The sequence below is a fragment of the Rhineura floridana genome, chromosome 16 (assembly GCF_030035675.1).
Source record: "Rhineura floridana isolate rRhiFlo1 chromosome 16, rRhiFlo1.hap2, whole genome shotgun sequence".
NCBI classification, from domain to species: Eukaryota; Metazoa; Chordata; class Lepidosauria; order Squamata; family Rhineuridae; genus Rhineura; species Rhineura floridana.
The window spans coordinates 34,901,748-35,018,695 of NC_084495.1; the positions used below are offsets into that span (position 1 = coordinate 34,901,748).

The 116,948-nt window shown below is 47.8% G+C and overlaps 3 protein-coding genes across 11 annotated transcripts in view; all 3 read left to right on the forward strand.

Annotated features, from left to right (window-relative positions):
- Window positions 1–1,424, forward strand: part of C16HXorf65 (chromosome 16 CXorf65 homolog) — an 11,069-nt gene extending 9,645 nt beyond the window's left edge. The window contains exon 6 of the mRNA XM_061599025.1: window positions 1,200–1,424. Within this exon, the coding sequence (XP_061455009.1) occupies window positions 1,200–1,325 (126 nt within the window). The 3' untranslated portion in view covers window positions 1,326–1,424. The remainder of the gene's footprint in view (window positions 1–1,199) is intronic.
- Window positions 1,425–5,105: 3,681 nt separating this feature from the next.
- LOC133371351 (sestrin-3-like) lies at window positions 5,106–18,672 on the forward strand. Of its 2 annotated transcripts, none has more exons than XM_061598686.1 (9): window positions 5,106–5,336; window positions 9,217–9,423; window positions 10,218–10,400; window positions 12,163–12,393; window positions 12,544–12,649; window positions 13,079–13,197; window positions 13,830–14,020; window positions 14,984–15,128; window positions 15,626–15,808. In XM_061598686.1, exons 1-9 carry the CDS (start codon window positions 5,277–5,279, stop codon window positions 15,791–15,793), a joined length of 1,410 nt encoding a protein of 469 aa, XP_061454670.1. In that variant the 5' UTR covers window positions 5,106–5,276; the 3' UTR covers window positions 15,794–15,808. The 2 variants fall into 2 exon arrangements, with proteins under 2 accessions (XP_061454670.1, XP_061454671.1); XM_061598687.1 differs by lacking the exon at window positions 15,626–15,808 and adding an exon at window positions 17,067–18,672 and having other exon boundaries at window positions 5,111–5,336.
- A 3,536-nt stretch (window positions 18,673–22,208) lies between these two features.
- On the forward strand, window positions 22,209–115,094 carry DLG3 (discs large MAGUK scaffold protein 3). 8 transcript variants are annotated; one of them, XM_061598169.1, is made up of 24 exons: window positions 22,209–22,516; window positions 26,868–26,999; window positions 29,884–30,035; window positions 34,058–34,195; window positions 63,325–63,378; window positions 66,267–66,317; window positions 66,885–67,009; window positions 68,931–69,100; window positions 70,466–70,602; window positions 71,225–71,369; window positions 73,191–73,350; window positions 78,107–78,263; window positions 79,040–79,142; window positions 96,816–96,930; window positions 101,795–101,971; window positions 102,330–102,405; window positions 103,088–103,187; window positions 106,690–106,731; window positions 107,477–107,527; window positions 107,679–107,780; window positions 108,126–108,298; window positions 108,733–108,842; window positions 109,600–109,691; window positions 112,600–115,094. In XM_061598169.1, exons 1-24 carry the CDS (start codon window positions 22,501–22,503, stop codon window positions 112,704–112,706), a joined length of 2,685 nt encoding a protein of 894 aa, XP_061454153.1. In that variant the 5' UTR covers window positions 22,209–22,500; the 3' UTR covers window positions 112,707–115,094. The 8 variants fall into 8 exon arrangements, with proteins under 8 accessions (XP_061454153.1, XP_061454152.1, XP_061454151.1 ...); XM_061598168.1 differs by lacking the exon at window positions 34,058–34,195 and having other exon boundaries at window positions 22,360–22,516; XM_061598167.1 differs by lacking the exon at window positions 26,868–26,999 and having other exon boundaries at window positions 22,360–22,516.
- The last annotated feature ends 1,854 nt before the right edge of the window (window positions 115,095–116,948 follow it).

Below are 116,948 nucleotides of genomic sequence, written 5' to 3' on the forward strand. Positions count from 1 at the left end.
CACTGGAATACGGCAACCCTAGTGGTGAGACAATTTTCATCTGGGGCAGATCCAGCTCTGTTTGATCCCTATAGCTTGGCTGAGGTGGCTCCAAGACTCGACTATTATCATACATAGGGATGTGCTAGAAAGTCAGCTGAAGTGCAAAGGAAGGAGAGGACTGGATCAAGAACATGGCGGGCAAAGGCTCTGCCTTCTTCCATTCCCCCCAATTCCCTTCTGTGCAATCTTTTGGGGGCCACATGCCAGTGGTAGTCAGGGCTAGAAGCAAAAGTGGGAGGAGCACTCCCCTCTCTCCTCTACCCTCCACCCAGGCAAGGAACAGGCTTTATCAGAGTTCAAGGACACATTCTAGCCAGGCAAAAAACACTCAAGGAAGGTGCGTGAAGGGCTTGGCCTGCGGAGAACAGGATGGCTGGGGAAGGGGGTGTGGCCTGGAGAGAGTTCCAAGGGCTGGAGAGGGAGGCCAGGAGGGCCTGAGCTTTTCCATCACTGGCTTAACAGATGAGCCATCCCATCCCATTCTCTGTTTGGGGTTCAGGCCCCCCTGCACCCTTTGTAGCCCTACTTTGAGAGAGCTGATCTTCTCCTGCCCCTGAGAATTTCCATTCCATGGGGTTCACCTCCCTCCGTAGGTGCTCCACTGAAAGTTACATTTCTGAGTGGGGGAAGGAATGCAATTTGTCTCTAGTAGTGCGTCCCCATGAATACTAAGGCGCCTTTTCTTTAACTAAGAGAGCAGTTGCCTTCTTGGCTTTTCAATCAGCGAAGGGGGCAGTGGTGGCTTGTGGCTCCATGTTAATGGGGCAGCGGAAAGCACCTTGGGCAGCTCCTTGAACGTTTAGACTAAAACCCGGAGCGGGATCCTACTGTCCCACTGACACGGAGCCACCAGCATCCACTACAGGGTACTGCAATTCCTCCTGCTGGGAGGAAGGGCAGGATATAAACCAAATAATAAATAAATAAATGCAGAGTAGATGGGCACAGCCAGGTAGCAGGGAGTCTTCAGCTACGTGCAACAGGAAGGAGGAGGGAGCTTGCAGAGAGACACTTGGTTGGGGAGTTGGGGTGTTACAGGCACAACCCTGCTTTCACTTGCTTTCAAGATGCCCGGCTCTTGCCTCTTCCACCTCCTCCAGTGGCCTCTACTGCTGCACCCTTGACCCCACTGATCTGTGTCTACCTCTTCTCTTCAGGGGAAAACCATGGGGAAGGCTGGAGCCAATGTCTCTGGGGGCCTAGATGATGAGGGCCAGCCTCGTAAGACAACTACAGCTGCTAAGGCTAGACTGGAGGCCAGCAGGAAGGACAAGCATCGCTGAGAACCCACGCAGATGCCCAGAGAGAGCTGCTGTCTCCCTCCAGAGGTCTCTGTGCTGCGCAAATGCCATAACCGGCCATCGTTGTGAACCCGCATCTGAATAAAGGCACCTTTGGCCTTTTGAGTCAGCCCAGGCTCTTTAGGCCTCTCTCCGTCTTTTCTAGGGGATGCTGCAAGACAGCTGAGGGAGAACGGAGAGCTGCCCTTGTGGAGCTGAGCATGGATTGCAGTTGCATTGTCTATTGAACCCATTTTGCATTCAGAGATGGAGCCCTGTCATGTTTTTAAGGCTGATGTCACCAGGGAGCCTTCTGATTGGAGCTGCAGCAGAAAGTGGATTTGCCAGCACACGGTGGAAAGAGGCTCCCAGCAAACAGCACGGTTGCGGTGGCCTAGGCAGGCAGTTGCAAGGGGCTGTGCTGGCTCGTGTGTTCCATCCTGCTCTTGATCCACTGCCATGGAGGAGCCTGACAGCCCTGCCATCTTTGACAAACATTCAATGGGACCCGGGAGTGGTGATGGTCTGGCACAGCTTAATATAGTGTATGTGGCAAGGTGATGGCGAGGGCTGCAGGATCCATGGGTCATCAGGACAGACATGTAGATGATGGAAGCTTTTAATGAATGTATCGCCATGCCTCTAGAAGCCCGTGGTGGAGGACAAAGCTACACAAGGGAGTCGAACCTGACCAAAGGAGAAATTCTATTGGCTCTCTTGGTTTTTGGTAAAACAAGGGGGTAGGTGCTGACTGATGATGTCCAAAGAGGGATGCTCAGACCAAAATCCATGGACCACTTCAAAATGGAAAGGAACAACTTCCAAGCTTCTAGGTCTGTTTTTCAAAGATACCGTAGCATCAGCTGTAGAGCAGACTCCCAAATCGTGTTATTACGGCACAAGCAGGATAAAAAGGATTTAAGTGTAACAAGCTTTTGAGTTATGTAGGTCTCTTCTGGCAGTATAGTTCAGCATGCCGAATAATCTGTTCAGGGCCCAAGCACCCTGAAAAAAGAAAAATGGCTGGGTAATCAAGTTCTCCATATGGATGTGTGTTTGGGATTTGTTTTGTTGATTCTGGAAGGGCCCATTTTCCCATCTTGCCCCTTTCTTTAAAAAGAAAAAAATCATAGGAAGTTGTGGATTCTCCATCCCACACTGATGCAGCATAATTAGTCAGGGCAAATGCCTGCTGTAACAGTTGCACAGTAAGAAGGAACTCAAGCAAATTGCAGCACGGGTGTAAAATAGGCTCAAGTCACCTTTTGTGCCAGAGGGAATGGACAAAGGCAGCAGATAGTAGAGATAAGAGGTGCAAGGAAAGACAGACAATCTCACAAGGCAAGTTATGATGGCTGCTGGATTAACAGGATTTAAGGCTCCTTACTAGAGCCAGTGTGGTGTAGTGGTTAGAGTGCTGGACTACGACCTGGGAGACCAGGGTTTGAATCCCCACACAGCCATGAAGCACACTGGGTGACCTTGGGCCATTCACTGCCTCTCAGCCTCAGAGGAAGGCAATGGTAAACCCCCTCTGAATACCTCTTACCATGAAAACCCTATTCAGAGGGTCGCCATAAGTCGGAATCGACTTGAAGGCAGTCCATTTCTATTTTCACTAGAGATAGAAGAGAAATTTGTTTCAGTTTGCATTTAAAGACAAACCTACTTAATTTGCATTTTTTGAAACAATACACGAACCAAAACACAAACATCCTAAGAAATTTGCACTTCTCCCAATTTTGCAATGCACTTCTCCAACCAAGTAATGCCTACAAAAATGGATTTACTATGGTCAAGTGTGCATAAAAATGCACATTTTAATGAAAGTAACATACAAAAATGTATTGTTGGGTGAAACTGTCTTGCAAAAATGTGTATACTAGGCAATACTGCATACCAAAATGTGTATATTAGGAGAAATTTGCACTGAAATGCTGATGAATTTTCATGAGGACTTTAAAAAATTGCAAATTGTTGTTGAAATGTGAAAAACTGAACTTAAGACTGGAAAAATGAGAAATTCAGAGTAACCAAGACTGATAGATCTGTTCATCTCTATTCCTTACCCACCTTTCTTTATAGTAGGCAGTGGTTGTAATGGGGAGATGTATTCCACTGCAGTTTGAATTGGGATAGCATCTACAAGTTGCCAAATATCTCTGAGGCAAGCCTTAGGGTCAGGGGTGTGTTATCATTAAACCTGCAATGTTGTCGTTGCCCCCCCCCCGCAACAGGGGTTGGTACCAGGAGCCAGCATTCTTGGGCACCTGCCAAGGCCCACACCCCTGCAGGGGACCCACTCTCAACCCCAGAGCCTCCTGGCCCAGCTGTTCCCCTTTGCTGTCACGCCACATACACCAGCTTGCCTTGTGCTGTCCTTCTGGGTGACAGTGCAGATTAGTATTGTTGCCAACCAAGTTGTATTCAGAGTAGATCCATTGAAATTGATGGACCTAAGGTAATCATGTTCCTTAATTCAGTGAATCTACTTTGACTAATACAATCTTAGACCCAGAGGTGGTTGGGAAGGGAATGGTCCCACTCAGGAGGTACCTGGCACTGACTTGTGATCTCATTTTGCATTCAGATGAGAAGGGCCGAGGGCTTGTGATGCTTCATCACCAACCAATGGGCTATATTCTGTTTATCATGAGCATAAGGGATTATGAAAATTGCACTACTGCTGATTTTATAATAATATTCATATTCTTTCCCGATAATCTTTCTAAAATCCAGGGATTTTCCTCTTTTCATGTTATGCCAAAATGTATTTCTGCACTTGGTGTCAGAATGAAAGACACTTCTATTGTTCTCCTTACTTCTAGCTGGGTGAGCAAATCAGTAGGATTCCTGCAAGGCAAACTGCCTGTGAGCAAGGACTGCTGAGTTGTTGCTGTAGTCAGTGGCTTCCGAAGAGGTAGGGCCACCTTTTCCCACATCCAATCTCAAAACCAGTTTTGAATGTCCGGTCCCTTTGTGCATGTGCAGAGTGTTTTCATCATACCACAACCAGTGCAAGGGCTGATTTTCCAAGGCACAAACTTAACTGACCGGGCTAAGGCACCTAAGCACTTGTTGAATAACAGTATTGTTACTTCACCACCACAACCCCCATTTTGAAATGCTACGGACACTAATGAAAGAAATTACATGCAGAATGAATACATAAAATATTGAGCTCTGCACTGTTTTGCTGCAGTGAGGAGGAGAAGTAAGGAGAGAGAGGGGGAGAGAGCTCAGCATACTGCAATTAAATTAAATGAGAAATTGGGTCATTCTACAATCTACTGTCTACTATTGGAGTAATACATATTGTAACCATAAACAGAAATCAGATAAATAGCGCACATAAACAAGAGGAATGTACAGAACAACCAAGCTGAAATCTTGCAAAACTGTAGCTGTTGTTGTTGATTAATCCAAGCCCCCTTCAGAGTTTATGCTCAGTTCGACTTCTCTTTGCAAGTTATAACGTTGTGTACATTTCACTGCGCACCAAACCTCACTGGGCTCCCTGAGTAAACAAACAGGCAAAGGAGGAATCTAGCCTCACAAACTCACAAAAACAAACACAAACGAGACGCGGCTCCCTTAAGAGCTGTCAAGGGATAACACGCTGGAGCCTTGGCCCCGCCCCTCTCCCCTGAAATGGGCGGGGCCTCGGTGCTTGACGGGCAGGTAACTTTCCACTAGGACCCACGTGGTTTCGCAATCCACCCGCCGCAAGCCTCCCCGAGACCCGCCCCGCCGCCTGGGATTGGCCGGGACTTCGGGCTCGGCCCCGCCCCCTTTGCAGTGTTGGACGGCGTTGGGAGGCGGCCACGCCCCCTCGCAGCTTGAGTCCGGCTGCGCTGTCCGGGCTTGTGAGCTTCGCCGGTTGGTCGCGGCTCGGAGTCCGGTGGCCGGTGCACTATATGTCGTGAAGGAAGAAGACCCGGCAGGCCGGTGAAAATGATCCTCTGCCCCCCGAGCACGGAGCATCCCCGCGGAAAACAGTGCCAGAGGCTGCAGGTAAGGGGGAACCCCCTCCAAACCGGCAGCGCCCCGCTTTTCAAGGCTTAAAGAGGCCCCCCAGGGAAAGAGGTGCAGGCGCCCCCCTGAAAAACTACAACTCCCATGCCTGGTTCATTTTCCACTTGCAGAGCTTAAATGCTGCAGCAAATTCAGCAAAAAAACAAAAACAAAACCCGCCCCGAAAAAAAATTCCACCACCTCCATCAAAGCACCTCTGGCTGGGATACCGGCAGCACCTCCAGGGGGGTCGTGAAGGGTGTTTTTGTGTCCGCCGACTCCGAGGAGGCTGCAACCTCCCTTGCTCCCCAGTAAGAAGAGCTTCTAAGCCCCGTTGGCGTTTCCTTCCAAGTAAAACGAGCCCGTCGGATCGGGGTGCACACGCCCCTCCTCTTCCCCGCTTCTGCAAGGGACTTCAAGCTCTTCTCTCCCTGCACCCCCGCCCCCCCAGAAAAGCCAGCGCTTGCAAACGCTGGCAGTTGCAGCCGAAACGCGGCCCCCCAACCCCCTGGTGAACCGTGGGGGACTTTTCTCTTTGGGGGGCGGGTGTCCTGACCCCCGCGTTTCCAGAGCGCCCCTCCCCCACTTGCTTGGCATTTCTGAGCGCCGTAAGCGCTGGCAAGCCAGAGCTGGGGGCGGAGTAGGCTCCCTGGCTCTGGGGATCGGGGCCGCTCAGGAAACTGCGGGGGGGAGAAGAGAGGAACGGCAGACGGGGTGCATGCACCTCCCCATCCTGCAGGAACGGCCGGTTGGCCGGTCCGCCGCCGGAGCGCTGCCTATGCGCGCTCGCCCGGCACTGCCGTTCTCTTTGTCCTGTCCGGGGCAACAGAGGCAGGGATGCGGGATGCTGCCGCCGCCGCTGCTCTCTCCTCCTCCGCCTCCCGGCCATGCCAATCAAATTTGTTTTTCTCTTTTTCCTCTTGCGCTTTGGCCGTGGCGCGGCTAGGGGGCGCTGCGGCTCGCTCTCTGCGGCGGGGGTGGGTCGGATTGTGGGGAGGGGAGGGAGGGGAGGGGGAGAGGCGCGCCGGTAGCGAGACAATGGACCGCCACCGGGCCGGGAGGCGTTACTGGTCCAGCGTCTGCTAAAGCTGGGAAGAAGGGGCGTGTTCCTCTGGGCTTCCCAAAAATGTTGGGTTTGGGAAGGGTTTTTATTTCTATTTCTTTGCTTTAAAACTTAGGGTTCTCCCCTTTCTGCAGAGACCACCGCTCACTCCCCTTTTGGGGGGGGTCCAGCCTCTGCTTCTAGTGGGATGTCATTTTGCTTGGAGATAGATCCCTCCTCTGCCCTGTTATGCACCCCATTTTTTAAATACCAGTGCGATTCTCCCTGGCTGGGGGTGGGTGGGAAATGTCTTTGTCCTGAGCTCTCTGTGCCCCCCTCCCACATTTCATGCCCAGATGAGCATGCCTAGCTGGACTAGCTGCGCTCTCCCTGCTCCCCACCTCCCCAGTGAGCACCCCTTTTGGCATCTGCCTGTTTTGCAGTGACCAGAAGCTAGATGGAGATGAAGAAAATGCACACCACGTAGCACAATACCCTGAAAAACCCAGCTGGTTTCCAAAACACACTCCGGCAGTTTTGTTTTGTTGTTCACCTTGACATTAATTTGCACCTTGTTCCAAAAAATTCCATCATTCCCCAAAACGAGAGTGGGGTGGATGTGTTCCATTGCCCTTGGAAGGGATCTAGAGAGGCATGTCATCTCCAGGATTAATAGCCTGCCAGGAGAAGGGCTTTATTCATCAGGAATATGAACCCCTGGAAGAGGGGTGCGTGGGGGGTGGGAAGACTCTCCTCTCCTGCGTTCTCTTTAAGGTGTTTTGGAACTGCGGTGGGCTTCCCATTGGGGCATCTGGTTGCTGTCCACTGTGAGAACAGGCTGCTGGACCAGATGGGTGACTGGCCTGACCCAAGAGGTGGTTCTTACATTCTCGTCAACGGGGCCACATCTGCAGTCGGGTGGAGGTGGGCGAGTGCCTGGAAAGGGGATCTGCCAAAGGCCCTGTGGCTTTCCCTCATAGAGGACTCTGGCATGGCTGTTTTCTTGTTTTGGCACAGCAGGGGTCGCTGCAGAGCCGGGATCCCAGGAGAGGTCTCCTGATGGTGGCGGGGTGATGGTGGACGGGGAGGGGGGACGGTCAGGGGATCAGGTGGAGTCTCTGAAGTTCCTGAGACTGGGCTTTGGCACTTCTGCTGACCCCACCAGCGCATCATTTTCCAAAGTTGCTTTTTAAAATTATTTTAGTGCTCAGGAATGCTTTTTTAAGACTCCGTAGAGGCTGAAGGAGTGGAGAACACCGCCTGTGGAGTTGAGTGATTTTCCACTGCCCTCTCCTCCTCCTCCTCCTCCTCCTCCTCCTCCTCCTCCTCCTCCACTCACTCTGTTCATGGCAAGTTCCAGGGTAAACTGATGGAATGGCCTTGAAGAAGCTGCCGGGATCTTCAACGAGCTGAATAAGGCTGGCCTTGATGTTGCCCTCAGCCTTGATCCCCGTACACACCCACTCACAGTTGCTTGCAGGCCGAGTGTTTTGATATCAGCTGTTGCTGCTTAAATTAAGTTGTTACTGAGTGTGTGTGTGGGGGGGATAAGTAGGCTTTCATTACCACCAGCGTTAACGCTGGTGGTTGGTTCCCATTTGGGACTGGTAGGGCGGAAGGCAAGTAGGCCAACACCAGGTAGGGCCAGAGCCAATGGCTGACAGGGCCAATGACAGGTGGACTGAAGTAACTTTGAAGTTTTGAAGTCGTCCTTTGAGTTTTGCAAGGGCAACTTTGAGACTAAAGAGGAGGAAATTGCCAGCCAAGGTCATCCCCAGGACTACTTATAAGAAAGCAGGTGGGAGCTGTTTGAAGGCAGATTAAGGTTGTTTCCTAATGAAATAGCCTTCACTGCTGGAGACTGGTGGCTGGTGGCCCTGGAGTCTTCTCTTGGAGACCAGATTTCTAGAGCTGTGTGATGGGTGCCTGATCCCACTTGCCTTTCCTGGTCCCCTGGCTTGAAAGGACTGGCTAAAGTCTTTAGGGGGCAGGTAGAACATCTAAGAGCATGTGAACCTAGGCTTTGAGATACAAGGACTTCTGGGAAGGCCCACTCCCTGCACGTCAGTACTGCTGGTAGCACATGTCTGTCTTGAGTAGCTTGTTGGAAGCAGGCATCCAAAGAACCTTAGCTTTCCTTAAGAAGAGGAGAAAGAAAGGTGGGCTTCCCATTCCAAATTTCTGCTGATGTCGTCAACTTCCTGGAACAGGACCTTTTCTGTTGTGGCACCTTCAGTGGGAGAACTCTCCCCATAGAGATACGATTGTTCCCTGTCCTACCTGCTTTTAGGCGTTAGATTAAGATGCAGCTGGTTTCTCAGGCCAGTGGGAATGGCTGACGTTTAGGCTGCTGGTGGGTTGTTTGACCTTTTGATAACTTGATGCGCTCTTTTCCCTCTGTTGTGGGTTCCTTCTCCTGATCTGTGTGTTTTAATAAATTGATATGTCCTGCACTTCAGACTTAGCTGTTCTTCCATTCTGGCCTCATCCACCCCTGGCATGTAGCCCTCAGAAGATTGCTCAGAAGGGATTGTGGCCCTAGTGTGCTCATGGTGTAGGCAATACTGAGCTAGACAAGCCACTGGTCTGACTCTAGTATAAGGCTGCTTCCTTACGTTCCTACAAGTTTAATCGATAATAAAACAATTTCTGTGCTCAAGAAACGTTGAGTCCCATGAGCTTGCTGTTTCACTTTCTAGCTGAGCCTTGCTGACTTTACTTTTTTAGCACTGCTTAAATACCACCTTCTCTCTGCCCTGCCCCCCCCCCCGTCGCCAGAAGAGCTCTTGGGCACATGCAAGCACATACATTTTCTCTCCCTCCCCCCCCCCCCCCAAGGTGGCAAAGATGAGCTCCGGTGACAAAGAACGAACTCCACAGTTGCTTTTTGTGAAAGCCTTGGCCAGCAGGGGGCGCCTTGAAGCCATCGCCCAGCAGATGGGCTATCACCCGCAGTACCTGGACAGCTTCCTCCGGATGCAACATCACCTGCTGCATATGGACGGGCCGCTACCCTTTGACTGCCGCCACTACATTGCCATCATGGTGAGTGCTGGGAGCCGGTTGGCAAAATGGCACCTTTTGATCTCAAAGGGCTTGCAGCAAGAGCTTATCCCACACTTTTCTGAAGGTGTAGCCCAGCTCTCTAGATGTTTTGGATCACAACGGATGTGCTGACTGGGGCTGATGGGAGCTGTAGTCCTAAACCTCTGGAGTAACCAAAGACTGTTCAGCCGCCAGATAAACAGTTAGCAAGGAAGCCTGGAGCTAGCAGTGTATTTTGCCTTGCTTGCTGCAGCTGCTGAGCTCAGTCAGCCCTTCCACTTCCCTTTTTCTGCTCACCAATTTGTTGTTGTTTAGGAGCTGCTCTTATAGTTGCCCAGGCCCGGTGGTGGCATTGTCCATTGGGACTGTTATGGGTGTAAGACAGGAGGCCAACACCAGGTGGAGCCAGAGCCCATCTTCCTCCAAGTGCAATACTGAGGAGGAGGGGGAGGAGGAAGCTGGCAGCCAGTGCCACGCTCTAGGCTGGTTGTAAGAAAGAAGGCAGGCAGGTGTGGGGGATGGCTGAGAGCAGACTGAAGTTGGCGGGGTAGTGCCCCATCTGTCCTAATGGACCATCCTCTGCTACCCACTTCTATAGCAGTTGTGGGGTAATGGAGTATCTCACAGCTGCTACACAACTGGATATGCATGCCAGTTGTCTTCCTCCCCCATCACCCCAAGAGTGGGTCCCCTATGCAAAAGGCACGATGGGAATGCGCTAAGCAAAAGTGGCTTAGTCAAGGCGCCTGTCCTCATTGATCAAGGGTATAGCGGGCCTGATTTGTCTTTTGCAGGCAGCAGCTCGGCACCGGTGTCGCTACTTGGTGAATCTACACGTGCTGCAGTTCTTGAGGGTGGATGGTGACCCCCTGTGGCTGAGAGGCCTGGATTACATCCCCTCAAAGCTCCGCAAACTCAGTGAGATTAATAAGATCCTGGCACACCGCCCGTGGCTCATTGGCAAGGAGCACATTGAGGTAACGCTGTGGGCCACGCTGGACAGAGAGAATCTAGCAGAGAATGGTGATAGCAGGGGACTGTGACGTCCTTCCCTGGTTCTCCCTGTCAGGTTCCCACCTGCTTGTGGCTACTGTGTTTCACTAGGCACCACCAGGGATACCACCAGTTCGGACCGTCTTTTATATGGTTTCTCATTCCGCTCTAGCACAGATCTCACTAGATCCCCCTGCTAGGCAGCACCACCAGTCACGTCCTATAACCGATACTCCCAGAGACTTTGCCTGAGTCTCTCTCTAGCTGGTTACTTTTGTGACTGCGTGCTTATGCTGTTCCCAACCCCCTTGTATCTTTATAGATAACGCATACAACTCTGGGTTGCTCTGGATACTTGAATTGTTATTAATCCTCCCTTCACCGCTGCCACCATTAGATACTGTTTCTGTTCAGCCTTGGTAATTACCTTGCCCTCCCTTCTGGTATGTATATCCCCCAGCCAAGGACCAGGCCTTTGGTAAACCAAATAAGTATTTATTAAATATCAGAAATAACAAGATTAGTTTTAGAATGTTTCACAAGCGTATGGTTTCATCTATTCCTGTTTTGTACTTGACTTATTATTAATCAGAACTCCAACTCCCTCTTTCTCCACACTCCTGACCTCCACCCTCAAACACCTTCTTCTCCACCCTACTAACATCCACCACCAAACACCTTCTTCTCCACCCTACTAACATCCACCTCGATTCAACTCTCATTCTTCCATTTATACTCCCAGCCACTCAAACGCTCAGCCAATCATCCAGCATTCTACTGCTCATGTACTCCCCCCTCCTCTTTCACTCCACTTACCATATGTCTTCTATATAAACAGCACTTACCATATTTACCCTACAAGCAGGAACATCACAGGGACCCCCATTCATCCCCTGAAGTTTGCCTGGATTGTGAATGCAACAAAGGCCTTTATGCTCAGACCTGCTTTCCTCCTGCCCCACCCAAAAATATTGTTAAAGGGGCTGAAAATCTTGCACCCACAGAGGTGCAAAACAAAACCTCTTGCATGCAATACTGAGACTTAGAGCAGAGATGGGAGTTGGAATCCAACATCTGGAAGGTCACTGATGTTCCCCACCCTTGCACTGTTTCTTTTTTAATAGGCTTGGGTTTTTTAAAAGCCACCTATTCCGCCCCATGGATATGCCGTTTCTTGGCCCCCTAGCTGTGGGGCACAAGCCGCCTTTTATCTTGACACGCCTCACTGTTGCATAGCAGGGACAACTCTTGGAAAAGTGTAGGGGGTGTATGTCTTCCCCCCCCCTTTATTTGCTAAATGTTCAATAATCTGAGCAGGGTGATCTATTGGGTTGCAAGTAGTTGGGGGGTGGGAGGATTTTACTTAGTGCAGACAAAGCCCCTTCTCATGAACCTTCCCCCCCCCCCGATTTGGCTCAAATTTTCCTGTTGGCAGTACTTTTTACCACTGTTATTATTTAATTTATATACCACTTAATTGCCAAATAGACTTCTAAGCAGTTTACTATACAAACACACACAATTCACATACGCATCAAAACAGTAAAGTAAACATCCACAATTAAAATACTAGCAAGTGGGTGTGACGCCCAGCTTAAAACGAGCATTTGGAATCCTTCCGGGGGAATAGAGCAAATGAAGCATTCTGATTGCAGATGGCTCTGTACAGCCGAGAGCAGAGGCCTGTGGCAGAACTCGGAGCTAGTTGTTCTTTTTCTTCTTCTTCTTCTTGTGCATGTCTCTCAGAAGCTGCTGAAGATCAGTGGGCAGAGTTGGTCCCTGGCAGAGCTGGTCCATGCTGTTGTGCTTCTGGCCCACTACCACGCGCTAGCCAGCTTTGCTTTTGGCTGTGGCTGCGAACAGGACGTCTGCCCGGAGGGGCGAGGCTTGCTGAAGCTGACCCTCCCAGGGAGCCTGTGCTTCTGTGACATCAGCAACGGCTGCTGCCAGGAGCTGCTTCATCTCAACCGCAAGCGGGTGCGTATGTGTGGCTTTGGGGACCGGTGAAAGGGGAGGAGGGGGCGTGCTGTGGGGGCAATGGGAAGGGTGTGCTCGAAGATGTGGCATTTGTCTTCCTGGCCCATGAGCAAACGGCAGTCTTTGGTGTCTTCTTCCTCCGGCCTACAGTCCTTGGATTCCTGCGTGGAGCTGGAGTCCCTACGAGAGCGCATTCACAGGCTGCAGGTGGAGAACGAAGCACGGGAGGAGATGAGGCCCCCTGACAGGGATGAAGGTAACACCCAAAAAGGGCATTGGCGCTGTCGGATGCCGTGGTGGCTGCTGCTCATTGGGACTGGTGGGGTGTAAGGCAGGGAGGCCAACAGGAGGCGGAGCCAGAGCCAACAGCAGGCGGAGTCAACTAATTCTAGTTTTCTGTTCCTGCTCCCTGCTGAGTTCTACAAAGGCAACAGTGAGAGTAAGGAGGAAGAAGAATAAGAAGGCAAGGCAGGTGATGGCTGACTGAGGGAAGGCAGGGCTGGTGGGGCAGTGCCTCCTTTGCCCCTATTGGACCAGCCTCCACTTGGATAACGCAAAAGGACTGCAGCAGAGCATTCTGGGTGGAGGCATTTCCCTATCCAGGCAGTGAAGGCAGTACTTGCATGTGCACATTTTCCCCCCTCCGTAACGCTGTTTCCCTCTTCAGTCTGTGTTTGTCTTCAAGGTTTTGATGGTGAAATCTCTGGCACAGCAGACCTTTCCTGCTACATTCAGGACCCAAGCTTCGGATACCTTGACTTCGTTCAGCGTGATGAGGACCAACCACAGATATTCCGTGTGCAGGTGCATGCTTATTTTATTTTATTTAACTTGTATACTGCTTTACATTTCAACAGAAAATCTCTAAGCGGCTAGTATCTCATCAAAATTATGATTGTATATTATTGTATCTCATCAAAATACTATTAAAAAATACAAGGCAAATTCTACATCCAAAGATGCTGCTCATAATAATGATGATGGTTCTATATTTTAAGCAGTAATAAATCTCAAAACAAAATGCATACAGTCGAAAGCAAATCAGGTAGAAAGCATCAAGACAGATGATCAAAATGCAACATAATTGATGTATATATCTAGAAAATTACTTATTTTATTTGTATACCGCTTCACACTTCAAACGAAGCCTCTAAGAGGGTTTACAGGGTTGGCAAAAAATCACGAATGCAGTGAAAACAAAATTGTACATTTAAAACAATCTTACAAACGTTACAAAATTGCTGCATTGAAGTGGCAGAACCGTGGTGATCGCCTGAAACCCTCTTGCATGATGGAGGGGAAAAGAAGGGGGCAGAACCTGGTTAGGCCTCCCTCCTTGCTTTCTTGGCCTCCCCACTACATTGGGGGCTGCTGGTGTCACCCTGCCTCTCTCTTTCCTAATCTACCCCTTTCTCCTGCCCCCTCCTTTTTGGCAGGATTACTCTTGGGAGGACCATGGCTTCTCACTGGTGAACAGACTGTACTCTGATATTGGGCATCTGCTAGATGAGAAATTCCGGAAGGTTGACGGACTCCAGAGCTGTGCGATGGCTAAGCGGCAGGGCTGCGAACACGCCACGTTCAAGCGTGGCATTTGGAACTACATCCACTCCATGTTCGGCATCAGGTACCCTCTGCTCCATCTTCTCTGTGCTCTGTGGGGGTTCAAGCTGTGGTTCACCGGTTCAGCCCGTGCAATTCGGGAGTGCTGCACTCATACGCTGAGGGAGCGTCAAGACGGCTTAAGAAAGCGAGCCAGATTGCGTGCTGCAGGAAGCAGCAAAAAAGAAAAAGCGGGAAGAGAGACTCGTCTAACTAATATTGGCCTTGGGCAAATTCCTAATTTCTTCTCAGCTCTACGGCCTAGCATGAGCAACTGTCCTCTCTCCCCCCTGCTCTTCCTGCCCCATACCAGTCTGTACTGCACCCATGAAGGCAGGAGTGGGGAACTTTGCAGCCTGAGGTCACGGGGGATGGGGGGTGGTATGCAGGTCATGAATTGGGGCCAGGTGCAAATGTGATCAGACCAATGGATGTGACCCCCCCTTTTTTTAAAAAGTAGGGTATGTTCCAATCACAAAACACAGGAGGATAGTTTGCAGCATTTGGGGCTTTTTAGTTTTCCTCCCGGCAGGAGCTCAGGGCGGCATTTAGAGCTTGTCTTTTATGCTTCTGGGTGGGTGTGGGTGGGTGTGGTGTGGGTGGGTGTGGTGTGGGTGGGTGTGGTGTGGGTGGGTGTGGTGTGGGTGGGTGTGGTGTGGGTGGGTGTGGTGTGGGTGGGTGTGGTGTGGGTGTGTGTGGTGTGTGTGGTGTGTGTGGTGTGTGTGGTGTGTGTGCGTGTGTGCGTGCTAGGAGGGGAGAGCCTTGCAGAGAAAGGTGGCTTGAGATGGCATCATTCTTCTGGGCTTGGGCAAATGTTTTGCTTATGGTTCCTAAACTTGAGCCAAGAGACAGGCAGGATTCCTGGCCTGCCGGAGCATCTTACAACCTACCTTGTAGCTGGCGTGTGTGTGTGTGTTTCTTTCATTTTTTTAGGACGAGGGACTCTTATTTAAGTGCCAGCTCCAACCTACTGTTCCTTCCTTTCCAGGTATGACGATTACGACTACGCAGAAGTGAACCACCTTCTGGAGCGGATACTCAAGCTCTACATAAAAACTGTGACCTGTTCCCCAGAGAAGATGAATCCGGAGATGTTTGAGCGCTTCTGGAAGCAGTTCAAGCACAGTGAAAAGGTTAGAGGCAGTAGTGCTTTGGGGTGGAGGGGTGTGTGAGTGTCTTGGGCAGAGGGACAGAAGGGCACGCCTGTGCTCCTTGATGAGGCCCAGGCTGTGCCAGCTTTGCATGTAATACAGCAGTAGCAAGAACCTCATCTCCGGCTAGGTAAATTGCTGAGGGTGGAGCTGAGATGGTTGCTTTACCAATGCAACATCGTAGGGACAGCTTTTGCTTAGCTGGTGTGTGCAGTGCTCTTCTGTGGCATCACAGGAGTTGCAGTGAAGCCAGAATGACCACAAACACTAAAAACGTACGAGTCACAGCTAGAAAGTTGTCCTGCCTAAACTATTCTCTTTGCTCCGTGTTTTTTCCAAGCGCTTTTCCATCAATTATTTTTTTAATTACAGTATATTTTTTTCTCATTATCCAAAGGGAGAAAAAAGTCTTGCTTTTGAGGTGCCTGAGGGTGTGTCTGTTGAGTTCTCTTCGTTCATTCTACAAATCTTCTTTCCAGCATTCTGAATCCTGCAGCCTCCCTGCATGCTCCCACTTCAGTTATAGCCCAGGAGGACTGCTTCCATGGGGCTTTTTTCAGATCAGGACAAGCGGGCAGCCAGGGAGGCTGCAGAAACTATTGCTGGAAAGGAAAACGTGCACAGCATCCCCAGCCACCGTGCAGTGATAAGGTGAGCTCAAAACCCCACAAAGTGCGAGGCAGAAAAACAGAGGCTTCTTTTTGCAGGGCAAGGAAACTTTTCAGAAATTGGAGGAGAGATTTCAGCACAGTGCTAGCCTAAGCAGAGAATTGGACATGGAGTGTCCACATGCCAAAGGCAGAAGCTCCACCACCGTACAGACCGTACCTTATTTTTAAGTTAAACATGCTTTGCTTGTGTACCCATTGTCTTTCTGCTGCCTGCTGCATTTCCCTTCGCCTGTAAAATCAGCCACCTGCTTTGCAACCTGAGGATCTTAACCACCTTGCTTGGCAAAGACATTAATCGTATCTGCTGCCTTTTCAAAGAAGTAGGCTGGCCCTGTTTATTTTTAAGATCCTGGGGGAATTGGATGCCCATGAATCATTTTATGCGCTGAATGCCAGTATCTTACTTTATATCAGGGCTGTAAGATTGAAGATGCTTAGGAAAAGGCTGCATTGTTTCTCTTCTCTTCCCCCCCCCGCCCTCCTTAAGCGAACAATTTACTACAATGCAAATACGGCACAGCATAGTAAACAAGCGGTTACAAACAATGGGTGCAATTATTTTAATAAGCTTGGCCAATTTTGATTCCCAGCACATGATTAAAGTTGATGTGTTCAGCCACTGAGCTTATGCTGCTTTCCATAGCTTAGTGGGTAAAGCACATTCTTTGCATGCCCGGGTTCAATCTGCCTACATCACCAGAGATCAGGTAGCAAATCTGGAGAACATCTCTGCCTGAGGCCTGGAAGGTCTGCTGCTGCCTGTCAGAGTTGACAGCAGTAGGCTAGTTGGACTGATGCTCTGACTTGCTGTCGGGCATCTGCTTATGTTCCTGTCCAGTCACAGTTAGGGTGCAAGGGGCAGTTCTAGAGGTAGGATGGGTGAACATAAGAAGAGCCTGGCTGCTGGACCAGGCCAAAGGGGGCCCATCTAGTCCAGCATCCTGTTCTCACAGTGGCCAGCCAGATGCTTGGGAGAGAAGCCCGCAGGCAGGACCTGAGTGCCACAGCACTCTCCCCAGTTGTGATTCCCAGCAACTGGTATTCGGAGATATACTTCCTCTGACAGTGGAGGTAGAATGGAGCCATAATTGGCAGTTTGGTGCACCATGGAGTTTCGCCTTTGGCTTTCATGCTCTCTCAGCCCTGTTTCTGCCTCCTATTGGTCGGCAGGCACGTGTGGTTGTGGTGATGGCAGTGGTGCCCTTGATAAGGTCAAACTTCTTCCCCTCCCTCTTGCACTCTTGTTTAGGTCCACGTGAACCTTCTCATCCTAGAAGCCCGGCTGCAGGCGGAGTTGCTGTACGCCCTCCGGGCCATCACTCACTACATGGTCTCCTAGAGGGCTGCAGGGGACCCTCTTGGGACTCGGACTCATCCACCATGCCATTTCAGTCCACCACATTTACTTGACAGCTTTCCCCTTCTCCCCCCCCCTTGAGACGTGAAAGACAGAGATGCGCCCCACCCTCCCGCCGATCCTCTGTCGTATTCTGCAGTTGCTGAACCGCGGATCTGGGAGAAGACTGTATTGGACCAGGTAGCTGGCTGCGTGTAGGGCCTTTGCAGCCAACAGCACTAGGAGCTGTTCCCGCCCCCTCCTGCGGGCAGGTGTGTCTGCGGCGGGCGTGGCGAGCCACGAAGGTGGTTAGATGTTTGTGTGTAATGGGGTGGTGGGGGGGCATTACTGCAATTTGTTGTTGGTCAGGTTGTAGCAGCTCTCCTTGAGTTCAGCATCCGTCACAGTATTAGAAGAGCCTTGCCTTGCCTTGCCTTGTGCCATAATTGTGCCAACTTCTTGACCTCCTCACCTTGGGAAAGGTCTTGGATGTTCTCTTGGTTGTGGTGATTGGAGGTTTTATTAGCTAAACTTCTGGAAGAGATAAGTCTCTGGACTTTAGTAAGGAAGAACATGCTTGCTTGCTACTGGTTGGGGAAAGGTCTACAGAAGTCTTCTGGAACCTGGTGCCCTCCAAATGTTGCTCCCGTCATTCCTGACCATTGGCCATGCTTGCTGGGGCTGATGGGATTTGAAGTCCAACAACATCGGAAGGGCATCAGGTGGGGGAAGAGTGCCCTACAGCATTTCTACTAGCGAGAGAGTTCCACCCTATTCCTCTCCTCAGAGTTGTTTTCAGCAGTCAAATTTTTGTTCCTACCTCTGCCCTCTTTCTATATGCAAACTCATGATCCCTGCAAGCTTTGCAACTTGTCTGGCCATCCGTCCAGCTGTCGTTTTATGCTTCCCCTTACTGACGTCTGATTTCATGACTGCGTAGCAAGATGACTATGCCCCCCAGCACCTTCTAGTTTGAGCTATAGTGAGCTGTGGACTCCTGGGGTCTCCACCTTGCATTCCTTGCACTTCCAGTCACCACCAAAGGTGGGTTCTTCCAGTAGGTATGCCCTTTTTTTCTTCCAGGGAACAGAGTCCGATGCCAGGAGCTGGTTTTGGGTGGGTCTTTCTGTAAACTAAACATGCTGTTGCTAGGACTTCACCATCACTGGGTGGGGTGGGGGTGGCTGCCACTCTGCATACCCAGCAGACCACTCTCCTTGCTGGCACATGGCAATGGTGACCCTTCTTTGGGGCAGTTGTGCATGCTTGGGCCACCGTACACAGCCTGCATCTTCTGCGAAACTATGGGCAGGGCAGGGGGTTGTGGTGGAGAGATGCTGGGGGAGGGGGGGTCATTAAGAGCAGAGGACACCAGGGTGGTGGGGAGCTGGATCAGCACATACAGCGGCAGCTGACCTGTTTACTGTGTAAATGTTTTTTGGGGGGAGGGGAACAGAACATTGTGTGGGGAAGAAAGTAAAAGCCTATTTTTGCTATAAATATAATTGTTTGACACGGAGCTGAGTCTCACTTGTTTTTCTTCGAGGAGAGAGAGAGAGTGTGAGAGATGCAGATGTGTCTGACTGCAGCACATGGGAGAGGCACTGAACACTGGGAGATGCTGACCCAGAGGCTATGGAAGTTCTGCTTCTGGTTCCTCTGCAGCTGGGGATTCTTTGATTTGCAAAAAGGCTCAGCAAAACTTTGCCCCGGAATCCCTTCACAGTGTTAGGACTCCATTCTGGAAACACCGAATTTAAAGAGAGGATATGAAGTTTGGTCTAAACCAGAGGTTCCCAAGCTATGATTTGTGGATCAACTGTGGTATGTGAATTACATTCAGGTGGTCCGCAGCATGTCTGTGATGAAGACTTATGATTTGAATTCCACTGAATTCAAATTGTTATCCAATAAAAGCAGCAATAAAACAGTTAAAATCATACAGCATCTAGCACAGCACTTTATAATTGCTATAGCATGCAAAAAAAACCTATACACACTCATTAAGTGGTCCACCAAGATTGTCAGCAATTTTCAAGCAGTCCATGAAGGAAAATGTTTGGGAACCATACAGCATATGTGATGCTGTTAAACTGTTAGGTAGGTCACATCCACAGCATAAATTTAAAGCATATTTATAACACTTTTAACAGTGATGGTTCCTCCCCCCTCCGAGAATCCTGAGAACTGGTTTCCCTCTCACAAAGCTACCAATTCCCAGCACCCTTAATAAACTACAGTTCCCAGGATTCTTTGGGGAAGCCATGTGCTTCAAATGTATGGATCTGAGCTGGGTTTCAGCCTGATTGAGAGCTGGATGGAAGCCCCCTGGCAAAGTGCGAAGGAGTTGTTTGAAGGAAAGTGCTCTTGTTATTAGTAATAAATATTTTTCTTGCCCAGTTTGTAATATCTTTGATCACTTTTAATGTGTGTTCAGTGAACTGAATGTAGAAGTGATTTGTCAGGATAGGAAGTTTAATTCTTTTGAATGTGTTAAGGGTAGCGAACAAGCTTCACACCCTCCTGCTCCTGCTAGTTGTTTATACCTGACTGGGGGTGGGTAAAATTGCTGCCAGAGGGGATAATGCCACCACAGACACATCAGAAGAGGGGGATAAGGAGGACACTACAACATTTTGGGAAACAGGACCTCTTTCATGGGTGGCAGCAGGTGGAGAGCAAGAAAGTTTCTCACCAAAAATGAGCAGAATGGTTTCTGTACCTTTCCCCTTATATCTCATGTTCTACGGATGCTAGAAACTATTTAAAAATGAAAGCTGGGAATTGGGGGCTTATGATTCATGCTGGGAGGGGGGCAGCTACCCCCCTATATCCTTACACTGTGTATTAAACACAATAGACATTTAGCTGAAAATGGAAATGGACTGCCTTCAAGTTGATTCCGACTTATGGCGACCCTATGAATAGGGTTTTCATGGTAAGCAGTATTCAGAGGGGGTTTACCATTACCTTCCTCTGAGGCTGAGAGGCAGTGACTGGCCCAAGGTCGCCCAGTGAGCTTCATGGCTATGCGGGGATTCAAACCCTGGTTGAACACAAGCTCTGTTTCTGGAAGTTTCCCAAGCCAACAATCTGTACAGGGGCTTGTGGCCAGCCCAAGCCTTATGTCCCAAATTCTTGGGAGTGATCAGCTGGCCTTTTCCCCAGAGGCATTACTCCCTCCACGGGCTTGCTATTCATCTGTGACAACTAAGCTCTTAACAGAGAAGGCCTGCACACTTAATGGAACAGCGATGCAAGAGGGTACATTGCTGTGCCCTATTTGCTAGGGTGCAGATAATAAACACTGCTGAGTGTTGAGATCAGAAAGCTGCCTTGCAGGTAGAGCAAGGTCACGGGAGGTTTCTGATGATCTTTAACAAAATGGGGTTCTGAAAGCAAAATGTGTTGAACTGCATTCCCTTAAGCAGGGAGAAAAAGGGTTGTGTGTGTGTATGAATGGTTTTTTGCTGAAAATGTTGATTCAGCAGCAGAGATCTCCATCCACACCCCTGTTTTCAAGGGGGGTGGGGTGAGGAAAGATAATATACACATGCTGCAACTGCTGTCACTCTTGCAAACTGACAAATACACACTAAGACTCATTGTGACTTTTATGGCACAATTCTGCAATTCATTTATGTGTAAAATTTTGTTGCACTTTTGGGGGCAGGGAAGGAAAATGCAAGATACATTGCAGCAAGACATCTGTGGGCTGCGTTCAACTATGTCGTAGAGACTGCTGAAATAAGTGGACATAAGTGCACTAATTTAATGGGTCTACTCTGAATATTTATTTATATCCCCTCCTTTTCTCCAAGGCATATATGGTCATCCCCTCCTATTTTATCCTTACAAAACCCCTGTGAGGTAGGTTAAGACTGAGAAATGGTAACCGGTGAGCTTCATGGCTGAGTGGGGTGTTGAACCCAAGTCTTCCTCTAGGGGTGGCCCTCCAGATATTGCTGAACTACATCTCCCCCCAGCCACAGCAATCAGGGTCAATAGTCAGAGAGGGATGACGGGAGTTACCGTTCAGCAACATCTGGAGGGCCAAAAGTCCTACACCCATCTGAGTCTAATTAGTACTACTACATACTGGCTTTGAGCGTGACTTCGTTGAACATATCCCTCAGCTTTACTTGCCAAATTACCCCTTCCCCCACCCCATCCTAAAGCCGTTTAGCCCATTCTGATGCTTTTTGATTTTATTTTGGCAAACTATTTCAGTCCTAAAATGTCACTTTTGAGCCACTTCCTTGCAGCTTTTAACCTCCACGGACGGGCAGGCCAACGCCTCCTCGTGCCCTCTAACCCGGCTTCCAAATAAGCCTTTTTCACAACCAGCTGAGAAACACGCGTCTCCTTCCTCCCCCCCCCCCGCTTTCACTTTGCGCTGGCGCGCATTGCCATTGGACAGCTCCTGTGCACGCGCCACAGTACCTGGGCGGTGTCCGGCCCAGCAGTTATCGATTTTAGAGGAGGAGGGAGGAAGAGAGAAACACGTGCCGGAAACTCACCAATAGAAGGGAAAGGGAAAAGTTTTGGACTCTCACTTTCGTTGCCCGAGAGCGCTGGGTGCCGCCCGCCGGTCCACTAGCCGCATCCTGGAGGTGGGACGGAACTGGGCGTGGCACGGGCTGGGGGGGCGAGGCAAAGCCACGTTTTCTAGCCCCAGCCCCCCACCCACCCCAGCAGCGTGGGTTCCTCCCCTGCAAGCCGTGGAAGAGGGCCTCTGGCATCTTTCCGTGCTGGTCTGCGCAGGGACCTTATCTGGGTGGCAGAGCGCTTGCTTTGCATGCAGAATGCCCCAAGTTCAGTCCCTGGCAGCGAGCCTGGAGAGTCGCTGCTGGTCAGTGTAGTCAGTACGGAGCTACATGGGCCAATGGTCTGACTTGGTATAAGGCAGCTTCCTGTGTCCCCTGGGCTTGGTCCGCTGGTCTCTTGAGGAAACCCCTAATAAAAGCGAATGCGGCTCCCCTTTGCCTTGTGTTGGGAAGTGCGGCGTTTCTAGTCCTCATGAGCTGGAGGGAGAAGGGGGGCAGTTGGAGGGGCTCAACCGTCCATCCGTCCCCCCTCTCTCTCTGCACAAAGGCGGCGGCGGAGCCGCTTCTCAGCACCGGGGCTTCCCCTCTGCGGTTGCCAGCTGGACCAGCGAGTCAAGCTGCCCGCCCGTCCCGCCCAGAAAGTCGGAAGCCAGCCTCTTGGCCCTCTTCCTCCTCCTCCTGCTCTTCCCCGCCCTCCGTCCCTTACTCCGGACAGGGTGGCCCCACCAGCCTGTCTTGGGGCGCCTAGTGGAGCGAGCGAGCGAGAGAGGGAGACGGTGGGGGGCGCCCCCGGCCGGGCCATGATCAGCCGGAGAGGTAAGGGGGTGCCGGAGGGCAGCGTCGGATAGCTGTGGAGCCCGGGGCGGGAGGCCTTGGAGCGGAAGACGGCGGCTGCGGTGCGCGCTACTTGCGGTGGCGGCCCACTGGACCCCCTTCCCTGTCCAGAGGATGGATTTCCATTCAGCGGGGGAGGGGGAGGTCACTTGTTGAGAGGTAGTAACTGGTCCCTCCCTGCCCCTTAAGTTGCCGCCTTTTCTTCTCCCTGACAGGGCTGGTGTAAACCTTTTCTTGGGGGGAGGGGGACAGACGAAGTTACTGGAAACTCTTCTGTGCAGCCACTCCGCACCCTGTGTCGGATTGCACCGGCATTTCCTTGACAGGGTTCCTGTGTCTATTAACGCATGCACCTCCGGGAGAAATCCAATGGGGGTAGCCTTTTCCAGCAGGGAGGTAGTGTTGGAAGCTTCCTCAGTTGGATTCCCACCTGGCACAGCTGTTCAAAGGCCCAGGAGCCACCCCTAACTTGCCATCTGCTAATTTGATCGTTGACACACACACCCAGCTCAGTTTGGGATTGACACTGACAAAGTGGTATAGAGGCTAGAGCAAGCCCCTGGGGGTGCCCTTCAAATATTGCGGACTACCATCTCCCATCATCCTTCTCCATTGGCCATGCTGGCTGGGAGCTGATGGGAGTTGTAGCACACATCTGGAGGGCAGCACATTGACTATCCCTGGAGTACAGGACTGGATTAATATTGCTGAGAGTCACATCCCCGCTCACTGCCTGCCTCTTGCCCTGGGGAAAGAGATAATCAGATTCAGCCCCACATTCCTCTGAGCAGAAGCCACCTTCTGTAGTGGAAAAAAAGCATCAGGACTTGCTACTTAGATGGGCTTAATATGAAATGCCCACTCAGTGCCAGCATAGAACCTCCTGGGCTGCAGAGTAGGGTGGGTTTGCTGTATTTGAAAGAACTGTGTTTCTAGTCATTATGACTTCAGGAGTGTGTGTGTGTTTTACTTGGAAAATCCCTGGCATCTCCTCTCTGATCGTAGAAGCCTTCCAGCAGTGTGGACTAGTCTCTTTTAAATACCATGTGTGTGGAGAGAGGGGCCTTTCAGCAGTGTGGACCAGGGGTTCCCAAGCTTCACCCACCCCCACCCTCCACACAGACCATTTGAAAATGGCTGAGGGTCTTGGTGGATCACTTAATGATTTTTCTGCCCGTTGTCACTGTTGTATGGTTTTTAATTGTATTTATATTGCTTCTTTTATTTCTGATACGTTGTATTTTATTGCATTGCCATTTGAATGTTATGGAATTTAAATTGTAGTACAATATAAGAAATAAGAGAAGCAATTAAAATACAGTTAAAAATCAAGATGAATATTTAATATGATGGATGCACTGTCTCCTGTCTTCAGCCACAAATCCACAACATGCCACGGACCGCCTGGATGTAGCTTACTGATCACAGTCATTAACCAAAATGGCGACAATAGTCAAGAAATCAGAAGAAAGCTAGGACTGGGAGGGCAGTTATGAGAGAACTAGAAAAGGTCCTCAAATGCAAAGATGTATCACTGAACACTAAAATCAGGATCATTCAGACCATGGTATTCCAGATCTCTATGTATGGATGTGAAAGTTGGACAGTGGAAAAAGCAGATAAGAGAAAAATCAACTCATTTGAAATGTGGTGTTGGAGGAGAGCTTTGTGCATACCATACACTGCGAAAAAGACAAATAATTGGGTGTTAGAACAAATTAAACCAGAACTGTCATTAGAAGCTAAAATTATGAAAGTGAGATTATCATACTTTGGACACATAATGAGAAGACATGATTCACTAGAAAAGACAATAATGCTGGGAAAAACAGAAGGGAGTAGAAAAAGAGGAAGACCAAACAAGAGATGGATTGATTCCATAAAGGAAGCCACAGACCTGAACTTACAAAATCTGAACAGGGTGGTTCATGACAGATGCTTTTGGAGGTCACTGATTCATAGGGTCGCCATAAATCGTAATCAGCTTGAAGGCTCATAACAACAACGGTGTCGACTAGCATCTTTTAAATTATGTGGGTGGGGAAGAGTGAGCTCTCCTGCAAGGTTTCTGGGCAGAGAGTTTGCCCTTTCCTAGGTGACTGTTGGATATATTCTTAGGACAAGCTCCCCATTAATGGCAGGTGACAATGCTTTCCAACATAAGGAGAGCCCTGCTGGGTCAAGCCAGTGGCCCTTGTAATCCAACATCCTGTCCTCACAGTGGCCAACCAGATGCCAGCAAGAAGCCTACAAGCAGCGCCTGAGCGCAACAGCAACTTTCCCCACCTGTCATTCCCAGCAACTGGTCCTCAGAGGCATTCTGAATATCCTCCGTAGCAGACAAATCAATCTTTACGTGGCTTTGCAACTCCTGGCTTAGAAAAAGGGGTTCCTTCTCCTGAGGTCTTTGTTTCTCCTCTTGGGGATGGGATCTTTTTGAGAGCCGATGATCTCAGGGCAGTTGCAGACACAGTCCTCTTGTTCTGGGAGCTGGGGTGTGTGTGTCAAGAGATAGGCCCAGACGCCCTCTTGCTTGCTTCCTCCCTCCCAGGGGCTGGTACAGATGCCCTTTGTTTTAGGGCCATCCTGCACAAAAGAAAGCCCCCCCACAGCGGTCGGTCTGGGGGAGGGATGCTCCTTGCTGGAGGCTGGTGTGGAGGCAGCTGAGCTTAGCGGCCAGTGACCTGGATCTCTTAGCGTCCCTCCCAAGCCTGCTTCCGGAAAGGAAAGGTTATTTTATTTTATTTTGGGGGCAAAGACAACTAAAGTGTGTGTGTGTGGGAGACCACACTCAATAAATATGGTTTTCTTAAAGGAAAAAAAATCAAATTGTCAAGCGTATAGAGAAAGAATCTTAATCATCCAGCTGTTGGCCAGGTTAGGTGTTGGCCCAGGGGCTTTGAAGGGCCAGTCTGGCCTACCTGTACCTCCCCATCAGGGCCCCAGCTACTTTTCAGTGGCCGTGATGGTTTTGAATGGGAGTCAAACTCAGTGCCTGTCCACAAGTGGCTGCGCTTCTATATTCTGGGTCAGACGATATGTTGGAGGGCCAAAGCACTCTGTTTTGAATAAGTTAAGAAGGAGAAAGGCCGTCACTCCGTGGCATCTGCCTTGCCCGCAGAAGGTCCCAGGGTCAGTCCCTGACATCTCCAGGTAGGGCCGGGAGAGAACTCTGCCTGAAATGCTGGAGAGCCGCTGCCAGTCAGTGTGGACAATACTGAGCTAGATGGACCAAGGGTCTGACTTGGTATACAGCAGCTTCCTAAGATGGTGGTCGGCCAGCAGGGATTGGAGTCAAACGTCGCTCCTATTCAGAAGCTCTGCCGCACATCCACCGCAGAAGCAGGTCTGGAGGGTGGAAAGCATATGTGTGGGGTGGAGTGCAGGACCCATAACTGGCACCGTCTGCCACTCGCAAAGTCCGGTGCCAGCCCTGCCACCCCCAACATCATATTAGAATTCAGAGGTACCCAATGATACTCTGGCCAGTAAATTCAGGACAGGCCAATGGAAGGATTCCTCTGTCGCACATTTAACTTATGGAACTCACAGCCACAAGATGCTATGGTCACTAACTTGGGGGGAAACTCTGCGTTGTGTGGCATTCCCTGTAATTCTGCCCACTCCAGTAGTGTCTGTGTGTTTAACACAGAGCAACCACTTGAGTGGAGGAAGGGGACTGGGGGAGAGGTGCTTAGCCCCTTTTCTTTCTATTTTTCCCTCTTAAAATCCCATGTTCTCCCCTCTCAAATGCTACCCGTGCAGAGGAAAAGAAATAGGCCCCATACTCCCTGTACTTGGGAAGGGCCGTAGCTCAGCGTCAGAGCATCTGCCTTGCGTGCGGAAGGTCTCTAGTTCAATCCCCACTGGCATCTCCAGGTAGGGGCTGGGAGAGCCTCCTGTCTGAAAGCCTGGAGAGCTGCTGCCAGTCAGTGTAGACAATACAGAGCTTGATGTATCAATGGTCTGATGCTGTATGAACTAAATAGACCAATGGTATAAGACTTGGTATAAAGCAGATTCTTTTGGTTTTTAAAACAAGCACACACTGGGACTAAGTTAACATGGGACTCTGCCAACACAGGGTTTGGTGCAAGATGGATTTAAAACAGGGTTAGGCAAATTAATCTAGGAAGCATGGCCTCGCGGCAGCTACTAGCTGTGACAGTTAAACGGAACCTGCATGTTGAGAGGCAGTCTACCGCTGCCCTATTTGTGGGGGCAAACAGCATCAGCCCTGGCGTGTGAGAGGGCATGGCCTGCTGTGTTAGGGCTGGCAGCACTTGGATGCATACCACCCTCGTGCTTTCTAGCTCTGATCTTGTCTTGGCAGACACCCAGCGGGCCGTGGAGATCCTGGCCCGGTACCAGGGAAGTTTGCGGTCCCCAGTGGAGCAGCCTCTGCAAGTATCCATCGAGAAAGTGGTCCACGTCTTCCAGAGCAAGCTGTTCCAGGCACTGCTGGGTAAGAGTGCCTTGCAAGTTGTAGACAGCCAACACACCTGGGCATGTATAACCACCTCTGCAACTTTGGCAGGTCTTCCTGTGTCAGAGCTGGTACATGCGTGCTTGGACACATGGCTTCAGGTGCAGTACAATGAGCGCAGGATTCTGTGATTTTCCATCACGCTGACAAGATCCTGAACAGGTTATGCTGTCTATGCATAGCTTCCCACGCAACTCATGATGATTTACTAGCAATAGCACGCACACACACGCAATCAAATTGACAGGCAAAGAAAAAATCAGGTCCTTTTCCCAGCTGACTATATACCAGCCTTTACCTTGCTGGGGCTGATGGAATCTGAAGCCCAGCACGTCTGCAGGGCACAGGGTTGGCAAAGACAGCTATATAGCTTTAAATGGCAGCCATTTATGTACGTAGCAGAGTGGGCTTGGGAACACTGTTGAGCTATAGCGAGTGGAGGTGGGGGCCCTCCAGATGCTGTTGGACAACAACTTCCATCAGCCTTGACTATTGGCCATGCTGGCTAGGGTCAATAGGAGATGTAGTTCAGCACCATCTGGAGGGTCAAAGGTTCCTCAACGCTGGGCTATAGTATACCCATCTCTTGCCCTCTCCTAACCAGTGCTTGAATTACTCTGGAAATTATTACTGAAACCCTCAAGTTCTCCTCCGCTCTCAGTTTTAGCTGAATCCTTCCCCTGGCCCCTAGTCTTCTAAAAACAGTAACTAAGGGGGACCATCCTAAAGGGTAGGGGTGCCATATATATATATAGTGCAGGTGGGTGCATGGGCAGCAGCCTCATTTGCACCAGGGACATCTTAATTTGCTGCTCTACCTCTTAGCCACTTCACTATATTACACCCAGTCTTGTAAGGATGCCCTACTACAGTATTTCCTAAAATACAAGAGTAGCAGTTAACTGAACATGAGCTTTTACCCATATTTTAGGCTCTGTTTCAGTTGCGGGGGGATCGATTTTGAAGAGGGATTATTTATTTATTTATTTATTAGATTTATATCCCGCCCTTCCTCCCAGTAGGAGGCCAGGTCGGCATTTTGATGAGCTTAGAGGTGCTGCAGGAGTATATTTCTGGCTGGGGCTGATGGGAGGTGGAGTCCAATAGGGATGGGAAGATTTGTCACTTTCAGTTCTCTCTGTTTCTCATTTTCCAACATTAAATTTGGTTCTCCGCATTTCTGCTGCAATTTGCAATTTGTTAAAAAACAAACATCCTCATGAAAATTCTCCAGCATTTTACTGTTATTTTTCCTAATAAACACATTTTTGTAAGGAGTTTTGACTAATGTACACATTTTTTGCAAGCCATTTCTCATCATATAATGCATTTTTGCATGTTATTTTCACTCATACATTCATTTTTATGCACACTTTCCCCTAATTTATGCACTTTTGTAAACATTGGTTGGTTGGAGAACTGCATTGCAAAATTCAAATCGGTGTGAATCTCGAAGGATGGCTGTGTTTTGGCTCTCGTACAGTTTCAGAAAGTGTGGATTTGATAGATTCGGCTTGAAATACAAACTGAACTGAAATTCTCACCCGTTCCTAGAGTCCAACAACTTCTGTGGGGCAAGAAGTCTCCCCAGTCCCTGGCCTGACGTTCCAGAAGAGAAGGGGCAGACCATGTCCAAAAGGGCACTTCCTACTCTTGCAGTTTGCATCGTTGAACTGGGAGCACTAATGAGCATAGCAAGAAAAGGTGTCTGGAGCCTGAGCCCCCTGGAGAGGATGCAAGCTCCAAATGGGATGACATACGTGGACACCCATCCAGTTAACTGGGCCAAGGCCCAACTCTAGTAGCCTCTTTAGATGGAACCCCTCTGAGCAGCCTGCAAGAGGGATTTAGCTCTGCCTGGCTCAAACAGAGCCACAATTGCAAGGGGGCAGAAGATGTCTGGCTGGAGTGAAGCTGTTGCAGCTGCTGCTTCGGCTCAGGAATGTGAGACCCTGGCCTTGCATGCAGAGGAAATGCCTGGGCCTCTCCCTCCCCTCCTCCTCCTCCCACTCCCAGCTTTTCCTGGCTGAGTTTGGTTAGCTGCCAAGCAGAGCTTGGAAAAGTTACTTTTTTTGAACTACAACTCCCACCAGCCCAGCCAGCATGGCCACTGGATTGGGCTGATGGGAGTTGTAGTTCAAAAAAGTAACTTTTCTAAGCTCTGCTGCCAAGCTATTGCCATTCTCCTGTAACAGCCACACTGGTGGTGGTGGCAGGTTGGCAAGCCCTCCCGCAGCCCCATAGATGAGGGGACGTGGCGGCTTCCTCTGGCACAGTCCATTACTACTTCAGATGAGTTTCCTTCTCCCCTAGAGAAGCCCTTGCTTGCTGGGTAGGAGAGATTCTTCAGGCAGACTGAGCCAGCCCAGTAAGATTTCTGAAGGCAAACCAGGAAAGAAAGGCTCACTTAACTCTCTGAGCTTGTGCCAGGGTTCTGATGGGGTGTGGGGAGAGGAGGAGAGGGCCGGGAAGCCGTAAGCATCCCTTAAGGAGCAAACGGTGGCCGCTGCCATTGACAATTCCGTCCTATAGGGCAGAGGTAATGTGTTCCTCTGGCTCTGGGCAGAGCTCCAGCCGTTTCCAGATGTGCAAGAGCTGGGAGCAGGAAAGAGATGTTGGTGAGGCACAGCTGTAGGCACCAGCCTGGTTGTTTTGCTGCTGATCTCCAAGGCCTTGTGGGTAAATTTCGCTGGGCTTGCTCCAGCTCACCCCACTGGCTGCAGCCTCTGCTCCATGCTCAGGCTTTGGCGTGCTATGCAGGTGGGCTCTTCAGCCTTGCAGGGGAAGGCAGCGAAGAGTCTTCCTAGGCTGCTAGAACGACCCTGTTCCCTTTCCCATCTATATCTCTCGGTCTGTCTTTCAGATATCCAGGAGTGTTATGAGCTGAATTTGCTCTCTGCCTGCAAGGAAGATGGTGCAGTGGATCCGGATCCTGGTGCATTGTCCAAGCATCAAGATGATGCCATCATAAAGTGCTACCTGGAGAATCATGGCCATAACAGATATGTCCTGCAGGTGAGAAGGTGGGCTTCTTCTCGGGTGGCCTTCAAGTTCCTCCACCCTGCTCCAAACCCTAATGTAAGGATGAGGAACATGTAGCCCTTTGGAGGGCTTTGCATGCAGAAGGTCCCAGGTTTAATCCCTGGCATTGCCACGTAGGGCTCGGAAGACCCCTGTCTGAAATCCTTGAGAGAACTGCTGCCAGTCAGTGTTGACAATACTGAGCTAGATGGATCAGTGGTCTGGAATAGATGGCTTCCAAGCATCCTATTTATTTATTCATCCTGATTAGTTTGAACAGAATTTGTGGGTAGGTCAGATGATGCTGGCTTTTCATTCATTCACCAAATTATTCATTTGATTTGCAGATATTATGGCTCCTCAAGCCCCATCGACCGTGACTGTTGGCTATGCTGGCAGGGGCTGATGGGAGTTGGCATCCAGGAACATCTGGAGGGCAACAAGTTTTCCCTTTCCCAGATCTACTGGATGACCATGCTGGGAGTGTACTGGCAATGTGGAAAAGGAGCATCCCGCTCTCTCTCCTTGCCTTACACTTGGCCATTGTGTGTACTCTGCCGTTCGTGACCCAGTTTTGCTCCTACTTTGCATTGTGGTTGCCCCCCCCCCAAATTGCTGCAGGTCATCAACGTGACTACCCTTCATGACTGGTTTATATCAGAGCTGCTTCTCTGCCAGATCCCTATCCTGCTAAGGAATTAGAGTATCATCATCATCATCATCATCATCAATAGTCTTCTACACACACATCTCAAAGCAATGTACAAAACACAGTATAAACAGCTAAAGAATGATTCCAAACAGTGCAGAAGATAGCTGTCTGCCTATCTATCGATAGATCGATCTATCAAGTAGATGCCTATTCATCTGGTTGGGAAAGCATAGAACAGAAATGTCTTCAGTGGTTTCCGGAAAGTGCAGATAGTGGGCCCCTTTCATATTTTGACAGGAATGCTGTTCTACAGAATAGAATCAACCACACCAAAAGCCCTGCTCTGAATTATTATAGAGCAGGCTTCTGAGATCTTTGGAACTTGAAGAATAAACTCTCTTGCAGCCCACAGTGACCTACTGGGTGTATAAGGGGTAAGGCGGTCTCTCAAGTAACCTGCTCCTAACCTGTTCAGGGCCTTATATGTTAGTACCAGCACCTTGAACCTGGTAACAGATTGGCAGCCAGTGCAAGCAAGGTGTTAACATGCTAGAGGTTGTTTGCCAAGTTCTGAGCCTGGCAGTGTTGCCATAATCTCTTGGAAATCTACTCTTCCTCCTTTCCTTCTGGCTGGCTTCCTTGCTCATACTCTGGAAACAGAAATTATTGTTGCCAGCTGAGCCCTCTTTCTGTGTTTGCATTGCATCCAAGGAAGCTGAAGAGACTTGTTTACTGGACATGGGGTGGACCACAGGGTAACAGATGGAGAATCCATAGAATTTAATCCAAATAATCCATTTATTTGCAAGGGCAGGGAAATCATTTTCAGCCCAAGGGCCACATTCTCTTCTGGGCAACTTTCTGAGGGCCACATGCCAGTGGTGGGTGGGGCCAGAAGTAAAACTGGGCAGAGCAACACATATAAATTTTACCTTTGTACAGTAGGTTTGTTTCCACACATACCCCTTTCTATCCTCTCTCCAGACAAGCAAGAGGTATTATCAGTGTTGAAGCATACATTCCAGCCAGGCAAAAACAATCAAGGAGGCTGCAGCCTGGGGAAGAGTCCAAAGGGCCAGATAGTGGGGTCTGGAGGGCCACGTTTGAATCCCAGGCCACTGCTTCCCTGCCCCTGCTTTATTTTTTTTCTGTCTTCCTGAGAATAGACATGTGACCCTTTTGTTGATACCAGTGGAGGTTGGTGGCTCCAATGTCAGTGCTCTGAGTTTTAGTCTTGATTTTCAAGGAGCTGTCCAAGGTACAAGCACCTTGGACAGCTCTTGGAATGTTCGGACTGAAGCCTGAAGTACCCACTGACATTGGAGCCACCTACCTGTCTCCACTGGTTGATACCTACCTGCTGGCTCCTGGGGAGTCTCCAGTGCCACTGCCAGCTGGACTGATGTATCTGGTGCTTTTGACAGGAACTTTGTTCACCTCAATGGGGGGGTCAAACAAACAAACATTTCATGTTGCAAAGAGAGAGCTGCCTCCCCCCACCGCCACACCCCAAGTTGTAGATGGTAGGTTAGCAACTATTGTCTATACATTTTGCAGATTTGTTGTATTTCAAAAGCCTGCAGAGCTTGTTAGGTTGGAGGCAAGAGCTGAACAAAAGCAATGAGCACATGCAGGCAGGCTGGTGATGCTTCCCATCATCCCACTTGGAAACATCTCCAGTCAGAGCAGAGTTTGCAGTTTGGAAACCAGTCGCTGGAGGGCACCAAAGGCAAATCTGTCTTTATCTTTGTCAGACTTCTTAATGATGTTCAGTCCATGCTCAGGGTGCTTGTCTGCCTCCTTTCTTATCAAAGCAGCAAGAAATGTTGTCCCAAAGGTCTGGATCATGACCAGATTGTGCCACTGACTTTGTGCTGGGCCTGGCCCATTAATAATAGTGCAAGCCCCCAGCTGATGCTACTTATCTTTTTGCCTCTTCCCAAGATCCATCTCTTTCTCCCCCCCCCCATCTCAGCACAGGAACAAAGAACCAGTTCTCACCCTTGGCTGGGGAGGGACATTCCCAGACGAGATCTTCGCTGCCCTGCTGTACTAAGTTAGGACTCTAATTGCTGCGTTCTACAGGAGATCCACTTTCTTTTTCATTAGAACAAGAAGATCTATCACCTAGAGCCAAGTGGAAAAGGCACACAGTTACAATTAAAGAATAGTGTGCCTACGAACACATTCTGAGCCTCGGAATTTGTTTTTCAGCACCAGAACGGAACTAAGCTCAGATAGAATAAACAGCTTTACACTTGCTATTGTTAGAGAATCCTTTCGGATCTATTGCAAATTACCCAGAGACCTCCCAGTAGATCCCAGTCTACCTTCTATCTGCTCCTGCTGAAATTATGCATGCCAGCTTAAGCATGCATAAAGCTGTAATCTTCAGCAAGTTGCAGAATCTAGCTTTTCTTGCTGCTTAAGTTTTGTTCGTTTTTGCAGTCCTATGAACCACTGTCAAAACTGTTGTGTAAATTTGTATAAATGTTAGAGATTGTCAACGGTCTGAGATGCGTGTGTGCCAGTGTGTGGGTTCACTGAAGAAAGCAGGCTTTTACCCTGCATTGAGATCACTGAGACTTCAGACTTAGTAAAATAAGAAAAGCTACTTTATGTATAGAAACGCATAGTAGACAGGAAGGCATACCTAGTTCTAACTAACAAACTAAGTTGGAGGCGCAACGCCCAGGTTTGGGAGTTGCCCTCATGGCTCCAGAGGGAGAGAGCACAGACAAAAGTGTCTCCTCTCTCTCCTCGAAGAAGAGAAGAGGAAAGGGTGGAAGGAGGAGGGGCAGATAAGCTTCCTTAAGACGTATCAGTCTAATGATGGAAGGAAGTCAGTCAGAGCATCACAGGTAAAGGTAGTCAAGCCTAGCCACCTGGAGGACCCTAACTATCTCCCTTCTGGAACATAAACAAAAGAACAAAACAGGAGTTGCTCTTGCCCCACTTCCAACAATAACAGTAAAAGGCTGGGTCCTTCTACCCCTTCAGGAGAATCATGTGGGTCTGGTGGGGATCCTGTATACGCAGCCAGCCAGGAATTGTGGTTAGGCCAACTTCATCAATGCAGAGGGCACGGGGTGTGGGCTTGTGTGTAACATCGTGAGTGAGGCTCTTTGCCTGTGAGAAACCCACAGCTCAGCTCTGCAGCCATCCCATTCATTGCTTGTGTCCTTGAAGAGCCCGACTCCCCCCAAGTCTGTGACAGCTGCTGGGTGATGCCAGGGCACCAAGAGTGAGCCCACGGGCGCGTCATGATAGCATGTTTCTTTTCTGCAGCGGAAGCTGCTTCCCTCGCCATGGTTTCTGGGCTGCTGCCTGTGCCTTCATCGTGCCTTTTTAAACAACATTTCAGGGGAAGCTACAGGGACGAGCAGCTTGGGACCAGGACTCAGGGGAGGCTCCACGGTTGGTGAGAGTGACTGAGAGCAGGACCGAGTTGCCGGCACGAGTCTGCAGCCTGGTGGTGGGTGTCTGCAGCGCCTTGCCCAAGGTGAGGTTTTTGATGGTGCTGGGCCTAGGGATGGGGGGAGGGGGAATTTGATGCAGTTCACATTGAAAGGCGAACTGTCCTAATCTGTGCTTATTGAAACAACACGAGGACCAAAACAAGCCACCCATCTAAATTCTAAATTCTCTGAATTTTGTGGTGCAGATTTCTAGTCAAGTTATGTGTACAAAAATGCATGTATTTGGGGGAAGTGTGCATATAAATGCTTGCATTAGTGAAAATAAAAAAACATGCATTATATTAGGGAAAAATTGCTTGCAAAAATGTGTATACAAAAAGATGTTTATTAGGAGAAATTTACATTAAGTGCTGACAAATATTCACGAGGGTTGCTGCAGAAATAGGGGGAACTGAATTTACGGCTGGAAAATGTGAAACTGAGAGAACCATGACAGAGTCGTCCATTTGTTAGCTGGAACAGAGCAGAGCCCACCTTGGGCAGGAACCATTGGCAGATACTTTGTATATGGAAGGTCCCCACTTTCAATCCCTGGAATCTGTTAAAAAAAGTTCAGGTAGCATCTGAGGGGAAAGGCCTCTGTCTTCAGAGAATCTGGACAACTGCTGCCAGTCACTGGCCTAGATAGGCCAATAGTCTGACCTGATATAAAGTGGCTTGCTGTGTCTCAGAGGGCAGTGAGAGAAGGCAGTGCTTCATCTTGTCGGGTCATGTGTGGGGCGACACAGGCTTATTGTGCTAGACTGATCACAGACAAACCGCCGTGCGTGCTGGGCTTGTGTCCTTGCTGTTAGATCTGTCTGTGGACCAGTGTGCCCTTGAGTGAAGAGGGGCTCCTTTGTTCTGGTATCTTTGTGATAATCAGTGGTGGCTTATGGCTCCATGTCAGCGGGACAGTGGAATCCACTCTGGGGTTTAGTCTGAGCTGGCTCCATGTCAGTGGGGCAGTGGAATCCACACCGAGTTTTAGTTTGAACTTTCAAGGAAAGTTTGAAAGCTCAGACTAAAATCCTGAGTGGATTCCACTGCCCCACTGACATGGAGCCACCAGCCATCACTGGTGACAATTCAATTGCTTCATAGCACAAACCAGGAGAAATCCCTTATTTGCAACCTTAACTGCCTGTACAAAAGTGTAGCCTGACTTTTCAGGGCCTTATGCAGGAAATGGCCCTAGATGGCCCCAGCTGCTGTAGCTTCTCTGAGTTTTCCCAGCCAGGCGTTCTTTCTGCGGCAGAGTGGATTGAAAGAGTGTGTATGTGTACATTTCTCTCATCTCTGCAAAGACAGTTGTGCCCAAGCCTCTTCCTCCCAGATCAGATCCTTGGATAGAGATTCCCTGCTTCTCTCAGAGTAGGGGTGTGTGTGTGGTTAGAAGGTGGAAGGCGTAAAAATAGCAGCTCTGTAACATATAGTGTGTATTCTGGAGCAGAGGGTGTCCACTGGAAACATCCTTGTGGTTCCTCGTTTCTGGGGTCAATGACTGGAGCGAGATATTACCCCTGCTGTCAGCTTGCAACAGCTGGAAACGGGCCTTTGCCTTTACAGTGCACAGGATCCATCTTAAGAAGACTCTTTTTCCCTCTCTGTCTCTTCTTCTCTCTGGGACACCACGGCAAGAGCTGCACCTCAATGACATGAGGAAATGGCTCCAGTAACAGATAAGGCGACTGCAACTGAACAGGTGGTACCATGTCACAGACCCCCCTCCCATGCACACACATTTTGGAGACATTCTTTTGTTTTGCTTAGATCAGGTGTAGAGAACCTCAGGCTCAGGGGCTGAATGTGGCCTTCCAGGCCCCTTTGTCTGGCCCTTGGGACTCTCTCCAGGCCACACCTCTTGCCGGTCCTGCTCTGCACTCAACTTGAGCATTGTTATGTGGCTGGAATGTTGAATTCCGATTACGTTTCTTGCTTGTCTCAGTGGAGGATGAAGAGGGCTACGTGTAGAGCCTAGCCTAGTCTACAAAAGGTATTGTTTATAGTTGTTGCTGCACCCACTTTTGCCTCAGACCCCACCCACCACTGGCATGTGGCCCTCAGAAGGTTGCCCAGAAAGGAGTATGGCCCTTGGACTGAAAAAGCTTCCTCCCCCTTGCTTGAACAGCCATATGCTGCATTAGACCAAGGAGCAACGTAGCTGAGCCCATGTTCTGTCCCAGGAAGGGAAACAGTTTTAGCCAAGTGGGGCTTGTACCAGCCACAATATCTAGGGACACCAGACCACTAGCACCAGTTCCAGATGCAGATCATGCACAGGTGAGATTCCAGGGGGCATGATCCAACACAGCAGAAGGTAAGCCCAGCTAAGCAAGGCTAGGCATGGCAGAGGTCAAAGTCCAGAAGACAAACAAGCAAGGTGGACCACACCTTGGATACCTCCAAGTGACAGACTTGAATGTTGCTCCAACAGCCGTCAGGCTGAGCCTTAAACAGGCCTGCAGCTTCCTTTGAGCACCTTGCACCACCCTTGACAAGTGGAGCCTCTGCTCCTAAAAGGGACAGCCTTTTTTTTAAAAGCCATGGGTTCTGGTGATGTGGGGGAGGCCACCAACCTAGAATCCCCAGAGGCCAAATAAAGATGGTGACACAACTTCTTCAAGCTGAAGGGGTGCTGGCATCAAGGGCTCCTCTGGTGAGGGAGCTTCGGAGGAGGCAGGGACATCAAAGGCTGGTTCCAGTGGTGGCTGGTGATGCCATTATTTATTTATTTATTTAACTGATTGATTATTATTTAATTTATATCCTGCCCTTTCTCCCAGCAGGAGCCCAGGGCAGCAAACGAAAGCACCAAAACCACTTTAAAACATAATAAAAACAGACTGTAAAATATATTAAAACAGAACGACGATTAAAAGCATATTAAAACAAAACAGCTGTAAAAACCTTATTTAAAAAAGCTTTAAAAACATGCCAGCGGGGCAGTGCAATCTGCTCTGGGTTTTAGTCTGGACTTTCAAGGTGCTGTAGCACTTTGGACAGCTCCTTGAAAGTCCAGACTAAGACCACAGCGGTTTCCACTGCCCCACGGATATGGAGACATCAGCCGCCACTGGCTGGTTCAAAGGATACATTCTCCTCTCAGTCTCCGAATCTATGGCCTCATGATGACTGCCTGCTATCGCCAGTGTTGGCCAGCCAGAAGTTTCTAGCAAGCCCACAATTATGGCATTTATTTATAGGAATATTTGTCTACTGGTGTTTGGCCCCAAAGTGGCTTACAAACATAGTAACAGTGAAATCAATTTCAAACACTCCTAACATTACTCAAAGAAACTCAGCAACATCTTAAACAACATTCTGGGAATCAGAGAGCATAAAACAGGGGAAGCGCGCGCGCGCGCGCACGCACACACACGCACGGTCCTCCATCCAGACAAGCAAAAACATTCCGGGTGTGAATCAGGGCCAGTGAGGTGTTTGGCCTGGAGAGACTTCCAAGGGCCAAATAGAGGGCTGCATTTGGCCTGCAGGCCTGAAGTTCCACACCCTGGCAGAAAAGCATGTCTAATCAGGCCCACCTCCAAGGTCTTCCAGAAGGCTGGGAGGGAAGGCGCTGGACGAACCTCCCAAAGGGAGAGAGTTCACTGAGCCATTCTTCTCAGCCATTACTGAGAAGACCTTGTACTCCCCAAATCCACTTTGGACAGTGGTGTAATGCAGATCAGAGCAACAGCCCTCTTCCCCCTTGTCCTTGCCACCCAGCAAAAGGGTATCCCAGGCACTCTGCATTTAGCTGTGGAGGAGAGGCTGCTCCAACTCACAACTGCCCCTAAAATGTAGCAGAAACCTGTAGAAGGTGCAGTAATTTTCATTCTGTGTGCCAATGCATCAAATTATCCCAGTGAGCTTCAAGCGCAAAAAGGTCTTCACGGGAAGGTCGAATCCACTAGTTAGCAACAGCGCAAAGCCATTTCTGGCGCCTTAAAGGCCATTTTGTGGATTTATCTGCCGTGGCTAATGAACATCGATAGCTGTCTCTCCTCCCTCCATGAATTTCCCTAATCCTTTTCTCTAATAGCCATCTAGACTCAAAAGCTGTCACCACCTCTCCCGGGGTAGCGGATCCCGCCGTTAATCATGTATTGCACAAAGTGATGCTTTTCCCAATAGTGGTTCTGTGGTCAAGCTCACTGCAGAGACAAGGTTGAGTGGGATGGATCCTGGGAGAGAAGCCTGCTCTAAGCATAGCACCTTTCCAAAGTGGGGTCTTCTCCATCCTGGTTCCAGAATTGTTGGGGGACCAGAGGGCATACGTTCAATCCCTGTCATCTCCAAATAGGGCTGGGAGAGAACACTGTCTGAAATCGCAGAGGGGCCCTGCCAGTAGGTGTAGACAATACTGAGCTAGATGGACCGATGTTCTGACTCAGGACAAGACTTCCTAATTAGACTGGAGATTTTTGTTTCTCTGTCAAGTTAGTCTGATTTTAGGGTAGGGATGGAGGGGAAGGTGTCATTTTTCGATTGCATGCATTGGGTTGTATTCAGTGTTAGTCCTACTCAGAGTAGACCCATTGCAGTTAATAGACTTGACTAAGGTTCATTAATTATAGTGGGTCTGCTCTGAGTAGGACTTAGCTGAATACAGCCCTTGACATACAGAAGGCCTCAGGTTTCCATCATCCAGTTTAAAAAAAATGGATCGGGTGGTGACTGATGAGAAAGACCCTTCTTCTTTGCCTGAGAGATGCCAAGATCCACATCCATTCAGTGTAGACAATTATGGACTAGATGGACCCATTTATTTTATTTATTTTTAAAAATAATTTCTATACTGCTTCATTTCTTTAAAAAAAATCTCAAAGTGGTTTACAACCTAAATTGAACATAAATCAAAGCAGTGGTCCTGAAACTTTGTTTCCCCAGGGACCACTTTGAAATTGCTGAGGGTCTTGGTGGATCACTGAATGATTTTTCTGCCTGTTGTAGCAATTGTCATGCGCTGTGCTAGGTGCTGTGTGATTTTTAGTTGTGGTTGTATTGCTTTCACTTCTTGTATATTGAATTTTATTGTATTGCCATTTGAATTCTGTAGAATTCAAGTTGTAATACAATAAAATGCAATAAATATTGAATACAGTTAAAAATTGGTCTGAATATTTGTTGCAATGGATGTGCCATCTCCCAAATTCAACCACAAATCCACAGACACACCGCAGACCACCTGAATGAAGCTCGCAGGCCACAGTTTGGGAACCCCTGAAATAAAGCATTACAAAATATCAAAACATTAAAGATGAAGGTCAAATATAAAATCACATCTAAAGCAGCATAATTAACAGGAAAACAAGCTATTCCCTTAAACATTACAGATAAAAATTGAATGCAAAAATACAATAAACTCTGCGAAATGGTGTCATTAGTGACTAAAAACAACTGAGACACAAACTGTGCCTACACTCCTCCTGCACCCAGACCCAGTAACCTCTCCCAAATATATCCTTAGACATCCTCAGCATCCAAGCCTCACTCCCCTGCATTCCCACCAACCATACAGATAACTAATCCCCAGCCAAACAGTTATTAAAGAGCAAATGTTTGGCCTACACAAATGCATAGCAGCGTTAATAAGCACAATAATTTCCAACAAGCTCATTCATCCACCACTCTCTCTAGGGCCATATAGTGACATACAAACAGCAATGCAACCACCCCCTCCAGGTCTCAACCAGGTAGGGCCGTTCGGTATACTGGTTCAGTTTCTCCCACTGAATGGTCTTGAGCACCAAGAGCCTGGCCGGCTTCAAAGGCAGCTTCCTGTGTTTTCGTGTGAAAAGAAAGGAGGCCGATCAGATCAGGGTAGGCGGGTCATGATCATTGACATTGGGCATCCATGGAGCGGGAATGGGGGCTTGGTTCTTAGGCCACGAGTGGATCCCCAAAGCTTTGCTGATTCATGTGGGCTTCCTTTCCCCTCCTGGCATGTTCTTGCTGCTGCCTAGCAACCCAGCTGCTGTCTGCATTGAGCCAGGAGACAGACTGCGGCTGGGCCCAATCTGTGTGTGCCTGGCCTGGATTTCTTTTTTTTTGCAGGGGGCGGGGAGGGCAGATTTGGAATCCAGGGCCTAGGAGTCCCACATGTATTCGCGCTGAAAACCCCACGCCACCTACACTGTTCCAGTGGGTGGGTGATTCTCTCTATCTCTGCCTTCAGCTAAGTCGGTCTAGTATCCAGATGATGGTAACAAGGGCATGAGCTATGAGCTGCTCCGTGCCAACGGACATGGCAAGAGGTGTCTCCATGTGGCTGGGGAGGGACTCCTGTATCTCTAACCTATGTGCCTAGGGGAGTTGGAGGCAATACCATTATTCCCAAACCTGTTTGCACCACCATGAAAAGAGGTGGTTGTCTCCTGTGCTTCTTTGTCCCTGGCCCTTGTTTGAGGGCAGAGATCTAGGGCCCTGCTCAGCTGCATGAACCCCCAAACACAGCAGGGCTGGCTTGTCATGTTCTGAAGTAAGAGAACCAAGGCACCAGAAGCTGCCCACCTTTCTGGACCCCTGGACACATATGCAGACTGCAGAAACTTTCAGGCATGCCCTCTCCATGCCAGCAATTAAACTTGAAAAAAAGTGTGTTTACTTTTTTTTTTTTTTAAGCCTGTTTTTTTTTTTTCAGGGATGGGGAGAGATCTGCGGGGGGGGGGGGTTATAGCTGGGGAAGGAAAAAGCAACCCATTCCCTAGCTGTAATCACCCCTCTCCTGCTGCAGTTAGGCTTGAAAAAAATATTTTACTGGCTACAACAGAATGCTTCTTCTGTCGTTATTCTATTTTGTTGAAAGTCCCTTGGAGACTTTTGGGTAACAAGTGACTAACGAGTCTAATAACAGTGACAACAATAATATCTGCTGCTACTACAGTTGTTATTCTTTCAAGCCTAACTTCAGCAAGGGCCAGGAGTGGAGAGGGCAGGACCTTGCAGGTACCAGAGAAGGCCCACAGATGCCACATTGTTGCTGATTCATGTAATACACTGTCTAAAGTGTCCAGAATCAACCATGACCAAACTGCACCACTGTTGGCAGACGCCCTCAAGCCCCTGGCCAGATTTGACAAGGCGTTAGTCCAGGCTATCATTGCTACCTGCCGTGCACTTGAGGACTTCCATCTCAGTGGCAGGTGGTGATAGTGACCACTCCTTGCCTGTGTTTTGGTCCACATGTGGGGAGATGAGAGAGTAAGAGCTGGCCTCTGCACTCAGCTTATCTGGAAATACAGCAGGAGGGAAGAGGTGTGGCTTAGACCTTGGGGTCATCGTAGATAGCTCAATGAAGGCGTCGCCCCAGTGTGCAGCAGCTCTGAAAGAGGCAAATTCCATGCTAGGGATCATTAGGAAAGAAACTGGAAATAAAACTGCCAATATCATTATACCATTGTGTGTGTGTGTACTGCCTTCAAGTCGATTCTGACATATGGCGACCCTATGAACAGGGTTTTCATGAGGCTGTGAGGCAGTGACTGGCCCACGGTCACCCAGGGAGCTTCATGGCTATGGGGGGATTCGAACCCTGGTCTCCCAGGTCGTAGTACAACACCTTAACCACTACACCACACTGGCTCTCTCATTATACCATTACAGTATACAAATCTACGGTGTAGCCGTGTTTGGAGTACTGCATACAGTTCTGGTCATGTCACCTCAAAAAGGAAATTGTAGAGTTGGAAAAGGGCAATGGGAATGATCAAGGAGATGGAGCAACTGCCCTGTGAGGAAAGGTTACAACATTTGGGGCTTTCTAGCTTAGAGAAAAGGCGAGTGATGTGATAGAAGGGTATAAAATAACGCACGCCATGGGAAAAGGGGACAGAGAAAAGTTTTTTCCCCTCTCACATAACACTACAACTCATGGGCATCCAATGAAGCTGAATGCTGGAAGATTCGGGACAGACAAAAGAAAGGACTTCTTCACACAGCACAGAGTTAAACTATGGAACTCTCTCCCACAAGAAGCAGTGAAGGCCACCAACTTGGATGGCTTTAAAAGAGGGAAAGACAGATTAATGGAAGGCAAGGCTACTAGGGTCTACTAGCCATGATGGCTTCACTCTACCTCCACGGTCAGAGGCAATATGCTTCTGAATTCCAGTTGCTGGAACCCACAGGAGGGGAGAGTGCTGCTGCGCTCAGGCCCTGCTTGCAGGCTTCCCATGGGCATCTGGTTGGCCACTGCGAATCCAGGATGCTGGACCAGATGGGCCATTGGCCGGATCCAGCAGGATCTTGTCATGTAGTAGATCATTTGCTTTGCATGCAGAAAGGCCCAGCAGCTCCAGGTAAGGCTTGGAGAGGCCTCTGTAGCCCTGGAGAGCTGCTGCCAGTCAGTGCAGACAACACTGGGCCAGGTGGATCAATAGTCGGACTCAGTATAAGGCACCTTCTCGTGTTCATAACCAGCACAGCCTTGCATTGTGTTTCCAGGCCCGTCGCCTGCAGCTAATGACTGGATGACAGGCTAACTGCAGCTGTATGGTTTACCCTGAACCTACCAGCCATGGGGAGCACAAGCCCAGTGAGAGGTGGGGGGGGGACACGCACAGGAAGAGGATGTCCATGAGAATCTGAATTGCACTTGCAGCGTTGTTTTTGCCCAGGACTAGATTAACTGTTGCACTACGAAATCTACAAAACAGTGTCGCAAAGAAAGATGGACAGGGGGCTTGATTACCTTGGCATTTTCCTTGTGCAGTACAGGAGTCCAGTTCAAAGATAGTCCACTTCTGACTGCCACCCGCACATTGCCAGTGGAAACTGAATCCAGGTGGAAGCTTGCAGATCAGGCAAAGACGCCGTTCCACACTGGCACAATGGAGGAGACAAGCCCAGTTGACGTTGACCTGCATGTAGTGGAGGCTAGTCTGTCTGGGCAAATGGGGTGGTGCCCCCCCAACTGTAGCCTGCCCTCAGCCAGCGCCTCACCTGCTTTCCTTCCTGTTGCTAACCAGTCCAGGGGATGGAATTGCCTGTGATCCTCCTCCTTGTACTTAGTCTCAGTGCTGGCCTTGTAAAACTCTACAGGGAGGAGGAGAAGGGGCACAAAATTAGAATGAGTTGCCTCTGCCAGTCATTGGCTGTGCCTGCCCCTACTGTTTGGGCTTCCTGCCCTTCTGCCCTACCAGCCCCAGTGGGCAACAGCCACCGCTGCCTGTATGCAGCTTGAGAGGAATATAGTTTCATGGAACTCTAAAAAAAAGAGTGAGCAGTACAAGAACAGGTCAAAACCCAAATATGGTTGCAGATCATTTCTCCATCTTCCAGCTGTCTACATGCGGGATGTTCCATATGCTTCCTAGCTCCTACCTCCAGGCTATCAAACCTTGCCAAGTATGATCATCTTGGAGATCTTAGAGAGCAATGTAGAGCATATATGTATATATGCAGAGATCCTCAGTGGTCTGAACTGTGTGTGTACGAGTGTGTGTGTTGACCTAAGTAGCAGGCTTTTACACTGCATTGAGATCACTGAGACTTAAGACTTAGTAAAATAAGAAAGGCTACTTTATTTATAGAAATACATAGTAGATAGGAAAGGCATACCTAGTTTTAACTAACTAACTAAGTTGCGGACGTGGGTATTGCCCTCATGGCTCAGGAGAGAGAGCAAAGACAAAAATGTCTCTTCTCTCCTCTGACAGCCGAAAAAGAAGACAAAGGAAGGAGGGGCAGATAAGCTTCCCTGAGCATATCAGTTTACAACGGAAGGAAGTCAGGCAGAGAAGAGCACTGGTAAAGGTAGGCAAGCCTAGCCAGCTGGAGGACCCTGACTCTATCTCCCTTCTGGAATACATACAAAAGAACCCAAACAGGAGTTGCTCTTGCCCCACTTCCAACAGGTTAAAGTGTTGCACTAGTATGGAGGAGACTCGGGTTCAAACCTCAACATGGCCATGAAGCTTGCTAGATGCCTTTGGTGGGGTGGGGAACCTTTTTTCAGCTTGAAGGCTGCACTCCTTCACTGGCAGCCTTTTGGAGGCAGCATGTGTGATGGGCAGGGCCAGAGGCAAAAGTGGGCAGGGCAACGGATGTGACTCTTTGTGTGATAGGTTACATTTCAGCTACGCAAAAGTCAGAGGTTTTTATATATACAAACACACCCATATATCTCAGTCCAGGCAAGCAAGAGCCATTATCACATCTTAAGGACTCTGTGGATTCAAGCCAGTAGTATAGTGACAAATTCAGAAGTGCAGGGTCCCTTCATGATAGTCACACCACACCCCCTTTCCCACTCTTACTCATCTCCCTTGCTGTCCCTGTCGTCTGGTCAGTCTACACTCCACTACAACAGACATCCTTAGGAGCCAATCAGCGTGAGAGGGGATGCTATGTTAGCTACTGGGATGAGTCTTCTCAGTGGCTGACTCACCTCCTTTCATTCTGATTGGCTCCAATCAGCACGAAAGGACAAAGACTCTTCTCAGTGGACAACACACTCCCTTTTCATGTTGATTGGCTCATACACAGGGACCTGGCTGGGACCATGCTCCCAAAAAAGTAACAGGTCTATGACCCTCTGTGACCCCAAGTGACTATACTCCTGAATTTCCAGCCAAGAAAAGCACCTGAGGAGGGTGGCCAGCAGGGCCGAAGGGGCATATCCTGGGGAGGGTTCCCCAAGAGAGGAATGACCCTAAGCCAGCATGGCCAGTGGCCAGGGATTATGGGAACTGCAGGTCAGTAACATTTGGAGGGCCGAAGGTTCCCCACACCTGACCTAGAGGCAGGACTCTGGACTTTTTGTAGCTCGGCTATTGTGATGGACAGAATAGGTATGGCATTAAATTCCTCAGATAAGGCAAGATGTCATGACAGAGGGAGAGAGGAGTTTTGGATACTCCCTTTATCCTCTGCCGTCTCTGGCTGATGTTGCTGTTTGGCTTGTGGGTCAGGGATATGGGCCTTGAATCCTTTAATTCTTCCTCTGCCCTCTCTTACATTTCCCTATTCACCCCTCCCTCCAGCCATTCCTCAGGATGGGCCGGGAGCTTGAGGAAGCTTGCAGCCGCTGAGTTAAAATTAAACTTGTGAGGATGAGAGGCTTGGCCCAGAGACTTCAGCTCTTGCTGCACCCATGCATGATAGGGCATCTCCATCTAGTCCTGCCCTCTTCCCCACAATCACAGGCTTTGCTCCCTCTGCTGGGTTGAGGATTGCTCCACCCCACAGCCGCTTAAAAAAGAGAAGACCTTGATAAAAATCCTCTTAAAATAACACTAAAGCAACCATAGGCTGGGCTAAAAGGGATTCTCCTTTTGTGGATCAGGGACTGAAGAGGAAATGGAAGGTTGAAAGGCATAATCAACTTCTGCAGTGGAGAGAGAAGCAGTCAGTGGTGGCTGGTGGTTCCATGTCAGTGGGGCAGTGGAATCTGCTCCGGGGTTTTAGTCTGAACTTTGAAGGAGCTGTCCAAGGTGCTTCAGCACCGACTAAAACCCGGAGTGGATTCCATTGCCCAGCTGACATGGAACCACCAGCCACCACTGGAAGCAGCAGATAGTATCATGGGACTGCATTGGTCAGGCATATGCTGAATGCTCCCACCCCCCAGCAAATAAGAGCTCCCTGCAGCTGCTGCAGTAAGGCAATAGAAGCAATAAGGAAGGAGCCCCCCAGAGGATGTCTGGCCTAAGGACCCTCCAAAACCTGGAGCTAATGTTGGATGGTATTCCATAGTTCTGGCTGGCCCCTGCCCACCATGGCATGCCAACGTCTGAGCTTGGCCTGCAGGCCCATTGTAGCTGAATGCCTATGTGACGCTTGGTGTCGGGCAAAAGGTTGCATCAATTTGTGAGCAGACTTCTTTTCCTGGAGCTTACTTCATACCTTGCCATCCTAGTGGAAGCCCAGAGAGTAAGAATACTGTATCTTCTCTGAAGCTGGCTTGCTTTCTGGGGCCTGCTTGCAACTGCAGAACTGTGAGTTCAAATTGTGCTCTGCTACTGCCTTTGCTACACATATCCATGTCTTGTCAGAGAGGTAAATGAGTTAGGCCACATTCACACCATTTATTCCGCTGTTATTCCACTTTAAATAGGCATGGCTTCCCCCAATGAATCCTGGGAAGTGCAGGTTGTCAAGGATGCTGAGAGCTGTTAGGAGACCCCTATTCCCCTCACAAAGCTAGAATTCCCAGTGGCTGAACAGTCAGTCCCTCTTCCCAAAGCACTCTGTGGCCTTAGTCGGTCACAGCAGAGTCTTGCGGCACCTTACAGATTAGACCGTTTTATTGGAGGGTAATTGTCAAATGAGCGCAAGTGCTTAGGCTCCAACAAGTCTGTGCTACAGGACTCTTAGTTGTTTTTCCACACGAGTGTATCACCAAGGCCAAAGTTACTTATTTATTTAGAGGTTTTTGTACTGCCCTTCAGCAAAAATGGTCACAGGGCAGTTTACAGAAATAAGATGATTTAAAAACATAATACAGTACATAATCTACTATATATTTTGGAAAGTTGTTTATCTGCTTGCTATACATTTGGACACCTCTTCAGATATTGTAATCGAATTTTGCACAATCGTTCCTGAGATCAAGGAGCAGTTTTCTGTCTACACTTGGATACAATTGAATGCCAGTTTGGATTAAGAATAACAGAGTGAACCTATCAAAACTACACTGATTTTAACCACTGATTTAAAAAACGCACTGATTTTTTTTGTTTCTAAGAATTCCTGCACAATGCTTAGTATGAGGGCTGCTAGTAATACATAATAAACAGAAGCATTAAAATAATTCTCATAAAATTACATCATTAACGGCACCATGAAAATTTCCATTGCTGTGCTTTGTGCAGTTTCTGCTTTTGTGCGTCCACATGGCATGTTCAGGACTACATGTTGGTCCCTGGGCTGGACTCTGAGGTGGCTATGCACAGCTGTTGCATCTGGTGGTGGATACACCCATCATAACAGGGTTGCTAAATGCTAGGCTGGACCCATGGCAGAGCTGGGGAAAGAGCCAGCCAATCTTTCTTTTCCAAGGTAACAACGGCAGAATATTTCTTCGGCAAGCAACAGAAAATCTGAAAATGGTTTCTAGGGCCTGGATGCCTTTAAGAAGTTGTTGGCTGCTGCAATTCCAGTCCTTCTGCTGATTGGCTAGGCAGTGAGTAGGCAGAGAGGAGGAGGGAGCAGCCATTCAGAAATCTGCTGCATTACGTCCCTTACTTAAAGGAGACGGAACAGAGGGCGGCTGAAGGAACAGCCTCGCTCCCCCATGGCATTCTGCTCCCTCCCATTTGTTCTCAGCTTGCCTGCTCTCCCAAAGGTCTGTGTGGCATTGCCACTTGGCCTTGTCATCCTGGAGTGGGATTGCTGGGGAGAGTTCAGGGGCTGTGGGGCTGCTCTGGGACTCCCAGGAGGGAAGGGCCAGCTCCTCACTGACAATTCTGAGGGTTAGCTGAGGACACCCCTCAGAGACACCCACTGTCGGAAGCAGTATGCCTCTGAATGCCAGCTGCTGGGAATCAAAAGCAAGGAGCTGTTGCACTCATGTCCTCCTTGCAGACTTCCCATTGGGGCATCTGGCTTGGCCACTGTGTGAGAACAGGATGGGCCCCTTTTGGCCTGGTCCAGCAGCCAGGCTCTCCTGACCTTCTACTCTTACGACCCCCAAAAGGCTCAACATCTTATACTGGAGTCCTCTTGGCCCCTGGCTGGCAAAGCCAGTGAAGTGTCATTTGCATTACATGAAAATGGGGATAACGGAACAGACCCCTTTTTGGGGAAGGGTAAGATTTGGAACCAGGACCATCCACCTCCTTTTTGTTCTGTTTTCCACGTTTCATTCCTTCTACTCTTTGAGGTTTGGCCCCCACTTTCCTGGCATCCTATGAATGGTGCATTGCACAACAATCTGGCAGAGATGGCCAAGTGCAGGAGGAAACATTGCAAGATGCCTGACATCAGGTCAGACCCCTGGTCCATTTAGCTCAGTTTTTTACACTACACCGATTGGCAGAGTCTCTCCAGGGTTTCAGACAGGATGTCCCCAGCCTTACCTGGAGATGCCAAAGATTGGACCTGGGTCCTTCTGCATGCAAAGCAGAGGCTCTACCCTTCCCACAAGAGGCTATAGGTGGTTGGGGAAGGGGTCGCCCTGGTTTCCTAAAAAAGCTGTAACAACAGCCTTTAGGATTGTTTTGCCCACCAATGAGAATGTATAGTCTCTGGATGTCTTCATGGCAAATCAATTGACATCCTAGCCTCTGCTCAGTTGATGAGAGCCTGATGGGATTGACTTGTAGGCTGGGTATTGGCCATGGACGTCCAACTGAGATTCTCCTGGTGCTGATGTGGCATAGCAGTTAGAGTGTCAGACTATGACCAGGGAGACCCAGGTTCACATCTCCACTGGATGCCCTTGAGCCAGTCATTCCCTCTCTCTCTTCGCTTAACCTACCTTACAGGGTTGTTGTGAGGATAAAATAGGGGAAGGGATCACATACACCACTTTGAACTTCTTGGAAGCAGAGCAGGATAGAAGTATGACAACTCTGCCCTTGGTCCCTAGTTCTGCCCTTGCACGGTGTGGCAGCTGTAGTGCAGGGCTCTCTTGCGCTGGTGTTGTCTGGGAACATTTCTAGAGTGAATGTTGTGTGCATCTCTTTGGCCCCCGTGCTGGGTCTTCTGTAAATCCCCTAATAGTACAGAAGGTGGTGGCTCCTCTCTTAACATATGATCCAAAAGCGGTGCACACCAGTAGCCTATGCACAAGATGAAGCTGGTATATCAGAAGGGGAGGGCTGTAGTTCAGCGGCAGAGCATCTGCTTTGCACACAGAAGCTCCCAGGCTCAAGCCGCAGCATCTCCAGATAGGGCTGGGAATGTCCCCAATCTGTCACTGCCACTCATTGTACTGAGCTAAATGGACTAATGCTCTGATTCAGTATAAGGCTACTTCTTAATTTCCTGTGATCCTGGCATTTGCAAAGGGGGCCAATGCCCCCTTGGCTCTGAACAGGTAATAGAAGGAACACGGCCTGTGGATCAGAGTCCTTCCCCTCCCTGAATATACATATGCTTAGGCAGTCTTTTATGCAGCCTTCTACGGGTGAAGTTGAACAATTCTGGACTCAGTGGTCTTACAGAAGGCCTCCATTTTATATGGTGTATTGTTTCAACATGTGGTGAGTTACTCTGTTGTATTTGGTGGCCCTTATTCTGCTGAGTGGGGCCTTGGGCTGCTGCACTAAAGATCTCCCTTGGCAGCTCCAGTGCACTTTTTAAAAACCTTTCCAGTGGCGGCTGGTGGCTTCAGGTCCGTGGGGCAATAGAATCCGCTCCGGGTTCCAGTCCAAACTTTCAAGGAGCTGTCCAAAGTGCTGAAGCCACCAGCTGCCATGGGATCTTTCTGTTTTCTCCACATGGGTTTGGTTGAGTTAGGTGGAAGAGGCAGCTGGAAGCAAGGCCTCAGAGTGGTTCTAGTTGATGTCCTGAAAACGGAGGTGTCTTTTCACAGTCTTCCCTGCTCCCCTGCTCTTAAGGCTGAAGAACACAATTGTTTTGCTGAGACCCCAAACAGGTTTCATTGCAAAAGACGGCTCACCTAGTCGGGGGTGGGGTGCAAGTCAAAAGTTAGAGCCAGTTTTGCAAAGTATAGAAGCATTAATAAATTGCATTCCATCTGTAGGCGCTTGCCTCAAGGAGATGCATAAGACCTGGGCTGATCTCATGGCACTCAGCATGTGTGAATGGCAACTTGCTTGTACGCCTTCTTTTCCTGCTTCTGTGTAAAGTGTGAGCTGGCTTTTGAGCAATACATTCTGTGGCACAGAAGCATTCCAGCTACCCAATCATTTTACAGTCTGGCTTCTGGGGCTGCTGGGGGTCAGAGTCCAACGACTTCTGGAGGGCACCAGGTTGACTACTTATGGGCAAGAGGGTAGCTGAGGCCTGCAAGCTGGAATGGAGGGACACCATGAACACTGTGTCTTGGCATAGGAGATCAGAGTGCTACAGGGCAGGTTTAGAGATGGGGGAGCTTTAGATTATTGACAGGGGTAGGGGTGGGATGGGGTGCCCTTTCTTAGTCCCAGGCAGTAGTGTAGTTGCAAATTCATAAGGGCAGGGTTCCTTCATGATACTCACAGCCACACCCCCTCCCGCCCCATTTTTGCTGATGTGTTGAGATCCTTGTTAATGTCTTCTCCCACAGCAACCAACTTCCCTAGGAGCCAATAAGCATGAAAGGGGAGAGTGTTGGCTACTGAGAAGAGTCTTCTCAGTGGTTGATTCACCTCCTTTCACTCTGATTGGCTCCCAATCAGCAGGAAAGGACAAGGAAGCATGTTAGAAGACTGTTTCAGTGCCTAACTCACTCTGCTTTCATCCCGATTGGCTTGTAGGATGCTGGAGATATAGGGACCCTGCTGGAACCCTGTTCCCAAAAAAGTAAGGGGTCTAAGACCCCCTGAGTCCCTGGATGACTATACCCACAGTCCCTGCCTCTCCATTCAGAATTATTTCCTTGTATGCTGCTACATGTTTACCCTGCCTTAGTTCTCCCCTCTCCATTTTTTTCCTCACAACAACCCTGGGGGGTAGGTTAAGCTGAGAGATAGTGGCTGGCCCAAGGACACCCAGCCAGCTCACAGCTGTTAGGGATTCAAGCCCTGGTCTCCCCTGGAGTTCTAGTCTGGCACTCTAAGCCAGCTCTTTAAACCCACTTGGAATCGAAAAGCTGATGGAGCCAGCTTGGTACAGTGGTTAGAATCCGGTATCAGGACCTGGTAGACCCAAGTGCCAATGCTCCATCCGGGACCTGACTGGATGACTTTGGGCCAATCGTCGCCTCTTAGCCTCCCTACCTCATAAGGTTGTAGTGAGGATAGCGGGCAGGGGGGGAAGGGAGGAGGGAGAAAAGCAAAGAAAGGGGGGGAGAGATGTTGGGCGGACTGTTTCTGTACCTTTAAGGGCCCCCTGCTTAACATTCTCGGCGCTGCCGCGGCCCCTCGCGCTGATTGGCTGCGGCGCGGAGGCAGGAGAGGGAGCCAGCCAAGGATGCGCTCGCCTCCTTCCTTTCCCGACCAGGGACCAAAACCAGCAACAGCACCAGCCTCAGCATCCTCCGGCCGGGGCTGGAGGTGAGAGAGAAGCAGCAGCGCCAGCGCGCTTGCCCGCCTGCCCACGCCCGGGGAAAAAAGGCTTGCCTGGACGGCTGATCCATGCAGCAGCGGCGGACAACACGCGGGGGGAGGCTGCTGCCGCTTCGGTGAAACCCCCCCCCCGTTTCCTCCTTCTTCCTCCGGCTTGGCAGGGGCTGAAGGGCTGGGCGATGCGGCGCTGCCGCCGCGATGATGCGGTGACGACGTTGTGCCTTCGGAGCTAGCCGGGTTTTCTGCTTGCTCGCTGCCCTCCCCCTCTCCCTCCCTTCCAGCCGCGCGGAGGAGGAGGAGGAGGAGAGGCGGTGGCGGTGGTGGGGGGCTCCCCCCTCCCTCCCATTGTTTCTGGGGCTGCTGCGCGTAGGCAGGCAGGCAGGGTCGGCAGTGCCAAGATGCACAAGCACCACCACTGCTGCCGGTGCCCGGAATGCTACGAGGTGACGCGGATGGCGGCCCTCCGGCGCATGGAGCCCCCCAGCTACGGCGAGTGGCAGCAGCACGAGCAGTACGGCGGCGGCGGCGGCGGCTACGGGGGCTACGGCTCGCAGACGCTGCCCTCGCAGGGAGGGGGCGCCACCCCGACGGCCCGTGCCAAGGGCAAGCTCATCCCCACCTCCCGCTGCGATAATGCGCCCCCCGCGCCCCCCAAGCAGGGCCCGGCCAAGAGCTGCGCAGCTGGAGGAGGAGGAGGAGGGGGCACCCCCAAGATGAACGGCGGCAGTCCCGGCTGGTGGCCCGAGTGCACCTGCTCGAACCGCGACTGGTATGAACAGGTGGGTGCCGCTTCGGAGGAGGGGGCAGGGCAGGGCGCTCGTCGGGATGGGGCCCCTGCCAGAAGCGGAGGTGGCTTTTTCTTTGAACAGGGAGGGCGCTTGTCTTTCTCCTGCCGTCCTGCTCACCCGGGGCTTGGCATGCCCAGCGGGGCCAGGGGATGTCCCCCCTTAGAGCAGAGGGCCAGGCAGGGCAGCCACCCCAACCAGCTGCTCGAGCGGGCACTCTTTGCCCCAGCCCTCCGCGGCGGCTTTCTCCGCCTTATGTTACCCCGTCTCCCCCACTTCTCCAGGGGTCTGGAGGACCCACGCTGCCTCCCAGCCCCTGCACTGACACCCCCCCCCCCGACAGCTGAGAAAATGGATGGAGTCTGCATGCTTGCCAGGCAATAAAATGGAGGCTGGGTCCATCCACCAGCATGCCTGAGCGTGCCACGTTCTGGCTGCCGCCCTCACCACTGGCTGCCGCTTGAGGCTGCCGGGCTTTTGCGCCTTGCCGGCTTCCTAGCAGGTCAGAATGTGCCACGGAGGGTGAGTAGGTGGGCCAGGCATGATGCCTCCCTCACCCCGGCAGTGGAGATCTCTGGCCTATTCTTGCCCATCTCTCTGGTTTCCTTGCCATCTCCTAGCATCCGTGCATCCTTTTACTAAAATCTAGGTGCCCGGAGGACCATATTGGGAGGGGGGAGAGAGATTCTGCCTTCCCCTCCTCCCATTGGCTGACAGATGGATGTCAGGATGTCCAAACATCCTTCCCAAGATGGCAGTGACAAGATTGGGGGAGGGAGGGAGAGAGAGAGAGAGAAGCTCCTCTCTTGGTTTTGCTGTCCAACAGGGCAGTGCTGGTCGGAGGAGGCTGACCTGAAGGAAAGAAGGGGGGGGAGCCAGATTTCATTGTCTCCTGGTGGGCTGCTGCCGCCATGGTATCATCAAAGGGGGAGCCGGCTGGTTTCAAGAGACACGGGCCCCCAAACCATCCATCGGCCCCAGCGAGGCCAGCCTGATGGTGTGCGGTGAAGCGAGGCTCTGCACGCACAGAATGCCATGTGGGGATGTGCGCCCCTGAGCATGTGCTGAACCAGAGAAGGCAGAATTGCTCACTGGGGTGTAGTGAGTGTAGGCAGTGCACTTTGCTGCTGCCTCAGACAGGGAAGGAGTGAGCACCAAGGATCTCTCTCTCTCCCTCCCTCCCTCTCCATCTTTACCCCTGCCAGGCTGACAGTCAGTGGGGAGCGGAGCCCGGGGGCGGCTGCTGGCATTACCTTTAATTGCTTGCCGAGCATCAGAAGAAGTGTGTGTACGGGGGGGGGGGCTGTCGCTCCCTTTCAGGCAAAGGGGTAGGTGGAGCTTTGCCCCTCACTGCCCCCATTTTCACCACACGTGCTCAGGAGCGTGTGCGCTCAGCGGAGGGATGCTTCAGGGCTGCGATGATCTGCTCTCCCTCACCTGCTGGGAGCCCCCACAGGTTCCCTTGTACACCGTGCACAAGCCAAGCCTAGGTGCTGCCCCCCACTCCAGCCACCGCCACCTCCTCTGCTCCCCCCCCCCCGCCCTGAGAGGAAGGGACCTCGGAGCATTACCTCCCCGCATCTCCCTGGTTACCACCTGGTCCCCCGCCTTCCCTTCCTAGCCTGTGATTTTCAGCATGTGCCCTAGAGGAGCAGAAGGCCTTGCTCTGAAAGGACAGGGTGCCTGCACTGAGGCCTGCCTCTCCCGGGCCCTCTTTTAGCTGATCAGAAGTTATTTTAGCCAGACTTCGTTTAGCAAGACTGTAGTGCTGGGGCAGGCAGCCAGGCAGGAAAAAGTATTTCTTCTCTGTATTGCCAGGGGTGTAGTCGTCCAGGGTCTTGGGGGATCTTAGACCCCTTACTTTTTTGGGAGCAGGATCCCAGCAGGGTCCCTATGTCTCCAGCATCCTGTGAGCCAAACAGCATGAAAGGGTTGTGTGTTAGGCACTAAGAGTCCTTTCCTGCTGATTGGAGCCAATCAGAGTGAAAGGAGGTGAGTCACCCACTGAGAAGACTCTTTTCAGCAGCTAACACTCTCCCCTTTCATGCTTATTGGTTCCTAGGGACGTCTGTTGTTGTGGGAGAAGGCATTAACAAGGATCTCATTCTCAACCCAGCAGCAAAGAAAAAAGGGAGGGCATGTCTGAATTTGCCAGTACACTACTTACTTTTAGGCATCCCCCTTTCTCCCTTATCCCTAGGAAAATTCTGCAACCAGGTGAGCCATGTTCTGCAAGCAGAATACATTACGTAGGCACATAGGAAGCTGTCTTATAATGAGGCACAAGACAGCTCCCATCAACCCTAGCAAGCATAGCCAATGGGAGCTATAGTTCATTTCATTTTATTTCTTTGCATTTATAGACCGCTTACTATTTGAAAGATCTCAAAGCGGTTTACAATAGAATCCATATGCATAAACACAATGAGTACAGTAAAGACCACGTCAAACGATTTACAGAACAAAACACACAAACAATATCCATATAATATCCACAATATCCACAATATAAATAAAATCAGGCACATTTTTTTAAAAAAGCAGTACATAAAATTACAACCAACCTAAGACATACTGAGACAACCATTCACCCAGTCTCACGCACTATCCATTGCATACAACCTCTAGAAGCATTCACTACCCTAAGCATTCCAACTCGCATAAAAAGAATCACTGCCAAGCACACACGGGTAGGATACTCTCCCCATTTCTGAAGCACCAGTGGGCTCATGCCCCACACCCAGAGAACTATGGAATATGCCTCTCCCATCTCTCACCTGAGACAGGATCAGTTCTATACGAAAGCAGGCTCTCACCCTAACGGTGTGGTATATAAAACTGCTTCCATTCACTCACTCCCAGCTAAATAATCATAACATGCATGGTACTGCAACTCCTGATACATAACCAGTCAGCACTGGTAGCAAAACAAACATCAACCTCGCACTCAAGGTGGCCATAAAGGTCACCATAGATAAGCTGTTGAGCCAGCCAGTGGTTGTGCCCTCTTTCTCTGCCAGTGAGTTGGCCTGCTCCACTGATATCCTGTTGGCCAGTTCATCAACTTCTGGAGGGCAAAGGTTCCCCACTCCTTGTCTACACTGACTGGCAGCAATGGCTCTCCAGGGTTTCAGGTGGGGACATTCCCAGCCCTACCTGGGCATGCCAGTGGGTACTGAACCTGGGACCTTCTGCATGCAAAGCATGTGCTCTGCCAGTGAGCAACAGCCCAATGCAGCTGATGGGAGTGGAGCACAACCCTGAAACAGAGCCGTCACCATCCACCATCACACTTTCAGCCCCATCCAGGTCTGGGGAAGGAGGGAGATGGGCTGCTGTTGCTAAGGAATGGATAGACACTTTGCCATGGTCCTCAGGCCCACCTGTAGCGGGACACAGGTGCTGTGACTGAAAAGGAAGGCAGGTCCAAAGGGAAAGTGTGTGTGTGCCGATCTGAGCACGTGGGTTGTGCCCCGCGTGCCGGCCTTGAACCTGTTCTTTGAAATGGTCCTGTTGAGATAGATATCTGTGCCTGATATGGATTAGCTTTGTCTGGTTTGCTTGTGTGCACGCATTGGGGAATAGGGATTAGAAGGTTAGCAGCAAATGGCAACCAGGTTCTCCATTTCAGCCCATAAGGACGCCTGCTGCTTGGATTCCCATGTGGTGTGGTCAGAGCACCAGGTGGAGATGGGATTCTTTCTGCCCCAACCTCGTCCAAGAGCACCACAAGTCTCTCTCTGAAATGCTGCTTTGTGCCAGGAGATTGTGGCCTAGAAGTTTTGACATTTGTACCAGTCTAAGGAGATGACGTGTACATGGTCATGATAGCTGTATTATATGCACCCTCCACCCTCAGAGTCAGTATACCCTAGGAATACCCTTTGATAGAGAGCAACAGCAGCAGAAGGCTGTTTTCCTCCTTGGGGCCTTCCCATCCAAAGGCATCTACGTAGGAACTTTGGTCCATCTAGTTCAATAGTCTACACTGACCGGCAGTGGCTCTCTGGGGGGAACATTCCTAACCTTACTCAGAGTGGTCAAAGGTTAAACCTGGGACTTTCTGCTTGCAAAGCACAAGCTCTGCCCTGAGCTATGCTCCTTCCCAGGTACTTGGCAACTCCTGGGAAGCAGGATGTTGGTTCGTGCGCGCCCACGTTGGTCTGATCTAGCAGGGCTCTTCTTATGATGGGGCCAAGAACAGGAATGTGCTAATTTTGCATACCCCCATTTCCTACAATGGGTGTAACAGTTTGAGGCCCCGTTGCCTTGCATCAGAACTGGGCTGCCCAAATGTCAAAAAATGCAAGGCCTTAAATTGTTAAGGGGCAGACCTACACTGGCGGCCTTGGTTTGTAGACATGCAACACAGGGAAGGTGCCATATACTGAGTTAGACCATTGGTCTCTGTAACCCAGCTATCGTCTGCCCTGACCGGACTCTCTGTCTCTCTCTCTGTCTCTCTGTCTCTGTCTCTCTCTCTCTCTTTGTGTGTGTGTGTGTAATCCTCTCTGGGTTTTTGTCTGAACTTCCAAGGACCAGTCCAAGGTGCTTCAGCACCTGGAAAGCTTGGACTAAAACCTGGAGCAGATTCCACTGCCCCACTGACATGGAGCCAACTGCCGCCTCTGCTTACTGACAGCGGCTGTCCAGGGGTTCATACAGGGATATTCACAGCCCTACCTGAAGGTACCATTGAGGATTGAACTTGGGACCCTCCCTAATATGTGTGTGGGATGGAAAGGCAGGATCTAGGTTCTAAGGCACAGTTGCCTAGGAGTGATGGGGGTGGAGGAGAGCTGTTTTTCTCCCTCCTGGCTCCAGTTGTGTGAAAATGTGTGAGGCTTGTCAAGGGGGTGGGTGGCTGCTGGAGAGAGCTCTGCGCTGCTTTACCTGGCGCTCCAACTGTGAAGTCCTTCAGGGGCAGAGAGCAAAGAGGAGCCTTGGGTTCCGGGGGTGGGGGTGGGAAGAGGAGGGAGCCGAGATGGGGCATCTCAGGACTTCTGACAGTGACCGGCCTCTAAGGCTGCCTGAGGCAAAATGAGTGGGTGGCAAAACAAGGCAAGTGACATAAAAAAAATACCTAGGGCGGATGGATGGAGGGGGCACAGGGGGATAGGAAGGGCAAAGGGAGATGGTGGGGAAGGGGGTTCCTGGGATGAGGAGGGCGTGCGTCCCAATGGGGGGAGGCCAGCAGGTGGGCCACGAGCGAGGGCAGGGGTGGGCTGGGTGCCCTGCGGTGGGGCTCACTCCCATCGGGAGGTTCCTGCGGGGACAAGAGAGAGAAAGTGAAACGATGGGGACAGAGCAGCTCTGGAGGTGGGGAGGTTGGCAGGGTGAGGTTGCTATGGCTACTCGCGTTCTATTCAGGAGAGGAATTGAGTTCCATCCTGGCGCCGAGAGGTGGAGGCGGAGGAAGGAGTTCTCCGGGAAGGGTGTGGGGAGGAGCGGGCAGCGAAGAGAGCAGCAGAGCCTGGAGGTGGCGAGGTGGGCGGGCGCGGGGAGCCTGAGCCTCCTGGTGGGCAGGGGCAGAGAAAGCCGCGCGCTGGGCAGCGAGGGATGCCAGGCTGCTTTGGCAGAGGCTCTGCAGGCGCCTGGGCGGAGGGACGGAGGGAGGGACCCTGCCCAGCACTCAGCTGGGATGCCCCAGCCCAGCGTGTGCCAGGCGGGGCCTGTGCCAAGACGAGCTGGTCCTGGCAATTGCCAGGGTGGAGAAGGGGGAAGCCCCCGCAGCCTCTGGGCAAGCTATCATTAGCTATTATGGTTCAGCTGAGCGGTGACAAAGGCATGCCTGCCCTAGGACGCCCCTCTTCGCAGGCTGGGAAGCGTGTCTGTGTGTGTGTGTGTGGGTGTGGGTTACAGTTGTGTCACCTCCTGAGCATTCCCCAGCCGAGGCCCAGATCATCTTTGCTCCCATAAAAGGCAGCGGTGATGGCCACCACCTTGGGTGGCTTTAATAGAGGGTTAGACAAATGCTTGAAGAATAGGGTTGCCAGGTCCATGGCCTGAGACTGCTCCTGTATCTTTAGGTGAAGAGAAAGTCAGCCAAGTCAGGACTAGCTGCTGACTTGGAAGGTTAGACTAAATGGATCAGTGTGAGGATTTTTTGGCTGCAGGGGGGGGGGATACAAAGGCTTCTTGTGTCCTCTTCATTTCCCTCTCTCAGTCATAATCTCCCTGTCCTCTGTCTGAGCCAGAGATGGGGGACTTTCGTGCCTCTCTGAAGTTGCTGGACTCCCAACTCCTATCAGCCCCACCCAGCTTGAGCAATGGTTAGGGATGATGATGGGAGTTGGTGTCCAGCAACATTTGGAGGACCGCAGATGATCCTTACCCTTTGCTTAATGTTTCACCAAGAGGATGGCCCACACTTGCCCATTTCTCAGCGCTACATAGACTTGTTGGGCGCATGCATGCTCACACATACACACACCCCAGATTGGTTTTTTAATGTTTAAAACTCATTATTACATTGATATCCCACCTTTCCTCCAAGGAGCGTACAAACATGTTTCTTCCATTTCTCTGTATCCTGGTTAAATGCAGCATCCTCTGTCCTCAGCAGCATAACACATGTTGAGTAAGGCTGCATAGGCACCTTCCCATGTCTTGTTTGCATTAATGCCCTCCCTTTTTTCCTTTTCATGTGTATCCTGCTCTTCCCCCAAGGAACTCGGGACACTCTATATCAGCTGTATATCATCCCTGGCCATTGGCCGTGCCGGCCGGGGGGGGGGCTGATGGGAGTTCCATCCTTGCCGCACCATTTTGTAAACTGGAGGTCTTCTCAGGAGCCTGCATGGTGCCTAGCACATTGTACAGTACATGCTACGTCAGTGGGCGGGGAACCTTTTTCAGCCTGAGGGCCACATTCCCTTCTGGGCAACCTCCCAAGGGCCACATGCCAGTGGTGGGTGGAGCCAGAGGCAAAAGTGACAGAACAGCGAATGTTTATTTTACATTCATACATTATTTTACATATGTACATTTTACATACAATGTAAACAATGAATGTTTACATTACATTAGGTAATATTTTACATTACCTAAACAGTAGGCAAGATGATTATTATTACTGATAATAACAATAACAATAACAACAACAATAATAATAAACAGTAACTAATTTCATTTATGAAACACTTCCTATGAAGTATCCTGAAGCAATGTAAGAGCTGGAGGCCACATTCTAGCCAGGCAAAAACACGTGAGATGCAAACCAGGGCCAGTGAGAGGGTGTGGCTTTGGGAGAGTTCCAAGGGCCAGATAGAGGGGCCTGGAGGGCCGCATTTGGCCCCCGGGCCTGAGGTTACCCAACCCCAATGCTACATTAAAGAGAAACAGTCATATGTTGTTGCTTTTACTCAAGTGCTCCAGTATGTGAAGGTCTTTCCAAAACATTAAACCCAGCCTCCAAATTGGTTGGGTTTTCCTCCCCCACCTCCCTTTCCCAGATTAAATCAGTGTCTGCATGGCTCCATCCCATTTGTTAAAAAAAAGAAATTGAAAGCTGGCCTTGATACAGATCCAGTCATCTTTTTCCATCACATTAAGGATTTTGTTAATGGCTGCTTTCTAACCAACAAACCTGATCCTGTCGATATTGCCCTTTGGAGGAAGGTGCCGGATATAAATTCAGTAAATAAGTAAATAAAGGCAAATCCCATTGAAACCCAGTGGGATTTACCTCCAAGTAAGCATGCTTAGAAGAGCAGACCAGGGGTGCCTGCCTTTCTAGAGAGGCACTTTTCCCCATATGTAGCCAAATTGTGTGGAACTGGGCCAGGATCTTAAGAGCAGACTTGCTGGACCAGGCCAGTGTCCATCTGCTCAGTGTCCTACAGCCAAGTTTGGTGAGGCAGATGCCTCTGGAAACCCCGCAGCAGAGTGGGGAGGTGATGTCCCCTCCTCTTCTTGCTCCCAGTATTTGACAATCGGGAGTGCACAGCCTTTCAGCATGGAGCTTCAGCTCATTTCACTGCCTTAGAGAAGAGCTGTGGATAGATGCATCTCTCTGGGAGCTTCTGCCCTCTGATGTCCTGCCAGTCACCTTTGCCTTCCCCCTTGGCATCTCTGCCTCCCCCTCTGTTCATCATCTTAGTCCCACATAACGCTTCCTCTCCCAACTCAGGCTGGAGACTTTTTTCAGTTTCTGCTTGGTGCCTGCTAAGTCTCAAACTTGCAGTGGAGATTTTTTTATCCCAGTTGGAATCTGCATTGGAGTTGAAACTGTTTTTTTAATATGCAGGTGTTTTAACTGTTTTTATATATCTAATGTCTTTAGATATTCAGTTATTTAACTGTTTTTATGCATGCAGTTGTTTTGTCTAGGTTTTTTACTGCATTGCGAAGTTGTTTTGAGATGCTGCATAAGAAGCAATTCATAAGTGAAATAATAATAATAACAACAACCTAAACTGCATCACAGGGATGTTGTGAAGATAAACTGGAGATGATGGTGGGAGGAGAACTATGTACATCACCCTTGAGCAACTTGAAGGGAACACAGGAAGTAAAAATGAAGGAGTAAATAAATAATAAGTTAGGTGTGTGGTGTGTGGAGAAAGCCTTTTTGGTTGTGGCACCCTGTCTTTAGAAATCTCTGTCCAAGGAGAATTGCTTGGCACCTATCTGATGCCTTTTTATTTATACAGACCTTTAAGAATCAGATTTTATTTTTAATTCTGGTTTTAATATTGAATATCCACTTTTCTACTTTTTAAAACACGATTCTGTTTAAAAATATGATTCTATGTTTCTTTCTGATTCTGTTTTTTACATATGCCACCTGGGGAATATAGGAAGTGGCCTTATACCACATCAGCCTATTAGTCTACTTGCTACCAGATCCTTTTTTTAAAAGCTGGAGATGGCAGCGATTGAATCTGGGATCTTCTGCCTGGAAAGCAAGGATTCCGCCACTAAGCTATGATCCCTGGCTTTCTTTGGAACAGAAGGACGTGAAATGTGTTAAATAAGGAAATAAATTTGTCATTGCTCAGGTCTTTCCTCTGTGCCATCAGATCACTGCCCTCCAATTTGCCTAATGGTATCTCAGCTACTGGCTTCCAAGTCTCAGGGCACCAGCTCAACACAGACCTGAAAATAGAAATAGGAACGCTGGAGACCAGTGCCCGGGCCTTAGTTCTTGTTGATATGCCTTTCTGATTCCTCTGCTTTGCCTTCTTCTACTTTGCCTCCCCTCCCCTTCCCCTCATGGCCTGTTGCACTCTGAAGCTTTTTTCATTTGGAGCTCAGAGTCCCATAGAAGCTCCCTCTGGGCTACACCTTCTTCACAGCCACACTGGGGACAATCTGCCCTTTCGGCCCGAAACCAGGCCAGGATGGTGAGCTCTGCAGGGTCCTGAGTGCAGCCCCGAGCATCTCAGGGAGACTGAATGAGCAACAAGAATGGGAGGCAGCAGCTAGGATGGAAGGGATATGACAAGGCCTTTCAGCAACGCACAGCTCATTCCTCAGGGATCAGCCTGTTCCTCTGGGGCAGGGAAAATCTCTTCCAACTGCTGGTAGAATCCAGGACGGTATTAATCAACCAGGCTTTGCCTTCCAAATGACAGTGGCCATATTACTCCCTGCTTCCTGGCTCAGCATGCCCGCACACATCATGGCTGTCATTTCTGGATGTGCCTTTGACCTTTGCCAACCACACTCCTCCTGTTCACGCACACACGCACACAAATCCGCAGCCCTTTGCTATGGCTGCTGGCAAAGCTGCTGGTGTTGAAAGCTGCAGTAATTTCTGATGTTCTTGGGAATTCTCTTGGTTTTGTATGAAGAATACATGAAGCTACTTTCTACAGAGTCAGACCACCGGCCCACCCAGCTCAATATTACCTACTCTGGTTGGCAGGGGCTCTCCAGGGTTCCGGGCAGGGAAAGGTCTTTCCCATCACTAGTTCTGCAGAAACCAGGGACCGAACCTGGGATCTTCAGAAGGCAAAGCATGTGTTCCACCACTGAACTGCCCCCTACTCTTCACAGTCCTTCAGCAGGCTCTGGTGCTGGACAGCTACGCTTTGCTGAGTCAGAAGGGGGAAGTAGCTTCTGGTTGGGGCAAGGATATCGTGAACAGGGCTTTAGGATCTCAAGGTTTGCAAACAAGTCAAAAGCTTCCCTTGTACCCAGCTGCCTGTGGTTTTAGGAGAGCTGTGAAAATGTTTTTATTTTGCCAGACCTTTGATACATCAGCTGTTGAGGAGAGCTGGGCTTTTTTTTGTGTGTATTTTTTAGAGTTGCTATAAAGACTATCTCCTATCCTATTTATTATATACATTTAGTATTTCCAGTAGTGTGTTTTTAAATTTCTCTTTGAATTGCTTTTAATACAAGCTGTTTGGAGGAGCTGTTTTTTTCAGGAGAAGTCCTGCCTGTGTTTTATGGGGACAAGGGCCATTGTTCAGTGGTAATACATGTGCTTTGTGTGTGAAATGTGCTGCATATAATCATTGGTATTAGCAATTAGAAGGATTTTGGTTAACAGGTCCAAGGAGAATCTCTGCCTGGGGCCAGAGAACTAGTAGGCAAAGTAGGCCAGCCTTCCCCAATCTAGGTGCCCTCCATGTATTTTGGACTACAACTCCCATCAGCTCCAGCCAGCATAGGAGAGGTAGTCCAAAACATATGGAGGGCACATACTGGGCCCAATGTTCTTCAGCCTTGGGTTCTTAGATGTTGGTGAACTACAATTCCCATCATCTATTATCATAGAAAAGACAATAATGCTGGGGAAAACAGAAGGGAGTAGAAAAAGAGGAAGACCAAACAGAGATGGATTGATTCCATGAAGGAAGCCACAGACCTGAACTTACAAGATCTGAACAGGGTGGTTCACGACATATGCTATTGGAGGTCGCTGATTCATAGAGTTGCCATAAGTCGTAATCAGCTTGAAGGGGTATAACAACAACAAAACTGGCTGGCGATTATGAGAGTTGTAGTCCAACAACATCTGGAGACCACGGCTGAAGAACACTGGTGCTAGACACACCTGTGGTCTGGCTCAGGAGAAGGCGGCTCCTTATATTCCATATATGGCAAGCTATTGGTTGATTACTGAGAGATGGGGCAATTGGGAGACTGGAACAGAAAGGTGAATCCAAGCAGTGCTGTTTTCACCCACCTAGCACAACAGAGGGAAATCCAAATGATTCTTGGAGAGACCTGTGTCCTAAGTAGGGGATGTGGCTTTTCTGGACTAATGGATGGTTAAATGAACAACCTTGTGTTTTTTGTCTCTTTTTCTCTCAGGCCAGCCCCTCGCCCATTATTGTGAACACGGACACCCTGGAGCCCAGCCTCTCTGTAAGTCTGCCCCTTTCTCTTGGGTTTTGAGCCTTGTCCACAGGATCTCACTTGCTATTGCAAGGTCTTGTGAAGGGATGGAGGCCTCTCTTCCTTGCTGCCAATGGTACAGGGTCCATTGTGTAGATCCTGCCACAACTCCATCAAATGGTAAATTTAGTAGTTCCGGGTGTGTCTTCCCATATCTTTCATAGATAGGCAGTCAGTCACAATCTGTCAAGAATCATTTGTATGCTTGTGTGAAAGGAACAGAAAATAAAAGAAAAAAGGATAGCGGCCAACTCCTTGGGATGTGGGCGTTCCTGACAAATTCCACCTGGAAGTTGCAGAATATTTTGTTTGCTGGCCACACAGATGTGTTGCCTTTGGGACATGGAACTCCTAGATTTTGCTCTGGTGTTGTGTGTCTGATGGGCTATGTACACCCTACTTTTCAGTGCACTTCACAATTGCTCATAAATAAAAAGTAAATAAATAAATTCCCCTGCATGCTTCCTCAGGTCTTCATTCTCCACCCTCTCCATTCTGTCTGTCCCTGCCCTTCACTGTTGATCTGGAAAGCAGACTAAGCTGTGCAAGATACAAGTGTGGTTACATACAGAATTTTGGTTTCGTTGATGCAGAATGTACATCACGCTCCCCTATCTGGGAGGGAAGGTATTTGTACAGAGCCCACAGACCCTGACTTTAACTGTCATGCAGTTACCACAATCAATAGTCCTTTGAGGATGTCATGATGCAACAAAAATGGAAACCCCAAAAAGGAACTTTAAGCAGGAGCAACAAGCAAGGGCGTAGACAAAATAAATATTAAGTGATCGAACATATTTCTTTTAGGAAATTCAGAGAAATAAAGATTCAACATTTAGATGTGCTGCCTCTTCTTTTTGTGTGTGCTGGCTTATGAAATATTTATTTTGTCGCCTCCATTTATTTATTTATTGCTTCTACTTCCAGTTCCTCTGGAGATGCCCCATGCCATTCTTAGTTCTTTTCTGAAGTTGATAGGAAATTCTCCAGAGTTCATAAGAACATAAGAACATAAGAAGAGCCTGCTGGATCAGGCCAGTGGCCCATCTAGTCCAGCATCCTGTTCTCACAGTGGCCAACCAGGTGCCTGGGGGAAGCCCGCAAGCAGGACCCGAGTGCAAGAACACTCTCCCCTCCTGAGGCTTCCGGCAACTGGTTTTCAGAAGCATGCTGCCTCTGACTAGGGTGGCAGAGCACAGCCATCATGGCTAGTAGCCATTGATAGCCCTGTCCTCCATGAATTTGTCTAATCTTCTTTTAAAGCCGTCCAAGCTGGTGGCCATTACTGCATCTTGTGGGAGCAAATTCCATAGTTTAACTATGCGCTGAGTAAAGAAGTACTTCCTTTTGTCTGTCCTGAATCTTCCAACATTCAGCTTCTTTGAATGTCCACGAGTTCTAGTATTATGAGAGAGGGAGAAGAACTTTTCTCTATCCACTTTCTCAATGCCATGCATAATTTTATACACTTCTATCATGTCTCCTCTGACCCGCCTTTTCTCTAAACTAAAAAGCCCCAAATGCTGCAACCTTTCCTCGTAAGGGAGTCGCTCCATCCCCTTGATCATTCTGGTTGCCCTCTTCTGAACCTTTTCCAACTCTATAATATCCTTTTTGAGATGAGGCGACCAGAACTGTACACAGTATTCCAAATGCGGCCGCACCATAGATTTATACAATGGCATTATGATATCGGCTGTTTTATTTTCAATACCTTTCCTAATTATCGCTAGCATGGAATTTGCCTTTTTCACAGCTGCCGCACACTGGGTCGACATTTTCATCGTGCTGTCCACTACAACCCCGAGGTCTCTCTCCTGGTCGGTCACCGCCAGTTCAGACCCCATATGTGAAATTAAGATTTTTTGCTCCAATATGCATAATTTTACACTTGTTTATATTGAATTGCATTTGCCATTTTTCTGCCCATTCACTCAGTTTGGAGAGGTCTTTTTGGAGCTCTTCGCAATCCCTTTTTGTTTTAACAACCCTGAACAATTTAGTGTCGTCAGCAAACTTGGCCACTTCACTGCTCACTCCTAATTCTAGGTCATTAATGAACAAGTTGAAAAGTACAGGTCCCAATACCGATCACCCCTCCCTGCCACTACTTAGCCTGACCCTGATGTGATGCGCTAACAATTAGGACATATATTTGTGGGGGCAGAAGGGAGAACTCTTGGACCAGCAAGTTCTGTGTCCCAAAATTGGGGAAATGCTCTGGAACATCATTTTATTTATTTATTTGATTTATTATTTGATTTATATCCCGCCCTTCCTCCCAGCAGGAGCCCAGGGCAGCAAACAGAAACGCTAAAAACATTTAAAACATCATAAAAACAGACCTTAAAATACATTAAAACAAAACAACATTAAAAACATTTTTTAAGAAGCATTAAAAACATCTTGTAAAAAGGGTTAAAAACATGACTGCTGCCATGGACTGTAGAATGTGGACTACTCAAGCTGAATATTAAGGAGGAAGGAAGGAATTATTTTTATTAGTAGTAAATTTATATACCACTTACATGCCAAGATGGCTTCCAAGTGGTTTACAAGTATAACTTCACTTATAAAATATCCACATATAATTAAAACACACAATAAAACAATTCCATCAAAACACTATAAACATCCATGTTTAAAATACACAATAAAACAAACCCGTTTAAAAGCATAACAAAATAGTTAAAAGAGCAATTAAAGCAATTACTTAAGGAAGTTCAAGTTCAGGGGAATGCTTGTCTAACTAAAGCAAGTGTGTCTTCAAGAGCTAGTAGAATGCTGATACTGATGGGATCTCTTGTATTTCAGTGTCTGTGGGTTTGCTGAACTTTTTTTGTTATGTTTTCCCCCAGGTGAATGGCAGTGACGGGATGTTCAAGTATGAGGAGATTGTCCTGGAAAGGGTGAGTGAGAGGTAACAGGGCTTGCCATGAATGTGGTGCCAGGGCTTGTGTTTATTGTCCCTGGAGGGCATTTGCCTTTGTAAGTCCAGCCACACAGGTGAATGCCGACTGGGTCTAGAGGTGCAAGCCTTCCCCAACCTGGTGCTGGCTGGGGTTGATAGGAGTTGGAATCCTAAACTTCTGGAGAGCACTAGGTTGAGGAATACTAGACAACAGGATCTCACATGCATGCTGTCTTTTTCTCCTCTACTTTAGCAATCTTAGGGACTACAGCTTGTGACCCAGCTGTCCCAGCCTTCCATTATAGAGCTGACCCAGCTATATAATGAAAGGCTGTGCTTTTCAACGGAGGCTGGAAGATTTGGCCTTTCCCCCCACAATTACTGGCAGACTCCAAGCCTTATGGTCATGCAGATAGTTACTTTGATGGAACAAATCTTCGATGTCCTTGAATTGCGGTATTGTTCTAATTGCGATTAACAAAGGCCTGTGTGAGCCTGTGTAAACACTGCACATCCCATTTATTTATTCATTCCTTATTTCTCTCTTATATACTTTTTTCCCCAGGGAAACTCTGGCCTTGGATTTAGCATTGCTGGGGGCATTGATAATCCACACATCCCCGATGACCCTGGCATTTTCATAACTAAGATCATCCCAGGTGGTGCAGCTGCCATGGATGGGCGGTTGGGGTGAGTGTCCCAGCACACTGGGAATCCTAAACCCGGTGGGAGGTGGGCAGGCACAGATAAACAATCTAGAATGAGATACTTGTTGATGAACTGTGTGTGTGAAGTAAGATAAAATAAAGTAAAAAGTTTGTTTTGAGCGCTTATTAAAAACATCTTTTAGTTTGAGCATTTCCAAACTGTTATCGTATTGTTCAGGATATTTTTAGATGCTAATATTTGTATATACATATTTTGTCTTAACGTTTGTACAGAGTAGTCAGGGCTCCTGTTGGGAGGAAGAGTGGGATATAAATTTCATAAATAAAAACAAATAAATAAACATGGTGCCTGGGGGGATGATGGTGCCCTTCAAGTCTTCCCCTGGCGCTTGTGAAGCTTCTGAACCCCCTCATTCACTTATAAATCTGAAGGAGGAAGTTGGAAATGTGGCACTGTTTCCTATTTCAGCTCTATGTGCTTTTCAAGGTTCAGATTAATTTTACTGGATTTGAGTTTTACCAAGATCTCTTGGAAAAGCAGGGTACACACTCTCTCTGTCTTTGTGTATCTCTGTGCCAGGGGGTGGGGTAGTCTGATCTAGGGGAGAAGTAGGCACCCATTTCACTCGCTTCAAACTTCAAATGTGCCCATGGGTCTAAAAAGGTTGGTGACCCTTATTTTAACATGTTGATTCTTACTTGTTGATTTCAACAAGTCTTTTAAGTAGAAACCTTATCCCAGTTTGCATCTGTGTTGGAATTGCATTTTAAGATATTTTTAAAGCCTTTTTTTAAAGATGGTTTTCATATGTTTTTAAATATGTTTTGTTTTCATATATTTTAAAGTCTGTTTTTAAAAATGTTTTAGAGTGTTTTTAGTGTTTTTGTTTGCCGACCTGGGCTCCTATTGGGAGGCAAGGCAGGATATAAATTTCATAAATAATAATTATAATAATACTATTGGAAACCCCTTCCAGATTCTTATACAGTAGTAAGAAATTGACAGGATAAATAGGTCAATCACAGAGCAAGTTGCAACACTTCTGGCTCTTTTGGCCAGACCATCCCTGACTTATCTGTTGATTTTATTTATAGTATTTTGTACGTATTTTAGCTATATTTACGTATTAGTGGTATTAATATGTATATTTTTCTTATTTATTATATAGTCTATCTTTGTACTTTTGTATTTGTGGCCAGTTGATTGTAAATAAATTATGACGATGACTGAGTTGATAAAATGAGGATGTGGCAGGAGGTTTGGGTGGCAGAGCTGGGGTGGTTGCCCAAACAGGGGCCTGCGTCTGCTCACCTTGGAGCAGCAGAGGCTGATCTATCAGGGCAAGTAGGGCACCGCTCCACCAACCCTAGTCTGATCCCAGCTGACCCCCACCTGTCTGCCTTCTTACTTACAACCAGTCCAGGCTGCCAGCTTCCTCCTCCTTAGTGTTGCCCTTGTGGATCTAAGCATGGAAGAGGATGTGGACCAAAGCAGAATCATTTGCCTTTGTCTGTCACTGGGTCTGGCTTTGCCGCCATTGGCTCAGACACCGCCTGCTGTTGCCTCCCTGCTCTGTGCCCTACCAGTCCCAATGGGCACCAGCCACCACTGTCTTGGAGCATTCTGCTGTGGGATCACTAAGGGGTGATTGGGGACTATTCTTTTATGCTAGCCCTCCTGGCTGTGGCGGATAGTGGCTCCATGTCAGTGGGACAGTGGAATCCGCTCCGGGTTTTAGTCTGAACTTTTACGGTGCTGTCTAAGGTGCTGAACCTATTGTGGGAATAGGCTTTGGCACCTTGGACAGCTCCCTGAAAGTTTGGATTAAAACCCACAGCAGATTCCACTGCCCTACTGACATGGAGTCATCAGCTGCCACTGCTTCCCGGGCTGTGCCCTCCCTCACCATCTCCTCTTGTGCTGTTCTGCATCTGTGGCACAGGGTGAACGACTGTGTGCTGAGAGTGAACGAAGTTGACGTCTCCGAGGTCGTGCACAGCAAGGCTGTGGAGGCCCTGAAGGAAGCGGGGCCTGTGGTGCGGCTCCTGGTGCGGAGAAGGCAGCCCCCGCCAGAGACCATCATGGAGGTCAACCTGATGAAGGGACCCAAAGGTAACACCTTGCACGTGGGCCTTGTGGGCTGTCATGTACAGGCTTGAGTCTGGGGCCGTTGGTTCTCGGTGGGCGTGGGGTGGGTAAACCTGGAGGTCAGAGGTCTGCAAGCTATTGCCATGAAGTCCGGCTACAGCCAAGAGCCAAGGAGGGGTCAGCACTGGGTGGATCAAACATGCTGCTGCAGCTGTCAAGGTCAAAGTGGGAGGGTCAGTTGGTGCCTAAGAATGTGGAGTTAGTGGAGCAGGAGCTGTTGAGATCAAAGGCGGAGGGCTGTAGATCAGTGGGAGAGCACGTGCTTTCCATGCAGAAGGTCCCAGGTTCAATCACTGTCATGTCTAGCTAGGGCTGGGGATATTCCATCTGGAACCCTGAAAAATTGCTGCAAGTCAGTGTGTAGACAATACTGAGATAGATGGGCAAATGATCTGATTTGGTGTAAGGCAGCTTCCTGTGTTTGTAGCTCAGCCATGCAGCACCTGCTTTGCATGCACAAGGTCCCAGGTTCAATCCTTGTCATCTCCCAGGTTCAGTCCTGAAACCCCGGAAAGCCGCTGCCCGCCAGTGTAGACAATGCTATGCACGATGGGCCTGACTCAGTGTAAGGCAGCTTCCTGTGTCAGGAATGAGGCTGGTCAAGGACAAGACTTGGAGGTTATTCAACGGCACAGGCAGGAATCGTGTACGCAGATGTGCCTTTTGCAGTTCGTGGAGTAGCAGTGCAGGGGCAAGCACCAGTGCACCCGAACAATCAAGAGTCAGATTCAGCTGTAAAGAAGAAAGTCTGCCGCAGGTTTTAACCTGAGATAGTTGCCATCTTCCAAGGGCATCCAGAAGGTCGTAGTTCTGCTCCGGGACCAATGGCAGGGCACTGGGGCTTTTTATGGGACATGGCAGGGCCCACCGGGGGTGGGGTGGAGGAGGCATGGGGCACAACATCCATGCCCCTCTGCTCCTGCTCAGCTTACCCTCCAATCCAATGCGTGTAACCTGCTGTTCTCAGAGTCCAGAACTCACTGACTCCAAAACCCACTTTCTGCAATTTGCAACATATAGAGCAGAGTGGATTTCCACAGGTTTACACGCTGAGTGAGCTTGCTTCTTCTTGCTGCCCAGCTTTTTCAGAACTTTACCGTGCTTAAGAGTTGGAGGAATTGTCCCCCATCCTTCTATTCCTTGCAATTTTTTAAAAAAGAGAATAGATATACGGGAGCCTAGGGAGGGGAGGTGGCCCTAGGAGCAGATCCCAGGTTGCATGGCAGGAAAAAGAACCGAGAGACTTTAAGCCCAGGCAATCTGGGAGGGGGCGCTCCATACCCAGCAGAGCCATTGCGGAGCTCCCTAACCTCAGCTCTTTTCCCCCAGGACTGGGCTTCAGCATCGCCGGGGGCATCGGGAACCAGCACATCCCAGGGGACAACAGCATCTACATTACCAAGATCATAGAAGGTGGGGCGGCCCAGAAAGACGGACGGCTGCAGATTGGTGACCGGCTGCTAGCAGTGAGCACTCAACTTGTTTTGTTCCAAGTGTTGGGATGGGCGACACTGTGGATGCCACCAGCCCTTAGAGCGAGGGAGCTGGGCAAGCCTCTAGTTGTGTGACTTCCCCCCAAAATGTTTAGGGTTGACAGGGCTTCTTAGAGGTATCCAGTGGGTTGCTGTGGGGAGCAGCTGCATGGTCTGGTCCCAGCAGGGCTCTATTTGTGCTTTTCATTAGCTGTCATAGTTAGGGATGGAACACCCATGTTCAGAGGCAGTCTACCCCTGCCTAGCTGGGACCATGAGGCGGGGGAGGGCTGCTGCCTGCCTTCAGGCCCATCCAATTGGCTACTGTGGGAAGCAGGATACTGGCGCAGTTTTACTGTGGTTCTCACTAGCCATGCTAAGTGATGGAACACCCATGTTCAGAGGCAGGCTACCTCAGATGTTGGGTCCACAAAACTGGGGGTGGCGGCTGCCTTCAGGCCCATCTGGTTGGGCATTGTAGGAAGCAGGATACTGCTCTAGCAGGACTCTCCCTACAGGCTTGCCTCAGCTTGCTCTTGGCTCTGCAACCCTTCTGGCCTCTACACAAACCTCTGGCTGTTTCTCTGCCCTCCCCGCCCGTGCCCACTCTCCCCAGGTGAACAACAGCAACCTGCAGGATGTCCGGCATGAGGAGGCTGTGGCTGCGCTGAAGAACACCTCCGATATGGTATACCTGAAGGTGGCCAAGCCAGGAGGCTCCCACCTCAATGACGTGTACGCGCCGCCCGACTACGCCAGCAGTACGTATCTGCCTTCCCCTGCCTCTTGCTCTCGGGGAGGGGCACAGCTCTGCTTTGCATGCAGGAGGTCCAGGCTCAATCACCAGCATTCCCAGCTAAAAGAGCGTTAGGCAGCAAAAGATAGGGAAGACCTTTTTCATGTATATATTAGGTTGAGAGAGTGACTGGCCCAAAGCTACCGCCCAGTGAGCTTCATGGCTGAGTGGGGATTTGAACTCAGTTCTCCTAGTCTTAACACTCTAAGCACACTGGCTCTGCCTGAGACCCTGGGGAGCTGCTGCCACTCAGAGTAGACAGTGCTGGCCCAGATGGACCAGCAGTCTTGTCTCAGGGTAAGGCAGCTTCCCATGTTCCTATGAGAAGGGCAGTGGCTCGATGGGAGAGCACTTGCTTTGCATGCAGAAGGTCACAGGCTCAATCCCCAATGGCATCTCCAGGGAAGGGCCTGTCTGAAAAACTGGAGAGCCACTGCCAGCCAGTGTGGACAACACTGACCTAGATAGACCAACGGTCTGACTCAGTGGTTTGTGTTCCATGCTAGTACTACCCAGAGCAGACCCATTTAAGTTAATGGGTATGGCCAACTTATGCACGTTAACTTAAATGGGTCTATTCGGGCACAAGCCGGTGTAAAGCATCTTCCTCCGTTCCGGTTCCTATATCACTTTTGCCCATCCGCCATTTCCTATTTGATGGTGTTTCCTGGGAAACAAACCCATTTAGTTGTGCGGGTGGGTGGTGGGTATTTTTCAATGCCAGTTGCCCTCCTCTTCCCAGGGCCTCCCTGGGTTAACTCCTGAACCGAAACGCCTCCTCCTCCTCCTCGACATTGGGGTGTGTGTGGTGTGTGCCACAGAGCAAATGCTTAGAGGCACGCTTCCATCTCACCCCCATTCATCACAGCACAGTTGAAATGAGCTTTCTGCATGCCAGAAGCGCTCTCACATACAGAACTTCCAGGGCCACTTCCTGCCAAGTGACGAGCATCCACTCTGCACGTGGAAGGTCCCAGGTTCAATCCACGGCATCTCCTGATAAAGCCGGGAATGTCTCCAGTCTGAAATCCCGGGGAGCCTCTGAGCACTGAGCTAGATGGGCCAATGGCCTGACTCACGGTAAGGCAGCTTCCTACATTCCTATGAGACCAGCCCATACTCCCTATGCTGCTTCCAGGTTTTTTGTGGGGTGGTTTTCATCACCCACCTCAGCCCCTGTGCTTAAAGCAGCTCATTTTCTTGTCCCTGCGGAGGAGAGTGCAAGGCAGAAGGCAAGCACTAAGGGGCAAATTTCATCCTTGCTCTTGACATCATGGGCATGGGGGTGGGGGGAGAGGATACTGAGCAAGGGGGAGAAGGGTAGGAAACTCTCGGGGAGATACCAGGGCCTCTCTCTTAGCCTGGAGATAGGGAAACTCAGACCTGGAGGTTCCTCACGGCCTTTTTGTCTGGCTCATGGGACTCTATCTAGGCGACCTCAGGCCACAGCAGCCTTGCTCAGTACCTCCCCGAGTGCTTTTGCTTTTGCATGGAATGTGTCTGTGAACTGCGATAATGCCTCCTGCTTGCCTAGATTCAGGATATAAATGTGTGTGTGTGTGTTTATATATATATTGAACTTTTGCTTGGTGTAATGTAACCTACTGCAAGAAAAGTAAGAGTCACACTTGTGGTTCTGCCCACTTTTTTCCTTTCTAGCCAGCCCACTACTTCCATGCGGCCCTTGAAGGGTTCCCCATGAGGGGTTGTGGCCCTCAGTCTGAAAAATGATTCCTCAGCCCTGCCTTTCCTGCCTCACTGACTGTCCTGTCTCTTGTCTCCATAGCTTTCTCCGCCTTGGCCGACAACCACATAAGCCATAACCCTGGCCTGGGCTACCTGGGAGGCATGGAGAGCAAGCCACCTTACCCTGCTCCGCCGCAGGTCACGCCTGCCCGCTACTCACCTGTGCCACGCCATATGATCAGTGATGAGGATTTCACCAGGTGAGCAATGAGGGAGAGGGCCCTCCAAGCCCCCCAACCTCCCCCCCTCCTGTATTTCCCTCCAAAGGAGCTTGGAGTTCATCACTAGAGGAGTTGGAGGTAATTGTCTATCTGGGTGCCCCTTGATAGGCAAGTGGGGCCAATGCCCTCCTGTCTGATTTGGCAGCAAGTGTAGCATGTGGAGGCCTGCCCCATATGCCAATTACCTTTTTTCTTGTTGCCTTTCTCATACATAGCATGATGCTATGGTACTCAGGCTGGGCTGGGCAATGCCTACATATAGGCAGCCATAGGGCATGACTGGGGCTAGCTGGCTGTGGGGCTTCTAGGAATGAGGGGCGCCAAAATGCAGACTGTGAGGACCCACCAAAACCCAAGATTCTTAGACAGGCCTCAGTATTCTTTGCCACTGCAAAAAATGAAAAAAATGAAAAGGATATCAAAATTCTGCACCACAAAAGGCTGCATTCTGCTGGATTCTACATTATGCAAATCGAGCAAAGCTGCATAATTTTCTACTTCTTTCAACCTCATATTTGTAATATCAGGATAATAAAAATATTTCTTGGTGTTTGGTGCTCATGTACATTCACGTACATTATGTACATGATGTACATTCACGTACATGATGTACATTCATGTACATTATCACAGCATCCGTCCCAACAACTCTGCAAGGTAGGCCAGCACTGTTACCCTCATAATATAGGTAAAGAGCAAACCTGAAATCCATCTAATGAGTCCGTGGCTGAGGTGAGTTTTGAACTAGGGGCTTTTATTCTGTTTTACCTGACGTGATCATTATAGCAGCAATGGAAAACTGGAGCCAGATGGTGGGCCAGACCCTTATCCCCACCCCCTGAAAGCCACGTTTGACAGATGGGAAGGACTAGCCACATATCAATCACCTGCTGTCACAATGATGTCAGGTGATCCACATTTGCCCTCATGCCTTGAAATCAAATCACGTGAGCAAAGGCACTTAGTGCAGGGGCTCTGCAGGACCCTGTGCACCTCCTTTTGACCCAGACCCATGCTTGTGTGCCCTACACCTGATGTCATCTATGACATCAGGTGGGTGTTGGTTGGCCAAAACAGCCTCTCAGGCCACATGGGGAGGACTGGCAGGCCTAATTAGGGATTACTGCAGTGATGCGTTTGAAAACACTTTACGGATTTGGGAAAACTCTTTAACTGCTGTGCGGAATGGTGGCAGCCATAAGGGCTTGACCATTAAAATATTTAAGTACTGCTTTTTCCAAAGCGTTCCAAACACTTTGACAATATCAAAGGTACAATTTGCCAACTTTTTATAGAGCCCTGCTGTGTGCTTGGCATAGACTCTTTTCCCATGATGATGACAATTTATATACCGCCTATACAACATGTTAAAACATCTTAGACAGCAAATACCAAAAAAAACAACGATGAAGAATTTCTGCAACTAAACAGAACATCCTTTTTGGTATCAAAACAGACATTGCAGACAAAGAATCAGCTACAAAAACCCAAGAAAAATTCAAAATAGACATGGTAAACTAAACAAATTCCTCTTGTCAGCAAAATTACGAATTAAAAAAAAACCAAATAAAAAGTATAAATTCAACCTATTTTCTAGATAAATGCATACAAGCAAGCAACCACAGGCACACTCCCTAAAACATTCATACCAAACTCTCCCCCTGGTGTCTCACTCGGGGGGGGGGAAGAATCCCCACAAGAGATGGATTAGACCAGGGGTATGTGGGAAGAAAAAGTGGGAAGGACTGACGGGCGGTGGGGTGTTATGTGCAGAAAGGTGAGGTGGCTGTGGAAGAACCAGCAAGAAGATGCTTCGGTCAGGAACGGCTCTGTTAAGGAAAGAAGACTTAAAAGTAGGAGAGAACGAGGCAACTTGTTCTCAGTGGAGGTTGATCTATCAGGGCAAGTGGGGCACTGGCCCACCAACATCAGTCTGACCTCAGCCAACCTCTACCTACCTGCCACCTTACTTACAACCAGTCCAGGGAGTGGCGCTGGCTGCCAGCTTCCTCCTAAGTCTCAGTGTTGCCCTTTTACAACTCAGCAGGGATGAAGATGGAAACAAAACAAGCAGGAGTTGGCTCTGCCTACCATTGGCTCTGGGCTCTGCCTACTGTTGTCTTCTCTGCTTTCTGCCCTACCAGTCCCAATGGGCATCTGCCACCACTGCTTGAGGGTATCACCTCTCTGACTCCAGAACCATGGTTTTCTTCCAAAGCTGCATGACTGCACAGCTTGTTGGTGAGGGCATTGTGGGACTTTCTGGGTTGAGTGAGGACAAGGCCTAGGAAAATAATGTAGTTGCACTTTGTAGGGGCTTTCAGGAGCCTGGACACCTGACCAGGAAGCAGTGACTTATTTGCTATTTGGAGATGGGAGAAACAAAAGATCTGGAGCCCAATAATATGGGGATCCGGGGAAGAGGGCTGGCTCAGAGCAGGGCTCCTTTGTGCTCGCTGAACCAGCAATTCCAACCTTTCATGCACCTGCATACGCGCGCGCACACACACACACATATATATACCCACACGAAATCCAGAGCAGGTTTGACTTCCTATGTGGTTGATGAGATGAGTCCTGCATCCAACCACCTAGCTGAGAAAGCTGTATGATTATTATCTGCCTGGCACTGGAGAATTAGGCACATTCAGTATTAATGTGCGTTAATGACATTGGTTTGAGTGATGTGGATTTCAGTCTTAGGAAGCTGCTTTATACCGAGTCAAACCAATGGTCCATCTAACTCACTATCATCTACAACAGGTGTGGGGAGCCTTTGGCCCTCCAGATGTTACTGAACTATAGCTGCCATCATCTCTGGCCATCGGCCATGCTTTCTGGGACTGATCAGAACCGTAATTCAGCAACTTCTGGAGGGCTAAAGGTTCCCCACACCTGGGGCGGCTCTGCAGGGTTTCAGATGGGATCTCACCCAGCCCTACCTGGAGATGTTGCGGATTGAACTTGGAACCTTTTGCAAGCAAAACATGTGCTCTTCCACTGAGGCAACTGCCCTTCATGGCTGTAGGAGTGCCTGCTGTGGACAGGTGTTCTCTGGGTGGAGATGGGAAAGCAAGGAGCTTGCAGCCCCCTAAAAATGCCGCTCTCCACCTTTTCCACCTTCTCTGTGGCACAAGGGCTGTTAGGGAAGGAGGGGGTTAAAGCTGCCTGGCAAGTCTTCTCCCAACACCATCCGGCTGGCTGGAGTCTGGTTCATCTCAACGTTTCCATGACAGCTCCTGTAGCTCCCCCCATCCCCACAAGCGGAGCAGCTCAGATAAAACACAAGCTACCGTGCTGCCCATTCCGTGCACAGGGAGTAGCTGCCACCATGATCACCGTCAACATCTCCTCCTCCATGTCTTATGGGAAGCCCCCCTCCTGGCAGCAGTCCCCTTCCAGGCCCAAAAGAGGGCTCAGGTACCAAGCCTCCCTGCTCTACACTCAGTCCTGGGGGAGGAGGGTCTGTGATGCCCTTTGCTGGGTGGGTGAGCAGAGTCTGGCCCAAGACTTGGCGATGAGCTCCCTGGGGTGGGTTGGCTGCTGTTAGTGCTGCTTCCCCAAATCCTCTCAGGGATTACTTGCCTCTTCCAGCCTGGAGCTGGGCACTTGCAGCGACCAGGGTCTGCCACAACAGGGCTCTAAAAATGCCTTTGTCCCTTCTGCACTGAGGAAAGAAGGACGGCTAGTGAGCAACGAGGATAGGATTGTGGGGGGGCTTCCAGCTTTGAGGGCTGCTAAGTAAAAGAGGCAGGATTGGGAGAGCTTCCTTGGGGGAGGAAGGATGGGCCATGGGCCATGGGGGGGACATCAGAGTTGGTCATCTTTACATCGCAAGAGAGTTGAATGGAAATCCTTGACCTATTCCTTCTGTAGGAATTCCTACAAGGGCACAGGAAGGGCAAAGGAGGTGGTGAAGGTGTTTTTCAAACTCCCTTTTAGGCTACTGCTGGAGGGAGGGTTGCAAACTGCGAAGCCATTGCTTCTCTCCCTTATTTCTAGCATCTAAAGGAATCCTGCCTTGTGATCACTTGCTAGCCATTTCCCCACTCTTGACCTCCCATTCCAAACCTTCACCTTAGGAACCTTAGGCTAGAGATAGGGTCTTGTTTTTACTCCTTCCCAGACCGCTGGGAGTAGTAACAGCACACTATGTTCTGCAAAATAAGCACATTTGCATAATTGACAGGAAGAACAGAATTCACCCTTTCTGGGTGCAGAATCGGGACTCATCTTGCAAAGAATTGGGGAGCGTGCACAGCACAAATGCTCAAAATACAGGTTGGCAGGATTTTGAAAGAGAATCTTGGATCCAGCTCAGAGCCCGACTTGAGCATTGTGCATAAAACCCTCTGGTCAAGGCAGAGAGGTGGGACCTGATCGCCTTGAGATGCAAATGGCCCACTTCAGTAGTGGCAAGATTCTTGGTGTACTTCTCTTTTCAGTTCATTCTCCATACTGGGAATTTGTGTCTCCTCTGAAAAGTAAAAGCAGCTGTGTTGGCCCATAAGAAAAATTTTAAAATCCATATTAGGTCAGTACTTTTATTGGCCTAATAAAGGAATGGATTTTGGAATGTTAAGCTGTGGTTACAGCTATACCAGGTGTCAGATGAGGGCCAAGGTGCCCACTATATGTATGGTGCAGATTACATTGGATGGCAGATAATGCAGATGGACCCTGACTCTGCGCTAAGCTGCGTGACCTCTTCCATGTTTGCCCTCTGTCCTACCAGGGAGCCCCGGAAGATCACCTTGCACAAAGGCTCCACCGGCTTGGGCTTCAACATTGTAGGGGGCGAGGATGGAGAGGGCATCTTTGTCTCCTTCATCCTGGCAGGGGGCCCTGCGGACCTGAGCGGGGAGCTTCGCCGTGGGGACCGCATCCTTTCGGTAAGTGGAACACGAGTCCCTTTTCCTGGTGTTGTTTGAGGCCTCCTTTGCAGCAAAGAGTGTGGACTCCTTTACCTGCCCTAGTTGCAGCCAAGGCATTCTATCCCCTCCCTGGGATCTGAAGAGCTGCTCTGGTTTCTGTCATACAGTTGCAGCTGCCCTCCTCTGATTCAGACGGCAAGTGGGTAGGGACTCCGGCCTCCCTTTGCCTCACCCATCCCCCATCCCTTCTCCAGGACTGGAGAGATTCTGCCCCAGGCACTAAGGTGTTAACCTGCTTTGCCCACACAGAGCAGCTCACCAGACCGGTCTGGGTTAGCCCAGCCCAGGGTTGTGGAAGCTTGCTTCCTCTTCACTGAGAAGGAAAAAAAAACACACACAGCTGAATCTCCCAGCTTGAGCTGAAATGGAGCCTGCGTGTGGAGCACTGAAGTGTCATGCTTGCCCCTTAAGTGCACCAATGGCACACGCAGGCTGGAAAGGCCACCTCCAGGAAGAAGCAGCTGCGTTCAGCCAGGTTTGGCTTTTGCTTCCTGAGACGCTTTAGCATTTGACACCTGGTTGGGCACCTGACACAACTCGCTCCAGCGTATAGGGTAGTAAGGGCCTGCACTTGCGGCTATGGTTTGAGAGGGCTGGGAGGTGGGCTGTACGGGGGGGGAGCGAAGGTTGTTGCATGCTGGGAAATAAGTGTGCCATGCCATCATAGGAGGAGCAGGTGGCACTGACTTTCCCTTTTCAAGGTGAGCTGACAGAGGCGGGGTCTGTTTGCCCAGGTGAATGGTGTCAACCTCCGAAACGCTACTCATGAGCAAGCGGCAGCTGCCTTGAAGAGGGCCGGGCAGACGGTCACCATTGTAGCCCAGTACAGACCTGAAGGTAGGAAACTCCTAGGAGGGACCCCCTCCTTTTGAGCTTTTCGTGACAGCTGTTCCCTCCCTGGATCAATGTCTCTCTCTGAGCTGTGAGCACTGGTGGCAGAGCAAGTTCAACCAGAGCTCTCCAGCAGGACAGCTGGCCTTTTAGGCCAGCAAGTGATGGGCAAGAAGGGCAAGGCCTGTTTGTGGACTGGTGCAATCCAGGCTCAACCTATCCTTAAAAGGCAGGGCTTATTTATTTAATTATGGTGTATCTCACCTTTCTTCCAAGGTGGCACACATAATTCTACCCTTCCCAACTTTTCCTGACAACAACCCGGGGGGGGGGCAAGGTTAGGCTGAGAGGCAGTGACGGGCTGAAGCTCTCACCCAGTGAGTTTCATTGCTGCATGGGGATTTAATACTTGCCTCTTTTATGAGTCCTGCGCTCTGGATTCTTTGCACTGTCCGAGACTTGTCAAAAGCAAGAACTGGCAAGACAGACCCAGTCATAAGGCAGTGGCAATGTGGGCTTTGGCCTAACTCTGCTACTTGTTCCTTGGCTGCAAAAGTAAGGTTGGACGGATCTCTGTAACCCGTGGAGGAGAACCTCTCGCTCACAGGCCAAATTTGTCCTTGTTCAAGCCCTAATTTGGCCCACATGGCTGTTTTCCACAGATCACACCTACCTGCCCCACAGCTTGATGGCTGCCTATTAGCTACCTGGCTAAGTTGAAGGTGTTGGTTTTGGTGTACAAAGCCCTGTACAGCTTGGGACCAGGATACTTGAAAGACTGTCTTACCCCTTATATACCCAGTCGATCACTGCTGTCTGCAGGTAAGGGCCTCCTGCAGATACCATCTTATCAGGAGGTCCATTCTGCACAACATAGGAAGCGGTTTTGGTGTAGTGGCACCTACCCTGTGGAATTCCTTTCCCTTAAATATTAGACAGGGGCCATCTCTGTTATCTTTTCGGTGCCTACTGAAGACTTTCCTCTTTCAAGAATCCTTTTAAGTAGAGACCTTATCGCAGTTTGCATCTGTGTTGGAATTGCTTTTTAAGATGTTTCTAAAGGGTTTTTTAAAATGTGTTTTTAAAGTCTTTTTAAAAAAGATGTTTTGTTTTAATATGTTTTTAAGGATGTTTTATTTTAATATAGTTTAAAGTTTGTTTTTATGATGTGAGTGTTTTTAGTACTTTTGTTTGCCACTCTGGGCTCCTTACTAGGAGAAAGGGCAGGATATAAATCTAATAATAATAATATATGATATCAGGTGTGACGTCAGGTAGAGACACACCTGGATCTGGTGTGTGACCAAGTTCCCCACAAGGAACTTGGTCACACAGCTGATTCAGCACTCTTGAACTCCCTACCCATCAACTGATGGGCAGTGACTTCAACCCTGCTTTCTGCAGGGATCATCAGCTGTAACCATTTGCTGTTGCTGAAGAACATCACCACTGGCCTGTTTATTATCATCTCTTGGCAGCTTCTTCATGTCAGGAACTCTGAGGCTTCCTCCTGTGACAGCTTCAGCTCTGGTTCCCTGTCAGGCATCCTGCAGTAGTTGCTGGAAACAGCAGGATGTATGAAGTGTGTGGGTGTTTAAGAAAAAGAGGTATCCCAAAAGAGAGGTCATGATGCAATAAAAGAAATGGAAAAAGGAGAAGCGGTGCAAGATCCAGCAGTGCCTGAGTACTGCAAGGCATGCGACCATGGATTAAAGAACACTGGAAGAGCCTGGCTGCTGGATCAGGCCAATGGCCCATCTAGTCCAGCATCCTGTTCTCACAGCGGCCAACCAGATGTCCCAATGGGAAGCTCACAAAAAGGAATGGAGCGCAACAGCACTCTCCCCTCTAGCGGTTTCCGGCAACTGGTTTTCAGAAGCATAATGCCTCTGACTATGAAGGTAGAACATGGCCACCATAGCTAGTAGACAATGAGTGCCTTGTGCTTCATGAATTTGTCTTACAGGGTTCATTCCTGTCTCTGGGATCCCTGTCTGCAGAATGTTTTGGCCCTTTTGTTTCAATAATTTCTTTGCAGATATTATGCCTGATCCTTTGCTATTGTTGATTATTCCTCTCTCAACATATATTTACTTATACGGGTTTTATATTTTGTGTTTTGGTTGTTGAGCCTGCTTTGAGTGCCTCATATTGATGCAAGAGATACGGGATAAAAAATGTTTCTGATAAATATGTGGAGATGGATGTATGCTGCACACTTCCTGAAATGTTAAGTGCCTTATGTTGAAACTTTATTAATAGCAATGAAAATTGGACTCTGGAGTCCATGTATGGGTGACAGTTGGTCACATTTGAACTCAGTGATGAGCAGAGAGGAGACTAGAGTTGCCAACTTCCCTCCCCTTGATCGGGCTTCTGTGCCCTGAACAGCTGTCTGACAGGCAGAAGTTCAACAGAGCAAGCTTTCCACAAGACTGCACCTACATGCTGCAGAAAACTGCACCTCTTGCATTTTTGTCTGCTGCATAACAGATAAAGGAATAGGTGCAAAAAAATTAAAGGTTGCGACCATCTCCCATCAGCTTGTGTATCTATTAATACACGTTAATGGAGAGAGAGCCTGGTTGATCTGTGGGCGGGGATTACACAGGACGCCACAGGACTATTGGCTGATAGGCGCATAGAGATTGTGGAGGCGCAGGCAGTGATTGGAGAAAAAGATTGATTGACGTGGAAGCCGTTGGACAGGGGCGGTGCCAACAGTCTTCAGAGTGCTGACGGTCAATGGATGGAGACTGAGGTGGGAAGGGAGAAAGTTTGGCGGAGTATCGGAGGCGGGACTTAGAGGAGGGCGGTTCAGCCGTGAAGGGGCGCGATCGGAGATTGGACAAAGGCGGGTGTCGCGGGAGGTGTATCTGTGAGGGAGCACGGGCGGCGATTGGTCGTGGGCTGGGCTACGAGGCGGGTACTTGGATGAGGGAGCGCCGGTAGCGATTGGGTGAAGGTTGGGTTGGGTTGGGGCTTGGACGAGGGAGGGCCGGCTACGACTGGACAATGCTGACTGAGGAGGAGGGACTTCAGCATTCCCGCCTGTGCGGGCGGCTTCGCTTTGTGTGATGAGAGGCCGGGCGGGGCGGAGGGAGGGGTTACCGTTGATCCGGGCAGGCGCCAGGGCAGGTAAAAAAAAAGAGCGGCCCTGGGGGGGGAAGAACTCAGTGGGGGGATGCAATGAAAATAATATGCCACTGAAAGGAAATGGGGGTCCTCCGCAGCCGCCCCCCTCCGCGAAGATTCTCACGGAAAATCCGGGGAAGGGGCTGGGGGGGGTCATCGGGTGGCTCCTCTCCGTCTAGTGAGGCGGCGCGCGGGGCGGGTGTCGTGGGTGTGAGGCTGGCCGCCCCCTCCCGCCTATGCCCCTGAGGCCTCGGCAGCCGCCACTGAAGAAACGGAGGGGGCAGCCCAGCCCATTGCTGGTCCCCTCGCGGAGCGTCGCCGGCCGGCCAGCGAGCTTCCTTTTGCTCAGCTCAGCAAGGGGCGGTAGTGCTGCTGCTGCTGCTATTATTATTACTATTATTAAACAAGGTGTTTATAGGAGGGAGCGATTCCACCTGCCCCAGTCACTAGGGAGAGATTGGAGGGGGGCCCCGCCGTCCAGATAAACCTACCTATTCTGGGACGGTGTCTTCCTCAATAATAGTTATTTAATCTCAAGTATTTTTGTTGTATAGTTATCCCGCCTTTCCTCCTCCAAGGAGCTGGAGGTGACCCATGTCGTTCTTCTCTCTTCCCCCAGTGGTGTCCCCACTACAGCCCTGTGAAGTAGGCTACAGTGAGAGAAATGGACCTCTCACGCGGTGCGAGGACCCCAAGATCGTCTAGGAAATAAGTATTGTGACAGAGGTGCGAATTTGAACTGTAACTGCTGTACTGCAGTGGCTGGTGTAGTAGTAGTAGTAGTAGTAGTAGTAAATAATGATTATTATTGTTAATATGATTAATAACCAATGACAACTCGTGACTCCTAGGAGCATGGGAAGGTGCCTTACACTGAGTCAGACCATTGATCCATCTAGCTCACAGTCCACAAGTCTACGGTCTATAGACTACAACTCCCATGATCTCTTGACCAGTGGCTAAGCTGGCTGGGGATGATGGAAGCTGTACTCCAAGAACATCTGGGACCCAAGGTTGGAGAACAGCAGTCTACACTGACTGGCTGTGGCTCTCCAGGGTTTGGGGCAGGAATCGTTTTCCAGCCCTACCTGGAGATGCCCGAGGATTGAACTGGAGACCTTCTGCATGCAAAGTAGGTACTTTGTCACTGAACTGTGGCTTTCCTTCCTGGAAAGATCTCCTCTTGTGGGAGGCAAATTGGCTGGCTAGCTTGGATCTAAGTTGCATTCTCACCCTTCTGCAAGCCCTTTTTCAATGTCTTGGGGACACCCCATGGTAGTTATAGGGTGCCTGCAAACATGGCAAGGTGGTGGGAGGGCAGCGTTCACGGCCTTGTAGATAGCTAGCTGAAGCAGGAATTAAAAGAGCTTGAAAAGTTAAAAGAAAACCCAGTGGCAGCCAGTAAGGAAGTCTGCTGGTTCTACAGGTTGTGCTAGCAGAGAGCTGCCTTTCCTGTGTTTGGAAGTAACACCCAAAGATGGTGACCTGAAGGAGCTTCTTGGGGGTATAGCTGTTCCCATGAATAGCCCAAAACAAAGCACCCTTTGCTTTGTAAGGGGCTATGCCTCCTTTGTCATTTGCCAGGCTCAAGCTGTGCAGTGCACATAATGGCAAGAGCAACAGGCGTCTCCTTTCCTTGGAAAGCTCAAGTCTGTCCATTGGGATTAGCATGTGGCCTGTGTCCAAGGGTGAGAGGGTGGTGTAGGGGTGGGCTGCCCAAGGTGTGTGTATGTTTGATGCAGATTTGAGGGTGAATTCTGGGACTTTGCAATATTTGAATGGTTGTTGTGTTATTCCTAAGGGGGCTTTGTTAATACAGTTTGCAGTCTTTCCCATCTGGAATCAGTGGATGTTCAGTGTCTGTGATAAATGTTTGGAACAGACTCTGAGTAGGAACCTATATGCAGTATGGTAGCCAGAGCTATAGCTGTTGGTTACCTGTCTTTTATCAGAGCCATACTGAGAGATTCAGGGATACAAAGACTGGCTGTGGTATAGCTAGTTGTGTAGTGCTTCATTGATAGAAATCAGCCACTTGCAGATCAGAGTGAGTGTCTAGGCACATCATTTTTAAACTAACAGATTTCATTCGCAAAGTGGTAGGGATGAGAGGGGCAATCTGAGCTAGTTTACTAGCCTGAGTAGCAGCTGCCAAGGTGATTAATCCAGAGATTCTTTAGAGTAAAACCTGAACAGCTGGGATATCTCTGAGCTTAGCATGCACGTAGTTCAGGGATTTAAACAGTGTACACCAAAAATTGTTGCCTGACATGGCCTCACCTACTTTGTCACCGGTGTTTTCCTCCTTTTCTTTTTTTATCTAGTTTTTGATAGGAAGGTTTTCTATATGCTGCTACTTGGTCTTTAATATTTCCATTCCACTACATTCCTCCTGAAAAAGGGTGTGGAAGAAATTCTGCAAGAGCAGCAGGCATACCTGGTAAAGGACATACAGAAGCTGAACAAGGAAGAGCCTCCAATCACAGCTGTCACTTGCTTTTTAGTCCACAATGTGTGTTGCCTGTCAGTGCAGAAAGGGAAGTTGGTTTGTACTCCTGTATTTCAGGTTCCGTTTGCAAAGTGAGATTTAGTAAAGTAACCTGAACCACACTGAGGGTTGGGCGCTTATGTGCAGCAAAAATGGAGCGGGAGATTTACAGCAGCTGTTGGCTAAATGTTACAAATGCCCCTGGGCTTTGCAGTGTTTGGCCTTACTGAACTGTATAATATGTTTAAATGACAGCTCCATTAGTATCCAGACTCAGTGTGAAAAGGAGTTTTGTTATTTTTAATATCATACTGAAGAGAACAGCACTAAAAGCCTCTGAGAAAAGCCAGCAGCATCTGAAGGACTTCTAGATATGCAAACATTTTGCTGTTCAGGGCTGCCTTAACCTATGTTTCTGCCAGTATTGAGTTACTGGGCCAGTGGTAACCTGTCTAAAACTAAAAAGCCTCTGTGGTGGCCATGAATGTATGAGGCAGCTTGCGGGATTGTTTATTACTTTAGGCTAGATGGGCTTTGTGGATGAGGGCTAACTGGATGGTTAAATCATAAGTTCTAAGTTGGCAGCTTTAAAAAACACAGCATAGATCTGAACGTCTCTTTCCCACAACTATGTGGTATTGTAGTTCCAGAGTAGTTTAGAGAGCCAGCACTTATGTTAGCACTTGAAATATAAACAAGAGGAACTCTCAAGCAGGGATTGGCACTACTGATGATAGAACAGAAAATAATGGGATTGTAGAGAGCATTCTTTAAACGCAGTATAATTTCATGTATATTGATAGAGTGTGATGGCTGGGCAGAGAAAGAAATGGAATGTAGTCCAGCACATTGAAGTAGTGAGACATGGACTGACCCATAAGTTGTGTTCAGCCTTTAAAATATCCATGCCCATATCAACTTTCCTTTGGATGATATGGCTTTGCAGTATAGGAAAGCAATCCACATTAAAATCAGATCCTCTAGATCAGCCTTTCCCAACCAGTGTGCCTCCAGATGTTGTTGGACTACAACTCCCATCTTCCTGACCATTGGCAATGCTAGCTGAGGCTGATGGGAGTTGTGGTCCAACAACATCTGGAGGCACACTGGTTGGGAAAGGCTGCTCTAAATTATATTGTTCTGTTTTCTTTCCCTTGCCTGCAAAATTGAGTGAAGCAGTGCCTTTTGGTCCCAGAAAAAGGATAAAAGTGTGACCTTGGCTACTAACCATGATGGCTGTGCTCTGCCACCCTAGTCAGAGGCAGTATGTTTCTGAAAACCAGTTGCCGGAAGCCTCAGGAGGGGAGAGTGTTCTTGCACTCAGGTCCTGCTTGCGGGCTTCCCCCAGGCACCTGGTTGGCCACTGTGAAAACAGGATGCTGGACTAGATGGACCACTGGCCTGATCCAGCAGGCTCTTCTTATGTTCTTATGACCTGAGTGTGGCAATGATAGTATAATTACTGTGAAATGAGAAGCAAGAGTTCTCCTCGCTGTCAGTATCATGAGTATATAAACAGAGTAATTAATGTAGAAAGCACATTCTTATGTCTTTGGGACCATCTGCCCTACTAGATGTGGCTAGCAAATCCCAAGTGAAAATAGTCTAAAAAGTGGATAATTCTTAGTCTAAACTTCTCAATGAACATGGACAGGATACAAATCTGACTTCTACCTCAAGAGGCTGGCAGTACCTTGAGTTTACAAGCTGTCTCTCAGACTATAGTGATTCTAATGGCACTACACATAGGATATGGCATCCTTTGCTGCTTGGAGGCTTACTGGTCAGGAATATCCACGATTGATAGTCAAAACACTCTTTCTTGTTAGATCTTATACCATATGGCTAAAACTATCATATGCTTAGGACTTGCTCCATCCTTTAATCTTTCTGAAGCTTGCAGTTATTTCAGGAAGAAGCTTTATTTATTCTTTGCTGCTGTCATAGAATATAGTGTGAATCTGATGGACTACCAGTTCTGCCTTTAGAAAAAGTAGTCAGTGTATAATTCTATGGCAGCAGGCAATCCATTTCAAGCATTGACACTGAAATGATATACTGGAGGTAGGAGGTTCTCTGTCTACTCACTTCTCAGGCCTGTATTTATGGTCATTCTGCTGTGTGCAGCCTCCAGCTGAAATGCTGTCAGCTGCAGAAAGGCAGAAGTGATTAACCCTACCAGTCAAATGTACCTTGCCATCAGCTTGAGCTGATTTAGTGAGTGGCTGTGGTTAGTGTGGGATGCTGGATTTCTGCCTGCTGAGAAACATTCATGTGCTAGTGATACATGCATCTTGGTGCTCAGCCTACTGCTGGAGCTTTGCAGTCAGCTAGAGGTTAATACAGCCACTGCTTCCTGTACTAGCTGGGTTTACCATAGAAACAAATCTTGTAGGTGAGTGGGGGTGGGGCTTACAGCAAAAGCAAAACCATTTCGCATCACGCTTATTGTGCAAATGTGTGGGTAGAGATGTAGACAGTAGCCCCATTGATTCCACGTCTGATAGCACTGGGGAAACTGAGGCTTTGAAGACCTTGGAACAAACATATTCCTCCAGGTTGGGATAGGAGTAATGACACAAAGTTCTTGAACTCATTTTGAACTTTCAGCAGCATTAGGTGTGTTTTGGGCTAAGGGCAAAAGATGTTGGAGCTGGGTTAGTTTTTCTGTCCCTGAAAGCACTAAATAGTTATATTTGGCTTTTGTCAAAAGAGGGTGCAAAGCCACTTCTCTGTCCTCTTTCTCCCAGAGCTTAATGTTTATGGTCTCCTGTGCTAAGGTTCCAGCACTTGCATTTTCTTTGTTTGAGGTGTTTCTACCTTGCTCAATAACCAAAGTTCTTGAAGCAACTTACAAAATGTTTAAAATACAATATAATAAAACAGATAAGAGTTACTAGGGAGGAGCAAAGGTGCATACAACAAGTTCCTTCTTGATCGTCAAATGTTTCAGCTGCTGAATCTCTGGATTGTAATAGCTCTCCAAGGAAATAATCTCAGTGCAGAAATTATTGCATGTGGAACCACATATTAGCCACTTACAGACCAAGTCTTCTTCATCAAGCTGCTGCTGTCTCATAGTTTATGGTCCCTAGTGCAAGAGGCGCCAGGGGAGAAAAGGTGTTTACAAATCTCCTTTCCAATCCTCAAGGTGCCTCAGGATTTTAGTTGCTTGTGTGATAGTCAGAATACGGATTTGATTTTGGAGCTGTTGAGATAATAGGCTTCCAACACTATATACCACAAAAACAAGAGAGAAACAACTGTTACTCAGTATTGAGTTTTTCACTCCAGTTTGTTTTGTCTTTTTTACCTAAGAAGGCCCAAAATGAAGAGGTCAGTATTGAGAACAGTTGCTGCAAGAGGATAGAATCCTTTCTGAAAGTGTTGAGCACCAATACAATTTGAAACTAATTGAGAAAAACAGCTTTCTTTTTCGTTCTTGATGATCTAAATGATCTCTTTGTTTCTTTTCAACATTATATAGTCTGTATCTTGGGGATAAAGGAGGTATTTATCCTTGATGGTATTACCTGTTGTTATTTATTTATTTGTTATTTATTACATTTATATCCTTCCCTTCCTCCCAGAAAGAGCCCAGGGCAGCAAACAAAAACACAAAAAGAATCTTGAAAACAAAAGACTTTAAAACATCTTTAAAAGCATATTAAAACAAAACATCTGGAAAAAAATCTTAAAAAAAAAAACTTTAAAAACATCTTAAATCAATTCTAGCACAGACGCAGACTGGGATATGGCCTTTACTTAAAAGGCCTCTATTGAAAGAGGAAAGTACTAACATACTACAGCCAAATGCATAGATAAGTGCAGGCTACTCCTTGCCATATGCCATATCTCATCCCCCGTGGAAACAAGGGCCTTACTATTTATCTGTGTAGCAGCTGACAGCTCCTTCTACCCAGAGAGAGAGTCCCCTGGCTTTTGAGGCTGACCTGACATCTTTATGCATGTCCAGCCTTTCACTATGTTCTCTAATGCTTTCTCTTGATTCCAATATCCTTGAGTTTGTGTTGCCCCCTTTTCCTGCTTACCCTGTTCTCTGTGGCTAGATTCTGGTAAACTTTCTTGACAGGCACTGTTCTCTGCCCCAGGCCCTGGTAGTTAAGCACCTGCCTAGTTGCAGAGCCTGAAGACTGGGTATTTAATTCTAAGTTCTTACTTAAGCAGTCTGAATGGAATGAGGAGCTTGGGGTCTTTGTGGAGGATTTTACGGACTACTTTTAGGTAGCTGGAACTCTAAAAAGGTTAGCCTAGGGTTGCCAGCATATATTAGTGATCCCAAGAGCTCCTCCTAGTTCATACCCTCTCAATACTGTACTTGAAGGTTGATAGCCAGAAATCTGTTCAATTTTTATTTTATAAATGCAAGGATAGTGCTTGACACCTTAGCTGGATCTGCTACCTGTGGTGACGTGTTTGGTAGAAGGAATCTCTGGGAGCTGCTGTGCTACCTGTAAGAGGCTTATGCTAAATTTTCCTGTGGTTAATGCTAAACCTGTTTCCGCCCCCTGCCCCCCTATTTCTGCTGAGTACAGATGGTACTTTCTCTAAGCAGGAATTATTCACGTGCCAGTAAGGGGAGGGGTTGCTCTTATCTTGGGTTTGTGAATGGAGAAATTAAATAGCGACAGGTCTCTTTAAGGACTGCATTTCTGGTCTTGAGCTAGGAGGCACACTTCCTTCTCTGCTGAGCTGTGGAGGCCCTTGCCATAAGAGTTCAGGAAAAGTTCTGGTCCCTCCTATGGTGTGGGGTATTACAGAGTGGTACCTCTGTTCCATCTCAGCCCAAGTTAAATGAATTTTCTCACCTTCTAGCTTAATGTTTTACTTAGATTAGATTAGATTTAACATTTATACCCTGCTTTTCTATTACAGAAATACTCAAAGCAGCTTAAAATACACAACAAAAGTACAATGCCATTGAATATAATGTGTTTTATATTTTACAATACAAGATATTAAAATTACATATTAAATACAATGATAAGAAAAATATATTCCAGATATAATTGACCCTGTGGTTGAGGCTCTTTGATGCCATTTTCCGATCCAAAGATGGGTCCAGGTAGATAGAGATCAACTCCGAGGATGCCATGAAGTGGAGATCCTTCTTAGAAGACCAAAAACACCCCAAACCCAACAGTCATATACATGGGCTTACAAATTCTAAGCTCTTCGAAGACAAATGTTAATCACTTTTTTTTTCACATTTGGAAGCCACATCCTAAGGAGCCCAAGTGCAAAAAACAGGAGGGATGGGGGGGGGTCCTCGCCAGAGTCAAGTTTCCAAAAGAAGGGGGAATTTAAAAAAAGAAGCCAGAAGTTTTAAAAAAATATCTTTTAAAAAAAGATATAAAAGATTTACTTGCTTTATCCCCAATCCCCCACTTGTAGTATTTTATTTATTTTATTTATTAGATTTTTATACCGCCCGACTAGCATAGCTCTCTGGGCGGTGTACAACAGAAAATACAAATACATCTCATAAAATCCCATATTAAATACAACAAAAACATGTAAAAAGAAGAAACAATCTAAAATCTAGTCAGTATCTGACTAGAGCAGAGATGGGCCTATGGTTGTCCCAATATTGTTGGATTAAAACTGGTCATGCTGGATGGGACTGAGTTGGGACCATCCACATGCTGCTGGACTCCAGGTGCTGCATCTGTGGGCTAGGGTAGCATAGCCCTGATGAGGGGTAATCAAATTTAAATAACATGTGCCACTTCTGTAGTGTGCAGCCATTATCATTTTTTGTTCAGATATTGAGAGGTCGTCTAATTGGTTGTTCTCTTGGATTATGTAATAGAGGTTTAGAATCCTGCATGGTCTACAGCCAGCTAATGAGGAGAAACATGGCTATTGATACAGGAACAAGCTGACCTGAAGTGGTGTAGTGATATTTCCAAACTTTGCTCAATGCCTTTTCATCGAATCTTTTGCAGTGTTGAGCAAGCGTCTTTACATTTTTCAAATGTTTGTTTTTTCTGTGTCCATGTATATATTGCTCTAAATGCTGGCTTAGCTAAACTATATTACTTTGCAGTGTTAATACTCATTGACAAACTGAGTCATATTGGTAGTGGTTAAAATGTAGGGCTAGGACTGAGAAGATGCAGGTTCAAATCTTCACTTAACCATAAAGATCACTGTGTGACTTTATCCCAGTCAATCTCAGCATATCCTACCTCACAGAGTCACTGTAAGGATTAAATGTTAGATGTGCGGAACAGTGTATACTGCCTTGAGCTCTTTGGGGATGGAATGCTGGATATAAATATAATGCTAGGGAAATTCACTGACACAGACATTCCCATAGGAAAAGAGGAGCTTGTATTCCAGCTGCCTCTACCCTGTTCCTGAAGAAAAATCTTCTCTCTTTTGATAGTGAAACCAGTGGTAGGACAGGATTTGGTGGTCAAGTGAATCTTGCTATTTTCAAACAAGTTTATCTTATTTAAATTGTTACATTTGCACAATTCTGATCAGAGTCTGTTCCCAGATAGTTCTACTCATTTGTTTTTGTGCTTCATTCCCTTCATCCATTCTGGTCTTCGCAAGCTTGTAGAAGGCCAGGCGCTATTGTCCAGGAGACTGCAAGCATTATAGTGACTGTTCTGATGGGTTTGTCAGTTTTCCCTTTCTGGAACATTTGACTTGGTCTCTGTAGCAGGGGCATTTCTAGTTACTATAAAAGATTTGGGGCATGGGCCCATAGATACAAATTTTCATAAAGTATGCATACAGAAATATAGTGTGTGTGTATTCAGATTTTAGAATTTCAATGTCTCCGAATGCAAGCCAACTAATTTCCCATCTAAATTCCTCAAGATATATTCTTTTTTGCACCCCACCTCAGACCACCCAAAATTAGTTCCTCTTAAATTGCTGTACCCCACAATTGATTTTCCAGCAGCCTGCTTCAAATCAGGATTGGGTCCCATTCCCCTCCAGTTACCCACATTCATTACCCTTCAAAGCATCTCTAGATGAAATCACCTTAAGTCTCCTTCTCCCGCAAATTAATATCCTGCCCAGAGTCTGAAAAAGATCTGGAACCTCTGCGCCCCTGCTGTGTAAGCTTTTGTTTAACCTTTGGGCCTTCCTCTGATCTGTGGACCAGTAGCACTGTTCATACTGGATAATATATGTCTGGAAGTATCTTCCTGAACATGGAGAGTTTTGTGTCCATGTGTGCTAAGTGATATCTTAAGCAGGGTGTGGCTTGCTTGGTTACCATTCCTTCTTTCTTTCTCTTCCTTAAGGCTGCTTTACAGGTTAATTTTTAGTGGGTATACACTTCAGACCCACATTGTATACCTGCTAAAACTGCAATGGTTTGAATTGGCTGTAAGGATTTTTATTATTGTTTATTGATAGGACTGTCATGCCTATCAGTTGACTACCTGTTACTTGACTGCAGTCAAATTTCCAAAAATGCTACTGTGTAGATGGCAAGTTGTTATAGTCTCATTTTGTAGCAAGGGCTGCTTGCCTGCAGCCCTGCAGGAGCAGGAAGCAAATTATCACCATAGCAAAGCTTCTCCTGTTGGCCACTTGCCATAACAGCAGGCATCTCCAAATATGAACACAGTAGTGGTCAGTGGCAAAATCTAATGCATAATGGCTAGGGTGTTGGAATAGGATCAGAGGGACCAGGTTCAAATCCTCATGCACTTCATTAGAGGTATTAGGTCAATGATGCACTCCCAGCCTCACTTACATCACGGGGTTGTTGGTATTCTAAAATGGGAATTTATGTATGCTGTCCTTAGCTCCTTGAAGGAAGTAAGGAATAAAAATGTTATAAAATAATTAATTTTTTTATAATATTATGTCTAATTTGTGTTTTGTAATTGGCATACCTATCAAACCTGTTTTTGTATCTTTACATAATGTTGCCGATTTTATTTATATATTTATTTATTTATTAAATTTATATACCGCCCGACTAGCAATAGCTCTCTGGCTTTTTAAATGATTTTAAAATATTTGTCAATATTTGACTAGTCATTTGACCAAATCTTTTTCTGACCACTTAAATATCCAACCCTACAACATATATGTGAAGAATGTGTGGCAGTTTCAGTTGCTGGTCATCTCCATGGAAATGCTTGTGGCCCATAAACATTCACAGTTGGTGGTGATTACAGTGAGTTCCATGGTATGTCCCAGAGTACAGCCAGAGGTTCCTATTCTATCACTTGCATAGCTATTGCTCTAATCTTTTTGCTAAAGAACAACTTCCTGATCCACCTAAGTTGGAGGTATTATGAATTGGGAAGCCCACTGATCTAGACTGGATAGAGATGTGAGCAACTGTTTCTGCATGGGGTTACATTTCCCCTGAAAGACCCAATTTGCAACTTGTTGGTTCTCCTGCATTGATGCTGTCCATGCATCACTGGCTTAGGTGTGCCTTTTACCTACCGACCTGGTCCTAAAGTTGTGACTTTATCAAGGGATAGTAAAATTTCCCTCAGTTATACATGCCCTGGTTACATCCACAGTAAATTATTATACTGCATTCTGTGTGAGGTTGCCATTAAAGACAGCTCAGAAATTGCAACTGGTACAGAATGTAACCATCTGGATGCTTTCGGGGACAGCATTTGGAACATGTTTCACCAATTCTGTAGGGGCTGCATTGGTTACTGGTTTGCTTCCAGGTGTAATTTAAAGTGCTTTTTGGACCAGATTATTTGAAGGACTGCCAGCACCCATAGAAACCTACTCAGACCTTAAGGCCTGAGGGACCTGCCAGCTCCATTTTGAAAGCTGTTTTTATTTCAGTCTGCTTTTCATTAGGTATGCTGTGCAGTGGGCTATTTTTTTTAACGGTTGTTAGTTTTTAACTGTTTCTATGTATAATTTGTTTTATATTTTCAGTAAGCTGCTTTGGGAGGTTTTTCTATGAAAGGTCACATGTAACTACTGGGAAAATAAATATTAATGGGAACACGTCACAATAAATCAGTCTCAGGTGTTTGAAAATTCATTAGTATTTTTCTAATACCCTTTGCAAAATAGACAAAAATGTGATGGACCATGATTTGCATAGTTACTTTTAAGTGTTTGGAACAAGCAGTTTAGTATGTTAGCTTCATGGAATACTTTTTCTTGACCAAGGAAAACACAAGCAGAAATGCCATTGCGTGTCTGCCATGGCATCCCTCACTGATGGTTATACTCATCTGTAGGCATGTTGGTGCTGAGGGAGAAGGAAAGAGTTTTGGGCGGTAGGATACCCATGTATAAGGCAGCAAATGGAAAGTAGGATATTATACACGGCATCTAGAATTCTCTTAACAATGAACTTCATTTCTCCAGTTTGCAAGGAATATGGTACATATGGAAAATGTCTTGCTTCTGTCACTTTGCTCATGGTTAAAGCTTTTCTGGCCCATAGCATTCAGCACACCATATGTGAGCTTCTCTTCTGTTTTGGAACCAGAAAGTTGAAGCTCCTTTGTACTTGGATGTAGCCAGCCTTAGATTGCCCACGGTCTGCTTGGAAAGATGCCCTTGTCCTGTAACCAGGATGTTTCCATAATTTGGATGTCTTTGGTGTGATGACAGACTAAATAAAATGGTGATCACTCTGCACATTATCTAATCTATCTAATCTATCTAATCTATCTAATCTATCTAATCTATCTAATCTATCTAATCTATCTAATCTATCTAATCTATCTAATCTATCTAATCTATCTAATCTATCTAATCTATCTAATCTATCTAATCTATCTATCTATCTAATCTATCTATCTATCTATCTAATCTATCTATCTATCTATGACAGTTTTGAAAGCAACAAACAGAACTTCACTCAAGCTTGCTCTGGATCCCTATAAGGATTCCGTTAATCACCTAATATATATATATATGAATGTAATTGTGATTAACCAAACAGAGGTTTTTATTATATTAACAAAACGTTTCAGCTTCCGCCTTCATCAGCTGCCAACATACAAATGCTGTTACCAAGGTGTCAGTTATAGAGCTTTGAGGATGGAATGCTCAGAGGGGCTTCATTTGCAGAAGCTAAGTAGTGGCGGTACTGTCCTCCAGGTTCAGGCCATGTGGTGCCAATGTGTCCAGAGAGTAAATCCAAAAGTTCTCCCTTTTGGTCAGTGCTGCTGGATCTGCTGGCATCTCTATCGCTGTAATGGAAAAGTCCAACAGACTGTGACCCTCGATGTTAAAATGCTTTGCAACAGGTTGCTCCACTTCTTTGGTCAAAATTGCCGACTTGCGGTTCCTGAAGCGCGTGCATAGGTCAGTTGTGGTCTTTCCTACGTATTGCATATGACATCGTGGTCTTTCGCGCTCGATGATGTAAACTATATTGCAGGACCTGCAGGTGATGTTCTGTTTGAAGTAATATGTCCTGCCTATCCTAGTGCTTGTAAAAGTGGCTGTCTCCCTGAGGTACACACAGGTGATACAGCATTTGGAGTGACAAGGATGAGACCCTGGATTGGTGATAGGTGGCTTAAGCACAGCTCTCACCAACAGTCTGCGCAAATTAGGAGGTTGGCGAAATGCTATAACAGGAGGCCTGCTGATGGCTCTGGTAAGATGTTCAGAGTTTGCCAGCAATGGGTAGCTCTACCTGATTGCTCAGTGATAGTTAGGAGATGCTGGATGGAAATCTACCACAAATGGAATCCGTTGCTCACTGCTCTTTGACACCTCAGTATGATGGAGGAGGTTTTCTCTGGACAGAATGGAGGCTCGGTGGATGTTGCAATTGATAATATGTGGAGAATATCTTCTTCGAAGAAGGTGTTCTTTAAGTTCACTGATCCTTCTCTGGTATTTATCTTCAGTGTTGCAAATAAGTTTTATTCTCAGAGCTAAGCTATACACAATGTTCTTCTTTATATGCCTAGGATGGCAGGATTTCCAGTTTAAATAGGTGTGGGCATCAGTGGGTTTGCTGTAGAGATCAGTGGCTATTTTGTTGTTTTCAATGGTAAGAAGGACATCCAGAAAAGGAATGTGCGGATTGTCATTTGTACTATTAAATGTAAACTTAATAGAGGGATGGATAGAGTTGATGTAATTATTAAATTGTTCCAAACTCTCTTTACCATTCGTCCAGACCATAAAGATGTCGTCAATGTATCGCCACCATATAAGTGGTTTGTTGATGGCCTTTCTGAGGATCTCCTGTTCCAGTTTACCCATAAAGAGATTTGCTTTTGAGGATCTCCTGTTCCATATATAATGATATAGCATTCCCTATGTATTCAGGTCCAATATCAGTCTTCAAAAGTGGCCAGATGTTTCTGGGAAGCTCTTTATCAGGGCATGAATGGAAAAGCCTTTGCACTAATGTTCAGACTCTTACTGCATGTGAAACATGGAAGCTCCATGAGCCAGCTAATCTTTGGCCATTGGCACATTGTTTAGCAGTGAATTCCAGGTTAAATATGTATTGTTTGAAAATAGTACTTTCTGAAGTCTGTTCTGAACTTGCTGTTCTAGTGTTGCGAGAAAGAAAAACCTCTCTCATTCTCTTCATACGTTGCACAGTGTTATAAACTGTCATGTGCCACCTTGGTTGTAAAGCCGTAAATCCTTTATTTTTTTCTCATGAGGTGTTTCATCCCCTTGACTATTTCAGTTGCCCTTTTCCAGCTCCATAGTGTTGTTTTTCAGGTGGGGCAACCAGCGCTATATACAGTATTATAAATATAGTTGTACCATAAATCTATTACTCAAGTAATACATCGGGTTTGGTTTCTGTGAGCTGTCTCTTTAGCACATCTGTATGTATTTTGTACCTTTTGAGCAGGAATGCAGTGGCCTGGTTTATACAATCTACAGCATGTTATGTCCAGTTCTCAGTTGGCCCTTGATACCTAATAAGTAAGCTGTCTCCATAAGATGCATTTTGTGGGCTGCTTCCTTGTCCCTTATATATGAAATATAAGTTGTGCTGAACTGAGTGGGAAAACTAGGCAAAGAGAGAGATTGCATGTCGGGTCCCTCCAGGAACTAACCAACATCCTTTTTGCTTGTAGAGTACAGCCGCTTTGAGTCTAAGATCCATGACCTCAGAGAACAGATGATGAACAGCAGCATGAGTTCAGGATCTGGCTCTCTTCGGACAAGTGAAAAGCGGTCTCTTTATGTTCGGTAAGTAATATTGCTACCCTTTCTTACAGGTGGACACATGGGGGTCTCCATGAATGTTTCTCTGAGATGCTGTTCTAGTAGATGGTTTGTCTGATTTGTTTGTGAGTCTTTTTCCCAGAAAAAGGAGTGCCTTCTGCCATTTGCTGAGAATGCTTAACTTTGTTGTTCTATACATCAAATACCTAACTCACATGCTTTGCCTATCTGTTAATAGCAGTATCTTTCGTGGCTCAAGCAAGTAGTTTGGCTGTACTGGGGGATTTGCTTCTAGTTTCCCTGAAAGATTGCTTCCTGCCTCGAGTGCTATCCCTTAGTCCAAGGGCCTGTGCAGACTAAAGTGAACGCAGACTGTATCCTCTCAGTCACAGCGTGCTGTGCTAGTATTTCCAGCATGTGTGTTGTACATCCATTGCTTTTGTGGGAATGAAAGGATTTAGATTAATACCGGACAGGAAGTAATTTTGAATGAAAAATGTTTAATATTAGGCAGGCCCTTTACTACATTTATGGCACCTGCTAAAAACCTTTTTGTTTAGGCAAACCTACTCAGGCATGTAACTTTCACATGCAATTTTATTATGTAAATTTGTTTTAAAACTGTTGAGTTTATATTTTTATGTTTCTAATTTGTTAACTTGATTTTAATTTTTTTTTTGGATTTTTAATGAATATTTTATGTAAACTGCTTAGAAGACTAAGCCAGTTGTATCGGTGTTAACTACAGGCCAGTTTTGTAGCTGAGAGCTGTTGGCTCATTAAAGTACATGGATGGCTTCAGCTGGTTTGTTGCTCATTGCTGGTGATGGATACATCTTCTGGAGTTCCCTACCTACATGAACACTTTCAACTCACCTAGTTTGTCCTTTAAGACATAGATTGCCTGTACTGTAAGGAGTTCTTAACTGTTAACCAAGCTTGTGTAACATATCACAGTTGCTCCTGTGGTTGAGACAGCACTGTGCAAGTCCTTTTGCTCTTGGGCTAGGAAGCCCAGCCCTTCCGGGTGGGGTGGTTTCGAGCATGTTTTAACTGAAACTCATGGAATGGTCTGTCATGCTGCAGGTAGTGGTAATTACAAACCTTGCTGCAGAATTGTATTGGTTGCAATACAGTCCCACAGTTCACACTTTGGCCTTGATGGAGGTTCTCCCTAGGTGTCTTGCCCAGTGCAACAAGGAAATCCCTGATTCTAACATGGGCACTCCTTTTGGCAGAGCACTCAAGATATTGGAAGCAAATCACAGCACTAAGGAGCTTGCTTTTGAGATAATACAGTTGAAAGTGCCCCCTCTTGTGGGAAAAAGTGGAATGCCTGCAATGACAGCACCCTAAAGATTTATAAAGAGTTGGGTAGGATGTAACTATTTGTGAACTTTATTGTATAGACATGATTGTTGTAAACTGCTTTGATATTTTTCATGAAATTGCAGTATTTATAAATAAATAAGTAAGGTGGGGTAGTAGAAAACTGAGAGGAGCACCATGCTTGGCAGGATGAATAGCCAGTTACACTGCTTTTGGAGGACACAAATAGAGGTTGTAAAATTTGAGATCAACAGATTTGCAGCTGTTACAAAAACCCACTGAAACTTGAAATCCAATGCTTCAGTGCAGCTTCTTGATTATATCTGAATAAGAGCTATTTTGCACTTGGCAAAATCAGTAAGTTGTTGCTTTTGTATTTATTTATTTAACAACATTTACATACCACTTGATTGTAAAAACTCTATGTAGTTTACAAAAAATATCAAAATTATCAATAAAATGGTTAAACTTTTTTAAAACAATTAAAATAGCAACAGACTAAAAAGATAAAACACACCAACATCTATGTGTCTGGGTGGGCTTCTTTTAGCCAAAAGGAATATAGCAAAGTTCCCTGCCTGATGTCAGTAGGCAGGCAGTTCCAAAGAGTAGGTGCTGCCACTCTAAACGAACAATTTATTATTAGTGTGGAACAAGTATTATGTGGCACCTGTAACAGACCACTTCTGCAGATTGAAGTGCTCGAGTGGGCGCATATGGGGTAAGGCAGTCTTGCAAGTAAACTGGTCCCAAGCTGTTAAGACCTTTATATACCTGTAGTAACACCTTAACTTGGCCCAGCAACAAATTGGCAGCCAGTGCAGATCTCTGAGCAGAGGTGCTATATGCTGACAGGGTCTCAGCAATCTGACTACAGCATTCTGCACTAATTGCAGTTTTTGGGTCACGTGCAAGGGAGGCTCCACATAGAGTGCATTGCAGTAATCCAGTCTTGAACTACTGTGGGCTGAGCTCTCCAAATCCAGAAATGGCTGTAGTTGTCTTACCAGGTGCAGCTAATGAAAGGTACTTCTAGTAACTGAGACTGCCTAGGCCTCCAGCGATAGATCTGGGTCCAGAAGCACCCTCAGGCTGCATACCTGCTCCTTTGGGAGGAGTGCAACCCCATCCAGGGCAGGCAGTTGACCAATTTCTTGGACATGGGAACCACTCACCCACAGCACCTCCATCTTGCCAGCATTCAAGCTCAGCTTATTTTCCTTCATTCGGTCAACCATTGTGCCCAGGCACCAGTCCAGGGCCCTCACAGCCTCCCCTGATTTGGATGTTATGGAGAAGTAGACTTGAGTATCATTTGCATGTTGATGACATCTTGCCCCAAAATTCCTAACGACTGCTCACAGTGGCTTCATAATAGATATTAAATAGCATTGGGATTAGCTGGTACCATGTGCACCCCACAGCAAAACTGACAGGGGGCCAAAAGGCAATTGCCCAACGCTGCTGTCTGGACTCGGTCCTGTAGGTAGGATTGGAAGCACTGTAAAATGGTGCCTCCAGTCCCCACTTGATGGAACCAGTCCAGGAAGATACCATGGTCAATGGTATTGAAAGGCGCAGAGAGATCAAGAAGCAGGAGCAAGATCACACTCCTCCTGCCCCACTCTCTGTAAAGATTATCCATCAGAGCAACCAAGGCTGACTCAGTCCCATGGCCAGACCTGAATCCAGATTGGAATGCATCTAAATAATCCATGTCATCCAAGAATGCTTGCAGCTTCACCACCACTACTCTCCATCACCTTCCCCAGGGGGGTATTTGCAACTGGTTGATAGTTATTCCAGTCTAAGAGATCTAGGGCGGTTTTTGTTTTTTTATTTGTCACTTAATGCTCACATAGCTTCTAAGCAGTTTACAAAACATAAAACCAATTTTGCAACATTGTTAACATGCAAAATAATTAAAAATACAACATAATTAAGTGTAGCTAGCAAGAGCCTAGGTTGATGTACCTGCTAAACTGTTTCAGCTGTGTACTTCCGTGGAGACTGTTTCGGGAAGCCCTCTGACATTCCTTTGCATGAATACAATGTGTGGAGCTCAATGAAGGAGGCACTTTGTGAATTGTTGCTTGGCCACAGCACTGCCTTCTTCCAAGGGGGCACGCTCCCTGGCTGCTGAATATTGAGGCTTCTCAAGATTATTAAAGTAAATACAGAAGAGGCAAAATGGACAGACACTGGGCCAAAATTGCATCCCAGAAAGTGGGCCCATTCATGTCTTCTGAATTGGAGGAGTTAACTCATTGCTGACTGCTTTTCTGTCACTGCCAGTTACTGCTGCACAAGTAAACTTGAATAGCAGAGGAGTACAAATTGTTCTGCAATGTTATATAGATATGTCTCGAGGCATCCAGTTACAGGGATCTTGTATGAATGAGACTTTATCTGAAACAAAGACCTGAGTCCAATGGAGGACTTGCCTAAGGGAAGGGCTGTAGCTCAGTGGATGGAGCCCATGCTTTGATGGAGAGGATCCCAGATTCAATTCCCAGGCAGCTCTCCAGGTAGGATTCAGAAAGACTCCTTCCTGAAATCCAATAGAGCTGCTGCTAGTCAGTGTCGACCAGGCGTGGGGAGCCCCTTTCGACCCTAAAGCTACGTTCCCTCATAGGGATGGGAGCCACATGCTAATGTTGGGCAGGGCCAGAGGCCAAAGTGGTTGGTTCAGTGGAAGTCACTCTTATCTTTGTACAGTAGGTTACAATTCAGCCATGTGAGACACATTCCAGCCAGGCAAAACCACTTATTTATTATTATTATTATTTATTGGATTTGTTTATCGCCTATCTGGCTGGCTATCCAGCCACTCTAGGCGATGTACAAAGCAAAAACAATACAAGAACAACAACACATCTAAAAGACTAAACAATGAAATAAAACCTAACTATATCGTAAGAGTCTTCTTACTCCTGCCCGACAATGACAAAGTAGGGCTGGTGATGGTAAAGGTGGTAGGCAGCAGGGGTGTATTGGTTAGAGGCCGGTGTAGGTGGTAGCTTGGGGTTCCTGCATGATGACAGGGCACAAGTCAGGCAGTGGGGGGACCACACCTAGGCGCTTGCGTATCACGGAGAGACTCAGTCTGTCCGTATAACCACTCAGCAGGCCGCCACTGCCACCCTGCCAGAGTCCGTGGCCCAGCATCCCCGCCCCGATGCTGTTGCTGTGTTCCAAACTGTCGGCCACGGCCACCCACTCCAGCTGGCTGCCAGTTAGGAAAAGGTAGACCAGAAGTCATCACTGAAGGGGCCGAGATCCACACAGGCGCTCAAATAGATGAAGTTCCCATACCCGCAGCCATCCGGAAAGACTTGAGGAGGGCATGGAACAGGACCAGTAAGATGCGTAATGTGGTGAGGGGTGTGGCCTAGTGAAAGTTCTGAGAGCCAGACAGAGAGGCTGCGGGAGGGGCACATGTGGCCCTCAGGCGAGGTTCTCTACCCCTGGTGTAGACAATACTGAGCCAGGAGGATCAATAATCTGACTTGCCAAAAGGCAGCTTTCTTTGTTCCTGATGTTCTTCACTCCTGTACAGGGCCCTCTTTGACTATGACCGAACTCGGGACAGCTGCTTGCCCAGTCAAGGACTCAGTTTTTCGTACGGGGATATCTTGCATGTTATCAATGCCTCCGATGATGAGTGGTGGCAGGCGAGGCTGGTGACGCCTCATGGAGAAAGCGAGCAGATTGGGGTCATCCCCAGCAAGAAAAGGTGAGTGCTTGTTCTTAATATGGACCTTTGCTGTAGTTTCCACCTGCCACTGCCCAGCCTTGGCCAGCTTGCTGTCTTTTCTTCAGGCGTGCCTGAAATGACTTGTTAAGGAGGAGCTGGTAATGTAAGTGCAGCATTTTGTTTTGGCTCTTGCTTAACTTTCCCCAAGCAAAACTAACTTTCCTTTATGCCCTGCTGGGCAGAGAAGGTGCTGCCCATCACAGAAGATATCTGTGGTTGCATTTCAGTGTGTTTGTGTGTGAGAGAGAAATGGGTCATGGGGAGGGAACAAAGTTCAGCATGGGATTGAAGCCACACTTGAATATGAGAATCTCTTTCTTTCTCTTGATGTAATCAGAGTGGAAAAGAAGGAAAGGGCACGGTTGAAAACTGTGAAGTTCCATGCCCGGACCGGGATGATAGAGTCCAACCGGGTAAGTGCTGGTCGAGGGGGAGGGATTGGCAGGATGAGGGTTAAATGAGGTCCCATCATCAATGTAAGGCTACTCCCTGCAAGGAGATACATCATTTAGTCCAGTTCAGGCAACAGTGGAATTATTTGGGCGTAGGTTTGGTAGCTAGAGCATCCTTAAGAAAGCCTTGCAGACAAGAACTCAGACTTGGTTTGTCCTTGGGCTTGCAGCGACACCCGCAGCTTTGCTCCATTGCCCTTGTAGCAGCCTGCTTGCAGCATCTCTTTCCCCATGGCACTGGATACATTACTGACTGCTGCCCCCAGATACAGCAGAGCTGGTTCAAAGATGTTGATGGAATGCAGGGACTATGAATAGTTGAGTGGCGGAGAAGGCAGAGTGATAGTGACATTTCTGATGGTACAAGGGCTGGGCCATGAGGGACACAACTTTGTTGCTGTGGAAATACTGATTGGTTAGTCATCTTCCACCATCCCTAAACCCCATTTTTCTCTGCACTTAATTTTTCTCTTACATTCCCGTTTACGTGTTATTTCCATGATTTCATTTGAGGGGTAGCTTCCCTGATACTGATCATCATTGTCTCTTCATTTTAATTTTTCTTGCATGCTTTAAACTCCATTGTTTGTTCTTTTTGTTTGTTTTTTTCTTCCCCCTCCTTCCATCTTCATCTTCTTCACAGTCGATCAAAACGAAACGTAAAAAGAGTTTTCGCCTCTCTCGAAAGTTCCCATTTTACAAGAGCAAAGAGAACATGGCTCTGGAGAGCAGCGGACAGGAACGTAAGTAGCAGCTGCCCTGCTCACATTATGGCTTGGGAAGCTCCTGCAGCTGAGGAGCGGCACGCTGCTCACAAGAGGGGCTGTTCCAGCACCTGTGATCATGAAGCCTTGTTGGATTCTGCACTGCAGTGAGGCCTGTGCCATCCATCTAGAAGTTCCTCAGTTCTCCCAAGGCTCCAAACAGCCCCATGGAGCGAGTGTTGCTGTTTACCCGCCTGTGTGCTGAGATATGATGCACATCCAAGAAGTACTTTGTCCCCTGCTGCCAAGTGAGATTGAAACAAGCGCTGGTGTGGGCCTTGTGGCTCCAATAGAGGCTGTCAGCTGCTCCTGGCATCCCCAGTCACTGCTGATTGCTCTCCCTTGCCTTATCTGCAGTAGTTACGCTTCCAGACCATCCTTGAAGCTTCTGTCCTCTGATGGGGAATGTGCCAGACTTTGGAATACGCTACCTTTTCTTAACTTTCTGGTGTCTGCCCAACATTCTCCCTTCTCTACTGTCATAGGTCAAAGCCTGTACAAGGATACCAGAACTCGGTTTGATCCAACTGGCCCTTTTGGAGAGCCCAGTCCTGTGGGTGTTGCTGAAATCACTGGTGAAAATGCAGGGCCTTTCCCTGTCCTGTGATGCAGAATAAATAGGACAAAATAGGCACATACATGTGCACCAGCGTAATTCATATAGTTTGCATCGTTCGGGATACTGTGGTGTTCCTAAAGCAGCAACAGTCCTATAATGTACAAACAACTGAGGCTCCAAATATCTGAAAGGCCACTGCCTTCCTCCTCTTGGGTGTTATGTTTGGCAGAGGGGCCCTTTTGGGAGTTCCACTGCCCTCAGAGATTCAAGGGGTGGTGGGCTGGGACAGAGCATTTTCTGTGGCAGCTCCTAGGTTATAGAATTCCCTCCCCACAGAGATGCATCTGACACCTTTATTAAATAGTTTCCCCCGAATGCAGAAGACATGCCTCTTTATTCTGGCGTTTGACATCTGAGAGACGTGTTTTTAGGACCCATTGATTGACCTATTCCATTGGCAGTAATTTGTTTTAATTTTTTTAACACTGAATTTTAAATTGTTGCAGGCCGCTTTTGGACCTGCTGGTGAAGGGTGGATAATATATGAATTTAATAATAAATAATAATAATATGACTTACTGGGGAACACTCTCTTAATGCTGTATGTTGGGAGCAGGTCACTGATGAAAGAACTCCCCTGCATGTGCAACAAGACCAATGTGTGGCACAATATGACTGAGGTGCCGCTGTGTCATGAAATCCCAACATGTCTGCCTGCCTGAATGACTTCATAGGAAGCAGCATTATACCAGGACAGATTATTTGTCATCTACCCTAATATTGTCTAGTCACTGGCAGTGCTTTTCTAGAGGCTTTCCTATCATTTGCATCCTGATCTCTTTAATTTGGTAATACCAGGAATTGAACTGGGACCTTCTGCATGTAAAACATGTGTGCTGCCACTAAGCTATGGACTCTCCTGTTACTGACACAGTGTGAGAAAAACAGATAAGAATCTCGAAGTCAGAAATGGCAGCTGCTGTGAAAGAAGCTTTATTGCAAATTCTAATTTATGGAAGCCAGATGAGAGAGATATCGAAATGCTCCGTAGGCAGATACTTAAGGCCCTGCAAAAGGATTACTACAGCAAAGGTTCAGGAGCGCCCAGGCTGTGCTTTGTGGAGCAGGGCTGATTGCTGGGCCTAGATCCTTCTTTTTGTCTTGCACATACAGTAATGGTCTAATGCTGATAATTGCAGCCAGCAATAGAATTGGGAGCAGCAGTTGTGATAGAGAGGAATGAAACAGATAATTTGTTTGCAAGTGTGTTTCTTGGGCTTTGTTGCTTATTCTTGGAGTCTGCTTTTTGGGACCAATTGCCATCTGACAGCACAGGACAGTTAGTTCTGAGAAGCAAGGGACTCAGTTTGACACTGACCTGGTTAGCCTGGTGGCTGAAAAGCAGAGTCTTGCACTTTTCTTCTTCCACAGGCAGCTGGTCATTCTTTGCTGTTCTCTGTATCTATGACACTGGTGAAGCAGGTCTTTGTCTGAGGCATTTGCTAAATCGGGTGGGGAACCTGTGTCCCTCCAGATGTTGTTGAACTCCCATCAGGTCTGGCCAGCATGGCCACTGGTCAGGGATGATGGGAGGTGGACTTCAGCAGCCTATCCCTGCACTAGATAATCTAAGCAGTATAAAGCAGGGCCCAGAGATACCCAGGCACCCTGGTACTATAATGTGTTGTGAAACTGAAGAGTCTTGGACTTTGGGAGGTGGTTGAACTGGGACTTTGGACAGGGCAATCTTGAATGCCCAGAGAGTTTGGGGAAGAGGTGACCTTCGAAAGTGTTGGTAGGAGCTTTAACTTCACTTGTGAGCTCTCAGCCATTCTGCACTCCTGTCACTAATGCTCTCCTGGCTCTGTCTCTCCTCCCCGCTCTGTTTCTCTCCTCTTCTTTCTTTTCCTCTCCCTCTCCCACTTCTGGCTGGCTGTGAATCAGGACTTCCCTGGGTTAAGTGACGATTATTATGGCGCAAAGAACCTGAGTAAGTGAAATTTCACTGCACATGATCACTTTTCATTGCTAGCATGTGTGTGACTGGGAGCAAGCTTGTGTGGTTGGAGTAGCCACACCACCCCTGGGCCCAGCCAGACCATGGCCACTTCTGGATGTCATGTGGGCTGGTGGCTTGCTGCAGGGTTAGAGAGCCATGCCCTCTTCCCGCATGTTGCTAATAAACAGACTTTGTGAACCTGTTCCTGAAAGATGGCTCACCGCTAGAGTGCAGGGAGGTGTTCAGTTGAAGGGCTAGGAGCTCCCAATTACTTGGAGGCAAATGCTAGGGCAGGGCAGAGAGGAGGTCCTGGTGTTAGCGAATCCTGGCTGGGCAAAGTTTTGCTTTCTGTCCTGTTGGCATTGTCTCTCTGTGAGCCTCTCTTCATCCACGCTATTCCCATCCATGGGAATCTGTCCTTCTACAGTGTCTTAGGGCAGCCTTGTAGTCTCTTGTCTTGTCTTCACCCGCATGCACTGCCAGTCCCTCCTTTTCCTCCTCCCCCCCATAGCTCTGAGCAATAGGATTGCACCTTAGGGAGTGGCAAAGGGAAGTAGGCTAGGAGCAGGGGCTGTATGTCTGTGCTTCAACCCTGCCTGTGCTTAGGCTTCCCTGTGTACACCTGCTGGGCGTAAGCTACTGAGGGTGGCAGGATATATATATATGGTGCTAAGTTCTTCTCTGGGCAAGAGATCCAGGAATCTTTCTGCTTCTGAACTAGAGGATGGGGAAGCCACAGTTTCCTCAAAGAGTGCACCAAGTTACCATATAGTGGAGACTTAAAGCATGTACCAGCTGCCTGTCCAGCTTGCCCTTGCCCTGCTCTTCTCTCCACCCCTCAGATTCCTGTCATCAGCATTTGGCGGTTGCCCTCTCTTGCTCCATCTGTTTGTACTGAGTCAGGGTCTCTTTCTTGGTTGCAGAGGGCGTGACGACAAACACCAGTGACAGCGAGAGCAGTTCCAGTAAGTGTCCCTCCCCTTTGCCCCAGTCTCCCTGCATCCAAACCCTCGAGTTCCTCTGCTTGCTCCACTCTGCGCTGGACTTGCTTTACCCACCCCTTTTAGGACCCTGTGGGTAGAGCTAAACAACACCGTTCTGTGGGTCTCCAAACTTGTGCTGTGGGGCTGAAGATGTTTGGAGTGGGGCATAGAATAAACCCTCAGCCAGATATTGCTGTGTGTGGATGCAAAATGAATAGATTCCGCAAAGCCATAGACTCTGCTTTTTCTAGCTAGGGCCTGAATGCTCAGTGGTTCCCATTCAGATACTATATTTATGGAGCTATGCCATCATCTTGCAAATATTGGTGGAATTCAGTGTTGCTAAAAGTTCAGTCTGATAATTAGGGAATCCTGTACTGGATGCTGAGATGAAACCCACTTCCTTTGCCTCCATTTTGCTGGCTTGGAATGTGTGTCTCTAGGTTGTCCTTACCCTTCAGTGCTGGGGAGATCATCCCTTGAAAGATAGCTTGTCTCAGAGGTTCTGTCCCCTAAATGCTGAATAGGGTGGGGAGCACATAGTGTAGGACAGGCTCTGCTCTCACGACTGCTGGAGAAGAATGAGCTCTGTTGGTGAAGCTTTGTGCCTGAAAAATGTATGCACTTTCCCACTGTGCTGTTACCAGTGTTGGGTGGGTGGGAGCAAGGTTGTAGCTGCAAAGGCAGCTGCTGCCCAGGCTGACTTTTTCCTTTCCAATTCTTTCAGAAGGGCAGGAGGATACAATTCTGTCATATGAACCTGTGACACGGCAAGAAAGTAAGTTGGAAAGAGAAGTACTTGCTGCACTGCAATGGGTGGAAGGCAATTTAGCACTCGTGTTTCTCCACTTTGCTTTTCCTGAGTGGTTTTGACTGCAGAATTTACTTCAGGCTACACCCTAAGGCTCCCTTTGTGGCTGTCTTTACAGTTCACTATGCGAGACCAGTGATTGTTCTGGGACCCATGAAAGACCGAATCAACGATGACCTCATCTCAGAGTTCCCACACAAATTTGGCTCCTGTGTGCCACGTAAGTACTGGTCCCTTGTAGGCAGGGAGGAAGGTGTTCCGGGGGAGTCTAGCATGGGTTAATTAAAAGGTAAATGGATGAGCTTGCAGCTAAGGAGTGGCTGTAGGCCCTGCACTCTTTTTTGAATGTTTGAATGAGCAGGGAGTGAGAGAGCAGCCAGGATTCCACAGTTAGTTGGTCCTTCTTTTTCCTAACATACTGCAGATGCCAGGTTGTACAGCCAAGGTTAGCCATACCTACCAATGTGTGTGAGAAGATGGGGGCTCTGGGCCCATAGAGGAGGACATTGCTGTCTGAGCAACAGAAAGGGCTGATGCATTCCTGGGCTGATGCCTTCTCTTCCAGACACTACTAGGCCCCGGCGTGAGAATGAGGTAGATGGGCAGGATTACCACTTTGTGGCATCCCGGGAGCAGATGGAGAAGGACATTCAAGACAGCAAGTTCATTGAGGCTGGGCAATTCAATGACAACCTCTATGGGACCAGTATTCAGTCTGTGCGGGCAGTAGCAGAACGGGTAAGTAACTGTCCTGGACGATGTCAAAACCCCAGCTCAAGCACATACATACATACAGTTCATGAGCCATCTATGCACCGTGCCTAAGCCAGCAGGGGAAAGAAGAGCATGCTCTAGGCAAATTCTTCTGGGCTTGGGGTACAGGGAAGCATCACTTTTAGTGGGGAATAAAACACTTAGACCCTTTTGGGAATTATATTGCGGGCTGCTACTGTTCCTATTGCATGCAAAAGGGTGTCGGCCCTACAGTGACCCACACCTACCTTGGGCAAACTTGATTTGATTTTTGACAAAACTCTACTTGTGTAGTGATGAGGGTGTGTGGTTTCTTGGCTACTGGCTTGGTTGTTTTCTTGCTATGGGATTGTTTTGGGGGCAAATGATTACGCTCGTTGCAAAGGCATGGTAATAACTGGTGCCCTGCCATATTCCAGGGGAAGCACTGTATCCTTGACGTGTCTGGCAACGCTATCAAGAGGTTGCAGCAAGCACAACTCTACCCAATTGCCATTTTCATCAAGCCAAAATCCATTGAAGCACTCATGTAAGTAGTGTGGAGGGTGGGAATACTTGTTACTCTGGATGTCATTATGGGTAAGAGGATGGACCCACTTGAGGTGTAAAAAGGTTTTGCAGATACAGTGATGCCATGGGAAGGAAGTGACTGCATCCTTGGTTCTCCGTTGTTCTTTGAGGGATGAGAGATCTGGATCAGTTTATGGGGTGCTGCATGCTCTGGCAACAGAGCGGTTGTCTGTTGGATTGTAGGATCTCCTTTATCAGCAACTGTTAGGCCCACCTTAGAAAGGGGGGGAGCCTTCAATAGAATTTAGCCACAGACCACTCCACTGGGAAGTGGAGAAACTGAAGCAGGGATGAGGAACCTGTGGCCCTCCAGCTGTTGTTGAACTACAACTCTCATTATTCCTGATCACTGGCCGTGCTGGCTGGGATAATGGGAGTTGTAGTCCAACAACATGAAGAGGGCCATAGGTCCCCCTCCCCGAACTAAATACTTTCAGCTTCAAGGGACTGATCATGTCTTTCCTGGAGGGCAATACCTGTGCTGGTGGTGTGGCTGTGGGATAGCTCTTGCCAGGTGGTGGACCATGTGCATGACACCCCTGCCAACCCATGACTGTGTAAGTACAGAGCCCTGATGGTTCAATTGCAGGGTTACCAGTGGAGCTGCACACAGGCCTGCTTTTGGATTTTACAATTTTACATAATGGCTAGAATGTGCTTGAGCGTGTGCCAAGTCTGATGTATTTGTACTGAGGCTGTTCTGTTTGGGCTGGCAGGGAGATGAACCGGAGGCAGACATATGAACAAGCCAACAAGATCTTTGACAAAGCCATGAAATTGGAGCAGGAATTTGGAGAGTATTTTACAGGTGAGAATCTAGACGGTTCCTGAACTTGTGGTAGTGAGTGACATTCACACTTTATGGTGGGGCCTGGAAAGAATTAAGGATGTGAGAAGTAGGGTAAGTCGCTGGGCTCCCTGAACGAGGGAAGCACTGAAGGAAAGTGTTCCAGTGCGCACCAAGGATGCTGAGATACAGAGGGTTTATGGTATTGAAACCTTAATCCCATAGTTTATATAATGCAATCTGCATATGTAATATTGGATTGTTGAAAGAATAAGCAGAGTAACAGAAAGATCATGTGCTTGAAGAATCAATGAATAAGAACGAAAGAGCTTGGCCAGTGGCTAGCTGACTTTCTTTAAAAAAAAGGTGTGATTTTATATACTCAGTGGCAGCTTAACAGAAGCCAAGAAATGGGACTGCAGAAGAGGAGAACCACTGAATGCCCAGCTCAGCTACGGAAGCACTCCTGGGAGACAGACTAGGCTAGAAAAGTGTTGGGGCTGGCAATGTTGTGGAAAGGTTGCAGCAATCTCCTGCCATCTCCTTCAGGTTTCTAGCAGTGGCTAACAGTGTGAGTTGAATTTCTATGGTGTGCTGTATAAGAGGGTAGGATGCAAGAAGGAATTCACTCTTGTATGTGTTTGTATCTCCTGAGGTAGGCTGGCTCAGAAAGCAGTTTCCAGTGCTGGACAATTAGTGCAAGTTGACTCCACTGCAGTTTCTTGCATCTTAAACTTGCTCTCGTGCACATGTAGAGGGACAAGAATAAATTCACTGATAGGCAAAAAAACCCTTGCAGTTTAAGAATGTACCTATAGCTAACAGAGATTTCTGTCAAACTTTAAAAAGCAGGGAAATTGGGTAGCTATAGTGAATGCACCAGGGGAGCAGGAGATCTGACCTCTCTGAGATATTGGACTGCCCTACAAATTTGTAAAAATGCAAACACAATTTGGGTTGGTCTTTCACAGTCCAATCCACTTCCTGTGTAGTTGGAAGAATTTGGTAACGTGCCTCTGAGCATATGGTGAGTGGTGGCAACACCTGCCATCTTCAAAGATGGAGACTTACATTTTTGTATGTTTATTGGTGTTCTTACTTTGCTTCTTTCCTGTGTTACCTAGAAAATCATACTTCTCTATTCATCCTACAAAACTGTGTCAAATTTATTTTTATTAATTTCAAATTTATTGGTCAGTGTCATATGCTGGTAAAGACAACCTTTTGTGTTTCACACTGGAGGTTATGTTCTATTTCTATTATGGGTGCATTAACAGTTGAATCTGAAACTGCAGTTTGATGTAAAATCAGACTGATTACAATATGTTGCTACTTAAGCAATGACGGGGGGGGGAAACTTGGCCTGCCTAAGATGCATGTTTTCAACCTGCTATGCTTAAACCACTCCACTTAAGGAAAGGTGGGCATGGTCAATTAAAAACATAGAGCACACCTAGAATTTTGCTAGAATATATTTCACCTCCCACTGTTTTATCTTGTGCAAACTGAGGCACTCCTTATGTCCATTAGAAACTATTCTGCAGAACAGTCAGTGTCATTATTCCACAATTGTTTTTGGAGCTTTTTTTAAGTGTTGCAAAGTGTTGCTGTACTTCACATACTCACAGAAACAGAAGCAAAAGAAAATGATTTACTATAGAAAACTTCACTAAAACCGCAAATCATATCAAACATATTTAAAGTGACTATCTAAACTATATCAACTGTCTTAATGCTTTAGCAGGGAAGAAGCATCAATAAGATCAGCACAGTACATGTCTTTTTTCTGTTATTTGGGCTGATTGCAGGCAGGGAGGGGAGCAGGAGGGCAGGAAGGGAGAGGGGAGGATATTGGGTGGGTGGGCACTGGGCAGAGGGAAAGCCCCTTTTCCAAAAGGAAAACATTGTGAACAGTATCATTGCTTTTTCCCCCCACCTTTTTATTCTACAGCGGGCACATGTAGCCTCCCACCCAAATTTAAAACAAAGCTGTCCCTGGCCACATCCACACCAGACCTTTATTTCACTTTAGACAGCCATGGCTTCTTCCAAAAAATCCTGGGAAGTGTAGTTAGTGAAAGGTGCTGAGAGTTGCTAGGAGATGCCCTGTTCCCCTCATAGAGCTTCAATCAGAGTGACTGACTGTTGTTAACCATTCTCTTAGGGGAATAGGAGTCTCCTCTCAGCACCCTTCACAAACTACACTTCCCAGGATTTTCTGGGAGAAGCCATGACTATCTCAAGTAAAATCAAATTCTGGTGTGGGTGTGGCCCCCTGATTAGCCAAGACCAGCAGCTGTGAGACTGGCTTTTAGAACACTGACAGTTGGATTTCACTGAGCATGCCTGGGCTTATCATTGACTCTATTGCTAAATTTCTTAAATTAATTAAAAATCAGCCAGACATTTTTTAAACTGCAGAAGATGAAGGTCAGAATATGGGACATGGTCAGTAATGGGATTACAGTGTGAACATGGCTGATTTTTAATTAATTTCAACAAAATTATGAGACCGCTGACATAAAAAAGTCCAACAGGGTTCTGGATTTTCTCTCTTGTTTTTACACTTTGAACTCTCAATTCTGTCTGAGTGTTTTATGTATCACCATGAAAATGTAGAGGGTTGTTAAGCAAGCATTTCTGTGTTCAGGACAAGTTTTGTAAGATTTGTTTTGAAATGAATTTATGGGAAGCAGTTAAATGGCATGCGACAGTATTTTCAGTTTAACATCGAGGAATGCAAAAAATCAGTGGCTCTATAATCTTGACTTGAAGCAATTTATTGCTTGGTACCACAATTAAATTGGATGCTTTTTTTTATTGGGGAGGGGGAAGCAGTACAGTTTGCTGCCTGGAGCAGAAGGAGCTGGCCAGGTTGATGTCTCTTCTAACCTAATAAAGAACTGTTCTGTTTTTGTTTTTTCCCCAGCCATTGTACAAGGAGATTCGCTGGAAGAGATTTACAGTAAAATCAAACAGATAATAGAGGACCAATCTGGGCATTATATTTGGGTCCCGTCCCCTGAGAAACTGTGAAGTCTCTACCCTCCAATCAACTTGTGAGAAGATCAGATACCCCTCCCCCCAGCCCTCTGCCCCAAGAGGGGGAGTGTGAAGACCATCCCTGTCCTTTTTTTAGATGGTTGACAATTGAGTTTTCTAGTCCTGTTTTCTTTTTCTTGGGATGGACCAATCTCCTCCTTCAATTGACTGTCCCTGCCCATTCTTGCATGGACCTTCTTGCTCCTCCCTTAGAAATGGAGGCAAACCCCATTTGAGAGTTTTGTGTGTTTTTTTTAATAAAAAATTGTTATCAACAGTTAAAATCAAGAAGCAAGCGGGAGGTGGCAGATGAGGACTAGCTTAGAAGAGCCACCAAAGCAACAGATTAGGACAGTGACTGCCCCTGTAAACATGCTGAGGACTGATAACCTGGGGCAGCTTTTCCAAGAGTGCAGTGATTACCCAGCACTGTGACTGAAGGAAAGGAAATAGAATGAGTTTATTTATCTATATATGTAATATATATACACTATATATTATATATATATCTGGACTAGAAAACATGAGGGGGGCTGCTTAAGTGATACTTTGCTAGTGCAAAAATTGTACTGCTGCCATATCTTGGCCATTGGGCATAGAAACCTGTTGTGGTTGATGGTGAATTTAATGGTACCAACTGTGTTTTGGATGCTGCTCAGTGGTTTTTCCAAATCCAGTTCTGTGGAGAAGGGTGTATTTGGAAAGAACAGCAACTGGTGCTGTGATTGCAGAGTATGCAGAGGGCACAGAACCACATGTGAAGTTACAGCAGTTGATCTGAGCACGAGAAAGCAAATGGATAATGCTACATATTAATTGCACATTGTTTTATGTCACCTGATGTGTTTGCATGAGAGGTTTCTTGTTTTTTTTTTAAGCTGGTGTTAAACCAAAATCATGTTTGTGTTGGTGTGCTGGCTTTTCATTATTCCCAGCTTTGATTTTAATAATGAACTGAACGGGTATACAATCCAGTTTTTTAACTTATTTTTTAAGATTGTTCCATTGTAAATAGATTACAGACTCAGACCCAACCTACAGACCATGTGGAATGAGCACACCGGCTGTTCTGTCTTGTGATGGGGTCACTTCCCTGGAGGGAGACTAAAACTCCATCCCACTGACTTGTTCTGGTGGAAGAACATTGAGTTCCATGCTGTGAAGCTGAAAGCAGCAGACGACAATGGAAAGAGAAGCTGTCGTAGAGGGATACAATATCCCAAGCATGTGATGGAATTTAGAAGTTAGACTTCTCTGGGAATCCTTATTCTAGCAGAATTGTGTCAAATTCTAGTTGCAACATGTGAAGCCCTTCTACAAGCACATCAGGGATTCAGTGAAGAACAACATTCCTCTTACTTTGCATTTCTGTATAATTCCTGTTGCAGAGATGGGGGCCCCATCCACCCCATGCTACCAACCTCTGCTTGCAGTTCTTCAACTAAAGGGAAGGTGAAATTCAGAATGCAATCTGCTATGAGGCACAGTCTTTCATGGACTGAAGCAGTTGCTTCCAGGAAGCCTTGATATGTGCTCATCTAAGTCATGTCTGTCAATGTGTAAGCTGTGTGGTTAACAAAGGATCTTGTTTGTTCACTGAACAAGAAAATGAGCTGGATCAGAATGCTGAGAAGAGTTTCCAAACATCCCTAGTTTGGTACGAGCCCCTGCTAATATTCAAAAGGGGGAGATTTTCTCACTTTCCTAGACTCACCCGTCCCCAACCTTGAATCAGGTGATTGTGCACATCTGGTTTCTATCAAGTGGCAATGGCTGCTATGGGAAGAAATCCAAGTGTTCTTGGTTCTAAGGAAGTGAGTAGGCCTGGGCCTCAGATTGTGTAGCAGGGTGATGCTGCCCACTCCATAGCTAGTAGGTAGCTCTGTCATTCATTGTGTGACTTGTGCACGGGCCTCATTGTTAAATATGGGTGAAAACTCATCTTGCGGAGATTCATTCTGGTAAGCAAGCAGCTGTTTCCACAGCAGCTGGTGTGGCAAGAACCTTGGTAGTACTGGAGCTGCTGTCTGCTGGCAGGACTGTGAAGAACAAAGATGAGGGAACTGCTATTGGGTATGAGTTCCTGGTGGAGGGGATTTGGACAAGGGGCTGCCACCTATTTTTTTCTGCTCAGCTGGTGCTGCAAGGCATGTTCTTGAGAAGTGGCCTGGGCACAAAAGCAGCAGCTTCTGAGGTGGCCAGTCTCCAAGTTCCAACTCCTTTTCTTTTCTAATAGCCTGTCACCTTGTCTTCTAGGGCAATGGAGGAAAGGCCTATATACTCCACAGCATAGCTGAAAGTATCAATCATGACACTATAGTTGGTTTACCAGTGTTTCTTCCAAGGAGACATATATTTTTAATAAACGAATGTTGCAATGAACTTGCCTGTTGAGGATTTCTTGTGGGGTGAAGCCATGTCATTGATGGATTGCATCTCATAGGCTGTAGACGCCAAGGCTAGATAAACACACTTCTCTTGTGGATGACAGGTCTCCAAGCAGGTAGTAAAGCTCCCCCTACAGCTCAGAGAAGGAAATGCTTCAGCAAATACTTTTGCTCTTCCTCTTCCCAACAGAACCAAGAGCACATAAGATTAAAACTGCTATAGCTCTTAATACTTTTTTTTCTCAACAAAATTGAACATTGTTCCTGCTCTGATGCAGATTCAAAGTACATAAAATTACTGTGGCAATTTATTTCACTGTACATATTGGCTAGGTGGGTTTCCAAATGTCTTACCAAGTGGGGTGAGAACTTTTCTACATATCTGCACCTTATTGGGAGTCTGAGGTAAAAAACAAGAATGTCACTTTCACCACCTAGCAGACGCGTAGAGGCATGGTCCACCTTGTGTTTACATGCATGTAATGGTTAGGTACTATGTGCCAAGTTGTATTTTAATCACCCAATGTTCATTTTTTAAATGCAACTTGAAAACCAAGTGTGGTCGCCTCAAGCCAGCTGCTCTATACTGAATACAGAAGTTGAGCATGAGAAGCAGTTGTTATAAGGGACCCAGAATAAATCTGGCATGCAGTGACTAGCAACCTTTACTATGGATGCTATATAGCCAAATGAAATGGAACATTTTTTAGTCAGCCTCTTAATTGACTTCATGGTTTTTCATAACTAAAAGAGGTTGTTCAACACTGCTATATTTCTGTAGGGCTGTAGCAGAGGGCCACGGTTTGAGTCATGGCAACAGTAGTTCTTATTGTGTACAGCTTCCCCATGGCATAGATACTATAGGTCAAAGGCACTAGATCTAAATAACATGTTAACAGCTACCAGCCGATTGAAGGGATGAGGCAAAATAACCCTGTGGTTGCCAAGACCATAAGTGAGACATGAAAATACTTTGAATCCTGCTTTTCCTACCCTCTCTGTCACCACTATTACTATGGTAGGAATGGTGTGGTCAATATGGTGCCCTCCCAACTCCCATCAGTCCCAGCTAGTAAGGCCACTGGTCAGGGATGAGCAGTTGGAGGGTACCACATTGGGCAGCCCTGGAATAGAAATTGCTTTCTTGCTTATAACAAAATGGATGGAAAGTTAAACCAACATTTATATGGGGAGATGAACGTGGGGGGGGGTAGAGGCTATATGAAGGCTCTAGCTACTTTATGCACAAAATCCTTCCCCAGAATCTTAACTGACACCAAGAGAAGACTTATTTTCTTTAATGAGATGCAGACTCTGGCTTCTGGGCCACAATATAGCTTTGCCAAGTTACAGGCAGTATTTAGGAGAGCAGTGAGATCATCTATGCTGCTTCTGTTCTGCTGGAGTCTTGATGGCTGATGAACTTTGGTACAGCACCAACTGGCTTTGTTGTGGACCTGGTTGCTGTCACTCCTTTGGATGGAATCCCTTTGCTCTGTCCAGCTTATCCAGCACCTCACTGTAAAGGCCAACCATCTGTAGGCAGAAGTCACCAAGAGAACTGCCAAATCAGTGTTGTGCAGTGGGTGTTGGCCTATATCCCTTGTGTTTAGGTCAAGTAATGGTCTAGGAAAATTAGGGGAGAATGGAGAAACCACCCAGAAATCAAGTGTGTTCTAATCCCAGTAGGAAAGACTCATCTTTTACCAATGTAGGCATATCTACCCAGTCTTGCTTTCCGCATCACCCAGAGGCAAATGCCTTAACCCAAGGGCCCTTGTGAGAATACTATGGCTACTTGCAGCTAGAAATTCTGAGTTATAACTCTTAATACCTTCCCATTTACAGT

Coding starts and splice junctions, on each gene's coding strand:
- DLG3 (XM_061598169.1), top strand. Junction 63,379..66,266: donor CCCTGGAGCCCAGCCTCTCT/GTAAGTCTGCCC, acceptor GTTTTCCCCCAG/GTGAATGGCAGTGACGGGAT. Junction 101,972..102,329: donor GTCATCCCCAGCAAGAAAAG/GTGAGTGCTTGT, acceptor TGATGTAATCAG/AGTGGAAAAGAAGGAAAGGG.
- LOC133371351 (XM_061598686.1), top strand. CDS start 5,277: ATGATCCTCTGCCCCCCGAGCACGGAGCATCCCCGCGGAAAACAGTGC. Junction 12,394..12,543: donor TTCATCTCAACCGCAAGCGG/GTGCGTATGTGT, acceptor TCCGGCCTACAG/TCCTTGGATTCCTGCGTGGA. Junction 15,129..15,625: donor AGTTCAAGCACAGTGAAAAG/GTTAGAGGCAGT, acceptor TCTTCTTTCCAG/CATTCTGAATCCTGCAGCCT.